The sequence below is a fragment of the Cupressus sempervirens genome, chromosome 10 (genome assembly GCF_028749045.1).
Source record: "Cupressus sempervirens isolate cs-2001-9-10 chromosome 10, ASM2874904v1, whole genome shotgun sequence".
Lineage (NCBI taxonomy): Eukaryota > Viridiplantae > Streptophyta > Pinopsida > Cupressales > Cupressaceae > Cupressus > Cupressus sempervirens.
Genome location: NC_143127.1, coordinates 927,613,255 through 927,757,433, shown reverse-complemented (window position 1 = coordinate 927,757,433; position 144,179 = coordinate 927,613,255).

Here is a 144,179-nt window from a genome sequence, read left to right as displayed (position 1 = left end):
GATAGGAATGATACCCACAAGATGCTATAAAAATGTCAAATTTACTTGTGAAAGGATTGACACTATTAGGGGTTAGTGAAATACATTTAGTGAATATGAGTCTATATTCGGAGACTTTGAATCCCTTTTGGGATATCCAAACCCTATTAGGAATTGACAAAAACTTAGTTGGACCCACTCTCCAAATAGCATGTGTACTATCCTAGTTGAATAATGCATGTGTAAATCAAAAACTATCCAAAAATAATTTATCTTTCCAAATATTGTTCCTTGTAAGCTCACCATACCCTAATGGCACCAATCTTTTATCTGACCCAAAGGATATTCATCTTCAAGATCATACAAAACATCACATAAAGATGGTCATATATAACCTTTGATCTCACTAATAATTACAACCAAGGAAAATATAACTCCTTTATATGAAGCCCTAAAACAAAACAAAAATTTGGCCTTGAGCCTTTCCCAATTTACAATAAAAATATAGGATGTCCTTACGATATTACAATACACATTATATTACAAAATAATAATGAATCTGAGAGTTCACAATCTTCATAACATTCCACATGCTAAAAATTTGACTATGCTCACATAACCAAGGCATCTTCAAAATGTCTCCAACTTTTGTCTTAGTTCACTCAACTAGATTACATCTATGTTAGGAGATAAAATACTAATAATAGTACTTGCTTTCTGAGAATGTTATGTGAAATTTACCTACACCAAATTTTTCACAACTCTATCTAGTCTTCATATTTTTTTAAGTGTTATTAGTTGAAGCATCTAGGCATATTATAGAACATATCCTCAACTGCTCATAAGTGTATCTTCAATTGTTGAACTACATAAAGCCAAAATATCTTTGTTTCTTTATTAGTCTTCAAGAATAAAAATTATTTTGACATAAATGATAAACTTTTTTGTGAATCCAACATATAACAACTGAATCATATTTCCATCACTACTAGGATACTCCCTCATATGAATACATCAACATTCTTGCTAACATAAATTTTTTCAAAGTCAATTGATACTAGATTTTTTTCTTTATCACTCAAAGTTAGTAAATTTATTATTAATAAATATAGTTATCAAAGTGAGGGATGTAATTAGAAATTTAGATTATTGTTGGGGTAAAGCTAGTTATTACAAAAATACTATCTGTAAGATAATTTATACTAGAAGTAATCATTGGTAAACTTTGGTAGATAAATATATGTTGAACCTATTCATTGTTACCTTACATTTTCACAAGGCTATCAATTAAGCTGAAATTGAGAGATTAGTGCAATATAGTTTGTGAATTACAATTGATGAAAATTTATTATAAGATTGAATAGAAAATATTTCATAGCCTAGGTAAGAGGAGTGAGTTGAGTAGTAGAATCTTGAAGAACATGTAGAATGTTTGAGCTAGAGTAGAATTGTTTGAATATAATGGGAACAAGAATTAAGAACCCTATTATGCTTGACATCAATATGAACCAATTCCTAAATTTAAGTTTTTTCACATTTAAGGTAGCATAAGTAGATTAAATTAAAGCTCTAGATCATCATTTCCTCCATGACTGATGTTTATTGAAGACATTTAGACATTTTTTCATTTTAATATTACTAAACTAGGTGAGCAAGATATCAATAAATTATATAATAAAAAAATTTCCATACAATGAATGGGAAGAGAATAATTTAATAAAGATATCAAAGTGAATTTATTCTTAGGAATATGTGTTTTGGTTGGCACTTAGATATGCTAGTTGTTTATTATAATAATGGCAAGTTTTTTCATTTATGATAACATATACTTATAGGATTATGATAGATAACGATTATGTATATTGTAGGTGCATTATTTGTATAATGAAGTTGGCATATAATATGAGAAGTTATGTGAGCTTAGGATTATGTTCATTGATGAGTGTAGATATCCTGTATCTATGTTTGTTGGAGTTTATGTTGAGTATTAGTAGATTTACACTTCATTTGGTGAAGATTTATAGTAGACTAGTACATAGGAAATATTGTTAGAGATATTTGATATTAAATTGACTGTATCTTATTAAAAAGGTTGAAGTAACATTAGTGACATTGGATCATGGTTGAAGAAGTGTACATGTTCCTATTTTCATTAGAAGAGGGTTTAGAGATAATTCAAGAAAGGTAACTCAAGTGAAATGTATGACATGTTTTACTTGCAGAGAACTATGTTAAGGAAACATATTGATTTTCATTAAAAAATATATTAATTGTATGGTAGCATGTGAAAACCTTAATCTAAATATTGTAAGAATTCCTAAGAGGGTATGCATGTCTTAGTGTGGTCCTATTTTATCAATTGTACATTGCAAGATATTTAACCATCTAACCTATTAGCTCTTGATTTGATAGAATTTCAACTACCTTTTACAATGTCATAAAACCTTTGATTTAGCTAAAAATCATAGTAGGAATTTTGAAAAGTGAAATAAAAGAACCAACTAAGAAAACCTTGATGTCTTCTCTACTTTTAACTTTGCAAGATTCATGCACAATTACCTTAGGAATTCATTCTTATTTACTTTAAAGTCAATGGTCTCAAAATAAACTCCATAAATAATAGATGGTTTATCTTTTTTCCTTCTAACTCAATGGCAACAAAGAGCTGATAACTAGCTATTGCACCAAACCCTCAATCCCATAAATCAAGTATAGGCTGACATTTTAGACTTCAATAATAGAACATTAAAAGATTAATTGATATGTGCTTTCTGCATTATGCAATGTATTCCAATTAGATAAACTTATAAGAATGGTTAGTGCCTTGTCCATTGGGCTATAACTCATGGGGATTACACTCCCTTTTCTAGATTGAATGTTGACATTGTGTGAGAAGATCATCAATATTCACTTCCAAATCTCATACTTACCATATCTTCAAATTGAAAATTAAAAAGTTCTTCCCATTTTTCATAAATCATTTACATAACCCATTAGATTATTTGCAAAAGATAAAGGAAATATAATTTAAAATGAATTAAAATTGAAAATTAATGAACTTCTCTATCAAATTTTAGAGAATAAAATGGAGATAAGTGAAGAGACAAGATTTGGGATGAACAATCAACTTTTTGTATTTGTATTAACTCTATTGAAATGGTATACAATTAAAATCCTTATCCCTATAAAATAAAACACAAGTAGACCAACCACTATTAACTTTCATATTCAAAATTGGAACAAAATTATAGCATGCCTAGACCAACTCAATATTTACAAAACTAATGTAGCAAAAGAAACTGGGACCATCCTCTAGCCTTGGAAACTCACTTATATAGTGTGAATTGCAACAAGCTTCAAACCTAGAGGTAAAAGGAAAATTATCCTTAAAACAAAAGTTAAAAAGGACAAAGTGGTCACTAAAAAAATTTGCATGAGAGGAATAAAAACTTGTGGTTTTTCACTTGATAATAGAATAATCCTTTCATTGGTTGCTTTATGGTGGGCCCAATTCTATTTTGGTAGGTTCTTGTTCTTCCACTTCACCTAATGATTGATCTTTTTCTTGCTATTGCTTATCAGGTTGTGGGACCATTTTCTCCTCTTCTACTATGTCTGGCTCTCACACTTGGCTATTTGTTGTAAATTTTTTATCATATTCTATAGTATTAGTTTGAGTAGTTGTATCAACCAATTGCAATTCCTCTATGGTTGTTACTTTATCTATGAGCCCTTCCTCACAAGCCACATGTACTAACTATATAGCTGAAAAATAGTCTATCATCCACTTATTGAAAATTGTGTGATTCAGCTAGTTGTAGTTCAATATCTCTTTTTCTCTTCTCAGTACATATTTTCCAAACCTCTTTATTTCATCAAAATCTTCATGGAAAGAGTCAAGGAATAGTTATACCTAAACTAACTCCTCACTAGTTCTAGAAAAAAAATGTAGTTTTCTTTATTGACTACATCATTCATTATGACACGTATAGTTCATTTAACTCATTCCTTGATTCTTCCCTACCCTTTATACACCCAAGGCCTTCTAATGCATGGGGAAAGACATCAATTTTTTTAATCAAGATACTTTGAGAAATATATTTTCAATCTTCTCTACAAAATATCTCTTTTCTACTAAAAAATGAGTAGACCCTTTCTTGGTCAAAAGTTTTCTCTATAAGGTCATCAATTACATGAATGAAAAAGAAACACAAAGTAGTGATGGAATCATCTCTATTAAACCATTTAGTAAAAAAAAATCTTGAGGTGGCTTCATTATTATTCAATTCTTTCCACATGTCCACCAACCTTGACAAATCCAAATGCAACAAGGGCCAATTAATTCTATCTATCATTAAAAAATTATATATCTCTTATTTTGTCCTCATGTTGCACACCTAATTCTACATGAAACATACAATTTTTTCCCATTTCTTCATTTAGTTCATTAGATGTATAGCATTATGGTTATTGGGGTGTGGTAAGAATCTCCACAATAGGACTAGAGGGGAGTATTGGAACAAGGGAAGTTGCAATTCATAGATGATTGGATTGCCTACCCACTTTTCTCTTGTTAGCATGAATTTTGATGATACTACATTGGGAGAGTATCCTAACCATCAGAGAGTATTGATATGTTTCATTCATGAGTGTGTTTGTCATTAACGTCAACATAGTAGTGTTTCTATAAAGACTAGAAGAATAGTAGTCAAAAGTCTTATGTTATGTAGTAACTGAGTAAGGGTTAGGTAATGTGAATTTATGAAAATTTTCCTAGGAGTGTCCTAATGACCTGGTTAAGAGGATGAAGTCTAGATCAAAGATGTACGATAGTTGTATATGATTTACTATAAGGAGCATAGAAACAAAGGATCTATTTGGTAATTTCTAATTTTTGCATTGTATCTTTTAGCCAAGATATAATGAGGTGATGTGCAATCGACCAATGATAGAGGATAGTAAGGTGATGACATCAATGGGTGCAAAAGACCTAGAGTCACATGTGTAAATTTTTTATAGACTATTAGCTGATGGTGCTTTTATAATTCTATATCATATTTTAATTAAGTGGGAAAGCCTTGAAGCCAAGTTCAAAAATTGTTATGAAGGTAGAGTTCAAGTATTAAGATCATTTTTGATGTGCAAATTTCCAAAAGGAGCAAAGTATTCATTGAATGCATGTAAGTGATCCAAGGAATTATTGGATGTGCAGTTCATGATTTGGTTACAAGATTAGAAGGAGAAGAAGTCTGGTTGACAAGAAAAAGATAGAGGAATGAATTATAATTTGGTTCTATTATTCTACAAGGAGTAATATAGAGATCATTTGGATAGTAGGTTCATTAGTCTTGCCCTCAAAGCTATTTAGGTAGTGGGTCCTACTATTTTCCACAACTACTAAAAGGGTTTACACAACTCCTGATAGGGTTTGAATCAACCAATAGGGATTCAAATTATCCTAATAGGGTCTATCTTCTAATAAGGAATATTTATATTAGTACATCATCTTGTGGGTTTTGCCTCTTGTTGGTCTGAATTTTCGTATGATAGAAATCCTTTGCCTAGATATAGAAAATTTAGATTTATCTCCATAAATTGATAAATGGGTTTCTAGCTAAGTCATCCTTTTGTTAGCCTTTGAAAATTTTGTGAGAACCATACCTTTCAGTCCATTCATAATTTTTCAAGCACAAAATGTTTGAGTTTTCAAATAAGATGAATATTCTATTGTTTTTTATCCTCCACACCTCTGAGCTACTTTTCCTCTCAGATTCCCCAATCGTCTGATGTAATTAGATCAACCATTATCATTTCCTCACTATGAAAACATCGAAACTCTTTATGTATAGTGAGGTAGCGAGTGCCAAAAAGTTGTAAAATGGGACCACAAAATGAAACACGACAATCAGAGATTTGTTTTCTGGCCGATCACTCAGTCACAGAATCTTGGCAAGTGTTGTCAGAATAGAAAAAGGAACCCAATGGAAGCAGTCATAATTCAGCACTGGGATGATGATTATTTTAATGTCTCACTACCTTACTATTGGAAAAAGTTTACATCTCTCCATTAGTGAAGTAGCAAGGTGCCACAAAATCAAAGGCATGGTGGCATCAAAATTTATTAGTAACCATGATTTGTCTCGCTAACATGATTAGTAATAACTATTGTTGTTAGAAGCAGTTGGTATGAGCAATAGTGATTTGATGGGTCCTGGTATTTTACAGCACTGAGATTTTTTAAAATTGCCAGAGCTTGGTACTCGCTATCAAAAAATTCTAGCGTCTCGCTGTTAGCAAAGTAGTGAGGCAACATAAAATCAATCACCGGTTGGACTTCTAGTAATGTGGATGATAACTAGGATTGAACTAAAGTATTGTTGGGTACCAACAGTACATAATCTCCTATGTCATCAATACTCTAGACCCATGCCCCACTAATCAAGTGTACAAGAGATCCTGATCATCAGAGAAAAGAAAAATCAATAGTCCTCGCTATATCGCTTTGAAAAGTTGCAAGTTGTTTAAGCTAAGTGACATAATGAGTTCTAGTTTCTCCACCTTTGATTCAGTCTCAGATCAATGGCCATCATTGTCTTTCCATAAAGAGTTGCTCGAACAATATGTATAGCGAGCTAGCGAATCACGACCCACCACTATTTTTCTAAGTAGTACAGTAACATATCATCTACAAGATCAAGATTAGATCGATGGTTGTCATTGCTTCGCTATAGAAAGGTGGTCATTTTTTCTATATACCGAAGTAGCAACCTACTGACACATGTCCTCATTTGCCAGTGGGTCTAGATGGAAGCACCATCAAGGAAAGAGCTATGTACATGGATAATTTTCACTGGATCAATTGACCAACTTGTCAAGTGCAATGCCTAGTTTTTTTTCTCCATATACCATGATTGTAGGATTTTTAAAGATTGACGATGTAGATTTAAACGCAGAATATGGTGCCACTCTATGTATTAATTAGACATGAGAGCTTCACATGTGAGGAAAAAATAGAGTATAATATAGAAGATTTCATCAGTTCCACTTTAAGTGAGAAAATATTTTGAGCTATTCTTGAGCAGAAGCATTTACTAAAGAAAATTGTGTTGAAGTTTGGCAAGCTTGTGAAGCAGTTTGTTCACGAAAAATATCTACGAGAATACAGAGGAAAACAAGGATACAATTCAAGTAAGTAAACCTGCTATAATCTTTTTAGGTGCTTCATTTTTACAAAGCATAATCAAAGATGCCTCCAAAGAAGGGATTTTCAGGTCAAGTAAATTATTTGGATAGAAATGTACATGATGACTTGCTTTAGTTGCTGGCTGAGTCTACTGTAGAAACAGTGCAAGTTAAAAGGTTAACCTCATTAAACCCTACGTTGAGAATAGTTGATGGATTTTATGACAAGGATAATTGGCTAAAGGATGTTCAAACCTCGCAAACTAGTTTAAATTTGTTCAAGAAGTGGTTTGCAGAAAGGAAATTGTATGCCCCACATGCCAATATATGGAATTTTGACCTGGGAAAGCTAGTTGTTCCCAGTGTGTTTATGGATTATGACCTCCTTGAGGCCATGGCAAAGAGTTCTGATTAGGCCACTAGGGTAGTGAGAAGGGTAGATGGTGAAATTTTAATCACCACTAGCCCAGAAGAGATTAGGGAAGTTTTTCATTTGGGACCTCTCACTAGGTATCATGTGCCCATTGATTTCATAGAATTAGAACAAGAATACTGGTCAAAGAAGGATGTAGTTAGACAAGGTGCACTAAAGGCCCACATTGGTAGAATTGGAACCCTACTAGCAATAAAATCCTCCTCTAAAGAACCTTTGAATAAATCATGCTTCAATGCCAGGGTAGTAGAAATATATAGGACCCTGTGCAGAGTTTCTAGAGAGGATGAAGAAGATTTTAACCGTGTAAGTTTTATGTATGTGATCACTCAAATCTCCTCATTCGATGTAGAAATAATTTTTGATTTTGCTTCCTACCTGGCTAATGAGATTCACAGTGGATTGGTGGGGATTGCAAAAGGTAAGGTGGAGAAGGTTTGGGGCCAATACTCCTTGTTAATGCATATGTTTCTATTTAAAGGTGTTAAATACTTTGGTAGAAAAATGGTTCTAAATAGAGAACAAGAGGGACAAGCACTGCCAGTTCAATTATGGAGTGTAGATATGACTAGGGAGGCATGAAATGCTAGTTTTCTTAGATTTGATAGGCACTTCACCTCCAAATTGAGATGTCTCATATTGAGTGACAATCCCAGAATTCCTAAGGCACAAATGCATCTTGTTAGGCCTGTGGACAAACCCCATAGTCTAAAAATTTCACATAATTGGGGAGATATCATCCCTTATTCAGTTTCAACTATCATAAGAGTTTATGGATTCAGAGGGACACCCCATGTACTACCTTACCAAGTGCCCTTCAAGGTAGGAGTGGCAGAATTTTTGTGGCAGTTGGGAGGAGTGGAAGAAGCTTTTTTGCAAAAAAGGGGAACATGATCAATTTTTCCCACTTGCACAGTAGCCCACCAGTTTGTAATAACCAAGGAGGGGTGGCTCTTCCTTTACAAATTTTGGGATCAATATAAAATTGCAGTATCTCATTCTCATTTTTATGATGCAGAAGATTTCTTTATTTATGCTCTTAGGCATAGAATCAAGCTTCGTCCAGTTCAACATGAATTTTATTTCCCTAAAGATTTAATAAGGAATGAATACTCTCTGTTAGAGCAAGACCAAAGAAAGAAAAGTGGAGAGTGTATTCAAAAGTTTTGAATTTTATTAATTGTTTTGATAAAGATTATAGCCCTCTTAGTAATGTTGTCACTATTGCGGATGGAGTGAATAAGCTTATGAGTACATTCCTTAAAATAATAAAGGTAATGAATGAGAAGAAGAAACATTTGATTGATTCTTTTCTAGATAAAGCCAAGGAAATGATGAGAAAATTGGGTTTCACTCCCAATATAGGGGTAGGCCAACTAGTTGTGCAAAGGAGGATAGGATATAATATCACTCAGGATCAAAGGCCCATTGTGAATAAAGGAAAATAGATAGTTGAATCTACTAGTGATGTTTTTGAAGAAAGGCCAGTTGAATCCTCTCCTAAGAGAAGAAAGATAATAAGGGAAGAGCAACCACATGATGAAAGTTACTCACCTTCCCAAACCCCTATGAGTGTTGAGGAGGAGCAGCTCACCGATGAGCAAATTGACCAAACTAGATCACAAGGGGGAGTCTTTGTTACCTAGGCAGAGATTGATGAAGGGAACCCCCATGAGCCTCCCATGCCAAGTTTTGAGTTAACTATAGTAGATTTCAGGGGAAGGGAATTAGACTCTATTTAAGAAGAAGCCAGTCATCAATTTTTCTCTGATGATAATTTTGTAAAATCTAGGGCTTTCCATCAGTGAAGGCCCAGATATTCTTTGATTCTTTAAAACAAGAATTCGTTACCATTAATAATGATGCTAAATATGTGCTAAAAAGATAGAGGGATATTTTGTAGTTCAATTTGCTAGATGACACATTATTTGACAAGTGTATGGTAGACATGGCTCCTGGTGAATAGTTTGATGAAGATGAAAATGACAGTGATGAAGTGCAAGGTGAGGAGCTCCAAATCATTGATCCCATCACTACTCAAACCCAACCAGAAGAAGAAGACAAGGATAATCTATTACCTTCCATTGTAGACCCAGGACCATAGGATGCCAATACAACTAAAGAAAGGGAAAAGGTAGAAGTTACTCCCACCATATAGGATAGAGATGGTGAAAGCCCATAGGTGGAGGTTGACGTGCCATCATCAAAAAAAACTTCATCATTGGTTAATTTGGCTATTGTATATGAAGAAGGATCAGAATAGCAACCAACTCAGCAACATTAGAGCATGTGACAAAAGCTGACCCACCAAAAAGAATATTTTGATTTGGACATCTTCTGTTACCAACATTTTTTTCATTTTGTGATAGATATTCCTTGTAGAGGAAACTTGTCATTTTCTCTTAGCCTGAAGCTTGTTTCATATCACACTATATAAGTGAGATTCCAGGGCTAGAGAAGAGGTCTGAATTCTATTTTTCTAAGTGATATACTTAGTTTGTTTTTGGTCCATTGTTTTGAACAATTTTTGGTGGTGTATTTTCTTGACTAGATCTTGAGAATACATGAATATAGAATGAGTTGTGTTTCTTCTGAAGGTCATTCTAAGTCTACTGTAAATTGTATACAATTTTCAAGGAAAATTAGTACAAATTATGAAATGTCCCCACATCTGTTCTTTCTAAATCTTGTCTCTTTTTAATTACTTGGTTATCTTGATATTGTATAAGTAAAGGCTTGTACAATTGAATGCAATCCAATTAGGTTGTATATCTTTTTATCATTGTTGTTAATTCAATGCATTAAGTAAAAGCTTTGGTGAATGTGATAAGGTTGTTGTAGTAATGGAAATGGTTTTGAATGATAAATTCTGATAAGAATTATTGATAAAAATTTTTGTAAGGAAACAAATTAGATCTAAGAATTATCTATAGACTCTGAACCCAAATGGATTAGGCACTGATCAAATTTGATCCAGTTGAAAGAGAAAAGTATCAAAAACGGTTGTCAAAATGTAGCATCAAATCAATTTTTACTTTGATTTCTTTTAGATTTTCAAAGGTGGCCTGTACTTGTCTGCATGGAATGTTCTAGCTTCAGTTAGCCACTATTGTTGAGAACATCTGCAGATCTATAGAAGAATTTTTGGCCATACCTATTGTACGGGATGTGTTTATCAAGTCATCAAGAATTGTGTATATATTTGAGGATTTGAGATGAGAATCAGAATGAAACTAAAATTAATCCTCATATAGTTTTCATAGTCTTGAATCATCCTTAGGTGTACCCACCCTAGTTTTGTAGAGCCTAAATAGTATAAAACCACCCTTGGTTTTGTTGAAGTTGGGCCCAAATGGTTTTGCACATACAATTGCTAATAAGAATTGGCTAATCTTTAGATTATGTGAGTATTATCATCTACGTATTAAGCATTTTGTTGCTTGGTAGATTTGAAACACCAACAAAATGGAAACTCTACTGGGGAGTTGTCTAAAACATTTGTGAAAAGTACTGCAATTTTTTTGGTCCTATTGTGTACATGTGTGTCAAGTTATCTAAGTTTTGTCTGTAGTTATAAGGGAGTATTTTAGTGAAAAACCTTGAGAATTTAAAGAGATAATAGCCCAAGTACCATAGCTACACAGTGATGTATCCAACCTATCCAAGTGTCTTATCTAACAAGAAAGAGTTGCAGTCTTACAACATCAGTGATTGGTCTACTTGTGCCAAATATTTTTGTCTCTATTTGTGTGTTGTTTCCTTCAAGTTAGGAATAAATGTCATTGTCTATTTTCCCAAGAATAGGGTGGCGACTCAGTTAAGGTTTTGAAGCTAGTGCTTATTTTAACAAAAGGTGAATATGGTTGACAAGAGAAAGAACAGAAGAGCTTACATGAGAGTGAATCCTCATGTAACAATGTATACTAATTTACCCCAAGGTGGTAGGAAGAACCAAAATAAGAAAAGGATAGATCCAAATCCCACTTGGAAACCCAGAGGCAATGCATCCATCAATTCCCAGAATGAACCAGTATTAGGAATAGAGTCTTCTTCACTTAGTTCTAAATCTAAAACTACAAGACTCTTAGGAGGTATTTTCAATACCCCATTACTAGATGAGAGAGTCTTTCAGGGAAAAGATGTGTCCAAGGTAGGAATTGCTTCATCAAGGCCAGATCCTATAGCAGATATGAACTATAGGCTACGATTTAGGAGTTCATTTGATAATCCTTTTAATCCTAGAGCAGCCCCATACATGGAGCCAAATCTTATAGATCTAGACTATCTTGCTAATTCAGAAGCTACTTCTACAGATCCTAAAGAAGTGCATTCTGAGATAGGAGTTTTGAAGAAATGGATTGTTGAGGAAGAAACTAAATGCATTCATCTTGAAAAATAAAAGGATCAAGCCACCTTGGATGCCATAATAGAAAGGGATGCTCTGCAAAGAAGGATGGTTGCTTTGAATGAGCAAAATAAAAAGTTAGAAGAAAATACCACAACTCTCCATACTGATGTATTTGGAGATGTAGACAATCTGAGAGCAAAAGTTTAGGAACAAGAAAAATGCCTGAATCATAGGCAAGAACCTATTATTGCTCAAGTCCAAGCCTATAAACATGTTCAAGTGGACCCTATAGAGCCCACTACAAAAGCTCCAGATAAAGGGAAAGGCAAAGCTATAGGAATCCAAATAAATGAGCCTCAAGCTATACCAAGCAAACCCATACAACCCTCCATGTCAAAATTAGATCTAGATCTGGAGAAGGCTAGAAAAGAGAGGGAAGATCTTGCAAAAGAACTTGAGAAGGTTGAGAATGAAGCTCAAGCTGTAGAAACTAGGAGAAAAATCCAATTCATAAAATCTATTTCTGCATTGGCTTCATGGCCCAATTTGTCTATCCCACCTGCAACTTCTGCACCAGCCAGTGGTCCAATAATGTTGACTCAAGGAATATCCCAATCTACCCCTACCTTATCATTGACTATTAACACCCAAGTCCCCTTTGTTCAACCTAAACAATCCCCATATCGTTTGATTTAAGAGAAAAAGTGGTTAAGTTCTCTAGGAATAATGTTGTTACTAGTGAAGAACATTTGAGAATTATCATTGATATGTTGAATGATTATGAAGTTGAACATGAAGATATGGTAAAGAAATTTTTTATGCATTCACTAACTAAGGATGCAAGGGATTGGTTTAGGAGGTTTCCTGTTGATAGTATCACCTCATGGAGTGACTTGGAGAAATTATTCAAGGAGCAATATGGAGAGAACACTAATGCAGGATTCATGTTAAATGAATTCAACAACATAAAGAAGAATCCCAATGAGTCCATATTTGATTTCAATCTAAGATTCCAGAGAGGTATGTATAGACTATTTCAAGTTATGAGGTTAAATGAGGATGTCTATCTTACAATGTATTTCAATGCTTTTGATAGAAAAATGGATTATCAATTAAGGGATAAGGATCCCAAGACTTTAAGGGATGCCTATAAAATTGTAGCAAATATATAGAATAATAGGAAGGCATCTAGCAAACTGGGTAGGATGGATGACCCAAAGATTTTTAACCCCAAGAATAATAAAAAAAGGGAGGGTGATAAAAATCCTATAGGAAAGAAGCCAGAAGAACCTACTATAGGCTAGGTTCTAGAATTTTTCAAGAAGATGAAACCCACTAATTTCAATAAGCCAAATGTTTCTGAGAGAACCCTTGTGAATAACAATAGTTTCAATAGGCAACCTAGAATGCAAAATTACCCTTACACCACCTAGTGGAAAGATGGTAAGCCAATCCCCAACCAGACACAAAATGTGAAAGATAAGGGTACCCTGGATCCCCTGCAAAGGAACACTATGAATATGAATGATGATGTACCATGCTGCATTGTATGTCAATCACCTCATTCTACTGATTATTGTGCAATTGCTTACTCATTTTCCCAAGATCAAGGTGTGCAGCCTGAAAAAGGAAGTGAAGAGAAAAGCCATGATGATATAAGTTGCAATATGGTGAGCATGTGTGATGACCTTGTGGATTCTAATTCAGAGGAACCTAAAAATGATATTACCAGTCAAAGAATTGATTATCATTTACATCATCAACAAGTGCTTTTAGATGATGAAGGTTATGATATGAATAAGGTATGTGTTACATCCTCTGATGTAGGTCACACAAGCTTAAGAATGCCCTCCAAAGAAGAGATTGACAGAATCATAGCTGAAATGATTTCTTAGGTTCATAGTAATTACAATTTGAGAAGTAGAATAGTAAATAATGATGCAAGAAAGCCATCCAGTGTAGTCATCAAATATATCACCCATAAGATGAATGATCTAAATAAGAAAGTCAATGTTGACATGCCTAAGATCAATGACAATAAGGGAAAGAAGTGGGAACCAATAAAGATGATTTAGTTTAAAATAAATGAAATAGCAAAAGCAATTATGCAACCAAAGAAATTAGAACCTAATTCTATCAAGCAAACATTGGTGCCTATTTTTCAAAAGACTTTAACTCCAGGTACTCTTGTAAAACCCACTATTGTTGAACCTGTTGATATGATATCTATGTTGTCCCAAATAATTGTAAAAGTACCTTTGTTTAAACTTCGTAGAATTAAAGAACATAAGAACAAGGCTTTATCATGGTTGGGTGGGATAGGAAACAAAAATACTATTGTAGATCAAACTATTGCCCAAAAAACCCCATTAGTAGTACAGGATAATGGTATTATATCCTAGATTCCCCAAATATTTTTAGATGATTCCTTAGTGGCATTTATAGAAGAAATTGACCCTTTTTTCCTTAGTCTAATCATAAAAGGGAAGACCCTGAAAAATTGTATGATAGACTTAGGAGCTTCCAACACCATAATGCCTTTCAAAGTAATGGAAGCCTTAGGATTGAAAGTGGATACCAATTAGGGAAAATGCAGAGGAATGGATGCTAGGGAAGTCTCATTCATAGGTACCATAAATGCTTTACCTTTCAAATTAGCTTCATATCTTGAAGTAGGGTTAACCATGTCTGTCCTTGTAGTGGATATACCTCCACACTATGGAATGGTGCTCTCTCGTAAATGGAGTGCTGCCATGGGGGGAAGCCTGCAGTGTGACTTACCCTATGATACTTTCCACATTGGGGATAAAGCTATCAGGGTAAATAGAGAGCCAAGGGTTAATCACATTTTAGAGGAATAAATTGACAAAGATGCCACTTGTTTCTTAGATACTGGTGTCAATGCTTTCAGAGCTAAATTGATTATTCAAGAAGTTGAAAATTTACCAGCTATCATTGAACATGAAGTTGAATGTTGCACTAACTCACCAGTGTTATGGAAAATGTTTTTTGATGGGGCAAGTTCAAAAGAGGGTGCAGGGGTAGGTGTAATATTTGTTTCCCCTAAGAAAAATACTTTTAGATGAGTGTCATTTGATTTCCACAATCCATTATTATTTTTCTCTTGCTCTTCATCCTGATGATGGATCACTGTGTGTGATCCGAAACGTTGATGCAAAAAACTTATAACACAATCAAATTCCAGAAGTACGAACCAGTTTTTACTTTTAGATATTGATTCACTTTGAAGTTCTCTTGCACAAATAATATTGCAAAATATGAGGCATTGTTGCTAGGATTGAAAGTTTCCACACATCATGGAATTAAGAAATTAAATGTCATAGGGGATTCTAAATTAGTCATCTCCCAGATAAGAAAACATATGCATCCAAGAATAGGAGATTAAAGCAGTATAGAAATGTAGTTTGGGATCAGATTGAATCTTTTGATGCATTTGGTATGTCATGGAGAGATAGGACTCAAAATAAGATGGCTGATTTGTTGGCAAATGTAGTGATCAAGCCTAAGGGGATATCATTTGTACGAATATCTCAAATTGAGGTACAAAATAGACTTTTTCATACTTGATAACATTGAAAATTGGAAAGTCTTTGAAGATGAAAAAGACATTACAATTTTTTTGTTAAATGAGGACAAGTACCATGGTTAGGAAATGGATTGTAGTGAACTAATTGAAACCATAAATGGTAAGGAAACCATTTTTGGTTAGGAGATTATGCAATTGAAAACAAATAAGTTGCCTAAGGGGTTAATGGTCGTAAAAAATATTTTTGATAACCAGGATAGAGTAAAACTAGGAGTTAAGGACTCTAAGCCTCAGGAATTAGAAGAGATAAACCTGGGTACTAATGAAGCTCCCAAAAAGGTTTATATTGGCCAAAATCTGCATGCTAAAATCATAAAAACATTGATTGACTTTGTTAGAAATTATAGAGATGTTTTTGCATGGTCATATGATGACCTTAAGTCTTATAGGGAAGATTTGTTCCAGCATGTCATAACATTAAAAGATAATGTAAAACCTTTTAGATAGAAACAAAGACCAGTAAACCCTACCCTAGCTCCCAAAATGCAAGAAGAGTTGATGAAACTAAGGCATGGGGGGATAATCAAACCAATTAGGCATTCCACCTGGGTTTCAAATTTGGTGCCTATCAGAAAGAAGAATGGAGATATAAGATTATGTGTGGATCTTAGGAATTTGAACATTGCATCTTTGAAGGACAATTATGGATTACCCAATATGGAAGCCATGTTGTAGCAAGTGACTAGTTCTGAACTAATGTCAATGATGGATGTTTTCTCAGGATATAATCAAGTTTTGGTAAAGGAAAGCGAACAATTCAAGATGGCCTTCACAACCCCATGGGGAACATATGTATATGTAAGGATGCCATTTGGCCTAATTAATGTAGGAGCTACTTTCCAAAGAGCCATGGATGTGGCATTTCATGATTATATTGATAAATTTATGGTTGTATACCAAGATGACCTTACAGCATATTCTAATAAGGCTGAGGATCACTGTAGGCATTTAGAAAAAATCTTTATCAAAGCTCTAGAATATGGAGTATCGTTGAACCCAAAGAAATGAACATTCGAGGTCATAGAAGGAAAATTACTCGGACATATAGTGTCCAAGGATGGGGTGAAAATAGACCCTGAGAGAGTAACAACTATTGATAAAGTCCCCAAGCCAAAAAATGTAAAAGGAATTCAATCCTTCTTTGGCCAAGTTAATTTTCTTAGAAGATTTGTTACCAATTTTGCTAAAATCAGTAGACCTATCTTAAAGATGCTCAAGAAGGGAGTTTCTATAGATTCGAATGGCGAGACTTCACAAGCATTCTAGGATATTAAAACTGCAATAAAAAATGCTCTAGTACTGAGAACTCCAGATTATTCAAAGCCTATGCACATCTTTTCTTTTGCATCCTTTCACACTGTAGCTGCAGTCTTGTTGCAAAAAAATGAAGAAGGATATGAGCAGCCCATTGCCTTTTTCAATAAGTTAATGCAGCTTGCTGAAAATGAAAAATTGGCATATGCTTTAGTGAAGGCTATAAAGGCTTTTAGATGCTACATAGTAGGTGCTACTGTCATTTCCTTTATACCTAGTGCTGTAGTAAAAGATATATTTTCTCAACAGGAAGTATCAGGTAGAAGGTGTAGATGGATCAACAGGATCCAGGAATTCAATATTGAAATATAGATAACTAAGTTGGTAAGAGGTCAAGATTTGGCTAAACTCATGGATAAATCTAATTTGGATGCCAATCAAATAAATATGGTGGTTGATGACCTCAAACTAGACTTAGGTGACATGGATAATTTTGATTGGTACACAAATGTTATATATTACCTGCAACACATGGAAGCTCCTCCCCACTTGCCTGGAAAAGAAAAAAATACTAAATTACAATCCATTAGATACTTAATTTTCTAAGGTAGTTTATGGTGGAGAAATTTTGAGGGAGTGTTGTTGAAATGTGTTGATCAAGATAAGGCAAAAGAAGTCTTGGAGGAAATGCATGCTAGAGTGTGTGGAGGAAATGCATGCACATAAAGTGATGAGGGTTAGATTTTGGTGGCCCTCCCTTTTTAAGCATGCCCAAATTATGATAAGGAAATGGGACCCTTGTAAGAGGTTTACTGGAAAATTGAAGTTCTCAAGCAATACTCCATTGAAGCCAGTGGAGGTTCAAGCACCCTTTCAATAGTGGGCTATGGATTTCATAACAGAAATCTCCCCCAAGTCTAGCACAGGCTATTCTTGGATACTAGTGGCTACTAACTACTTTATAGAATGGGTAGAGGCTATCCCCACAAGAAATGCAATAAGTAAAGTTTTCAATAACTTCCTACTAAATAATATTATCTCCAGATTTGGTTGCCCTCAAAAAATTGTAACAGACAATGCAATGTGCTTCAAGTCTAAGGAGTTCATTAAATTTTGGGATAAATATGGAATAACAAGGTCATCATCTTGTCCTTATCATCCACAAGGGAATGGACAAGCTGAATCCACAAATAAGAGCCTATTGAAGGTTATTAAAAGAACCTTGGATGATAACAAAAAAGCATGGGATTCCAAGTTACAGTTAGCAATATGGGCTAACAAGGTAACTGTGAAGAAAGCCATTGGTGTAGCTCCATCTGATATGGTGTATGGAATTCAAGCATGAATGCCTTAGAACAACTTGATGGGACTCTACAATTACATTAAGTTGTATGATGAGGATACTATACATGAAATGCAAGAAAGGATGGATGAATTGGTAGGATTGACAGAAACCAAAAGAGAACCATCTCTTAAAAACCAAAAGTTGCAACTACAAGTTATGAAACTCTATGATAGAAAAATGGTAAGCAGAAAATTTGAAGATCGAGATCTAGTCTTAATGTGGAATGCCAGAATTGAGGATAAAGGAAAACATGGAAAATTTGATCCTATCTGGTTAGGCCCTTATTTGATTAAAACTACTTGGGGTGAAGATTCTTATGTACTCAAAGATCTATCAAACAAAATTCTTGAACTGCCAGTTCATGGACAGTTCTTGAAGAGATATTTTTCTTGAAAAAATACTTATTATTTCCATGAATAGTATTTTAGGGTTTTCTTGTATATATTTGTAAATCCTTTTGTTTGTGTATTTTTTCCTGTGCATAATTTTCCTCTGTGTGTTGTTCTCTTAGTAAGTGGTTGATCCATTGGGAGTCTATCTGTGGTTTGCTTCTCCCAAAAATTTGAGCCCTCTTTTGAATCCAGAGATTTCAATGTCCCCAGATAGAGCCACTATTGGTCTAAATTTTCATATGATAGAAATCCTTTGCCTAGATATAGAAAATTCAGATTTGTCTCCATAAATTGATAAATGGGTTTCTAGCTAAGTCATCCTTTTGTTAGCCATTGAAAATTTTGGGAGAACCCTACTTTTTAGTCCATTCATAATTTTTTGAGCACAAAATGTTTGAGTTTTCAAATAAGATGAATATTCTATTGTCTTTTATCCTTCATGCCCCCTAGCTACTTTTCCTCTTAGATTCCCCAGTTGTCCGATCTAATTAGATCAACCATTTTTGTTTCCTCGCTATGAAAACATTGACACTCTTTATGTATAGCGAGGTAGTGAGTGCCAGAAAGTTGTAAAACAAGATCACGAAAGGAAACACGACAATCAAAGATTTGTTTTTTGGCTGATCATTTAGTCGTAGACACCTAGCAAGTGTTGTCAAAATGAAAAAAGAAAGCCAATGGAAGCAGTCATAATTCAACACCAGGATGATGATTATTCTGATGTCTCGCTACCTTGCTATTAAAAAAAGTTTACATGTCACCGTTAGCAAAGTAGTGAGGTGTCACAAAATCAAAGGCATAGTTGCATCAAAATTTATCAGTAACCATGATTTGTCTAGGTGACATGATCAGTAATAACTGTTGTTGTCAGAAGTAGTTGGTAGGAGCAATAGCAATTTGATGGGTCCTGTTACTTTATGGCACTGAGATTTTTTAAAATTGCCAGAGCTCGCTACCTCGCTATCAAAAAAATTTAGCATCTCACTATTAACGAAGTAGCGAGGCACCATAAAATAAACCTCTGGTGGGACTTCTAGCAATGTAGATGATGACTAGGATTGAAGTAAAGTATTTTTGGGTGCCAGCAATGCAAAATCTCCTATATCATCAATACTCTAGACCCATGCCCCACTAATCAAGTGTACAAGAGATCCTGATTGTCAGAGAAAAGAAAAATCAATAGTCCTCGCTATCTCACTTTGAAAAGTTGCAAGTTGTTTAAGCTAAGCAACATAGTGAGTATGGGATCCACCACCTTTCAAGGAACATTGTGCAATTTCTCCACCTTTGATTTAGTCTCAGATCAACAGTCATCACTATCTCGCCATAAAGAGTTGCTCGAATAATACATATAGTGAGGTAGTGAATGATGACCCACCACCATTTTTCTAAGTAGTATAGTAACATATCATCTACAAGATCAAGATCAAATTGATGGTTGTCATTGTTTTGCTATAGCAAGGTGCTTGTTCTTTATGTATAGCAAAGTAGCTACTTGCTGACATGTGTCCTCAGTTGCTAGTGGGTCTAGACAGAAGCGCTATCAAAAAGAGTTGTGTACATGGATAATTTTCATTTGATTAATTGACCAACTTGTCAAGTGGAATGCCTAGTTTTTTTAATCCATATCCCATGATCATAGGATTTTTAAAGATCAACGGTGCAGATTTAAACGCAGAATATGGTGCCACTCTATGTATTAATTAGACATGAAAGCTTTGCATGTGGGGAAAAAATAGAGTATAATATAGAAGATTTCATTAGTTCCACCTTATGCAAGCAAAGATTTTGAGCTATTCTTGAGTTGAAGCATTTACTGAAGAAAATCGTGTTGGAGTTTGGCAAGCTTGTGAAGAAGTTTGTTTATGGAAAATATTTGCAAGAATATAGAGAAAAATGAGGATGTAATTCAAGTAAGTAAATCTATTGTAATCTCTATAGGTGTTTCATTTCTACAAAGCATCATCAAAGGCGCCTCCAAAGAAGGGATTTTCAGGTCAAGTAAATTATTTGGATAGAAATGTACATGATGACTTGCTTGAGTTGCTGCCTGAGTCTACTGTAGAAATAGTGCAAGTTAAAAGGTCTGATGGAATATTCAAATAGGAATAATGCTTCTGAGAGGGGGGGTGAATTAGAAGTACTGTGTATTGGTGTTTTAAAATGCACAAAAACTACTAAGCGACAAAATGCTTAATACTAGGATGATAGTACATACACAATCTAAAGACTAGCCAATTCTTATTAACAATTGCATATGCAAAGTACTTGGACCCAACTTTGACAAAACCACAGATGGTTTTCTACTCTTTTGGCTTTGCAAAACTAGCTTGGGTATACCTAGGGATGATTCACAATAAGGAAAGACCATATGAGGATTATTTTAGTTTCATTCTGATTCTCATCTCAAATTGTCAAATACATACATAATTCATAACAATTTGCTAAATACATCCCATATAACAGATATGGCCAAAATTTCTTCTATAGATCTGCAGGTGTTCTTAACAATATTGGCTAACTAAAGCTAAAACATTCCATGCAGACAAGTACTAGCCAACCTTTGAAGATCTACAGGAAATAAAAGTGAAATTTGATTTGATGATGCATTTTGATAACCATTTATTATATATATCTCCTTCAGCTAAATCAATTTGATCAGTGCCTAATCCATTGGGGTTTAAAGTCTATAAAAAATTCTTAGATCTAATTCATTGCAATACAACAAATTCTATCATTAGTTCTTATCAGAATTCATCATTCAAAATCCTTTCCATTACTAAAGAAATCTCATCACATTCATCAAAGCTTCTATTTAATCCGTTGAATTAACAGCAGTGATAAATGGATATACAACCTAACTAGATTGCATTCAATTGCACAAGCCTTTACTTATACAATATCAAGATAACCATGTAATTGGAAGGAGACAAAATTTAGAAAGATCTGATATGGGGATAGTTCACAATTTGTATTCATTTTCTTTGAAAATGGTATATCATTTACAATAAACTCAAAATGACCTTCAGAAAGAGACACAGTTCATTCTATATTCATGTATTCTTAGAGAATTGACAGAGAAAATACATCATGGATTTGCTTTCAAAATTTTGGACCAAAGAAAAACGAAGCATACTACTTAGAAAAATAGAGTTTGGACCATTCTTTAGCCTTGGAATCTCACTTAAATAGTGTGAGATGCAACGAGCTTTACGCTAAAAAAAACAATGACCGGTGTCCTTTAAAAGACACTTACATATACTTGTTACAAGATGACAAAAATGTGAGTAACAACAAAAGTTTTACATCAGACATTCCTTTTGTGGGCCCTTTTGTTACACGCTCCTATATTGCTGAGTTAGTTACTATTCTGATCCTTCCTCATATAAAATAGCCAAATTAACCAACGATGAAGTTTTTTTTGATGATGGCACATCAACCTCCACCTATGGGCTTTCGTCATCTTTATCCTGTATGGAGGAAATAACTTCTACCTTTTCCCTTTCTTTAGTTGTATCGGCATCCTGTGGTCCCGGGTCTGCAACTAAAGGTAATAGATTATCCTTGTCTTCTTCTCCCAGTTGGGTCTGAGTAGTGACAGGGTATATGATTTAGATCTCCTCACCTTGCATTTTATCACTATCATTTTCATCTTCATCAAACTGTTCAATGGGAGCCATATCTGCCATCCATTTGTCAAATAATGTATCATCTAGCCAATTGAACTATAAAATATCCCTCTGTCTTTTTAGCACATACTCAACATCCTTATTAACGGTAACAAATTCTTTCTTTAAAGAATCAAAGAATATTTGGGCCTTCACCATTTCTTCTGTTGTGGCAGCCCACCATGCATGCCCTGATTCGTTAATGACTTGATTCATTCTTAAAAAAAATGAATCATTAAGTTCCTTTGCCCATTCATCTTTGCCTTTCAAATTATTCTTTTTGTCTAGGGCATGAGGAAACAACTTGAATTTCTGGCTCTTATATTTTTCAAAGTAGCCTACTACTACTTTTTGTAAATGAATCCTTTTATTACTAAAGTCAGTAAGATCAGAAACAATATCAAATGTTTTTTCAATTTGATCAAAAGAATCATCTATGACAAAGAAACACAAAAATGTTATTTCTTTCTCCCTTCTTACCCATTTATTCAAAATAGGCATTAGAGCCTCATCATTAGATTTCAAATCCTCCCAGATACTGATCACCCTGGCCAACTGATCATGAATTAGTGGCTATTCAATCTTGTCCCCCAAATATGTCAGAGCTTTTCTCAATTTATCTTCATATTTGGATTCCAATTCTACATGTAAGGCCCACAGTTTGCCTTTTTATTCTTCAAAATCCTCAACAGTGTAGTATTGTGGCCTTTGGGGTGTATTTGGTATCTCTATGAGAAGGGTAGATTTAAAAGGTTCAACTGGGGGGCGAAAGTATGTGATTTTTGGCCTAGTGGTTCTTCCCAATAGCTTGTTCTCAAGCTCAATTCTCTTTTTTACTTCTTTATTGTAGGCATCCACCATTGTTTCATACTTGCTCTGCAGGTCGGTCATTTTCTTTTCTTCCTTTCCTATTGTGGCCAAGGCAAATTTGGAACAGTACACATTCATGTGGGCTGCCTATACATGTGAAGTATCAGTGACTCTCCTCACAATGATACTCCCTGTTAGTCGTGAATCATCAGGCTATGATGGAGTAGTCCTAAATCCTCTTCTTAGCGACCACATAACAAGGGCATCTTGGTCATTACTGAATGATGTTTCCAAGAATTCCTTTTTATCTAGATCCTGTAATCCCAAATTATTTGACACAGAATTAAAAATTAAGGCATCAACAATGTCCCAATTTGGCAATAATAAGATATTTGCATCTTTCACCATCTGTCTACCCACTTCAGGGGTTATATTCTGGAACTCTTATATCATTTGTTCCTTTATTTGATTCTAAATAGATGCTTCATCCATTTTTGGATGCTCTACTTTCATATTCCTACATCTCTCCTCAAAAATGTGCATGTTTTCCCTCCATGCAAACTGATGGAAAGCCCTAGATTTTACAAAACTGTTATCATACAAAAATTGCTAACTGGCTTGTTCCAAAATAGGGTCTAATTCCCTTCCCCTGAAATCTTCTACAGTTAGTTCAAAACTAGGCACAGGAGACTCCTAGGGATTCCCTTCATCAATTTTTGCTTGGGTAACAAAAACTCCTCCTTGTGATCCCATTTGTTCAATTTTCTCATTGGTGAGCTGCTCCTCCTCAATTCTCATAGGAGTTTGGGAAGGTGAGTAACTTTCATCATGTGATTCCTCTTCCCTTATTATTTTTCTTCTTTTGGGAGAGGGTTCAAGGGGTCTTTCTTCAAAAACAATACTAGTAGATTCAATTATCTACTTTCCTTTGTTTACAGTGGCCATCTGATCTCGAATGATAGTATATTCTGTCCTCTTTTGCACAACCAGTGGACCTGCCTTTATGTTAGGGGTGAAACCCAATTTCCTCATTACTTCCTTGGCTTTATCTGGAGAAGAATCAATAAAATGTTGTTTCTTCTCATTCATTACCTCCATTATTTTGGGGAATGTACTCATAAGTTTATTTATTCTATCTGCATTAGTTGCATCATTACTAAGAGGACTGTAATCCTTGTCAAAATAATTAATAAACTCAAAAAAATTTGAAAAGACTCTCCACTTTTCTTTCTTTGTTTCTTGCTCTTGCAGAGAGGATTCATTCCTTATTATATCTTCAGGGAAATAAAATTCATGCTGAATTGGATGAAGTTTAATCCTATGCCTAAGAGCAGAATTAAAGAAATCTTCTGCATCATAAAAATGAGAGTGAGATACTGCCATCTTCTACTGATCCAAAAATTTGTAGAGGAAGATCCACCCCTCCTTAGTTATTAAAAATTGGTGAGCTATAGTGTATGTAGGAAAAATTGATCCTGTTCCTCTTTTGTGCAAAAATGTTTCCTCTACTCCTCCCAACTGCCATAAAAATTTAGCTACTCCTACCTTTAAAGGCACCTAATAAGGTAGTACATGGGGTGTCCCTTTGAATCCATAAACTCTAATGACAGTTGAGACCGGATATGGGATGATATCTCCCCAATTATGTGAAACTTTTAGACTATGGGGTCTGTCCATAGGCCTAACAAGGTGCATTAGTGCCTTAGGAATTCTAGGATTGTCACTCAATATGAGGCACCTTATTTTGGAAGCAAAGTGCCTATCAAATCTAACAAACCTAGCATTTTCTGCTTCCCCAGTCATGTCTACACTCCATAATTGAACTGGTAGTGCTTCCCCCTCTTGTTCCCTATTTAATAACATTTCTTTACCGAAATATGTAACCCCTTTAAATAGAAACATATGCATCAATAGGGAGTACTGACCCCAAACCTTCTCCACCTTTCCCTTTGCAATCCCCACCAAACCACTGTGAATCTCATTAGCTAGGTACGATGCAAAATCAAAAATTATTTCTACACTGAAAGAGGAGATTTGAGTGATCATATACATGAAGCTCACAGGAATAAAATCTTCTTTACCCTCTCCGAAGTCTCTGCACAAGGTCCTGTAAATCTCTACTACCCTGGCATTGAAACATGATTTCTTGAAAGGTTCTTTAGAAGATGATGTTATTGCTGGTAGGTTTCCAATTCTACCTATGTGGTCCTTTAGTGCACCTTGTCTAACTACATCCCTTTTTGACATATATTCTTTTTCTAATTCTGTCAAATCAATGGGAACATGATACCTAGTGAGAGGTCCCAAACTAAAAACTTCCCTAATCTCTTCTGGACTGATGGTGATTAAAACTTCACCATCTACTCTTCTCACTACCCTAGTGGCTTAATCATAACTCTTCACCATAGCCTCAAGAAGGTCATAATCCATAAACACACTGGGAACAACTAGCTTTCCCAGATCAAAATTACATATATTGGCATGTGGGGCATATAATTTCCTTTCTGCAAACCAGTTTGTGAAGTTTGAGCATCCTGGACCCAATTACCCTTATCATACAATCCATCAGCTATCCTCAGCCTAGGGTTCAATGAGGTTAACCTTTTAACTTGCACTATCTCTACAGTAGACTCTGAGAGCAACTCCAGCAAGTCATCATGCACATTCCTATCCAAATAGTTTATTTGACCTTAAAATCCCTTGTTCGAAGGCATCTTGGATTATTTTTTATAGAACTAAAAAGCCTATAGAGATTATGGTAGTACTACTTACTTGAATTCTGTCTTTGTTTTCCTCTGTATTTCTGCAAACTTTCCACGAACAAACAATTTCACAAATTCTGCCAGACTTCAGCATGCTTTCCTTTAGTAATTACTTCTACACAGGAATGGCTTAGAATCTTTGCTCAAGTAAGATGAAACTAATGAAATCTTCTGTGTTATACTCTATTTTTCTCACGCGTGATGCTTTCATGTCTAATTAATACAAAGAGTGGCACCACATTCTACATTTAAAGCTGCACTGTCGATCTTCAAAAATCCTACAATCATGTGATACAGAGAAAACAACTAGGCATTGCACTTGACATGTTGGTCAATTTATCCAATGAAAATTTACCATGTACATAACTCTTTCCTTGATGGTGCTTATGTCCAAACCCACTGGCAACTGAGAACATGTGTTAATAGGTCGCTACTTCATTATGCATAAAAAATGAGCACCTTGCCATAGCAAAGCAATGATAACCATTGATCTGATCTTAATTCGATAGATGATATATTACTAGGCTTTCTTAGAAAGATGGCAGTGGGCACTTGTTCACTATGTCACTATACATATCTCCCTAGCAACTCTTCATAGTGAGAAGATGACGACCATTGATCAAAGACCTAATCAAAGGTGGGGAAGCTGCACACAATTTTTTGATAGATGGTGGGACTTATACTCACTATGTCACATAGCTTAAATGACATGCAACTTTACAATGTGAGATAGCAAGGACTGTTGATTTTGTTCTAATCTGAGGCTTAGGATCTCTCACACATTTAATCAATAGGGCATGGGTCAAGAACATTGATGAAGTATGAAATTCTGCATAGCTGACACTTAGTAAGACTTCACTTTAGTCCTAGTCATCATCCCACATTACTAAAGGTCCCACCGACTATTGATTTCATAGGGCCTCGCTACTTTGTTAATGGTGAGATGCTAGAAATTACCGATAGTGAAGTAGCGAGCTTCGGCAACTTTAATAAATTTTGGTGCCGTGACATGCAAGGGTCCAATAGATCACTATTTCTGCTATTAATTGCTTCTGACAATGACAGCTATTACTTATCATGCCACCTGGATTAGTCATGGTACTGATGGATTTCAATGTTACCGACTCTTCAATTTTATGGCACCTCCCTACTTTGCTAACATCGAGATGTCAAATTTTCTCAATAGCGAGGTAGTGAAACATCAAAGAAACCATCATTCCGGCACTGACTTTAGACTGCTTCTGTTGGGTCCCCTTTCCTATTCTGACGGTACTTGCAATGTGTACTTGACTAATAAGTCAGCAAGAAAACAAAGCTCCAACTGCTGTATCTTCATTTTGCGGTCTCGTTTTATAAATTTTTTAGCACTCGCTACCTTGCTATACATAAAAAGTGCCCATGTTTGTATAGCAAAGTAACGACAATGGTGGATCTACTTAGATCAAACGGTTGGGGAATTTGAGAGGAAAGGTAGCTCGAGGGCATGGAAGATAAAATGACAATAGAATATTCGCCCTATTTGAAAATTCAAATATTTTGCACCTGACAATTTATGAATGGAAAGAAACGTAGGGTTTTCACAAAAGTTTTCAAAGGCTAGCAAATGGATGAATTATCTAGAAACCCTACTATCCATTAAAATGAAAAATCTGACTTTTCTACAACTGGACAAAAGAATTCTATCAAACGAAAAGTCAGACCAACACTATGCTTTGACCATTAAAACTTTTTTTTAACTAAAAGTAGATTGCATGCATATAAACATATCAAACAATTATGAAAAGCACATAAGCATCACCACATAACACTTAAGATTTGGTAACCCAAAAACCCTCTAGGAATAAGAAGATAAAACTAGGGTGGGGATGATACCCACAAAATCACTGTAGTAATGAAGTTTAACCACTTTTGATGGTCTGCCCAATTAAAAGTCTACCATGTTAAAGGCTTTACACTGTATCAACAGTGACCTAGTTAAAGGATTTCAAAACACTTTACAAGAAGTGTTACCCTGTTAAAGGATTTAATCACCTATTTATAGGATCAACAAAATAGTTTCTAAGCTAACATATGACCATAGGGTTTTCTTTTTAATACAATTGCTAGAAAGTATTAGGTAAAATAAACCTAATAGATTACAATCCTTAAATTGCTGGATACAGGCACTTGATCTAATTTCTCTGATCTTGATCCTCTATGATCTGATACTCTTCACTCTGAAAATAGTTGTCCTTACATACCCTCATCCATCCACCATAAATTCAATGTGATTTCATCTTCCTTATAAAGACATTCGAAGACTTAGGGTTAGGTATGGTTCTACAATCCATATTGAATATTTTTTTTCCACTCATTCCTTGCACATCTCTTATTGGTTGCATGCCTTCTCCATTTTTCTTATTGGCTACATGTTGATTGCATGGGAAATACAAAAGATTCGATCTTATCTTTTAATCCTTCGAGATTCATCATATGTTGGCCATAAAAATGGTTTGCATCTAAATTTGTAATGTTACAAACTCATACGTGCATTCTATGTTGCTCGGCACTTCCTAATCTCTAATGCTCGTCACTTATATTAAATTGACCTACTCGGCTTCTATTGCATTACTATATTGCTCGACATTTTCTATGACTCGACACTCAAATTTCACTTGATGTTTATATCATGTTTGGCACCTAAAGTCATTTGGCACTTGATCTTCACTCGGCACCTGATCTTCACTCGGCACCTGAAGGCTGCTTGAAACCTGAAGATGACTCAGTTCATGTTGTGGCTTGGCATTCATGGTGTACTCAACTCCAATGTATCAAATGGTTAAGTGTATTGGTACTCAAGTGTCAAAAACTATTTTGAGGTTAACAATCTCCCCCTTTGATATGAGTAACAAAAAAACTTAATTGACCTTATGAGTACATGTACTAATCTGCTTGGTATATACAAAGGTTTTAAAACCTTTATCAAAATTTGTAATGTACAATATATATACCTAAAAATTAGTGTAACTCCCCCTAAGTTGATTGTGCCATTATCAGTGCTATCTTGGTGACCAAAATTTGATGTTGTATATCATCCTCCACCTTTGGATTTTATCTCCCCCATTATCTTATCTCCCTCTACCATTATCTTATGTCCCCTTTTTTGACACTTATGTTAGAGGGTTTTAAGGGTTAAGACCATAGTTCACCAAAAATGTGTTGTTTACCTCCATAATCATCCTATGAGTTGCATCCCAATTATGCAAAGCAATTATGAATGATTTATGCTGGATGGTAGTCTCTACAGCAAGGTGTATAAGTCCTTCTAAAGTAGAAAGATTAGGTTCTTTAGGGAGGATTTCCAAATGTAGGGTAATAGAAGATTGGAGCTATAATAATTTGGCCTTGATGGTGGCCTCTTCTATTGTTAATACAACTATCTCTTTCTAAGTGTGAAGAATTTGAGTAAAATGCTTCTCACTTTGAGCTAGATCTTTAGGTAGCTGCATGCTAGAAATATTCAAATTTCTTTCTAGGCTCCTTATCTTTTGGCTTGTCTCTTGTGTGAAATATGAAAAGTCACACAACTTTTTGTATAATGAGAATATATTCTCAAGTACCTTTTTGACTTTTTCTATGACCTTTGCCAATTCTATCTTAGAAAGTGCTATTTCATTGGATATTTTCTCATTAAATTTTCCTTGAAATTTTCTTTTAGACCATTCCATGAGTTTTGCATTTGTTTCTAGGTCTGCATTTGTCACCTGTTCAACAATATCTAATAATTGTTCCATGATATGCTTTGACTCATCTAGTGACTAAATACTGAAAGCAACCATAAATATATCCTTAATTTCATGCATTGTTTGCTTTTGTTGATACTCCTTTTTGAGTATCTCTTGCCTCTTTCTTCTATTTAGTGCTTCCTGCACCTTATTGATTTGATCAATGTTGATTGTTTTTGAGTCATAACTCGGTATGACTATCTCCTCATCGAGTTCAGCATCTACATAATGAAGTACCCTTGCAACTTTGGTAGAACTTGATTCTGGTGTAGATATTTGCATTTGCTTTTGTGAAGGAGTCCCCGAGGTAGGCAAATTGATCAATGTTTGTATTGTCTCCTTCTCTTTAGGGGTTTATGTTTTCTCCTCCTACTGTCTACCTTGATCAAGTATTGTAATTGTAGGAAGTGTACCTTAAGTTTGTGCTATAGGATCAGATGTAATAGTCTATCCTATTTGTTCTTTGTTTATTGTTGTACTCAGCTTCTGAACTATGGTGTTAACTATGCCTGTTGAAACAACTGTTGGCATTTGAAGTTGACCACTAGTAGTTGTAGAGATGTTGGAAGGTGGTTCTAGTGTATTCACCTTATCTCTAATTATGTTTTCTACTAGTTTTTGTAATTCATCCATTCTGACCAATACTGGATCTACACATAGTCTTGCTTGTTGCATAGATTGGTCATGAATTTTTTTGAGATCTTCTATAGTTAATGGATTGATGTTCTGACCAGAAGTGTCAAGAACATCCTATATAGTTTCTATAGGTGTGATGGGTACATGAGGAGAGCTTGGTGGTGACAATTGTGTGTCTTGCACACTCTGATCTTGTTGCTGCTCTTCCTCAGCTGTTGCCATTTCATCTTGCTTTTGTGTCTCCTCCTTTGTTTCTCTCTTTTCTTCTTCCTTTTTCTCGTATTCTTGTTTCTTTTCTTCTTCCTTCTTTTTTCCTCTACCTTTCTCTACTCTTGTCTTTTCTTCTGTCCTTTTTCTTTTCTCTTCTGGTGGAGCAGTAGCTACTTCCTTGTATTCTTCTTCAAGTAAATCTTCAATATTTTTGTACAAGTTCTTCCATGATTTAGTTTTTCTTTGTACAATATCTTCCATTTTGTTTTGGAGAATGAAGAATGCCCTATATTTAGGTGTAAACCTAGCATTGTGCCTTTTGACTTCTTTTTCTATTTTCTCCTTAGTCAAATCAAGTAGTATGCTTGCTAGGGTTGTTTCTCTCATCTCTTTTTCCATTCTTAAACAAAGTGCCATCTGTCTTCTATAATTTTAGACAATTCATCTAGAAATTGTCCATCTAGTTCAAGTGGGGTGTACTTGAACTGTGCCATCATTCCATAAAATGATTCTTCTATTCTATTATATTCTTCTTTAGTGAATTTATTGAAGTCAATTTTATTCATATTGCTTAAATCTCCATTTCCAATCTTTTTACATAATATATCAACTAAAGAATGGCTTACCTTTTCAGATTGGTCTTCTTCATTAGTATCAAGTTGAGCTACATATTTTCTTATTTTCCTAGGCTCATCATGTGTCTTCTTTATTGGTATCTTCTTTGTTTTTTTCTCTTTAGCTTTTTGAGTAGAGGCCCTTGTTGCAATTCTGGTTGTTGGCTTTTCGGGTGATGGCGTGGCAATTTTCCTTGGTTTGGGCTGAGCTAGAGGCTAATCTTTTGTCTTTCTCTTCTTTGGCTCAGCCTGGATTGGTTCTTCCTTGGCTTCTTCCTCCTCAACACCTTCCTCCTTGTCTTCATCTAGGCCTTGATTTAATTCCATTAGGCCTTGCTCTTGTTCATCTTCTTCATCATCATTGTCATCATCATCTTCTTCAGCTTCAGCTGCTACCCCTTCACCAAATCGCTTCTTGATTTTCTTCACCAATTTATCTTTCTTTTTCAATGTGGAGGTAGTTTTTAACTCTGTATTTATCTTTGACCTTACCACATCATAAGTGCCAAAATGTGGAGCACTCTTATCTATTTCTTCTACCAATAATGCAATTATTGTTGCAGATGCTTCAACAACATTGATTTCATAAGAAAATGGCCTTAGCCATCTCACCCTTAGAATTGTAGCTTGAATATAGGTGAAGTCAATATCAACTAAGAAGCATATATCATTAATGTATTTTTCCACTAAGGAAACTGGAATTCTTACTCTTTGCTTCATGGATTTCTTGAAATCCTCAAAATAGCTTGTCATCAGGGTATCAAAATTTTCTCCCATTTGTTCTATATACTCATTTATTTGGGATATGATAGTCTTATCATTCCTCCATGTCACTTTACCAAAAGAAGGAAATTCATTTTAAACATAAAAGAATATGCAAACCAAAATTGCTCCAAATTTACATTGAGCACCCTCTTTCCTTCTTATGGCTGTTAGGTTTTCATTTATTTGTTGTAGTTGCAGTTCAACAAGATCATAAGTATGATCCTTTTTCACCAATTTGTAACCTACATCTACTGCTATGCATGGCGCACTGTTGAGTCTACTAGATTGGTAGAATTTGTGGGCCATAACTCTAATAGCAAACTCAACTAGAGGATCCTGAATGGTATGAGTAGTCATTCGTCTCTTGTTCCATTGAGCACCTATATTATTTTTAATAACTTCCTTGGATTCACTTCTCAAGGTCTTGTGCCGATCTAGGGTAGGATATCCAGTTACCCTATGAATTATTCTTTTTGTTATCTTGATAGGGACATCTTCTAACCACAGACTACCATCATGAATTTTTCTTAATACAAGTCTAATCCACTCTATCTTCAACATGGTGGGAAAACTCAAAACTTGTGTCAAACCCTTTCTTTCAATAATTTTGAATTCTTCTTTGAATACTCCATCAACACACAATTTTGCAAAGGCTTCTCTAGTTTCCATGTCTCCTAGGGCTCCTATCTTGCAATTGTAACATCTTCTTACATCTTGGACCATAACAACATTTGGGGGTATGCAAGAAAGGGCTTCGACCTAATCATTTTTTTATGCCACTTTAGGAATAGGGCAAAAATCAGGCTGCCTAACTTCATTAGACACTAGTTGGACTTCAAACGATTCCTTTTCTAGGGTTTTCTTGGAACCCGAAGCCATTTATGTAAACTAAGGTTTCTTTTACACATAAATACGAAACTACGTAACTCAACACAAATGAAAATACCTCAAGATTGATGAAAATGCATTGTAGGAGGTTGAAATCTATGTGAATGCTAGATTCTCTTCTGTGAAGTTGATCTATGCTCTTTATCTCCTTTGCTTCTTGATCGCAATGAAGAAAAATGATTAAAATTGTGATAATATACCCTATTTTTATCACATTAAATGCTCAACTGCAAACTCGGCTTATGAAGGATTTTTAACATTACTCAGCTTGCACTACATTTCTAGTTTACTCGACTTCCATAGGAGTTTCTTAACTCAACATCAGTCATTAACTGGGTCGCTCTTAGCAACTCGGCTTCCACTAGAATTTTACTCGACATCCAAAGATATCTCGACATCATCATTAAAAAAATTTCTTCACATCTTGTTTTATGCAGATTTGTACTTTGCATTGCTTCTTCATGGTTTAGGGCTGATGTATGATATTTTCTTGTATGTATTAACCCCATAGAATTATCTTGAGATTAATTGGATGAGGAATGATCACTTGACCTTATGGGTGAAGTGGCCCTTTCATTGGATGAACTTGATTCATTCTTTTTCTGCCATGTCTTCTTCATGTCTGTTCTGATGTGTTCCACATCAATCTTTTCTTTGCCTTTGTTTTCTTCAATCTTTGGTGCCTTTGACCTTGTAGGATAGTTTCTGCTAATATGACCAATTTTCAAGCAATTGAAACATGTGGTTTGACTTAGCCACCTACTATAATTCCCTCTAAAATGTCTTCTTATGCAATTCTAGTGTATATGTCCATATTCCTGACAATAATGATAGCTATGCCTAGTGTTGTAATCCGAATGGTACTGACTTTCATTCCCTTTAATTTTTTTTGGTTGATTTGATGTTCACATAGGCTTTGATCTACATTCAAATGCTTTGTTTCCATACTTCTTACAATTATGAGAATGTCCATCAAATCTTTGTGTCCTTGTAACTTTGGATCTAGAATCTTGTGTCATATGTCTTTGCACATTGCCCTTATGACAGTAACTTTTGTTTTTTGGTGTGTTTGTTTGATTGATTTTTCTACTCTTGAAAACATTAGCAGTATGCCCCCTTTTATTACAGTAATGACAAGTAGGTTTAGAATCCTTACCTTTGTCACTTCTTTGTTCAACATTCTTTGATAATTCTCCAATTTCAGTGTTGTTGTATCCAAGTCCTGATGTATCATGGGCTGATCTTGGAATTTCCATCAATTGTTCAAAGTACTTGATGGCTTCACTTGATTCATTGATATTCTTTGCTACCTCTCTTTCTCTGTTCAATTCATTCTACATCTTCAAAGTAGAGATCTTAATATATTTCATATTGAGTTCATGATGAAGATTCATCACTTCGGCAAGTGTATCCATCTGCATGTTTGAGATCCTTGTCAATTCATTACATTTTTCTTCAAGTCTGTTTGCAAGATTTCTTTTATCATCTTCCACCATGACTTTATCCTCAACTGCTCTTTTCTTTTGTTTAGTGATTTCACATAAAATTATGGCCTGAGATTCATGTTCCATCTTGAGAGATCTTATCTCATCTGTTTGAATTTTGTTTTTCTTCATCAGTTCAGCTATTGCTGCATCAAACTCTTTAGTGTCTCCATTGGTACACAGTTTTGTGGTATCAATCTCCTTGTAATTTATATCATTTTCAGCTATGGTGATATCCTTTCTTCTCTTCAAGGATTTTCTTAATTCCTCCATTGCTTCCTCTACTTTGTGTAGGGCCAGTTGCACATCAATTACTTGATTGTCAATAATCTTCCCAAGTTTGAAGACTTCTATCTTTAGATCTTTTTCTCCAAGATATTAGGCTCCCTCTTGTGAGAACTATGTTCTAATACCAATTGTTGGAATATTCAAATAGGAATAATGCTTCTGAGGGGGAGGGGTGAATCAAAAGTACTATGCTTTGACCATTAAAACTTTTTCTTAATTGAAAGTAGATTGCATGCATATAAACATATCAAACAATTATGAAAAGCACATAAGCATCACCACATAACACTTAAGATTTGGTAACCCATAAACCCTCCAAGAATAAGAAGGTAAAACTGGGGTGGGGATGACACCCACAAAATCACTGTAGTAATAAAGTTTAACCAGTTTTGATGGTCTGCCCTGTTAAAGGCCTACCCTATTAAAGCCTTTACACTATATCAATAGTGACTTGGTTAAGGGATTTCAAAACACTTTACAAGAACTGTTACCCTGTTAAAGGATTTAATCACCTATTTATAGGATCAACAAAATAGCTGCTAAGCTAACCTATCACCGTAGGGTTTTCTTTTTAATACAATGATTGGAAAATATTAGGTAAAATAAACCTGATAGATTACAATCCTTCGATTGCTGGATAAAGGAACTTGATCTACTTTCTCTGATCTTGATCCTCTGTGATCTGATACTCTTCACTCTAAAAATAGTTATCATTACATACCCTCCATCCACCATAAATTCAATGTGATTTCATCTTCCTTATAAAGACATTCAAAGACTTAGGTTAGGTATGGTTCTACGATCCATATTGAATCTTTGTTTTTTGCTCATTCCTTGCACATCTCTTATTGGTTGCATGCCTTGTCCATTTTTATTATTGGCTACATGTTTATTGCATGGGAAATACAAAAGATTCAATGTTATCTTTTAATCCTTTGAGATTCATCAGGTCAGCCACAAAAATGGTTTACATCTAAATTTGTAATGTTACAAACTCATATGTGCATTCTATGTTGATCGACACTTACTGATCTCTGATGCTCGACACTTATATAAAACTTACTTACTCAACTCTTGTTATATATTACTATATTGCTCGACATTGTCTATGAATCGACACTAAAATGTCACTCGGTTCTTGTATCATGCTCGACACCTAAAGTCATTTGGAACTTGATCTTCACTTGGCACTTGAAGGCTACTCGACACCTGAAGATCAAATGGTTAAGTGTATTGGCACTCAAGTGTTAAAAACCATTTTGAGGTTAACACTTATTAAACCCTAGGTTGAGAATAGCGGATGGATTTTATGACAAGGGTAATTGGGTCGAGGATGTTCAAACCTTGCAAACTAGTTTAAATTTGTTCAAGAAGTGTTTTGCAGAAAGGAAATTGTATGCCCCACATGCCAATATATGGAATTTTGACGTAGGAAAGCTAGTTGTTCCTAGTGTGTTTATGGATTATGACCTCCATGAGGCCATGGGGAAGAGTTATGATTAGGCCACTAGAGTATTGAGTAGGGTAGATGGTGAAATTTTAATTACCATTAGCCCAAAAGAAATTACAAAAGTTTTCTATTTGGGACCTCTCACTAGGTATCATGTGCCCATTGATTTGACATAATTAGAAAAAGAATATATGTCAAAGAAGGATGTAGTTAGACAAGGTGCACTGAAGGCCCACATTGGCAGAATTGGAACCCTACCAGCAATAACATCCTCCTCTAAAGAACCTTTCAAGAAATCATGCTTCAATGCTAGGGCAATAGAAATATATAGGACCCTGTGCAAAGTTTCTAGAGAGGATGAAGAAGATTTTATCCTTGTAAGTTTTATGTATGTGATCACTCAAATCTCCTCATTCTTTGTAGAAATAATTTTTAATTTTTCTTCCTCCCTGGCTAATGAGATTCACAGTGGATTGGTGGAGATTGCAAAGGGTAAGGTGGAGAAGGTTTGGGGCCAATACTCCTTGTTAATACATATGTTTACGTTTAAAAGTGTTAAATACTTTGGTAGAGAAATGGTTCTGAATAGAGAAGAAGAGGGAGAAGCACTACTAGTTCAATTATGGAGTGCACATATGAATAGGTAGGAAAAAAATGCTAGTTTTGTTAGATTTGACAGGCACTTCGCCTCCAAATTGAGATGCCTCATATTGATTGACAATCCCAAAATTCCTAACACACTAATGCATCTTGTTAGGCCTATGGACAAACCCCACAGTCTAAAAATTTCACATAACATGGGAGATATCATCCATTATTTAGCTTCAACTATCATCAGAGTTTATGGATTCAGAGGGACACCCCATGTACGACCTTACCAAGTGCCCTTAAAAGTAGGAGTGGCTAAATTTTTGTGGCAATTGGGAGGAGTGGAAGAAGCCTTTTTGTACAAAAGGGGAACATGATCCATTTTTCCCACTTGCACATTAGCCCACTAGTTTGTAATAACCAAGGAGGGGTGGGTCTTCCTCTAAATTTTTTTGGATCGGTATAAAATGGCAGTATATCATTCTCATTTTTGTGATGCAGAAGATTTCTTTAATTCTACTCTTAGGCATAGAATCAAGCTTTGTTGAGTTCAACATGAATTTTATTTCCCTGAAGATGTAATAAGGAATGAATACTCTTTGCAAGAGCAAGAAACAAAGAAAGAAAAGTGGAGAGTATACTCAAAAGTTTTGAATTTTATTAATTGTTTTGATAAAGATTACAACCCTCTTAGTAATGTTGTGACTACTATATATGAAGTGAATAAGCTTATGAGTACATTCCTCAAAATAATGAAGGTAAGAAATGAGAAGAAGCAACATTTTGTTGATTCTTTTCCAAATAAAGCTAGGGAAATGATGAGAAAATTTGGTTTCACTCCCAATATAGGGGCATGCCCACTAGTTGTGCAAAGGATGAGAGGATATACTGTCATTCAAGATCAAAGGCCCATTGTGAATAAAGGAAAATAGATAGTTGAATCTATTAGTGATATTTTTGAAGAAAGGCCACCTGAATCCTCTCCTAACAGAAGAAAGATAATAAGGGAAGAGCAACCACATTATGAAAGTTACTCACCTTCCCAAACCCCTATGAGAATTGAGGAGGAGTAGCTCACTGATGAGAAAATTGAACAAATTGGATCACAAGGGGGAGTCTTTGTTACCCAAGGAGAGATTGATGAAGGGAACCCCAGGAGCCTCCCATGCCAAGTTTTGAGTTAACTATAGCAGATTTTAGGGGAAGGGAATTAGACCTAGTTTTAGAACAAGGCAATCATCATTTTTTGTTTGATGATAGTTTTGTAAAATCTAGGGCTTTCCATCAGTTTTTTTGGAGGGAAAACGTGCACAATTTTGAGGAAAGATGTAAAAATATGAGAACAAAGCATCTAGAAATGGACAAGGCCTCCATTTAGGTTCAAATAAAGGAACAAATGACACAAGAATTTGAGAATATAACCCCTAAAGAGGAGAGACAAATTGTAAAGGCTGCAAATATTTTATTATTGCCCAATTGGGACATTGTTGATGCTTTGATTTTTAATATTGTGTCAAATAATTTGGGATTTCAAGATCTAGATAAAATGGAATTCTTGGGAACTGCATTCAGTAATATGATCAAGCTGCTCTTGTTATGTGGTCATTAAGAAGAGGATCCAGGACTTCTCCATCACAACCTGATGATTCAAGACTAACAGGGAGTATCATTGTGAGGAGAGTTGCTAATACTTCGCATGTATAGGCTGCCCACATGAATGTGAATGAATCTCAATTTTCTTTGGCTACTACATAAAAGGAAGAAAAGGAAATGACTGAGCTACAAAGCAAGTATGAAATAGTTGTGGATGCCTACAATAAAGAGGTAAAAAAGAGAATTGAGCTTTAGAACAAGCTATTGGGAAGGTCCACTAGGCCAAGAATAACATACCCTCACCCCCCATTTGAACCTTTCAAGTCGACAACCCTCATAGACATACCAGATACACCCCAAAAGACACAATAGTACATTGCTGAGGATTCTGAGGAAGAAAAAGGAAAACTATGGGCCTTACATGTAGAATTGGAATCTAAATATGAAAATAAACTAATAAAAGCTCTCACATATTTGGGGGAAAAAGTTGAATGGTTGCTAATTTATGATTAGTTGGCTAGGGTGATCAGTATCTAGGAGATTTGAAAGCTAATGATGAGGCTCTGATGCCTACTATGAACAAATGGGTAGGAAGGGAGAAAGAAATAAAATTTTTGTGTTTCTCTGTTATAGATGATTCTTTTGATCAAATTGAAAAAACATTTGATATTTTTTTTGATCTTGTTGAGTTTGATAATAAAAGGATTAATATACAAAAAATAGTAGTAGGCTACTTGAAAAAGTACAAGAGCCAAAAATTCAATTTGTTTCCTCATGCCCTAGATAATAGGAATAATTTGAAAAGAAAAGATGAATGGGCAAAGGAACTTGATGATTTATTCTATTTAAGAATGAATCAAGTCATTAATGAATCAGGGCATGCATGGTGGGCTACCACAATAGAAGAAATGGTGAAGGCCCAAATATTCTTTGATTCATTAAAACAAGAATTCATTACCATTAATAATAATGCTGAATATGTGCTAAGAAGATAGAGGGATATTTTGCAGTTCAATTGGAGAGATGAGACATTATTTTACAAGTGGATGGCAGACATGGCTCCTGGTGAATAGTTTGATGAAGATGAGAATGATAGTGATGAAGTGCAAGGTGAGGAGATCAAAATCATTGACCCCATCACTACTCAGACCCAACCGAAAGAAGAAGACAAGGATAATCTGTTACCTTCAGTTGCAGACTCGAGACCACAGGATGCTGATACAACTAAAGAAAGGGAAAAGGCAGAAGTTACTCCCACCGTATAGGATAAAGATGGTGAAAGCCCACAGGTGGAGGTTGATGTGCCATCATCAAAATAAACTTCATCATTGGTTAATTTGAATTTTGTATACGAGGAAGGATCAAAATAGCAACCAACTCAACAACATTAGAGCATGTGACAAAAGATGACCCACCAAAAAGAATGTTTTAATTTGGACATGTTCTGTTACCAACATTTTTGTTATTTTGTGATAGATATTCCTTGTAAAGGACACTTGTCATTTTCTCTTAGCCAGAAGCTTATTGCATCTCACACTATATAAGTGAGAATCTAGGGCTAGAGAAGAGGTTCGAATTCTATTTTTCTAAGTGATATACTTAGTCTATTTTTGGTCCATTATTTTGAATAATTTTTGGTGGTGTATTTTCTCTGTTAGATCTTGAGAATACATGAATATATAATGAGTTGTGTTTCTTCTGAAGGTCATTCTGAGTCTACTATAAATTGCATACAATTTTCAAGGAAAATGAATACAAATTATGAACTGTCCCCATATCATTTCTTTATGAATCTTATCTCCTTTTAATTACTTGGTTATCTTGATATTGTATAAGTAAAGGCTTGTGCAATTGAATGCAATCCAGTTAGGTTGTATATCTATTTATCACTGTTGTTAATTCAATGGATTAAGTAAAAGATTTGGTGAATGTGATAAGGTTGTTGTAGTAATGGAAAGGGTTTTGAATGATAAATTCTGATAAGAATTTCTAATAAAATGTGTTGTAGGGCAACAAATTAGATCTAAGAATTTGCTATAGACTCTGAACTCCAATGGATTAGGCACTGATCATATTTGATCTAGCTAAAAGAGAAAAGTATCACAAATAGTTGTCAAAATGCAGCATAAAATCAATTTTTACTTTTATTTCTTGTAGATTTTCAAAGTTGGCCTATACTTGTCTGCATGGAATGTTCTAGCTTCAGTTAGCCACTATTGTTGAGAACATCTGCATATCTATAGAAGAATTTTTTTCCATATCTATTGTATGGGATGTGTTTATCAAATCATAAAGAATTGTGTATATATTTGATGATTTGAGATGAGAATCAGAATGAAACTAAAAATAATCCTCATATAGTTGTCACAGTCTTGAATCATCCCTAGGTATACCCACCCTGGTTTTGTTGAAGTTGGGCCCAAATGGTTTTGCACATACAATTGCTAATAAGAATTGGCTAACGTTTAGATTTTGTGAGTATTATCATTTTGGTATTAAGAATTTTGTTGCTTGGTAGATTTGAAACACCACCACCTCTAATCAAGGGTTTCCTTAGTTAACATATCTAATGTCATTGTCTATGAGTATCTTGTTGTGGTTTCAGTTTACATTACTCATATGGTTAAGATTGTTTAAAGTTCTTATATCTAATATTAGTTGTATAATTGATTCACCATGCCACTTATTTATATCATTGTATTATATATTCTAACATGTCTTTACTTGTTGCTTTTGGAAGTCTACAATTATCTTCTCTATTTCATATATCTATCTTCCCCTCTCATCATAAGCCTCCAACAATTTTTCAAAATTTTCATTAAGTTTAAGAAATTTATTCTTATCTTTGGCAGCTACCTCCACCCAAAAATTAGCCATTTCTTTATTCATTTGAGCTACTTTCTCGCTGTCCACTTCTCCTATATTGTATACCACAAGGATTCTAGTATGTTTTGCATCTAAGACCTTTTAGATGTTGACCTTATCTATTTTCTATATTGACCATATAACTAAGGCCTTATGATCATTTTTGTATTTCAACCCTTTTTGCATCTTTTAGCTCTTTGTCAGTTCTAAATTTTATTTCTTTTTCTTTCCATACTACATCAAAAATCATTGCATTAGCAATGCCCCATTCTGACAGTATTAGCACTCCTGAATCCTTCAAAAATTGTCTTCCCATTGAAGGGGATATATAAATGAATTCTTGCATTAGTTCAATTTTTATCTCCTCTATGTCAGAGTCCTATCTAGTAGGTTGTTGTACTTTCATCTTTTTTATATTTTGATTCAAAAATATCTAGATTGATTCTCAACAAAGATTGCATAAAATCCCTAGACTTTACAAAATTTTCATCATCCAAAACAATTCTTGTAGCCTACTCTATAACATGATCAATCCCCTTCCCCTTGAAGTCTTCTACAGTATGGGGTAGAAGTGGTATTGGAGGTTCCTCAAGTGTTCCCTCCTCTACCTATGTTGTAGTAATCAATAAATCACCTTGACCTCCCATTTTCTTCAATTAATCCCTTAAAAATTCTTCATTATCAATATGGATGGGAGTCTATAAAGAGGAGTATTCATCAACTTTAGATGAAGATCCCTTTTCAAACTTTTTCCTTTTAGCAATTGGTGTTTAAGGTAGGCTTTTTGAAAGTTGCCTCTTGTAGAAAGGAACATGTTGTACATTCATATTTCTAGTCATTACATATCCTTCTTTCCTTTATAGAGTATATTGTCCTAGGCTTATTATTACTCCACATGCTAATCTTTTCTATACTTCTATGGCTTGGTCTGGGTATGCTTGTATTAACATCTCTTTATTCTCATTAAGAGTTTTCATGAACCCAACAAAATTTTCCATAAATTTATTTATCTTATCTCCCTAGTATTTAATGTGAGCAAGGGGATCATATTTCTTATCTAGAGTATTAATAAACTCTAAGACCCTACTTTAAACTTTCCATTTTTCCTTCTTTATGTCATGTTCTTGTAAAGAAAATTTATTTCTTATAATATCTTCAAGAAAGTAAACAATATGTTCATATGATTTAGGTTTACTCTTATCTTTGAACATATTATAGAAGCCTTTTGGGTCAATAAAATGAGGATGAGATTGAGCCATTTGGTATCTATCTAGAAACTTATCTAGATGTCTCCATCCTACTTTGGTGACCACAAAATTTTGGATGATTGTGAAATTTGGAAACAAATTTCACTCTTGATGATTTGATGGATATTTTTAGTGAAAATTGAAGTGTCTTCAAATCTTCATATTTTTGCACCATCAAAAAGATCTTAGCATCCTAATTCCAATGCAACTTGAACAAAGAAAAAAGGAGTCTATTCGTGCAAGTTACCTGTAGTGCCTACCCTCATTCACATCTTTTCTAGACTTATTGTTGCTATTATTATCAGACTATGTAGACTAGTTTTATGTTGATGGTTTAGTGGTGTTGTTTTGACACTATCAGATATTATGATAGGGATTCAGTTGATATATGATGAGATCATTTAGACTTTACATTTCATGTATGTATGATGATCATTACATCATTTTCAGTTATTAATGATGATTAGTTAGATGGTTTATTATCTCATGTGTTTTATTATGGTTACTTACCCCATACTTTCATGTGTATGGTGTGCGTGTTTTCTTATTGTATGGCATTTCTGATGTGGTTAAGGAAGGGAGTCATAGTCACCTGCTTAGTCGGGATCTACACGATGCACCACTTCCTGCCATTGTCTGTTTAGCTTAGCATTATATATTGTATGTACATGCATGGTTTTTTTGCAAGTTGCAGGTACCGGGTATCGACTTCCCTGAATTGCCAGGATGAGCATACCCTACTATACTATCTCAATGATAAGAGAAGGGAGATAAATTCTCAAGTCCAAATCCCAAATCTAAAAATGATTTGTCCTAGTGAGTTAGGACAAGTATCAAAGTTGAATACCTACAGAATGTGTTGGATGACATATTTCGTGATTTTTAATCCTTTAGATTTATTTTGTATGATTTGTTCTATGATGGGTTTTCATATCTTATCTTGGAGGTCTATGTTGAATTTTCCATTAATTAAGTGTTAACAAATAGATTTAATTAATAAATTATTTATTTGAAAAAATTAATAAAATATCATGATCTTTGATATTTTGATTGTAATTAATTAAATGTGAATTATTGGGGAAAAGGAATTAAATAAAAGAAAACTAGAAATTAAAATTAATAATAATTATAAAGTAATAATAAAGTAATAAATAAAATAATAATAATAAAAGTTGTAAAAATTAAAATGAAAGTTATAAAATTTAAATAGAAATTATTGGAGTTATAAGCTTGCATGGAAATTAACGCACTTTTCTATTTCTCATGTGTCATCAACATGGGGGTTAGTGCATCAATTAAGCACAAGGTGTCTACAACTCTATGACTCATCAAAAAGCTTGGAAAAGACCCATGCTTAGTTGGTGACACCTTTCACCGGATTCAAGAAGCATTCCAAAGGTTTCTTGAGAGGTCTTTATATTCAGGCATTCACAGAAGCTTTAAAAAAAAAAGGGTGGAGAGCAATTGGAGCATTGGAGGACTCAAGAACTTTGAAGAAGGGAGCTTGCTTTGCGGGTTTTCTGAGGAAGAGAGAATTAGCATCAGAATTTGGATAGATTCTTGTGATTTTTTTTCTTATGCTATTTCCACATCATGCATTCCTGTCTTCTTCGTGTCTTCCATATGTCTTCTAAGGAATTTCATATTTTTCTTGTATGCATTTTCAATTTGGGCAATTAAATTTATTTGAGAATTTTATATGCATGGATTTTAAAAAAAAAGAGAAAACGGGGCTAGGGTTGAGATTCATAGCCAAACCCATTAGATTAATTATTGGAAATTTTGGAGATCAAAGATCTATGGAGGAATTCTGAAAAATTGAAATTGTAATCATAAATTGTCAATTTCTTTATACATACATCCATACATACATACATACATACATACATACATACATACATATATATATATATATGTATATGCAATTATATATATATGTGTGTATATATGTTCATATATTGCGATATTTTTAATTCTGTATATATTTATTAAAAAAAAACCGATTACATACCGTGGGCGAAAATGTTTTAAGAAACGTTAAAACCAAATCGCAAAGTCTGTATGGAAATCGCGTAAGCGATTGTTAAAAATATATATATATATAAAACGTTGGGTGGGCTAGTACTTGGTACCCCACCCACCACAGGCCTGCGTGATTGTAGGGTACTTGTGACCACAGTGTACCTGCGGTGCAGCACTTTAATGGCTGTGAAATTTTAAATCGCATTGTGTTATATGTGTTGGTTTTAAACTATATTTGCAACGATTATTTCATATACGATTTGGATATGAATTTTGATTTCATTTTTTATAAGTTGCAATGTTATTAATTATTAAATTTTATTATATATATATATATATATATATATATATATATATATATATATATATATATATATATATATATATATATATATATTTATGTATGTGTGTGTGTGTGTGTGTGTGTGTGTGTGTCTATATATATATAAGTATATATGTATATATTATTAATTATAAATGATTATTATAAAGTTCTCAATTAATGGATCACTCTTTTAATGATTAAAATATTGCTATTAAGCTTGTTAATTATGAAGAGATATTAACAATTAATTTAATTAAACTTAATTTTTAATTAAGATTAATTATTAGAATATATAATCGAAGTTTTTATTCATTGAGAATGTCAATTTTCAAAAAATGTCATATAAATCAATTAGAAAATTGAGTCTCATGGAGAAACTTTTATCTATCAAACGAATACTTGGGTTAGATAAAACGTGAAAATTCTCCACTTGATGTTAATTTGGGAATATGTAAACTGAGACTTTTGAATTCAAATTTGAAAACTTAGCAAAACCAAAACATGTGTTTACATTGTGTATTCTTTATGCTATTGTTTTGGGTTTTGGGTTGATTAGTGTTGACCAGTATAGGATGTCTACCAGAGGCTTGGGGGTTATGTGATTGTGATGCCATGATGATGTTTTAATCTCGATCTTTATAACCCAAACATGGTTATGTGATGGAATGCTCTATGTATTGGACGTGAATACTGATTGTTATAGTTGAGATTCTTATTTATAAGACACTTGAATTAACCATTATTTTTGGTCATCTATCAGTTATCCTTGGTTATTTTCTAGTTGCCATGATGGGACTGAAATGTGGATTTATTCTTGATGATGTCATGTTGTGACATGTTTGACTCAACCATTTTTTAAGTCTTTGATCAGTGTGTTTGAGATATATTTTGGTTATTGAGAACCATTGGATACTTTTGATTATCAGTGATGCTTCAGTTGCCAATAGAGAGTTGTTGTGGTCATGATTTTCTATGGATGTTTGCTCATGGAGATTTGATGCTTTTATTTGATGATTTTATTATGGATTATTTTTTTCGATTTTGAGATTTATGATTCCATGAGCATTAGGGTAGGATAAATGCATGTAGTGACGGATTGTAAGTTGGATTAATAAGTGATAACATTCACACCTAATACTAACTGAATGAACCTAGAAAGATAAGAGTTTTGGTTCTCACCCATGCCTTGAGTGCTCGTATAGGCTAGGATGGGAGTAGTGAGAACACATGGTTGCGACCTTGTATTCCATAGTATGCCTTGTCAGTATGAGAGGATACTAGTGGCCACATGAGATCAGTATGGACCTATGGAGTTTAGCTAACTGCCAGGGTAACTTGTACGTGATAAATACGATGACACTTTCCCAATTGCATAGTAGGTTCCTACATGTCATTGTGTGCCTCTGGGAAGTAGATGTCAGTTTCGTGATTGGAACCTTTGAGTTAGTATACTTTTAGGATTCCTGGACTATAGAGATTGTGCTATGTGTTATGGATAGCTTGTTTGGGACTTGAGATTATCTCCTGAGAACGGTGGGAGTGGACCACTTAGGTACCACGCGGTCGGGTGGTAGTGTATTTTCCACTCTTATCATTTGAGATTCATTGAGACATCGTGGCTAATGCATCCTTTGTGATGGTGGTTATGTATCCTTTCATTGATGATTAGCATATGTTAGATGACGCTATCTTATGCTTATATTTGCATGTTAAATTACTTTCTACATATGATGTTGTATATGTTAGGAGTGACATTCCTACTATGTTAATACCGATGATCTCTTCAGTGATTTGGGATGTTACGCATGGAGGGATGGCTAGGGCCCATGATGGTCTAATGATGCTATTAACAGTTGGGAGGAACCATGCACTTAGTTAATTATTTTTGATCTTATGATGGATGTATATGTCTTCTATGATGATGTATCATGTGATTATCTCTACTTCAATGTATCATGGGTTCGAATAGGATGATGTACCTTATTCTACATATGTATATTCTTTGAGCTTGTCATACCCTGTGACATGTACAGAGGATGATTGAGCATTTGGAAATGTAATGTATGAGCCTTGGACTTATCATTATTATTTCATGTGGATGTTGTACTAAATGGATTCATGTATGTTAGTTAATTTAGATGTAACTCAACGTTAAGGGATTCTTAAAGAATGAAATCGGTTATGTATGTTATGTTTACTTTTAGATGGACATTGCTATTGCTTCTGTTATTATGTACAAGTTATATGTGGGATTTACTTCCATGTTATTTTTTTATAAAAAAATGTTACCAAACTTAGTGAAATTCTAGGTTAATTCTTTGGATCCCTTGGCGGGGCATTACATTACCCTTGGTCAAAGATCTGGTCAACAGGTAGACCAAAGGGCTAGATAAGGGACAATATCAAACCATCTCAAAAGTAGTCAACAATGGATTTCGAAATAAAGAGTCTGATGAGAGCTTTCCAATGGCATTCATTTTGTCAAAAATGGACTTCATATGTGAAAGTTATGGTCCTCTAAATTTTGGAGGCAAAATGTAATAGTGATGATGTCATCATGATATCAACAGCTTAGGTGATGACACATGGCAAAAATATGATCAAATAAAATAGTGCCATATGGCACCTCAAGCTCGAATTTGGCAGCTTAAAAATTTGTTGAGGAGGTTTGAACCTTCAACTTCTCATTCCCTACTTTCCCTCCTTGCCACTAGACCACATGGAGTATTTAACAACTTTATAACAGATTTGTTAGTTAAGCTATGGATTGCGCCAAAGCACTTGATGAGCTTTGAACCCGTGACCTTGGGGGTATAGCAAAATTATAATTAGCACTGCACCACACGTTGGACTTGAAAGACATCTGGCATAGTTTCTATTTAACTTTTGAAACAAACAAACTACCCACTTTTCAAATAGGATTTATTTGTTATTCTATTAATAACTAACCCCAAATATGAATGTAATGCCAAAATATAAAAATGGAAAAGGGGTTATTCGAAGGTGCATTATGGATAAAATGCCTAATTATGGATTAATTAGTTTTGGGCCAAATTAGGCAAATTTTATGTTTAAAAAGAGGGGGGTAGGTTCATTTTGAAAGCAAGGGAGACTAGGAGAGAAATTGCTCTTGGTGAAGTTTTCCAAAGGAATAGGGAGATTTTTTTTTTTAGGAGATTTTTACAGCCATTTTTTTACTTCAGAGAATTGCTATGCTGTTGAAGTGCTAGAAGAAATGGTCTTGGTGCATAATTGTAATTGATTTTTGGAGATTAATCAGATCAGTCATACTCTATTGGAGCCAACTCGAAGACGTAGTCATGTTTGTGGTGAACTTCAAAATCAAACTTTGTTTTCACTTTCTATCTTCTTTTCTCTCAATTCTATTTCTCATCTTAAGTTTTGATTTCATTTATGATAAATGTATTAAGACTTTTGCTAATTTGGTTTTAATTAAGCTCAATATTGCAATTAGTTTAGATCCGTCCATCAAATCAAGTGGTATCAGAGCCCAGTTGACTATTATTGTAGTTTTTTTCTTGAATGCTAATAAGATCCAGGATTCAACAGGGTGAAGGCAAGCTTGAAGAATTTAATCCTGAGATCGGGAAGTGTAGAACATTTCCAAAGATGTCTATTTCTGGAATGGAGGTTCTTGATGAGATCAGTGAGCAAGAATTTCAAAGAGTGTTCCTTGAGATGAAGGCTAAGGTGGACATTCTTCTCCAAGAGAGACATGAATGATAATGGAGAAAGGAAAATAAGGCTAAGAAGAAGGAGGAAGAAAAGTCCTCATTAAAGGATGACAAAGCCAAAGGAGTAGGAGGTGGTAGTGACCCTCTTGAACCTCTATTCCCATCTTCATCATCTTCATCATCTTCTTTACCTTATTCATCTTCTTTGTTTACTTATACTTCAAAGAAATTTGGCCAAGTTAATAAGCCTAAGATCAAACTAGATGTAAAATTTGACTTGCCTAAGTATTGTGGTGAAGTTAATACTGAAAAATTGGATGATTGCATTCAACAAGTAGAAGTCTACTATAAAGTCCGGAACCTATTAGATGATGTTGATAGAATTCAATTAGCTACTCTTAAGTTTGGAGGTACAACTTCAACCTGGTGAGAGAGTAAGACTAAGGCAGAAGTTTCATAACATGGTAGAGTTAGTTTAACTTGGGTAGAGTTTGTTAATGCTCTTAAGAAGTAGTTTTGTCCCCCAAGACATATGCAATAGTTAATGATGGACTGGCAAATTTTTAGGCAAGGGAAAGGTCAAAATTTCCAAGAATACACCCAAGAATTTAGGAAAAGGGCTATTGCTTTGAATGTTCCTTTGTACACCCAGGATACTTTGTTGAAGTACATAGGAGGTCTTCATTCCTACCTTAGACATTCTATTTTGGTATTGAACCCTTGTAATTTGGATGAAGTGTCTATTCAAGCTACACACTTAGAGTCAAGGGGTAAAGGATCTTTTATTGATAAGTTTGATAATGATGTAAAGAAATCTTCTAATAATATAGAGATAGAGAAAGGAAAGAAGGAAGCTATAGTTAAGAAAAATGATAAGCTTTCTTGCACTCATTATGACAAGAAGGGTCAAGATGAAGAATATTTTTGGAAGTTGCATCCTGAATTGAACCCTATGTGGGCTAAGAGACAGAATCAGAAACAAAAAGGTAAGGAGAAAGCCATAAATGTTGTTATGGATCTTGGTTTAGATTCAGATGATGAGACTAAGATAACAACTATGGGTTTGAAAGGTAAAGCTCCTATTTCTAGTGTTTCTATTCATAGTTGCACTTCTTAATCTAGAGTTAATGATTTCCCTAAAGATAAGAAAAGGAATGAGTTGTTTCATTTTAAGGGTTGTTGCTAAGAACACTAAAATTGATGCACTCATAGATAGTGGTTCTCAAGTGAACTTTATTTTTGAGAGTATTGTGAGAAACTTGGGATTGAAAACTACATTACATAAGAAACCTTATCCACTAGGCTGGATTTGTGAAAATGATAAGTTGCAAGTAACAAGGAAATGCACCTTAAGATTTGCAATCACTAGTAAGTTTGTGGATAAAGTATAGTTTGATGTGGTTCCACTGGATATCTGTGGGAGCGTGCTTGGTAGCCCTTATCTTTATGATAGAAAAGCAATTTTCTATAGGGAAAAGAATCATTATCACTTTTTTAAATATGGCATTCATTATATTGTACATTCTCATAGGATTAAGACTAATTTTTCTTTTGCAAACACATGGCAGTTAAAGAGGGTAATTAATCCAAGTAAAGAGTTAACTCTTATGTTTATCAGTACAAGTGGTTCTACACTTGAACTTGGAGTAGCTAACCAGGGTCAGATGTTGGAAGATGCATCCATAGTACAACATGAGGGAATGATGATTGAAAGCATTGATGGTTCCTTGGGTAAAATTGTTCCTATTGTGAAGGATTGATATTTTGTTTATTTATTCTCTTTCATTTCTACATTATTGTTTAGCTTGATGCTAGTCAATGTTTGTTGGTTAGTGGCTATGACAACTGATGTAGATGCTTATGGAAGTGATAGAATAATGTTTATGATCAACAATGATGTTGTAGTCTTCATTGTGCTTGTGATTCAGGTATTCAAATGTATAGGTGATATAGGAAAAGTGGGGAGGCCAAGTCCTCACATTATGTTAGAGTAAATGTCACTTTTGGAGGTCCAAAATGTCTTCAGTGGGGAGGCCTGATTCAGTGGATATTTTTAGTGAAAATTGAAGTGTCTTCAAATCTCCAAATTTTTGCACCATCAAAAAGATCTTAGCATCCTGATTCCAATGCAACTTGAATAGAGCAAAAAGGAGTGTGTTCGTCAAGTTACCCTTGGTGAAAGATTTGGTCAATAGGTAGACCAGAGGGCTAGATAAGGGGAAAAATCAAACCATGTCAAAAGTGGTCAACAATGGATTTCAAAATGAAGAGCCTGATGAGAGCTTTCCAACGACGTTCATTTCATCAAAAATGAACTTCATATGTGAAAGTTATGGACATTTGAATTTTGGAGGCAAAATTTAATAGTGGTGATGTCATCATGATATCAGTAGCTTAGGTGATGACACATGTCAAAAATATGAGAAAATAAAATAGTGCCACATGACGCCTCAAGCTCAAATTTGGTGGTTTAAAAATTTGTTGAGGTGGTTTGAACCTTCAACTTCTCATTCTTACTTTCCCTCCTTGCCACTAGACCATGTGGAGCATTTAACAACTTTTTAAAAGATTTGTTATTTAACCTATGGATTGCACCAAAGCACTAGATGAGCTTTGAACCCATGACCTTGGGGGTATAGCAAAATTCTAATTGCCATTTCACCATGCATTGGACTTGAAAGACATTTGGCAAAGTTTCTATTTAACTTTTGAAACAAACAAACTGCCCACTTCTCAAATAGGATTTATTTGTTATTCTATTAATAACTAAGCCCAAATATGAATGTATTGCCAAAACATAAAAATGGAAAAGGGGTTATTCGAAGGTGTCTTATGGATAAAATTCCTAATTATGGATTAATTGGTTTTGGGCCAAATTAGGCAATTTTTATGTATAAAAGAGGGGTGTAGGCTCATTTTGAAAGCAAGGGAGACTAGGAGAGAAATTTCTCTTGGTGAAGTTTTCTAAAGGAATAGGGAGATTTTTTTTTCTAGGAGATTTTTAGAGCCATTTTTTTACTTTAGAGAATTGCTATGCTATCGAAGTGCTAGAAGAAATGGTCTTGGTGCATAATTGTAATTGATTTCTAGAGATTAATTGGATCAGTCATACTCTATTGGAGCTGACCCAGAGATGTAGTCACGTTTGTGCTAAACTCCAAAATCAAACCATTTTTGCACTTTCTATCTTCTTTTCTGTGAATTCTATTTCTCATCTTAAGTTTTGATTTCATTTATGATAAATGTATTAAGACTTTTGCTAATTTGATTTTAATTAAGCTCACTATTGCAATTAGTCTAGATCCATCCATCAAATCGCTTGATGACCTACCCACCAACTTTCTCTTCAAGCCCTTTTACTTTACACAAAACCACAACAATTCCCATCCTTCGAGGTAGTTGATATGGGAGGGCATGATGTTTCCCTTGGAAAACATATAATTTGAAGAGAATAGATATAGAGCAAGGGATAATATCCCTCAGTCATGACTTACTTTCAAACTCTTGGCATGATCCTTCAGCTAGATCTGCTCTAGTAAGGGATAAACAATCCTAGGGTTGTCTTTAGTCAAAAAGATCCTCATCTTTGAGGAAAAGTATCTATCAAAATAGAAAAGCTTGGAATGAATGACCTCCTTTTTCATATCAGCACTCCAAAGGTGAACTGGTACTTTTTCCTTGTCTTTCTCTAAGTCTAGTTTCATGTGTTTTGAAAAGATAGAAAATCCCTTGTATAGGAACATGTGCATCAGTAACGAGTACTAAAAAAAGGTGAAGTCAACCTTACCCTTGCTGATGCTAATTAGTCCATTCTAAATCAATTTAGGCAAGTAGGATGTAAAATAAAATATAAAGCTCATTCCATATTGCAATGTCCAAGTAATCATAAAAAACAAAGACCCTTGAATGTGATCTTGTTCATCCATGCCAAAGATTTTGTAAGGAATATAAAAAGAGCCTATGCCCTATGATTGAAATATCTCTTTAAGAAGGGTTCTAGGGTATGAAATATTACTAGTGAAAAATGCCATATCCTTACAAAATGCTCTTGTAGTGGCCCTCCCCAAAGGTATATACTAAGAGAATCGTCTCTTTCTTGTAGATCTTCCAAGTCATTTTTTTTTATGCAAGGCATGGGTAGGGTTAAACATGAAAACTTCTTTGACCACCTCAATCATCACCTAAATAGGTTATCTCCTACATGGTTCTTTACAACCCTCAGCACAAGATTTTTCCTCTTTGCCATCATTTTTAGTAGGTTGTCATCAAAGAAAACACTAGCAATGACCAATTTTCCAATGTCAAATTCCCATACATTACTAAATGGAGTATTATATTTTCTCTATGAAAATTATTGTTTGAATAGCTCCAAACTACCCATTATTGTCTCTACATTCCTCAACTAGTTTACCTAGTCATAGAAACCTTAATCAATCATTAATCTAGGGTTTGAGGGATCTAACCCCTTCCTTTGGTTGTTTCAGTAGTGGAGAGGAGTAATTTCTCTAGGAAATCATCATGTACATTTCTATGTTGATACTCTACCTTTCCAAAAAAATGTTAGAAATCGATAATGCTGAAGGGTAGGTTGGGGGGGGTGTGTGGACTCAATATTCTACAAATTTTTTCCCATAATTGAATATTTTGAATTACTTTATAACATGTATATGAAAGTAAATCAACAATGATGAATAGTGAATATAAGCATACACATAGAGAACTCATACATTATTTGTTAACTAGGGAAACCCTAGCCAAGGGACAACCCTAGTGGGGATGATACCCACAAGATTATTCACTAAACAAAAGGATCATGTTAAGGATATTGACCCTATTAAGATTCTATGTATTACATATAGTATCTGAAGTCCTTGTTAGAGGACTAGACCTTGTTAGAAGCCTCAATCCTATTAGGAGTTGCTTCAACCCTGTTAGGAATTGGTAGATCAAATACAATATATTCATGAAGATCCCACTACCCTAACATGCATTTAGATAAAAAATTTCTTCACAAGAATAGATATACATATAATACTTTCTCACTATTGTAATTCACACATACTTTGATCATACAAAAGATCTTGCATCACATAGTTTTTATATCATCTCATCTACTTCACATCTCTCAAAAATATTGCGTAGATCACACACTTATCTGTGCAAGATAAGATCTCTACTTATACTTCACAAATTAGTAAATCTCTACATAGTTGACCTTCATGTCTTCACATGCTTGACATAATATAAAATAACTTATGTAATAATATCCCCAAAGTTAGCTCATCATGACTTAGTAATTATTTTGTTACCAAAATAATTCCTTAAGTCATACAACTCAATTATGTACCATGCTTTGTTTTGCTCTATCAAATACCCATACTTGTATATCAATCATAACTTGCATTGTATTGTTAGTACACATCTTTGCACTCAATGACATAATCATGACATGTTTATAATACTATCCTTAATTACACATAATTTGAATTGAAGTGTGTCATCTGTAGACATCACATTTCTTTTGGTACTATTGAAAACTGTCTAACGCTTACACAAGCTACATGAATAAATGAAATGTTGAATACATGTCACCATAAAAGACAATTATCAAGACATCTATCTAACCATATTTGCAATAATCTCCTTCTTTGGCATTGATGGAAACATTTTGAAAAATTGGCAAGTCCTAAAAATAATGTCATACATAATAATAAAATATATAAAAGTAATTAAATAAAATTTCCTTTAAAACATAACAATTTTATTCATGTTTTGATGGATCAATGTATTCCTTATCACTCACATTGATACATAAGTGTGCTCCCCCTTACATATATATTAGACGTATTTCTTATCCTCCTTAGTACATAGATACATAAATACATAAAATTATCCTTACTTATTACTCCCCATTTGACATCAATAACAAATGTGTCAAAATATGTATCCAAAAATTATGTGGCCTACTATTGATCAACTTGTTATTCTAGAAAAACAATTTGCATAAACAAGTTTTAACCTATCCACTTCCTTCTTCCTCTTTTCCTTCACTGTATTAGAGTATTGATTAGTTTACAAAGTGCATAAGGTGACACTTCAATTACACTCAATTCAACATAGGAAAAATTGTCATAAGAGGTCTTTGCTACAAGACATTCCTCTAGTCACCTCTATAAACGGTTGATCATTGGAGATAAGACTTCTCTAAGACTAGATAACATTTATGCTACCTTCTCCTTATCATATTCCAATGATTTTATTAGACTATGGAGCTTCTCCACTTCTATTCAATATTCTTTAGTACTGGTCTCGAGGAATTGTATTTTTGTAGTGAGTGTTTCAAGTTCACTCATCTCACCCTTTTTTGGCTCTCAAAGTCTGTCAGGTACTTGTATGATAGTGCACACTATCCATACAACTTCTTACTTTCATTAGTTTATTTCTTGAGTTCCTTGATGCATACATCTAGTTCCTTCAAATCATTTCTAACATTTGTGCACATTGTATAAAATAGTTATGCATCATGCTTGTCCTAAGCTTGTGTTGATGCTACCTTAGATAGAGTTGTGAATTCCTCATCAAAGGTCGTCACTAGTTCCTTGGCCTTTGACTACAAGTTTCTAATGGCTAAAGTTGTGGTAACTATCTTTTGTATTCTATCCAAGACTTAATTTAGTGTCTTCTCTAGAGACTTTACTAGTTTGTTCTTTTGGAGCAATTTCCTAAAAGAATTGATTAGTCCCTTTTTATCATCATCATCATCATCATCAGATGCTACTCTCACTATTGGTTCTGTAGCTACTAGTATTTCTATAGGAGTTACAACTACAGTGGATGTAACTGCAATCTTCTTTTCTTCCTTGGCATTCTTCTTTTCTTCTTCATATTTCTCAACTACTTCTTCAAATTTCTTTGTTTTCTATTCATCTTCTTTCTTCTTCCTTACCTCTTCCTCCAATTTCTTCCTTTCTTCTTCATCTACTTTTTTTCTTCCTCTTCCTCTTCCTCTTCCTCTTCCTCTTCCTCTTCCTCTTCTTCTTCTTCTTCTTCTTCTTCTTCTTCTTCTTCTTCTTCTTCTTCTTACTCTTCCTCTTATTCTTCTTCTTCTCCTTCTCCTTCTTCTTCTTCTTCTTCTTATTTTTCTCCTCCTCCTTCCTCGTTTCTTCTTTTTCCACTTCTTTTCTCTTCTTCCCAAGCTCTTATTTCTTTTTAACTTCATCATCATCAAAGTTGATATATGTTGTGATATTGCCAATAATGGTTTGGCCAAAAGACAAAAAGAATCTCCTTTGCATCCATAGTAATGTGTGTACTATCTATTTGCATGGATTCAATAACCATAATAATGTGTAGTGATGAGGGGGTATGTTGTGTCTCTTCTACTTCTTCCTCATCATTGGAATGTGTCCTTGCTTCCACATAGAATAGGCTCATGGGTTTGGATTGTGCACTAACCTCTAGGACTTGTTAGAAATAGGGATTACTATGAGGTTGGGGTAAATTAGTAACCTACAAAATTTAGTCACCAACTAGAGAGTATTTCTTACTTTAGACCATGCATAACAAAGAAATAAAGTAATATTGAATAGAGTATGGACCCTATTAGGAGTCAATGAGAAAATTTAGTATAGGTAGTACTTGTTCAGAGACTTTCAATCCCTGTTAGGAGATTCCAACCATATTAGGAGTTATAGTATAGTAGTTACAAGATGAGCCCACTATCCAAACATGCACTTCTAATTACAAGGAGAGCTCACTGGTGAAACATTTAATCAAACTTCTGGAATAAGTATTGTATATTCTTCTTTGACTAATCTCTAATCTTCAACTTGATCTTGGGTCACCAAATGGCTCACATAAAACTTCACATATGTCACTTTCAATAGTTTTCATATAATCACAATTACAAGATAGTGCTTGCAATCATAATCACAATCTTGCAATTCACACTTCCACATTCTTACTGCAAATTTTTTGTTGCATAAATACCATGTCTTTTCACAAATTTTTTCTTGGTCGACTAAGACCATAATCTATTTTTCCAACTTAGAGTAAACATCTAGGATGTTGGGCCCTAATTGGACAAGTAATTATATTGTTAACAAAATAATTGTTTCCTTCAATTCCATGTCATGTTTCACTTCAAACATGATTATCTCTACACTATATAGTCTTTACTAACTTCTGAGGTTATACAAATCATCATCAACATCTACACTATCTCTTTCTACTTTGCTAGTCATAATATGACATCAACAACAAGTTATAAACAAAACAATATACTGCTATCAACCAAATTCTATACTTAAATAATTTTTTGATTACCAAACACTAAGTATCTTTATTTCAAAGGTTTCCTATAATCATGTAGATCATATGTTTCCATAAATGACATAATTACATATCACTATTAGCCAATTTTCAACAATTTCCCCCTTTGGCATTGATGGCAAAAAAATAGGGAAAATTAGCTAAGTGAAAAAAACTACATCTAATCTATTATTGTGTTAAGTTGTTACATACGACCCTTAAAATATACTTTACAATATTATCCCTTTTTGAAAATTCAATTTTTTGCAATTTCTCCCCCTTTGACATCAATGACAAAGGTCAACATGTTAGAAATCTATCCAAAAATGATGTCATTTCTTATGTTGATATGACCTTCTTGCAATCATCAAATTGTACCTTCAGACTATCCATACAATTAGTCCATGTCTCCTTGGTGGACTCGGCTAAGTTGAGAATTTCACATAAATCATATGATGTAATCTCAACTACATTAAGATCTAAATACAAAAAAGCTAGAATATGTGTCCTTGGCCTTGACACATTCCTCTAAATACTTCTCAACAAAAGATAATTTTAGAGCAATAGATTCTCTAAAATTTGATATCCTCTTCAAAATTTGTTACTTCTAAATTTCTAGTTTCCTAATGTCACTATGAATACTAGCTACTTGTCCTTCAAAATCATCTACTTTGCAAGATGGATGTTGGATCTAGTTGGATAAAGCCTCTAGGTCACTCATCTTTCCTTCTATCAGACTGTGAATGTCTTTAGTCAGTTTGTATGATAAGGTACACTTAATATATAGAGTTTTACCATCCTTTTGGCATTTCTAAAGTTCCTTTATACAAGTATCAAGATTAATCAAATCATTCTTGATCTTTTGATAAATAGTGCTAGAAACAAGTTAGTATAATGGGAAATCTATACCTTTGCTTCTACAATATTTAATAAATTGGTAAATTCTTCATCAAATGATTTCACTACTACTTATGCCCTTTATTTAGGATCTAATTTAGTTTGCTATACTACCATGGTACTATGTAGTCTAGCAGTAACTTCCATTAAGGTCCTTTGAAAACTCTTCACTTTCATGTTCTTCTCAATAAGCTTTTTCAAGGATTAGATCAGATCTATTTGATCATGATCATCAATCCTTAAACTAGTAAGAGAGAGAGAAAAGTGGATGAACTAGATGGTTTAGTATCATCTTCCCTTTTTTCTTTGTTGCCTATTTTTTCATTCTCTCTTCTTCTTCTTTATTTTCTTTTCTCTCTCTTTCCTTTACTCGCTTCTCTTCTAATCTCTTGTTTTCATCTTCCTCAATTTTTTTTCTCATCTCTTCTTATGAAATTCTTCTCTTTTCTTCTTCTTCCTTTATTTTCTTTTTTTCCTCATGCAATTTTTTCTTATCCTCCTCTAGTTTTTCTTCTCTTCTTAAAGTAGTCTTTTCTCTTCAATCTATCTCAATTTGTCCTCAATATCCTCAGTGTCTAGTTCATTGTGTTCAGAACCGGATTGATATCATTAATGTTAATGGTAACATTGATTTGATCAATTTTCATAGTGTCAGCACTCATTGACACTTCCAAGGTTCTAAGTGTTAAAGGAGATGCTACCTTTGACTTTGTCAACATCTAACTGATAACAACTACAGTCTCACTTCTTAGCTTATCCTTTTCACCAACCATAAATAGAAATGGTCTCAATTTATTCCCTTACTATGGTGCAAAGTTATTAAAAAATATTTTAATCTCTTCTTCATCACCATTCTTGCAAATAGTTCTAAGCATAGACTTCCAAAGTTCTAGATATTCTTCCTTGCAAGAGCCTTCTTTTGAATGAGTCTCTCATAGACTTTCTAGTTAATTATACTCTCAAGATCCTTCAATTTCAGATTGTTTGCCATGATCAATCTCATAGTAGATATACCAATCTATTCCTTTTCAAAATTGGTATACAAATCATAAAACTTGTTCATCTAAACAAAGTTTCCTTCATTAGCAATAGTGGTGTTGATCTTCTCTATCTTCAACTTCCAAGATTGCCAAGCTTTGCCTGTTGATTGCTTTGTTAGAGTCACTTCTTCTACTTTCTTAGTTTCTTGTTCCTCTACTTCTTCATCACTAGAATTAATTGTTAACAATGTTTTTTGACATTTTTCTAGTCTGGTGGCTTGTTGTTTGACCCACTTGGTCTTAGTATTTATTGCTTCCACTAGTCTTTCAATTTTTCTTTTTGGTTCACTAGGATAAACATCTGATACTATTGCATATAGAATGCTTTGTTTCAAAGATGTCTCTACAATAGATACTGAGAAAGGTTAAATATTTAGTATTCCTTGCTTCATCATTTTTCTTATAGCCTTAGATTCATTCTTTTTCATTCCAACCTTTGATAATGCCTTCTTCATTTTAGACTCTACTTTCTTGTGTGATGCCTTCTCCATACATGCTTGATGAGATGACTATGTGATCTCATCATATGTACCAAATTTGTATTCTACTTTGTCTCTATCTGAATTCAATAATAAATCAGTATAACCAATTGCTATATCATCATTTAATTCATAACCCAAGGGATCAAGAATTATTTCCTAAGGTTCCACTACTTAAATATAGGTAAAATCTATATCTACCAAAATACAAGTGTCATTTTTAAAATTTTCTACAATTGTAGGTATAATTATAAATCTCTATTTCATTTCATTTTGAAATGTTCTCATTATTAGGTTGTCACTATCTATTATCTTATCTACAGGATGCCTTTTGCATTCTTCTATAATCTTCTCCATTGTGCATTTGTCACTAGTCATTATGTTTATGACTGATAAGTAGGGAAATATTTGAAAAATGTGAAAGAATATGTGATTTATCAATGACTTGAGTCTAAATACACCATTCTTTATTCTCATGATCTTTTCTAGGTTTTCTAAGAGTTGCATTCTTAGTATTTCATAAAATTCACTTACTCTTTCTCTACACATATCTTATATGGTGCATAGATGAATCTCACAGAAAGTTTATAAATCTTTGACCAGCACAAACAAGATAGGAAATAATTCTACTCAAAAATCTCACATCATCTTGCTTGATGGTGATGATCACCATAGCCTTTCCATTATACACTACCTTAGTATAACTTTTAACTTTCTTCTTGACCAATTTCTCACCTATTGATGGGAACACAAGCCAAGAACAGAATGGACACAATAGAAAAGGGAAATCGTATTAACTGAAAAATAAGCTAGTACATTCAGTATAGAGAAAATATAATTCAAAAAATGCCCTAAGGGCTTACAATAGCATAAATGTGGAGATAATTTCTCCTTTCAATACCTCCTCTCAAACTCCACTCCGAACTGCCTTTTATAATGCCAAAAATCTCCTTAAATAGACCTTGGAGGGTTAAGGACTAGGGGTACATTCTAGAAAGCGCTAGTAGGCATCCACTGACCAAATAGAAGGTTCCAAAAGCTGCGTTAGAAGTCGGCACAAATCTAGAAGAGTCCAAAAATGGTAACTGAACTTCTGGGAGGCATAACTTTTGAACCGTAGCTCTGATTGACAAACCGTTTACATTTTTGGAAAGCTCTCGAAGTGCTCTATAGCCCTATGGACTAGCTTCACACATTCCCCATTTTTTGGCCCTTTTCAAGGTCATTTAATGCCCCTAACCTAACTTTGAAGCATTCTTAGGAGGTCTCCAAAACTCAAAAAACTTTAATAACTTTCAAACAGTGGGGCCTTTTGACTTGATTCTTTTTCTGGAATGCTCTATATCACAATTACATTCATCCGGCCAATTCACACCTTCTAGGTTACCAAAATGATGGCCCAATTGCATGCTCCTATTTTTTCAAGATTTTCTAGCACACTGATAGTTGAACTGTGAGAGTTGGAACCTTTATTTGACCCAAATGGGTGTCCAAAAATGAAAACACATGAAACAGAAACTAAGTCTACGTACATTTTTTTGGTGACACGGGATTGCCCTTATACCTCTGGATGCTCCTGCATCACCTATAGGTACATTTTCTTTTATATTAAGACCAGTTAAGTTAGGAATAAGGTCAGTAGAAATATCAACTACATTGTAATGCATCCATAATTTCCCGTCATGTATACTACTCAATATGATCTATGTGCACTCGTCTCTATCTAACTCATGGTAGAAGTGATATTTGATCAAGTCTAATTCCCTTAAATGTTCAAATCTAGGCTTCATAGTCATGTTATGGTTGAAAACCAATTCCATATCTTTGTTCATGAATTCAGTACCAATCAATTCAAACTTACTATGCAAGTAACTTCCTACATGTTCAAGATATACTATGCTGTTTGGAGTGATAAACAATGTTGAGTTAGCATTTCCTTTAGTAGGTTTTATGGAAACAACTTTTAACTTAGGTCTATCCTTGTTCTCAACACTATGCACTACTGACATATCCATGATTTTATCAAACAAGAACTTTTACTGAACAAATTTGTGGAAAAATGATAAAATACCTCTTTCCAAAAATAGGGTTTTGTTTGAAATCACCTTAACAAGTTGCTTCTAAGTGCTCTTCACTTTGGATGTGTTCATAATGAAGTGAAAATAAATTATGTACTCCAATTTGCATGAAAAAGCTATCAACAAAACTTTAGAATCAAATAACTGTTCAAGATCATCTATCCAATCTTTAGATATCACCCGAGGTTTTCCATAGCTAGTTTCCATCATGAAAAAACTTTACTGAACTTTGCATCATGAAATTCCCTGAAAAAATATTTTTTTCATCTTCGACTACATAATTAACCTCTTCTATAATACCAATACCTCATAATTCCTTCATATCTTGTTCAAATGAGCTCCAAATTACAAGAAACCTTAGATATCATCTAAATATAAATGGGTACACCTTTTCCAAACTTTTCTACCCCTAATTTGATCTCTAGATGAAGTTCTCAAATTCTAATGTTTTGAACAAGCTTAATTCAACTTAGTTAAATCAAACTCAACAACTAACTTCGATCTTCCTATCTCATCACTATCTAGCTTTTCCTTTGAGATATCTACTCCTTTTACAATGCCTTATTAAGCTCTTCTCTTTGTTCACTAACAATTTTTCTATGTTTTAGAGTTCCTTCCATAGTTCCTTCTATCATTTCTAATGTTCTTTCCATCATTCCTTTTGTTCCCAAAGTTTCTTCCATTGTTCCTTCTATTTTTGAAGTTTTTGTCCATTTTGTAGTACTTTTCTGTGTATTTGAAGTTCTTGCATAACTAACATATAGGTACTCTGCTTCTAGGATTCAAATAATTAGGTGCATGAAAATTCTAAGCAATTTTTCCTAATTTGTTACATTTATAACACACGATCTATCTTTTGTCTTCATAAGATCTTCCTTCTCTCGATGTCCTTTCATTAGATCGTCTTCTATCTATAGGGTTAGTGCTTTTATATATTCTACTATTTCTTCTATCATTATCATATTTAGGTTTCCTCCAATCAATTTCATTATGACCCATACCATGAAAATTATGACAATAAAAGTTTTTAACATGATTAAATTAATTATTAGTATAATCTCTTTTCATATAACCTATTTCAGTACATAAAAAATTGTTATCTCTAAATGCATACCTAGTTTCCTTAGGAGATTTCACATGCTTTGGTTCATCCAAAATTTCAACTTCGTTGTCTTGTCTAACTTCTTTATATTTATCAGAAGATTGGAAAGATTCAACCCCATTGGATTTTTCTTTCTCTTTTGGATCTAATCTAACCTCAGGTTTCTTCACAAACATGTTAATTAGATAACCAAGACTAGTATTATCATAAGTAGGCCTCTCTATTGGCATTGAATCATCAAGCATTTCTCTGCTAGAGTAAAGCTTCTCGAGCTACTACTTGCACTGAGTTAATTCACCTTTCACAATAGTATTTTACTTATGAAGTTTTTCATGATCTTCTTTCAATGTCTCAAACTCAAATGTTTTCTTTGTGAAACTTGTTCTTAGATCTTCATTTTTAGTCTTCAAATTACATTGATATTTGCTAGGATCATTTCTCAAAGTCAACTTTAGATTTATAATCTTGAATTCATGCTTCACGATATCATACTCTATCTTCAACTTTGAATAATCATCATCACTAGTTCCAAATTTAGTAGTTTGGGGCTTGGATTTGAGATGTTCAATCTTTTCCTTCAATTGATGAATGTATAGTTTTGAGTCTTCATATATGTCCTTCAGCTTATATCTTTCTTTAGTAAGGAGATCAATTTGTTCAATAGCTTCTTCAAGGTTCTTCATCAACTGTTCCATATCCATAGGGATATTACTCAAGCTATTAAGCCTCTTCAAAGTAACTATGGTCTAATACCAATTGTAAGAAATAGTGATTACTGAGAGGGGGAGTGAATCAATAATCTAAAAACTATATATTATTTCTTACTTAAGACCATCCATAACAAAGCAATAAATTAATGATGAATAGTAATATTAATAATGCACAGAGATAACACATAACACCATATTTTGTTAACTAGGGAAACCCTGGACAAGGGAAAACCCTCATTCTAATATATAAGTTTTGTTTTAGATGATGAACCCTATTAGGAGTCAATGAGAAAATTTAGTATAAGGAGTCCCTATTAGGAGACTTTGAATCCCTGTTAGGAGTTGTAGTACAGTCATTGCAAGATGAGCCCACTACCCAAACATGCACTTCTAATTACAAGAAGAGCTCACTACTGAAACATGTAATCAAACTTTTGGAATAGGTATCATATCTTTCTCCTCGATTGGTCTTTGATCTTTAACTTGATTTGAGATCACCAAATGGCTCATATAAAAATTTGCATATATTCCTTTCAATAGTTCGCATATAATCACAATTACAAGATAACACTTGCAATCATAATCACAATCCTACAATTTTTACATCCATATTCTTATTGCAAAATGTCCTTTGCATAAATACCATGGCTTTTTACAAATTTTTTCTAGGTCAGATAATACCATAATCCACAATTCCAACTTCGAGTAAACATCTAGGATATCGGCCCTCATTTGACAAGTAATTATCTTGAAAGAAAAATAGTCCTTTCCTTCAATGTTTCTATCCTATTTCATTTCAAACATGATTATCTTTGTTCCATAAAATTTTTACTGACTTCCAAGGTTATACACATCATCATTAACATGTATACTATCTCCATCTAATTTCACTAATCATAGTATGACATCAGCAACAAGTTATAAACAAAATAATATACTATTGTAAACCAAATTCTTTACTTAGACAATTTTATGATTACCAAACACTAAGTATCTTTGTTATCGAGGTTTCCTATAATCATTTATATCGTATGGTGCCATAAATGACAACAATTACATATCACTATTAGCCAATTTTTAATAGAACCATGGTCATAAATTTCATAATTGCCTCATTTGTTTCTTTCCTAACATCCTCACGATTGCCTCCCACTATAAGAATTTCTTTTCTTTGGTTCCTCAGCAAGGACTCAATACCCTTTAAAAATTTTCTGAGTCCTACTTAGAGTTGGTTTCACACAACTTGTTTATAATAGTTATTCTCAAATTTATGCCTTCTTCAAGTACTCTTTTCTTTCTATTTAACAATCTATTAAGTATATCTTTTGGAATCTTTGTTTACTATTAAATCTCTTATTCTATAGTATCATATTCCTTAGTATGGCATTCTCTAATTCCCTTCTATCCACATTATTGTAAAAACTATAATGCTTGTTCAACTATAGATAATTATCATCATTGATAATTTACAAGTTAAGGTTTTCTAACTTTATTCGCATGCTTTCTTGTTAGCTAGAGTTTTGCCTTCTTGCATTGCTTGCTCTAGTGGCCTATCTTCAAGTTCACCCTCAGATTCTTTAGAATAAATGGCTTGTAGTTCCTTTCTTCTCTTTCGTAGTCTATTGGTGGTCTTCTTGGATCTTTTTGTGGTAGATGGTGTAGGTTCTTTCTTAACCTTCACCAGTTTGTATGATTTCCTCTGCACAATAGTTGTTTCAACCTTTCACTACCTTCTAGGATAATCACTTCTTGTCTTTTCTGGATACACTTTTGCAACTTACATATGGTACAATGGGGACCTACACACATGTTTGTGTAATGGTTACACCTTCTAAAGGTCCTGTAATAGCAATAGGAGTTACTATTATCACTTTAGATTGCCCATTTTTCTTCATTTGTAGTATAATTTTTTTCACCTCATTGAACTCTTCTCGAGTCATATCTAATTCTTTAAGGATGGAATCAGTTACATATTCTACTTTCTTCTTCTTTTCCTTGTTGTGTAGTTTGGAATGAACTAAATTATTATCTTCACATGATAGGTTTCCCATCTAGGGAATTTAGTGTCCTTCTTAGAGTGAAATATGATTAGTGCATACTCTTCTATAAGCTCTGTGCTCATCTCATATCCCATGGGTTCTATAAAATTAACCCTTGGTTTCATAGCTTCCATACATATCTTTTCTATCACCACCATGAAGCATATATCATCCTTGTACTTTTCTATGATGGAGGGAGGTATTCTATACCTCTATTTCATTTTGATTTATCATTATTTCATTAATGTTGTCATTTTTGACATTCTAAATTTTTAATTTTTAGCATCGAGTAATTTCATTGCACACTCATTGCTATCCCAATTTGTCGTGCTTGGGAACTTCCTTGTTGCATAAAAGACAAAATGAGTTAGTAAGGACTCAAATCTGAAGATTGCACTCTTGGTCTTCCTTAATTTTTTAATGTTATCTAATAGTTGCAATCTAATAATCTCACACAAATTTACTTTTCCTCCCTAAAATGCCATTACATAAGCTGTATGTAAAAATCTACATGGCACTGATTTAACCATTGAACCATGGTTAAACTTGTACCCTAATATCTTAATAATTTTGCTCCTTTATCCTAAATTGAGTCTACCTTCATGTGTCTTCCATCAAATCTTGTGTTTAAGTTTTTCTTGACCATCTTCCTTACATTCTTCTCATTTACAAGATTATACCCGTCATTAGTAAATCATGTGACCTTATGAATTAGGTCATTTTCAATTTCTACTTGTGCCTCACCTAACCAAAAAAATTCAACATATACTCCACTTAGAATGATTTGGGTCCAATCATTGTTGTCAAACTCCATAAAATACCTTAACAATTATGTTTTTTGCAACTTTTCACTTTAAGAAATTTGTTTTGCACTTCAAATCACTATCAAATCACTCTTTAATTCACTCAAGACACTTTGCATGAAAAATTTGTATACACAATCTTGTTTGTTATCCTTAAATCATTTCAAATTGCACTATCCATTAAATCCATGTCTACCAAAAATTCAAATACTATCTTTGTTTATGAGTAAACATGTTTTCCCTTCCTACTCACTGTAATCATATCTAGACTTGCATACCTAATCATAGCACCCTCTCTATTTCCTCTACCTTCTATTAACTGCACAAATTCTAGCTCACTTTCTAACATCATTTCTAACCAACTAACCCTTTGCCTCTTTTGAAACTGCTTAATTCAGGTAGCATGAGTCATAAATATTTTTTGACTTCAATGTCTCATCAGGTGCATCATAATACTATTTCTGCCAAACTATATAAGATCTTTCTAGATCCTTAGCTTTCACAAATGCTTCTTTGAATTCATCAACATGTTCCTTGATTGCTTCCTTTTGACTATTATCACTTGCATTTCCATTCCTTTTATGATTTTTGTTGGTGTCCCTTATGTAGTTAGGATTCATATTGAAGTTTATTCTATCCATTCTACAATATCTCACTGTGTATCTAAAGTTATAACATAAATGACATATAAGTGCATTTATTCTTTGATTGGTTCCTTTTTGACTTTTAGGTGCTATACAATTCCTTGTAATGTGTCCAAGATTGTTACACTTGCAACACACAAACTAGTTCTCTTCTTCATTAGGTTTCTCTCTATAAGGAAAATTGCAATAAAGAATATAACCTTTTCCACATAATCCATAATAGATTTGAAATAAATATGCAATTGAAATCCACATGCAAGAGAATAGACAACATACCCAAAAAATTGTGACACAAGATATACCCTAGGAAACCCTCATTGAGGAAAAAAAAGACCTAGCCCCCAAAAGCATCCATCACCATGTATTTTTAGCAAAAACACCATTGTAATACAATGATACAAGCCTTCAAAGCCATGGCCACCACTGAGAAATCTATGTGAACAAGCATGAATCCACACATCCCATGCCATGCTTCCAACCTTCACAAATGCTCACTTGGCTAACTTGTCAAGCTGAGTCACACTCGACTCTTTCCTTTTTCCCTTTTATTTTATCCCTTCTCCTCACACCAACTACACTTGTGGATACTTATATAGTAGTAAGTTCCACAAGACCACCAAGTGGTATTACATGAACCATGTTCTACCTAACCCATTGACCCTACATTTAATATTTCAATTTTAATTCTTTTCCCCAATATATTAAATAATTACATGGAATTTTATCACAATGTTATAGTAAAACTCATCAACTATATCCCATGGGAATCTTTACCTATTTTACATCCATCTAGGTGTAATATTACATAATAAAATAAAATAATACAATATAAGAATATTATGCAATGTGTGCAACACTCACTATCTCAACAATCTCTCAGTTGTTGTATACATTGCATAGGGTCAATCCATAGCCACATAAATAAATAGGGGAACAATCCCACCTAGCACATCCACCACCATGGATCAAAGTAAAAAAAGTGTTACATCCTAGTGCCTGCAGCAAAATCAAAGTATCCAACTTCTCAAACATGAATGAAGCCACGTCCTATTATGCCACTACCACTAGACATACATAGAAGCCATCCAAAGAGAAAGCCACCCAACATATTGCATTAGAAGATCATAAAATCTTGTACCAACTAAAATTCCAAGAACAAAAACTTGATCCAAAGGTAATTGTTGATATATGATTGAAAATATCATTTGAGTAGAAAGGTTGTTATTATTGAAGAAGTGTTTTCAATCATTATTTTGTCAGTAATGTCAAACTTGCTATATATTGGTAAGACAATTGCTTATATGTTTCAGGCACCATCACTTAGTTGATTGATGAAGAGGATTTGATCAATAAGATGTAACAAAAGTACCGAGATGAAATGTTGAGTTATGATTATGTATCGAAGTGCAAGAATTAGTTAAGATAGTGATAACATAATGTATTGATGATCTACTTGGGATTATAAAATGTTTGGCTACATTTTGAAAGTTCAAATGAAAAAGTCTATAAAAAGTTCATATCCTAAGCTTGACCAAGTTGATAGAAGGTGTTGAGTAAAGTTAGTACAAGCCGAGCAAAGAAAAAGTTAGTTGGAGCTTAGTGAAAACAATTTCTAGTGGATGTTGAGAAAACTAGCATGTGCCAAGGAAGTTAGTAAATGCTAAGTGATTTTCAGTATGTGTTGAGAACCAATAGAATCTAGTTAATGTTGAGTGGTTCTACATTAGATGTCGAGTAACATAGTATGTGTCGAGCATCAGTAAATTGATAATGCTGAGCTGCTGCATTATGATAAAGACCCAAGATTTGCCAAATGAAAGCTGACAAGTTTATTTTCATGGAATTTGTGAATCAAGAGGAAGATAAGAGTTGTAGGAGTAGAATCTTATGTAAACCAGTTTGGAGGTGAATTCAAATGGATTCGACGAGAAGTTTCTAGAGAAGACAAGATATGCTATAGATACATTGTATCCTACCTAATCCATCAAAAACATAAATTTTTGAGATGGATAATGAGTAGGAAAAAGAGTTCTAATTCTCTATATGTAGAGATTTCTAGTCATGAAGGAAAGTTGGATAGAGGTTAGAGAGTTTTGAATTCAAAAATTTGACAAGGTGAAGGTAGAGGATTTGCATCATCAAGTGAGTTAAGAGGAGAAGTCTACAATGGAAAACTAAGAAAGAAGGCTTAATGATGATGAATACTTGAAGGGTGAACAAGTTGTCAGAACTGAAAAAGATAGGAAGCGAAGTAGAGTTGAGGACTAAATAGTGATATATAACCTACAAGTAAGGTTGTAAGTTGTATCAAATAAAACTCTATTGTTACTCTCTAACAATTGTATCAGATTAGGGTAAATCCTCTGTAAAAAGATTGACTTAACAATCATTGAAAACTCCTTTAATAGGGTGACATTACAAGTGAATGGTGTAAAGTCCTCTAACAAGGCTCACTTTTAATAGGGTGATTGAAATTCCTTAACTAGGTCACATTTAATAGTGTGTGTTGTAACCTTTAATAGGGTTGGTCTTTAATAGGGCGTCACTTCAGAAGAGTGAGAAAAGAGTAGCATGCTATTGGTGGTTTTTTTCCAAATTGGGTTTTCATGTTAAATTATTGTGTCATGTGTAACAAAGGATGTGTTATGTTTTATGCTTTACATTTTTGCATCTTTGTTGAACAATAGCATATCAGTTTTGGTTAACACACAATGAATGCATGCATGGTTAAGAATGTTTTATGGGTTCAATGAATTGTAAAAAAATTATTTGGACATCTGAACCTTGAATAACTAATTCACCCACCCCTCAAACCCCCAATGTTATTCTAAAGAATTCCAATAATTGGTATTAGAGCACAGTTGCTTAAGCGGATTAGTTTCAAGGTACTAAAAGCATAAAGATCAAGATTTCAAAGAGAGAGCTACCCAAGCTGATTAGAGATAACTTTCCTTCATGGATAAGTTTGATGAAGCTACACCTTGGAGGAAATGGAGATGATGCATAAGCTTGCATTACAATAGAACTTATTGATCCAACAGTAGCCCCAACTATTCAATATTTGAAGGAAAAGAAAGAACACAATTAGGCAATGTTGGAGATTGCCTCTACCCTAAGCTATGCTGAGTTGGATGACATCGAGGAACTTAAAAATGCAAAGTAGATGTGGGATGCCCTAACCACTGTCTATGGAGGAGACAAAAATTTTCAAAGAGCCAAGTTAGAAAGTCTAAGAGGCAAGTTTGATGACATGAGAATGGAAGAAGGTGAAAAAATTGCTCAATATGTTGCTAAAATAAAAGAAGTTGTTAGTGCAATAAAAGGTGCAACTGGTAAAATAGATTATGATACTGTGTTAAGTAAAGTCTTAAGAAAATTTTTGCCTATATATGCAATTAGAGTTTCTATAATCCAAGAGTTAAGTTGTATACCAGGAAATGATCTAACCCTTGAAGGTATAGTAGGTAGACCCACAACATTTGTGTTATCTAATTTTGACATCTACAAACTAGAGATTATTGACTCAACCTTCAAAAAAAAAATTTTTACTAAAAGATTCTAAGGAGGTAAAGCCAAAGAAGAAGAAAACAGAGATTAATTATGCATCTAGTGAAAATAGTACATATGAGGAAGACATTGAAGAATTAGAAGCATTGCTAACTAGAAGATACCACAAAGGAAAAGGTAAATTCAAAGGTAAGCTACCTATCATTTATTTTAATTGAAATGAAGTTGGTCATATTGTGGCAAGATGTATGTAGAAGTTAGAGAAGGAACAAGCACAAAAATAGAAGACAAGATGATGGAAGAGACTACAAAGATAAATGAAAGAAGTCATTCTACATTGCTGATGAAAATTTTTTTGATGAAAATGATGATGAAGTAGTATATGTTTCAATGAAGGATGAATTAGATGAGGATAAAGCTACCACACCTATGACTTGTGTGAATGAGAATGACAAATAGATCATTGACAGTGGATGCTCACATTACATGACTAGAGAAAAAAGTAAGTTCACTACCTTAACCTATTATGATGGAAATACTATAAGATTTTGTAATGATGCACCATGTTCTATAAAAGGAAAAGAGTCTATTAAACTTACAAACAAGATCTCATGTGACAATGCTTATTATGTCGAAGGATTGAATTATAACTTGTTAAGTGTGCCATGATTGAACAATTTGGAGTGAAAAGTTGAGTTTCAAAATAAGTCATCCAAGATATATGATACAAATGGAAATCTGATTCGAAAAGGTGATCCAACTAGGAGTAATCTATTCTATTTAGATATAGAAGATGCTACTTGTCTTATTGCAATTCTTGATGACATATGGATGTGGCACAAGAGATTATGTCATGTTAACTTTGATAATCTAATTAGTATAAGTAACATGAAAAGAGTTAGTGGTTTGCCTAAACTGAAGAAACTAGAAAATATAATGTGCACACTATGTCAGCTAGGCAAGATGACAAAATCAAGCTTTAAAAGAAAAGCTTATACCTTTAAGGAAATGTTGGAAACGATTGAAAATATTATGAGGAAAGTTGTTGGAATGATCATATGAACTGGTAAAAAATGTTCTCAATCATTGTTTTGTCATTGATGTCAAACTTGCTACTTGCAGGAATGACAATTTCTTTAGTGATCCAAATATTATCAATTAGTTGATTGACAAGAAGGAGGCAACCAATAAGATGTAACTAGAACACCTAGAGAAAGGTTGAAGTTATGATGTTGTAATGAAGTACAAGGATCAGCTAAGCCACTAATGAAAGAGTGTATTGATGACATACTATAAGACACAAAGAATAGGCACACTAAAACATATCAAAGATGTAAGGTTTTAGCTAAATCTTTTGTAAAGCCCAACTAAGTTCATTAGAGAGTGGGAGCCAAGCAAGCTAGTAGGTGCTGAACAGATTCCTAGTTGAAGCCGAGTGAGTAAACTTCAAGTGCCGAGTAAACTTCAAGTGTCGTGTAAACTTCAACTATCGAGTAAACTTCAGATGCCGAGTAAACTTCAGATGCCAAATAAAGTTCAAATACTGAGTGATACAGAGTTTATCAAGTGTCGAGTGAAATCTAGTGTCGAGTGATACAATTTTGTCTAGGTGTTGAGCTATCTAGGAAACAAGTGCCAAATAGAAATAGATGCTGAGTATAAGAAAACCAATAGTGTCAAGTAACATAGAGATGTCGACCATCAGTAAACCAATAATACCGAGTTGTTGCATTATTTCAAAAATTAAAGATTTGCCAAACCTAAGCTGACAAGGTTATTATCTAGAAGTCTGTGAATTAAATGGAAGTTAAGAATGATGAGCTGGTGGCACAGAACGCCATGTAGAACATTTTTGAAGATACAACTAGACTCTAGGCGAACTTTCTAGATAAGAGCAAGATATAGGGTAGATACATTGTATCCTACCTAATCCATTTGAAATTCTAAAATTTGAGAGGGAGAATCGAGTGGCAAAGAAAAAGTAGATCTCTATTTAAGGATTCATAAGGTCATGAAGCAAAGAGAAGAGAGAGATGGTCAAGCATGAAAGCATAAAGTCCTGAAGGAGGTCCTAAGAAGAAAGAGAGCATAGCTACTCTGTTTCAATAAGAAGACCCCAAATATGATTGCATTGGCATGATAAGTAAGAAGACTCAAGGAGACAAAGCTTGAGAGGAAGACAAGTAGTTAGAGCTGAAGTGATTAAAGCCAAGCAAAAGGATAGAACTGAAGTGTGATCTAAAATCCACAAAGTATGTTGTAAGTTGTATCAGATCAAAAAGCCATTATCATTACTCTCTAGAAATTGTAATAGTTAGTTTAAATCCTATGGACTTAGGTTGGTTTAATAGCCATGAGGTAAATCCTTTAATAGGGTGACATTCCAAGTGAATGTTCAGAAGTCCTTTAACCAAGCCCATTCCTAACAGTTTGGTGAAATCCTCTAATAAGGTCACATTTAACAATGTGTTTTAAGCCTTTAACAGGGCATGCTTTTAACAAGGCATCACTTTAGAAGAGTGAAAATCAAGTAGCATGTTACTGGTGGTTTTTCCCAAATTGGGTTTCCACTTAAATCGCTATGTCATGTGTTGATCCTGCATGTTTTATCTCTGCACGTTGATTTACTGTAACTTGCTAATATGGTTGATTTAAGTTTGGATGGATGAAAAGTGTATGGATTCATTAAAAGTAGTGAAAAAGTATTATTAGGGCATTTGGACCTTGAATAACTAATTCACACCCCCCTCTCAGTTATTCTAAAGAATTCTAACAATTGGTATCAGAGCAAGATTGCTACTTCAGTTAAAAGGGACTATAAGAAGAAAAGATCAAAATGCCTAAGAGAGAAGTTCCCAAGCTCAACAAAGACAACTTTATTGCATGGAAAAGCTTGATGAAGCTACATCTTGGATCCATAGGAGATTATGCCTAAAATTCAATTGTTACTGAACATGTAGATCCAACTGGTACTCTTACTGCATAAGATATGAAAAATAAATAGGAACACAATTAGACAATGCTGGAGATTGCTTTTGCGCTCAACTATGCTGAATTTGATGATATCAAAGGATGTGACACTACATTCAAAATGTGGAAAGCCCTATCACACATCTATGGAGGATATCATAATGTACAAAGAGCAAAAAGAGAAAGTCTTAGAGGAAAGTTTGATGATATGAAAATGGAAGAAAATAAGAATGCTACTCAGTATGGCACAAGAATAAAGGAAGTGGTAAGTGAAATAAGATGTTTGGGTGGTCAATTGGATGAAGATACTATTAATAGTAAGTTCTTAAGAACCTTGCTCCCTATCTATGCTATTAGAGTATCAACAATACAAGAACTAAGATGTGTACCAAGAAACAATCTAAGTTTTGAAGGTATAATAGGTAGACTCATTGCATTTGAGTTATCTAACCTTGAAAACTACAAACCTAAGAATGTTGAATCTACTTTCAAGGCCAAGCTATCACTAAAAGATGTTGAACAGGTGAAACCAAAGAAATGAAGAAAAATGAAATATGTATCCAATAATAGTAGCACTCATGAGGAAGATCTGGAACAATTGGAAGCATTTCTTGTTAGAAGATTTCACAGAGGTAAAGGAAAATTCAAAGGTAAGATGCCTATCATTTGTTTCAATTGCAATGAACTAGGTCATATTGCTACCAAGTGTACACAGAAAAAGGATTACAAGGAAGGCAACAAAAAAAAAATTAGAAGAGATGATGACAAGAGAGATTACAAAGAAAAAGGCAAGAAGTGTTATATTGTTGAAGAAAATTCTAATGATAATGATGATGAAGTTGTTTATGTAGCCATGAAGGACCAATCTAATGAAGAAGAGCCTACAACACTGGTAACATGTATGAAGAAAAATGATAGGTGGATCATAGATAGTGGATGCTCACATCACATGACAAGAGACAAAAGTAAGTTCATTAACTTTACTCAGTATGATGGAAATAGTGTTGGATTTGGTAATGATGCTCCATGTGAAATCAAAGGAAAAGGCTCCATTAAGCTCACAGACAAAATTTCATGTGATAATGCATACTATGTTGAAGGATTAAACTACAATTTGCTAAGTATCTCATAGTTAGGCAATATAGGATGCAAAGTAGAATTTGGAAACAAAACTGTAAAAATCTATGATACTGATGGTAAACTAATAGGAAAAGGAGATCAAACAAGAAGTAATTTTTTTTACCTTGATATGGATGATGTTTCTTATTTTATTGCAAAATTTGATGATGAATGGTTATGGCATAGAAGGCTATGTCATGTCAACTTTGACAATCTAGTCAAGATCAGTAAAATGAAGAAAGTCAGAGGTTTACCAAAATTGAAGAAGCCTGATAATGTCATGTGCAAACAATGTCAGCTAGGAAAGATGATAAAGTCAAGTTTCAAAAGAAAAAACTATACATCTAAAGAAGTACTTGAGTTAGTTCACACTGACTTATGTGGTCCAATGGAAGTACAAAGCTAAAAAGGAGATAAATATATAATGTTGTTTTTTGATGACTATTCTAGGATGATGATTGTTATGTTCTTAAAACAAAAATATGATGCTTTTCAAATGTTTAAGTGGTATGTGGCTAGAGTTGAAAAGGAAACAGGAAAGAGCTTGAAATGCCTGAGATCAAACAGAGGTGGTGAATTCACATCAAATGAATTCGAGATATTTTGTAATGATAAAGGAATCAAAAGACAAACGTTAGCTCCTAGAACTCCCTCACAGAATGGAATTGTTGAAAGAAGAAATAGATCTATGATCGACTATGCCAGAACATTAATGATGGAAAAGACTGTTGCTCTAAAATATTTGAGAGAAGCTGTAAGTGTAGTTGTTCATACACTGAACCAAGTACAAGTGAAGAAAGGAACAAATACAACACCTTTTGAATTATGGTATGGTCACTCACCCAATGTAAAACATTGCAAAGTGTTTGGTTGCAAATGCTTTATCCTTAAAGATGCTAGAAATGGAAAATTTGATGCAAAAAGTGATGAAGGCATATTTCTTGGTTACTCCACTAGAAGTAAGGCATACAAGTGTTTGAATACTAACACTAACAAAATTGTGGAAAGTGCAAGTGTAAACTTTGATGAGCGTTTAGAAGTCCAAGATGAAGAACCAAAGAGAATGGATGAATACAGAACCTTTGTGTATTCTTATGATGGAATGCTTGTTGATGAGGAAGTTGTCAATAAAATTGAAACTCAACAACAAATTTTAGTTTCAGCCGAGTCACAACCAGTGAATACCGAGTTGCATTCAAAAGCCGAGTTGCAAAATGAAGGAAATGCACAATCTAATTCTGAAGATAGTACACATGAAATAGATGAAGAACAACCCGATAGCAAAGTTCATAGTGATTATGTATCTAAAAGACTAAACATGGAAACAAGGATAGAGCTAAGATTATCCAAATATGTAAAAAGACATCACCTTGCTGAACAGATTATTGGTGAAAAAGATGCAAGACCAATGACAAGGAACAAACTGAGACATGAATCATGTCTGATCAGCAAATCTAAACCTAAGATAGTATATGGTGCAATACAAGATGATGACTGGTATAAAGCTATGAAAGAAGAGATTGATCAAATAAAGAAAAAAAAAACTTGGAGTTTGGTTCTGAGACAAGTTGACAAGAATGTGATTGGCACCAAGTGGGTATTCAAAAACAAGCTAGATGAGAATGGTGAGATTACCAGAAACAAAGCTAGATTAGTATGCAAGGGTTATGCTCAAGAAGAAGGACTAGACTATGGGGAAACATTCACCCCTGTTGCTAGAATGGAAGGAGTAAGAACTTTACTTGCATATGCTGCATATAAATATTTTAAAGTCTATCAGACGGATGTAAAGTCTACTTTTTTAAATGGTATACTAGAAGAAGAAGTCTACATTGAAAAAACAAAAGGATTTTTTGATGAGAACAACAGAGATATGGTTTGTAAGCTACATAAAGCACTCTATGGTTTGAAACAAGCACCTAGAGCATGGTATGAGAGACTTCAGAAGTATCTAGTGCAAATAGGATTTGTAAGAACTGATGATAATAGCAACATGTACATCAAAGTAGAAGAAGGTAAGGATATTATTGTATCTAAAATCTTTGTGGAGGACATAGTGTTTGGTGGAAAGGAAGTGCTTTGCAAAGGCTTTGTTGACAAAACGAAACATGAATTTGAGATGTCTATGTTTGGAGAAATCAAATTTTTTGTTGGATTGCAAGGACATCAACTAAAAAATGGTATATTCATGACACAATCGAAGTACATCAAAGAGATTCTTAAAACATTTGGATTGGAGGAGTCCAAACCAGTCAGCACACCAATGGCAATAGGAAATAAGCTATCCAAAAATGATGAATCAGCCGAAGTCAATCAAACAATGTATAGATCTATGATTGGTAAACTACAATATGTTGTACATAGTAGACAAGACATAGCATTAGCAGTTGGAATAGTGGCTAGATTCTTTGCTAATCCTAAAGAAAATCATCTCATAGCAGTAAAAAGAATAATGAGATATCTTAAAGGAACTGATAACTTTGGTCGATACTAAAAAAAGAATGGAAAGTTTGAGCTCAATGCATATATAGATGCAGATTGGGGAGGAAAAATTGATGATAGAAAAAACACAAGTGGAGGTCCATTATTTTTAGGCAAAAAACTAGTTGGTTTGACTAGCAAGAAAAAACATGCACATCCCAGTCCACTATAGAATTAGAATATGTGGCAGCAATAGTTAGTTGTACAAACATTGTGTGGCTCACATGTTTATTGAAAGCAATGAAAGAAGAGGTAACAAAACCTGTGATATTGTATTGTGATAATACAAGTGCGATAAACATATCCAAGAATCTAGTAATGTAGGCAAAAACCAAGCACATTGCAATCAAGTATCACTATTTCAGAAAATTGGTAGAAGAAAAACAAGTGAAGTTGGAATACATTCACACAAAGGCACAACCTACATATATCTTCACCAAACCATTGCCCAAGGATGCTTATGAATATCTCAGAGGCAAGTTGGGGGTAATACCCCAAACTCAAGTAGTATAAAATAACAAGGAAGCTACCCTACATCAATAGCAATTAATCATTGAAATATTAGAAGAATGATGCAGAGGATGACAGAAGGAGCAGAAACTCCAAATCAATCACAAGAATGGTGACAGAGGAAGAAGACATCAAGAAGCCAAAGCTTATATTTCACATGATAAAGATGCTCCATCTTTGGCATTTATGTCAAAGAGGGAGAAATATGTAGAAACCCGATCAATACAAAGCAAGAGGAAGATATATATGAAAGAGGGAGATATATGAGATCAGTAGTAAAGATGCAGCAACCAAGAAAAGTAGCAAACAATGTATGCAATCTTTGGTGGTAACTAAGTTGATCAATTGATCAGTTTGGTTTGGCATCAATGCCAAAGAGGGAGATTGTTGGAAATGATTGAAAAGATTATGAGGAAAGTTGTTGGAATGATCATATGAACTGGTAAATAATGTTCTCAATCATTGTTTTGTCATTGATGTCAAACTTGCTACTTGCAGGAATGACAATTTCTTTAGTGATCCAAATACTATCAATTAGTTGATTGACAAGAAAGAGGCAATCAATAAGATGTAACTAGAACACCTAGAGAAAGGTTGAAGTTATGATGTTGTAAGGAAGTACTAGGATCAACTAAGCCGTTGATGTAAAAGTGTATTGATGACATACTATAAGACACAGAGAATGGGCACACTGAAACATATCAAAGATGTAAGATTTTAGCTAAGTCTTTTGTAAAGCCCAACTAAGTTCATTAGAGAAAGGGAGCCAAGCAAGCTAGTAGGTTCCGAACAGATTCCTAGTTGAAGTTGAGCGAGTAAAATTCAAGTGTCGAGTAAACTTTAGATCTCAAGTAAACTTTAGATGCTGAGTGAGATAGAGTTTATCAAGTGTTGAGTGATATCAAGTGTCGAGTGATACAATTTTTTCTAGGTGCCGAGCTATCCAAGAAACAAGTGCTCAACAGAAATAGATGTCGAGCATCAAAAAACCAATAGTGCAGAGTAACACAAAGATTCCAAGCATCAGTAAACCAATAATGCTGAGTTGCTGCATTATTTCAAAAATTGAAGATTTGCCAGATCTAAGCCAACAAGGTTATTATCTAGAAGTGTGTGAATTAAATGGAAGATAAGAATGATGAGTTGGTGACACAGAATGCCATGTAGAACATTTTTGAAGATACATCTGGACTTTAGACGAAGTTTCTAGATAAGAGAAAGATATAGGGTAGATAAATTGTATCCTACCTAATCCATTTGAAATCCTAAAATTTGAAAGGGAGAATCGAGTGGCAAAGAAAAAGCAGATCTCTACTTAAGGAGTCATAAGGTCATGAATCAAAGAGAAGAGAGAGGTGGTCAAGCATGAAAGCATAAAATGTTGAAGGAGGTGCTAAGAAGAAAGAGAGCCCAACTACTCTATTTCGATAAGAAGACCCCAGATATAATTGCATTGGCATGATGATTAAGAGGACTCAAGGAGATAAAGCTTGAGAGGAAGACAAGCAGTCAGAGCTGAAGTGATTAAAGCCAAGAAAAAGGATAGAAATGAAGTGTGATCTGAAATGTGCAAAGTATGTTGTAAGTTGTATCAGATCAAAAATCCATTAACGTTACTCTCTAGCAATTGTAACATTTAGTTTAAATCCTATGGACTTAGGTTGGTTTAATAGCCATGAGGTAAATCCTTTAATAGGGTGACATTCCAAGTGAATGTTTAGAAGTCCTTTAACTAGGCCCATTCCTAACAATCTGGTAAAATCCTCTAACAAGGTCACATTTAACAGTGTGTTGTAAGCCTTTAACAGGGCATGCTTTTAATAGGGCATCACTTTAGAAGAGTGAAAATCAAGTAGCATGTTACTGGTGGTTTTTCCCAAAATTGGGTTTCCACGTAAATCACTATGTCATGTGTTGATCTTGCATGTTGATTTACTGTAACTTGCTAATATGGTTGATTTATGTTTGGATAGATGAAAAGTGTATGGATTCATTAAAAGTGGTGAAAAAGTATTATTAGGGCATTTGGACCTTGAATAACTAATTCACCCCCCCCACCCCCCCCTTAGTTATTCTAAAGAATTCTAACAAGAAAAACTTGAAATTGTTCATATTGACTTTTGGACCTATTGAAGTGTAAACCTACAAAGAAGACATGTATATAATGCTACTTTTTGATGATTACTCTAGGATGATGACTATTATGTTTCTAAAATAGAAATCAGATGCCTTTTAAATGTTTCAATGATCCTTGGAAAGAATTGAGAAAGAAATAGGTAAGAGCTTGAAATGCTTGAGATTAGGAGGAGGTGAATTCACTTCACATAAATTTGAAGTGTTCTATAGTGATAGAGGAATTAAAAGATAGGCATCAGCACCAAGGACTCCCCTATAATATGGAATTTCTAAAAGAAGAAAGTGATCAATAATGGATTGTGCCAAAACATTAATGATGGAGAAAATTTTTTCCCTAAAATACTTGAGAGAAGCTATAAGTACTATAGTATACACTTTGAACTATGTGCAAGTGAAGAAAGGTACCCACTCAACACCTTTTGAACTATGGTATGGTCATCTAGCTAATGTGAAATATTTCAAGGCATTTGGAAGAAAATGCTATATTCTTAAATATGTTAGGAAGTGAAAGTTTGATGCAAAGAGGAAAGAAGGTATATTTCTTGGTTACACCACAAGAAGTAAAGCTTACAAGTGTTTAATCACTAACACTAAAAAAATTGTGGAAAGTGCAAATGTGAATTTTGATGAGCTTACATAAGCACATGAAGCTGGACCTACAAAAGAAGTAGAAGCCTACAAGAGATTTTCATACTACTATGAAGGAATGCCTATTGAAGAAGATGCTACAAATCATGTAGCAAATCCGCAACAAGTTTCAACATCTAGTGAGTCACATCCTATAAATGCTGATTTGCATCTAGATGCTGAGTTGCAAAATGGGGATAATGCACAATCTAACTCTAAGATTGGCACACATGAAAGAGATGTCGAAAGACTTGAGAAAGATGCACATAGTGATACTGAAGCTAAGAGATAGAATGAAGTCACAAGAATTGAGCCTAGACCATCCAAATATGTCAAAAGACACCATCCTATAGATCAAATCATTGGAGATAAAGATGCAAGGCCAATGATAATAAATAGGTTGAGAAGTGAAACATGCTTGCTAAATATGAAGGAACCTAAGATAGAAAAAGATGCATTGGAAGATGATGATTAGTACAAGGCTATGGAAGAGGATATTCAGTAGATAGAAAAGAGCAAGACTTTGAGCTTAGTTCCTAGACCTAAGGACAACAATGTAATTGGCACAAAATAGGTATTCAAGAACAAGTATGCACAACAAGAAGGAATTGACTATGGTGAAACATTTGCCCCTATTGCAAGAAGGAAGAAGTAAGAATTTTGCTTTCTTATGCTAGTTACAAAGGTTTCAAAGTTTATTAGATGGATGTCAAGTTTGCATTTTTGAATTGAGTATTAGAAGAAGAGGTCTACATAGAACAACTAGAAGGATTTGTTGATAAAAGCAATAAGAATATGGTATCTAGACTACACAAAGCCCTATATGGATTGAAACAAGCACCAAGAGCATGGTATGAGAGTATTGGATTTGAAAGAACATATGATAACAACAATTTTTAGATGAAAATAGACAAAGAAAAAGGTATATTATTATTTGAGATATTTTTTGATTACATTATATTTGGAGGACAAGATGCATTATGTAAAGATTTTGCAAATCAAATGAAGCAAGAGTTTGAAATATAAAGGTTTGGTGAAATCAAATTCTTTGTGGGACTACAAGTCTATCAAATGAAGTATGGTATATATATCATTCAGTCAAAATATATCAAGGAGGTATTGAAGACTTTTGGACTTGAGGACTCAAAACCATTAAGTACACCTATGGTAATAACACTCAAACTATCAAAGAATGATGAATCAATTGAGGTCAATCAAACATTGTATAGATATGGGATTGAAAAATTGTAATATATAGTACACAACAAACCTAATATTGCATTAGCTGTGGGGATAGTTCCTAGATTCTCTTCTAACCCTAGAGAGAATCACATGATGGTAGTGAAAAGGATAATAAGATACTTTAAAGGAATAGAAGAGTATGGCTTATACTATAAGAAGAATGAAAAGTTTGAGCTAAAAGCCTACACTAATGTTAATTGGGCTGGAAATATTGATGCTAGGAAGAGCACCAGTGGAGGAACATTTTTCTTAGCTAGAAGATTTGTTACATGGACAAGCAACAAGTAGAGTTGTACTTCACAATCTACTGCTAAAGCAGAGTATGTTATTGTTGTTATCACTTGCACAAACATCATATGGATCAAATAGCTAATAAAGGGAGTGAAGGAAGAAATCACCGAACCAGTTACACTTTACTGTGATAATACAAGTGCTATAAATATATCAAAGAATCCTATTATGCATACAAAGACAAAGCACATTGCAATAAAGTATCATTATGTAAGGGAGTCGGTTTACGACAAAGAGGGGAAATTGGAATATATTAACATAAAGGAGAAAATTGCTAATATTTTCACCAAAGCATTACCTAAGGATGCTTATGAGTATCTGAGAGATAAATTGGGGGTGATACACCTATCAAAGGCTATGTGAAAGACAAAGGGAGTACTTTGCATCAAACAAGCTAACATTCATTTCATACAAATTGATATAGTGGATCTTACTTTAGTAAACTACCTAAAGTAATTATAGAGCTAGAATTTCAAAATAGTCTCAAGCAAGGTGACAAAGGGAGAGAATTAAAGAGCCTGCAAAAGTATATGTCTGCATATATAAAGATGTCAACTGTTGAGTGCATTTATTTGGCATTGTTGTCAAAGAGGGAGAATGTTTAGTAAATTGATCAAGTGAATATATGTTTCAAGAGATGAATATAATCAAAGAAGAAAATCAAGTCAAAGGGAGAAAGTACATTGGATGAAAGTAAAGTGCAAAAGAAGTTCAATGAAGTAACGTTACATCATCAGAAGACAAGAAGCAAGAAAGAAAGAGGGAGAAAGTAGAAAAACAAAAGAGGGAGATATTCTGATATTCTACTGATCAATGACAAAAGAAAATTAGATAAGTGAGATTTTTTAACCTATAAAGGAGTTGCTAAAAGAGGGAGAAGTTTTATTCACAATCTTTCTTTTTAGTATTGTCTTACTATTTTAACCTAATTAGTTCATCATTTGTTTGATTGGTTGATCAATTTGGCTTTCCATCAATGCTAAAGAGGGAGATTGCTGACATATGATTGAAAAGATAATTTGAGTAGAAAGATTGTTATTTTTCAAGAAGTGTTTTCAATCATTGTTTTTTCACTAATGTCAAACATGTTATATGTTGGTAAGACAATTGCTTATATGTTTCAAGAACTATCACTTTGATGATTGATGAAGAGGATTTGATCAATAAGATGTAACAAAATTGCCTAGAGGAAAGGTTGTCTTATGATTATGTATTGAAGTGCAAGAATCAGCTAAGACAACAATAACATAATGTATTGATGATCTCCTTGGGATTACAAAATGTTTGGCTATACTTGCAAAGTTCAGATGAAATTTTTTGAACAAAGTTCATATGCTAAGCTTGACCAAGTTAATAGAAGGTGCCGAGTAAAGTTAGTACAAGCCAAGAAAAAAAAAGTTAGTTGGAGCCAAGTGAAAGCAATTTCTAGTGGATGCCAAGCAAACTAATAGGTGCCAAGGAAGTTAGTAGATGCTGAGTGATTTTCACTACGTGCCTAACACCAATAAAATCTTGTTAATGCTAAGTGATTTTATAGTAGATGCCAAGCAACATAGTATGTGCCAAGCATCAGTAAATTGATAATGCCAAGCTGATGCATTATGATAAAGGTAAGAGATTCACCAAATAAAAGCTAAAATGTTTATTTTCTTAGAATTTTTCAATCAAGAGGAAGATAATATTGATGAGCTAGAGGTACAAAGTCTTATGTGAACTATTTTGGAGGAGAATTCAAATGGATTCTAAGAGAAGTTTCTAGAGAAGACAAGATATGGGGTAGATATATTGTATCCTACCTAATCCATTGAAAACCCTAAATTTTTTACATGGATAATGATTGGAAAAAAGACTTCTAATTCCCTATATGTAGGGATGTCCAGTCATGAAGCAAAGTTGGCTAGAGGTCAGAGAGTTTTAGATGGTGAAAATGTGACAAGGCAAAGGTAGAAGGTTTGCTTCATTAAGTGACTTAAGAGGAGAAATTTGCAATGGTGAACTAAGCAAGAAAGCTTAATGAAGATGAATTCTTGAAAGGTGAACAATATGTTAGAACTGAAAAAGATAGAAAGCCAAGCAGAGTCTAGGACTAAATAGTGATATGTAATCTACAAGTAAGTTTGTAAGTTGTATCAAATCAAACTCTATTCTTACTCTCTAAAAATTGTATCAGATTAGGGTAAATCCTTTGGAGAAAGGTTGACTTAACAATCATTGGAAAATCCTTTAACAAGGTGGAATTCCAAGTGAATGCCATAAAGTCCTCTAACAAGGCTCACTTTTAATAGGGTGATTAAAATCCCTCAACCTTGTCACATTGAACAATGTGTGTTGTAACCTTTAACAAGCTTGGCCTTTAACAAGATATTACTTCAGAAGAGTGAGAAAGGAGTAGCATGTTCCTGGTGGTGTTTTCCAAATTGACTTTCCACATTAAATCATTGTATCATGTGTACTGATGGATGTGTTATGTTTTATGGTTTACATTTCTACATGTTAGTTTGATAGTAACATATAAGTTTTGGTTAACACACAATGAATGCACACATGGTTAAGAATGTTTTATGGGTTCACTAAATTGTAAAAGTTTTATTTGGACATATGGACTTGAATAACTGATTCACCAAACCCCCCACCCCCTCCTCTCATTTATTCTAATGAATTTGAACAGTAATCACATGTATCTATAGTTGTCAAAATATCCATAGCTAAAATAGCACCCACGGCAAGTGGCAAACCCATCCAACTATCTATAGCTCCAATGGTATACCAAGTGAATCTCACATCATCCTGAAATCACAAGCCTCAAGAGAGATACTTGCCACATATATACCAAGAAGCTCCCACCACAAAAGATAATGTCAAATCTATAACCAATCCCAAGGAAATGAATCCATGTAGTCTAAAGGACATTCACAATACATAAACACATAACCTACAAGAAAAATTCTGATAACAAGTCTCCAACACTCTCCCAAGTTCTCCACAACCAAAAGAGGAGAGAGATAAAGGAATAACCATCTCATCTCTCACATGACATACATGAGAACAAACTAGTGATCACAATCTCCAACCAATCTCAAATTCAATGTAAGAAAATCCAAACATCCAGGACCAAGACCAAAGATAGACAATGCAAATCATATCATATATCATGTCCTTCTACACACATCTCTAGATGTAAACTATACAAGTATGATCTCCTTTATAAAACCCTAGAAAGAAGCCTCAACAACACCCAAACCATACCATATAACTAATCATCAATGTAAGCCTCTCATAAGAAGATTAAATTTATAAACCATTCCTAATACAAGGAATATGCCAAATATAAAACCATCTCCCAAAATTTAACCAGCATAACAACATATGAAAGTGGAGATAACCAATGCTAAATAATCTCTCAAATGAATCCTCTAGAACTAACTCATGTACTATAGCTCAAGATCCATATCCATGAAAGATAAACATAAATATAATGCATTTGATAGAAACAACAGGCTATACCTATCAAGTAGAAAATTGCCAACTAGACTAAGAGTGGGGACTGAGAATGCTCATCAAGATGTCCAAGTCTCCAACCAAGACTCATCTGAGAACAATCTCCTCTCGAGTCCATATTAGGTGAATGCCCCTCAAACTTCCTGCTAAAGCCATCAACTATCTCAACAAATACTTTTCTAATCCAAGAGAAATCAACATCACCACCATCTGTAAGTATCCATAAGCACCTATAAACTATCAATCCATGCCAACTCCAAATGCAACATAGCAATATCATGAAGTATCCAACTTATGATCAATGTACTCAATACCAAGAAAATAAAGCAAGATCAATGTCAAAGTTCCAACCATAGCCTCAGGAACATAAACATGACAACATGATCTAACCATCTCAACCAAAGAGATAACATGCTCCATATGAACATAATATAACATGTTAAAACTCTAAATGGGGATCAATATTATACCATGACATAAAAAATGAAACCATTCTCACACCAAGGATAGCATGTCAAATTAAAGCATAAAAAAACCTTTACCAAGAACTCCATTATTCCTCAACATTTAACCATATCCATACACCATGATGAAAAACCATACCTACATACCATGAAGAACCATCCCCACACATCATGAAGATAACCAAGAATCCAATGAATCCTCAAGATCTAACCATTTTCACACACCATTAAGATAACCAAGTGTACCATGCAAATGACAAAGATGTTTCTGTAGCAACATGATCTAAGACAAACCTCCAACATATGCAAATAATCAATCAGTATATCAATGCCAACAACTGCCACTCAACTATGGTACCAAGTCACCTATGGTATCATAAAATCCATCTCCTATGTGAAGATTCTCCAAGTCTACATCCACACAACCAAATTGTTAATAACAACTGAAAACAAGATCTTTGAATCCAAGAGGATACAAACCAAACCAAGAACTAATCTTTCACTGACACTTCATCATTGTCACAAGCTCCCACTAAATTGTGTATCCAAGCTATGTTGGAAATATTCAAGATATAACAGTTTACTGAGAGGGGAGGGGTGAATCAGTAAACATAAAATCTCTAAATCAATTCATATTAACCAGTAAAATATTTAATCATCTAATCTGCAGTATGAAGACATTCATAACACATAAGCACAGAGATTTTGGTGACCCAGAAACCTTCCAAAATAGAAAGTAAAACTGGGGTGGGGATGAAACCCACAAATCTTCTTTACTGCAGTAGGAAGTTAGCCGGTTAAGGCATACAATGATCACTTCTGGTGATCTACCCTGTTAGGAGCATAAAGGATTGTTATATCCACCTTGTTAAAGGATTTGAAACATACTTCATAAGTATGCACTCTGTTAGGAGATTTAGTACAAAGACTGTTAAGTCTACCCTGTTAAAGGATTTATAAAAACTGATTCACCTGTTAGAATGAAACAGTGGATCTGCATACAACTGATTGCTGATAAGATCTGCTATGCTCTGATTGTCCTTGATATGACAGATAAAACATTTCTGCTCCAATGCTGACCTTGCTGAAAACCTTCAAAATTCAGCTTACATGCTTTCGCGCACATTCTTCACATATTTCATATACATCACACACATACATATGTCCTTAGAATGATACAATACATTACATATATATACCATCCAAGTTAAAATTACATGCAATGGTCGGCTGAACAAAAGTAGACAAAATTTAACTGAGTCGGCCAAATAGCAAAACAAACTCGGTAGAACAAACTTCTTTGTTTACCGACTGAGCTCGGTTAACACTGGGTCCTATATTAACCGACCTAACTCGGTTAACACTGCATCCGTCTTTACTTGGTTAATATTGAGTTTTATGTTAACCGACCGAACTCGGTTAATGCTAAGTTTTTGGTTAACCAACTGAACTCGGTTAATACTGTGAAAACGTGTTGTCACTAATGACAAATAACTTTATGTCAACAATCTCCCCCTTTGGCATTAGTGACAAAAACAATTATGTATCAAAGTTTATGTACATACATTTTAGAAAGTTTCCAAAATTGTAGATCTTATTAGATGTATGTCTCCCCCATACAATATGCATAGTATTTACAGATCAATACATATTTCTTTGCATGGATAGCTCTGAAGTTCTGAAGTTCTGTGTTCTGTCTCCCCCTTTTTGACAATAATGCCAAATAACATATATTTATACTGAGATTTCAAAATGAGAAAGAAATTCTGAATGTACCTTGAGAATAAGAGCCAAAGTCTTATCCCAATTTTTTTGCAAAATTTTGCTGGAGGAGAGTGCAATATGAATTTCTGCAGAAAGTTCAATCATATGATCTGCAACTGAGAAATTGTTGTCATGAATCAATGTTCTGGAATGAGCAATATGCTTTTGCATTGAAGTCATGAAAGGAAGAATCATATTCTGGATATCTATGATAGTAGACCTGATTCTTGCTTCCTCTCTCAGAAATTATGCCTGTTTCTTCGACAAAAATCTTATTTTATGATGATGGGATGAACTTGTACTGAGGTCAGATTACAGCACTTGGGCACTGACCTTCATATCCTCATCAATTTTATTCAACTTTTCCTTTATATCCTTGGTATACTTAGTAACATCACAGAGTTTTCCAAAAAGTGAAGTTACATTATTAAAAGAATTCTCAAAATTATTCAAAATTGTAGACAATTCTACCTGATTTAATGCAATATGCTGAGCAATGTGCTCAAGCACTTTATTGTCAAATTTCTTCTCTGCTTTTTCAATCAATTTTTCTTGGCCGGAGGTATCCTCATTGAATTTGTTTACAGCCTCTTCCAACTGAATCAAAATGTGTTGAGTAGAATCTACTTCAACACCTATAGCCTCTGTTATAATATTTTTGGCACTCTCAATGATGCTATATTCTAGATCCCTTTCATGCCGTAGCTGTTTCTGCCTAGCCTTCTGCTCTAATAGCTGACTGAGCATTCTCATTTCATCAACGGATGCTGTATCAAGATCTATTTTAGGAAGAATAATGTCTTTATCTAAATCAATTTCCTCATCCAGTGTCTTGCTGGAAAACATGTATCTTTTTTCTTTTCCAGCAAAGACTTCATCTTGACCCTTGTGAACTGAGACTATAGTTGATGAGGCAGGGCTGGCTGATAAGACTGGAATAGGACTATGTAAAGGAAGACTAAGAGATGTGCAAATGGTATCAAAAATTGATGTTGCTGTACAGGATGGAGTGGAAGAGCTACTAGTTGCCAAAATTTGATTAAGAGAGGTCAAAATTGTAGTATTTGTAGGTACATTTATTATACATTCTGCAGTAGAGGTTGATGTGCATGATGAACTTACCGCAGAGACTGATGGAGACTCGATTAATGAAGGTGGTTGCAGCTCGGTTAATGAAGTGATTGGCACTTGCATAGATGGTACATGGAGCTGAGAGGACTTACCAGTGGAAGCTATTTCCATAGTTGATGTAACTGAAGAGTGTGGAGGAGATGCAATGATTTCAGGTGCAACTGGATCTTCTTCCACCTTTGCTTGTTCATCTTCTTTCTCTTCCATTTCTTTTTCAGCTTCTTCTTCCTCTAATTCTCTCTTAGCCTCTTCTTCCACTTCTAACAAGATTGAATGAAGATCCTCTGGAATATCTTCAATATCATCAACATCTTCATCATCATCACTGTTGTCAGTGTCCTTGATTTCAAAAGTATCATCACTGGATTTGTGTAGATGATAGATGTTTTTCCACATGTTTGTTGCATCATTTACCACATGCTCAATGTCTTTGACAAGTATCAAACAGGTGTGGAATCTAATCATCATGTTGCCTTCGTGATGCTTTCACTTCAGCATTAGTGAAACTCGGCAGGAGATTCTTCAGTGTCTGCTCATAGATGTCTTTTACAGTCTTGGTTGCAGCTTCCCATCTGATTTGCAACCTCTCCAATAGTTCTTTGGAGATCTGGGAGGCTATCTGGTCTGGTGAGTATTTCCATTTACCCATCTTGTTTAGTACCAATTCCTCAATCTGCATCTTTTCTTGTTCTGTTCTGGTTTCAAACTTCAATGCTTTGAAGTTTGTGAAGCTAGCACCTGCTTCTAACTGCTTCATTCTATCTTCAAATGTGAGTGGAGGCTTAACAAGTACAGGTTCTTTCTTTCCTTGTCTTGTTCTCCTGGAGAAGACTACAGAGGTTTGTCTTTTAGGTTTGGTGATGATCACCTTGCCTTTCTTTTGTTGAGGCTCCTTTTCCTTGTCTGACTCGGTTTCCTCTTCTTCTTCTTCTTCTTCTCCTTTGCCTTCTGTTATCAATTGGGTTATCCTTCTCTTTCCTTTGCTAATGGCCTGAGAGATTTTAATTTGGAGCTCAATTCTGGCCTTAGCTTGATCATATGTTCCAAAAATTGGTTGCCTTGGGTCTACTGGTTCATTCACCAGTGCTTCTATGATATCCCTGGCTTCGTCAATTTTTACCTCATAGGGAAGAGGTTTCACCCATGCTACTCGAGGTCTGGCTGCCTGAATGTATACCTTGTCGCAATCTACCATGAAGCATATGTCTTCTTTGTATTCTTCAACCAGTTTGGGTGGAATTCGAAACCTATGATTCATCTTTTCCTTGAATTCTTCAAAATAGTTATCCAGAATAATATCAAAATTTTCACCTAGTTCTGTAATGAACTCGTTTATCTGATAAAGAATTGGTATATCTTTTTTCCATACCACTGATCCCTTTAATGGAAAAGATTTCTGAATATAGAAGAATAAACAAATCAAAAGCGAACCGAATTTGCAGGGATTGTTCTTGGAGGTTCTAATGCTTTCCATATTCTTATTGAATTGGGATAAAAGTAATTCTGATAAATCAAATTCTAAATTCTTCTTCACTATTTTGTACGCCAGATCCACAGCTTCACAGGGTACACTGTTTGGATGGCTTGAACTATAGATTTTGTGAGCAATGACGTGAATGCCAAATTTCAATTCGACGTCAGCTACAGTATTTAGCTTAAGTCCCCTACCATCCCATTCTGCTTGGGTCAGTTTCTGCAATTCCTCCCGACCTAGGGTTTTGGTAGCCTTGGCTTTGCTCAGCATGGGGAGTCCAGTAATTTTGTTAATCATATTCTTTGTGATGAGCACTGGTTGTTCTAACCACAATTGGCCATTGTGAACTCGACTGAGTACATACCTAACCCATTTAACTTGAAATTTCCTTGGCAAGTGTGAAATGTGGGTTAACCCTTTTGTTTCAAGATGCTTATGTTTGGGTTTTAGGTTTCCATCTATGCTCATTTCACCTAGGGCATTATCAATTTCTAGGTTTCCAATTTCTTGAATAGAGCATTTAAAATGAGATCTTATATCATTGACAAGAAGTACCTTTGAAGGAATTTGAGATTGGGCACCATTGGGGTCTAGTGATTCTACAACAGCTGGTGCTAATTTGAAGTTCGGCGCCTTCCATTCCTCTCCTCTAATCAGCATTTCTGAGCCTTTCTTAGTCTTAGAGCTTCCACTTCCAGATGCCATTGTTACTTGGTAGGTGTAGAAAAAAAAATTCTGAATTGATTCTTTTGCTCTTTTGAAAAATTTGCTCGGAAATGTCTTAAGCTCGCTCTGAATTTGCAAAAAATATCTTAGCTCTTTGTTCGCAGTAAAAATTTAGATCAAATTTTGCCCCTTTTGATAACAAATTTGCCATAAATGTTTTGGTACGATGGCAGAAGAAATGACAGGTTGTCATCCACTAGCTCGGTAGATATTATCAACTCGGTGATCGAAAGAAAATATTGAAGTACCGACCTTACTCGGTTAGGTCACGAACCGACCTTGCTCGGTTGACACAACATGGTTAATGAAACTTAGTTGTGACCGACCGAACTCGGCAAAGTCTCTTACCAACTCAACTCGGTAGCTGCTACTCGGTTAATGAAGCTTTGTTACATCCAATCAAACTTGGTAAAGTATTGAACCGTCCTGGAGTCAGAGTGTATCTATAATACTAATTTGATCCATCTTATTCTTTTGGAGATGCATAGGATAAATCTTGGAAGATGCAGTTTCAATGTTGTTTTTTTTTTTTATGAATACTAATTGGAAATGGTAGAGTCACCCACCTCTTGAGTGACACTCCTTTCTGACTTATCTTGTTTGGTAGATTTTGGAATCCATTGCTGCTTCATTTGCTTTCGAATGTTATCTGCTTTGATTTTCTTTTCATCTTCAATTATTTTGATATTCATGCAATTTTTGGCTATATGACCAAGTTCTATACATGTATAGCACCTTACAGTTGTGTCTTTTTTTCTTAGGTGATGTCTGGCACAATTTATGCCAGTATGTCCATACTCTCCACAATAGTGACATCTGCACCAGGTGTTGTAGTCCCATCCGAATATGGCTTTGACAAGTTGTTTAGCTGGATTGAATGATTTGGATTTGCACTGGAATGCCTTGTGACCATGCTTTTTGCATTTGTAACAATTGCCTTCAAATTTTGGTTTTTCTTTACACTCATTTGCCTTGTGACCATGCTGATTGCAGTTGAAGCACTTACCATTGAATTTTGCTTTCCCATTGCTCCAGCATTTGTTTGATGTATGACCTATCTTGCCACAATGATTACAAGTGGATCTTTTATTCCTTTGTTCACCTTGCTTGGAGGATTCACCAGTTTCCTTGTATCCAAGACCAGCTTTGCTTGTTTGTCTTTGAAGATTCTGCTCATTCAATTGATTTACGTCTACCTGAGATTTCGTCATCCTTTCATTGACTTGCCTTTCAGAGATTAGGTCATTTTTCAAGCTTTCATTGATTTGTCTTTTTGATCTCAAGTCATTCTGTAGACTTTCATTGATTTGCTTTTCAATGTTCAAATCATTCCTTATTCTTTCATTTTGTGCTCTGAGAATCCTGGTTTCTTCATTTGCATTGGTGAGTTGGTCTATGAGATCTTCATACTGATGAGTTTGATTGTGAATTTCATGACTTCTATCTTCCAGTTCTTCTTGTGCTTTGTTTCTTTGATCCAAAGCTTCACATAGCCTGATTGACTGTATTTCTTGTTCTCTCTTAAGCTTTCTTACCTCTTCTTGCAGAGATCCATTCTTTTCTAGAAGTTCTTTGATTGCTTGGTCAACTTCTTCTGAATTGCTTGATGGTAACAGGTCTTCAATCTTCACTTCAACATACTGATGATCATTCATTTGTTTTGCAAGATCCTTTCTTCTTTTTAGGGATTGAGAGAGATGTTCCTTTGCTTCTTTAAGTTGAACCATGGCCATTTCAAAATCTAACTTTTCATTTTCTATAACTTTCTCCAATCTGAATATCTCCATTGACTTTGATCTTTGCTCAAGCTGTCAAGCTGTTTCCTGAGAACCAAGTTAGCTCTGATACCAATTATTGGAAATATTCAAGATATAACAGTTTACTGAGAGGGGAGGGGTGAATCAGTAAACATAAAATCTTTAAATCAATTCATATTAACCAGTAAAATATTTAATCATCTAATCTGCAGTATGAAGACATTCATAACACATAAGCACAGAGATTTTGGTGACCCAGAAACCTTCCAAAATAGAAAGTAAAACTGGGGTGGGGATGAAACCCACAAATCTTCTTTACTGCAGTAGGAAGTTAGCCGGTTAAGGCATACAATGATCACTTCTGGTGATCTGCCCTGTTAGGAGCATAAAGGATTGTTATATCCACCTTGTTAAAGGATTTGAAACATACTTCATAAGTATGCACTCTGTTAGGAGATTTAGTACAAAGACTGTTAAGTCTACCCTGTTAAAGGATTTATAAAAACTGATTCACCTGTTAGAATGAAACAGTGGATCTGAATACAACTGATTGCTGATAAGATCCGCTATGCTCTGATTGTCCTTGATATGACAGATAAAACATTTCTGCTCCAATGCTGACCTTGCTGAAAACCTTCAAAATTCAGCTTACATGCTTTCGCGCACATTCTTCACATATTTCATATACATCACACACATACATATGTCCTTAGAATGATACAATACATTACATATATATACCATCCAAGTTAAAATTACATGCAATGGTCGGCTGAACAAAAGTAGACAAAATTTAACTGAGTCGGCCAAATAGCAAAACAAACTCGGTAGAACAAACTTCTTTGTTTACCGACTGAGCTCGGTTAACACTGGGTCCTATATTAACCGACCTAACTCGGTTAACACTGCATCCGTCTTTACTCGGTTAATATTGAGTTTTATGTTAACCGACCGAACTCGGTTAATGCTGAGTTTTTGGTTAACCGACTGAACTCGGTTAATACTGTGAAAACGTGTTGTCACTAATGACAAATAACTTTATGTCAACAAGCTATTTATGACACCATGATGAAAAACCATCCTCTAACCATGAGAATCATCCAACTCATCAAACCATTAGAGAACTCAAAGCGCACATCATGAGTTCCTCAAAATAAACCAAATAATTATGATTCTTAACCAAGGAGATATACCATCATAACCAAATTAGAAATCCAAACCAATGAACATCAAGGATGTACCTATCTATCCAATCATGTCATGCAAAAATCTATATCACCATGATCACATCCATGAACTGAGCATCTGACTCTCAATATGTCCAACCAGTCAACATAAAATAGTCAACCATAATTCTACACCATGACTGTACCTAGTAATAACATCTCGTCATTTCTACATGAAGAAAAAATTAGCAAATCATTTGAATTGGGGCATAGAAAACCCAAATCCAAGTCACCAATCTGAATATGCATCAATAATGAAAGATCAATGGGAAATGACAACCCATATCGAAGCTATAATTGCAACTTGTAAGTACAAACTGCTTATAAAACTGCACAACTTGTAGACCCATCAAGTTATCATACATACCCAAATCTGACATTGATAACCATGTCATCATGAGACAATTTTGAATATGAATTGAGTATACAATGACATCAAATCCAAATCTCCGAACATATAATGTCATAAACTGACAATGCTACCATAGTCAATATATATCACCAAGTACACCATGCCAAACCTACATTAAATCCAAACTAATGTGTAGAGCTCTTGAAGAACTTTTTGTTGACTTCTCAAAGTCTAAAATCCAACTCTTTATGCCCAAGTTATGCCTTAATTTGTGCTCAAAATAAACAACATCTAATTTCTGGGCTCTTAAAACCTAACAAAATGTCAAAATAATAGAACCAAACCTATACATATTTGTAGTGCTCTAAATTATCTTTCCAATGCCTCTAAGAAGTATGAAATCTAATATCCTAATAGAAAGTTATGGCCATTTTACTAAGACATTCATTTTACCATTTTCATTGTGATTTTTTTTTGATGAAAATTTTGATGAGACTAAATTTGATGGCCATCAAGGGCTAAAACTAAAAAACACTTTCATTTCCTTTGAACATGGCCAAACTAGGATATATTATATATCAAAATTTATGGAAATGTCGACTCAAATTGAATGGTGAGGTCTATTTTTACCTAGGAGTCATCTTTGCAAGCTCGCCCCCCCCTGCCCCGAAAAAAAATAAATAAATAAAAAAAAAAAAAAAAAAAAAAAAAAAAAAAAAAAAAAAAAAACCTCATTTAAATGTAACATCCAAACAATCCTTTTTGTCCAACAATTTCACATGCCCAAAATCTACTAACATTTCATCATAGAAACAAACCCAAAACCCTCAGATCTGCAATAAATAACTCATATATCTTTCCCTTTCCTTTATCCTCTCATGCATTCCCATGAATTCAATCTAGGGTTACAATAATAAAAGCATTGAGGGAGAAAAACCAACCTCTAAAAGAATCCATCAGCATATATTATTCAATAAAAGTACCATTGTAATACAACCATGGAAGCTTTCAAAGTGATAGCCACCACCAAGTAATCTATGTCAACAAGCATGAATCCACCCATACCATGCCATGCTTCCAACCTTCATAAATGCTCCCTTGGCTAACCTATCAAGCCTTGTCCTACTTGACTCTTTCATGTTTCCCTTTTTTCACTCCCTTCTTCTCACACCAACAACTAAGCTTGTGGCTTCTTATATAGTAGCAAGTCACACAAAAATATCAAGTGTTATTACATAAACCATGTGATAAAACCATGTGCTACCTAACCCATTGACCTCACATTTCGTATTGGAATTTTACTTCTTTTCCCAATATTAAATAATTACATGAAATATTATCTCAATGTTACAATACAACTCATCAACTATATGCCATGAGAATCTTTATGTGTTGCACATCCATCTAGGTGCAAAATTACATAATAAAATAAAATAATACAATATAAAAATATTATGCAACATGTGCAACACCCACTATCTCTGTTGGATACAATTGAAAATTGCATGATTGTCTTTGATGTTACACAAAATGTCATATCAGTCATCAGACAGAGTCTACCGAGCTCTGAAGGTAAGTACAACTGTTGACAGAGTTTACCGAGCTTGCAAGGTAAACAAAGGAAGTTCAGTGTTTACCGAACTCACTCGGTAAACCAAGGATATGAGATAGGTTGTCAATATTTACCGAGTTAACTCGGTCATCGAAGAAAAGTAGCAGACAGTGTTAATCGAGATCACTCGGTCATCAAAGAAAAGTAGCAGACAACGAAAAGTAGTAGACAGTGTTAACCGAGATCACTTGGTCATCGAAGAAAAGTAACAGACAGTGTTAACCGAGCTCACTCGATCATCAAAGGAAAGTCGGAGAAATCGGTGTTTACCGAGTTCACTCGGCGACTGAAGGATTTCACGAAATTCTCTGTATTAACCGAGCTCAGTCGGTTAACGCAAGAATTATTTTCTGTGCAGTATTTACCGAGTTAAGTCGGCCAGCGAAGGATTTCTCGAAGGTTAAGTAATTAAAATTAATTACTTTATGTAATGTATAAAGCCGACTTATAGCACAATTATTTATAATTGTAACTTGTATTTGAGCCGACTTGATAATCTGAAAGGTATATATGAAGGATCAAGTTGCGAATTCAAATATGAAAAAGAATGAATGTGAGAAAGCTAGCAGATATAATTGAATATCTAATATGCGAATTATAAGGAAGATCAGAGCAAATTTTTGAAGGATCAAAGATGCAGAGTTGCATTTGATCAGAGAAGATCCAGAGGAACAGAACAGAGATCTGTATCAGCAAAGATAAGTTGTATTTATTTCAGATCACTCATTGTTACTTTCTAACAATTGTAACAGTGTTTTCAAATCTCTTAACAGAGTGGGTTTAACAGCCTTTTGTAAAATCCTCTAACAAGGTGGCAATTCAGTTGAATTGATCTAAAAGACCTCTAGCAAGGCCACTCCTAGCAGGGTGATCAAATTCTCTAACAAGGTCGCACCTAACAGTGTGTTTTGTAACCTTTAACAAGGTTGGCTCCTAACAGGGCTCACTTCAGAAGAGTGAAAAACAGTAACTAGTTAAATTGGTGGTTTTTCCCATATTGGGTTTCCACGTTAAAACTGGTGTCTCTTGTTTCTTGTTTCTTGTGTTTTCAGTTTGATCATATGAATATCAGCAATGAGTATTTTCCTTTGACATCTTAAGGGACTTGTGTGAAAAGTTATTGGAGTAACTGATTCACCCCTCCCCTCTCAGTCACTCCATTCTCATTTTCCAACAATTGGTATCAGAGCATATTGGTGCTTGCAGGAAAAGATTTTAAGGATCTAAGCCAAAGATCAAGATGTCTTACAAGAGAGAAATTCCAAGACTCAACAAAAATAACTTCTCTGCATGGCAAGGATTGATGAAACTTCACTTGGCTACTATTGGTGATACAGGACTGAAATATCTTGATGAAAAATACAAAGAACCCTCCGACACATTATCTGTCAATGATATTGCTGAAAAGAAGACTCATAACAATATGATGATTGACATTGCATCTGCACTAAGCTATGAAGAATTTGATGATATCAAGGATTGCCAAACCGCTTTTGACATGTGGAACAAGCTGAAAGAAATCTATGGAGGAGATGACAATGTGAAAAGAGCAAAAGCAGAAAGTCTAAGAGGACAATTTGACCAAATGAGAATGAGAGAGGATGAAAACATTGCAAAATATGTTGATAGAATCAAAGCATGTGTCAGTGCAATCAGGGCATCTGGAGGTGATATCAAAGAAGAGACGGTTATAAGAAAAGTTCTCAGAACCTTGCTTCCCATCTATGCAATCAGAGTTTCTACAATTCAAGAAAGAAGGGGTGAAGCAAATCATAATATCAATTTGGAAGCTATAGTTGGAAGACTAACCGCATTTGAATTAGACAATTTTGACAACTATGTTCCAGCTTCCAAAAACACTGAATTAGCATTTGAGGCCAAACTTTCACTCAAAGATAAAGGCAAAAAGAAATCAGAGTCAGAAAGCAATGATGAATCAGACCAAAGTTCAGACAGTGATCTTGAAGTAATTGAAGCTCTACTGGCAAAGAAATACTCCAGAAGCAGAGGAAAATATAAAGGTAAAGTTCCTCTAATCTGTTTTTCATGTGAAGAAATTGGTCATATTGCAGCTAGGTGCCCAAACAAGCAGAACAATGATGAAAAGAAGGGTCATAAATGGAATAGAAAGAAAGATTACAAATCATTCAAGAACAAAGGTAAGAAATCATGTTTCATGGCTGAAAATTCTAAGGATTCTGATAACAGTGAAGATGAAATTGTTTATATTGCTGTGAAAGATGATTCTGATAGTGATGAGGAAGATAAAGTGGCTCTTATCTCTCATATAAGTATGAATGATACATGGATTATAGACAGTGGTTGCTCTCATCATATGACTGGTGATAAAACTAAGTTTGATCAGTTTGAAGAGTATGATGGTGGCAGTGTAAGGTTTGGTAATAATGAACCTCGTTTCATAAAAGGAAGAGGAAGAATCTCTCTAACCAAAGAACTTATATGCAACAATGCCTATTGGGTTGAAGGTCTTAAACATAACTTGCTAAGTGTGGCACAGTTACTCAATACTGGATTTAAGGTGGAATTCATGCATGGAAAGGCAAGACTGTTGAATGAGCAAGGAAAGCTGATAGGATCTGGCACACAAACTAAAGGTAACTTGTTCTACCTAGAACTTGGTGAATGCTCATGTTTTATTGCTCAAATAGAAGAAAGTTGGTTATGGCATAAGAGGTTGTGTCATGTCAATTTTGATAATCTGGTGAAGATAAGCAAATTCAAAAAGGTAAGAGGCATTCCTAATATAAAGAAACCTGAGGTCGGCTTATGCAAGAATTGTCAGATTGGAAAAATGGGAAAGACTAGTTTCAAAAGTAAAAGCTATCAGTTTGAAGATATATTAGAAATTGTGCATACTGATTTATGTGGACCCATTGGAATTGAAAGTTATACTGGAGAAAAGTTCTTCATTCTTTTTGTTGATGATTACTCAAGAATGATGACTGTTATGTACCTAAGGAATAAATCAGAAGCTTTTGAGAAATTCAAATGGTACTTGGCAAGAGTAGAAAAAGAAACAGGGAAAAGATTGAAATGCTTAAGGTCAGACAGAGGTGGTGAATTCATTTCACATGAGTTCAATAACTTCTGCATTGAAAGAGGAATTAAAAGACAAGTCTCAGCACCAGGAACTCTAGAACAAAATGGGATAGCTGAAAGAAGAAATAGATCCATTATGGATTGTGCAAGGACCCTAATGATTGAAAAGAACATTGCTATCAAATACTGGAAGGAAGCTATCAGCACTGCAGTTCATACCTTGAACCGAGTACAACTAAAAAAAGACTCATTCAAAAATCCCTATGAATTATGGTATGGCTACAAACCCAATGTAAGTTATCTGAAAGTATTTGGAAGCAAATGTTATATTCTGAAAGAATCTAGAAAAGGTAAATTTGATGTAAAAGGAGATGAAGGAATACTTCTAGGTTACTCTTGTAAAAGCAAAGCATATAGATGTTTAAATCTATCTACTCACAAGGTCATAGAAAGTGCACATGTGAAAGTTGATGAGTTTGCAGAGAAATCAGAAGAAGAAAGCAAGAAGGTTCCTGAAGACTACAGAAGATTTATTTACATTGAACCTGATACTATACCAAGTACTCCAGTTTATCAGGAATCCTCAACTCCCGAGTCATCAATGACCGAGTTGCAGGAAGTTCAAACCGAGACACAGGAAGTTTTTACCAAGCTAAAAGAATTCGAGTCACTTTCAGACTCTACCAAGCAAGTATCTACCGAGTCTGAATCTACCGAGCCAGAACAGCAAGAATCTGAAATACAAAGGGACAACAATGAAACTCATTAAAGATGTAAAGAACCTGTGTTAGCTAAATATGTCAGAAGGCATCATGCTCCAGATCAGATCACTGGTGACAAATCTGAAGGAACTCTGACAAGAAGTAAGTTAAAAGACACTTGTTTACTTGCTGATTTTGAACCCAGAAATATCAAAGATGCATTGGCAAATGATAGTTGGATTGAGGCTATGAATGAAGAAATAGAACAGATAGAGAAAAATAAAACATGGACTCTTGTATCTAGACCCAAAGATAAGAATGTGATTGGAACAAAATGGGTATTTAGAAATAAACTAAATGAAGATGGCAAGGTATCAAGAAACAAAGCTAGACTAGTATGCAAAGGATATGCTCAAGAAGAAGGTATAGACTATGGAGAAACCTTTGCTCCTGTTGCAAGATTGGAAGGTGTAAGAACCTTACTTGCATATGCTGCTCACAAAGGATTCAAAGTTTATCAGATGGATGTCAAGTTAGCATTTCTCAATGGAATACTGGATGAAGAAGTTTACATTGAACAACCTGAAGGTTTTGTTGATCCAGATAAGAAGAACATGGTCTGCAAATTACACAAAGCGCTATATCGTCTAAAACAAGCTCCTAGAGCATGGTATGAAAGATTGCATAACTATCTTACTCAGATTGGTTTTCAAAGGACTAATGATAACAGTAGCTTGTATATAAAAGAAGGTCCAGATAATAAGATTGTTTTGGCAGAGATATTTGTAGATGACACTGTTTTCACAGGCAATGATGATCTATGCAAAGAATTTTCAAAACAAATGAACAAGGAGTTTGAGATGTCTATGTTTGGTGAGATTAAATTCTTTGTAGGTCTTCAAATCCAACAAAGTAAGAATGGCATCTTCATCACACAGTCAAAATACATCAAGGAGATATTAAAAAAATTTGGCATGGAGGATTGTAAACCAGTTGGAACCCCTATGTGTACTGGATTGAAACTTACCAAGGAAGATGAATCCAAAGAAGTGGATCAAACACTGTATAGATCTATGATTGGAAAGTTGCAGTATGTAATACATACTAGGCCAGATATTGCCCTTGCAGTCGGTATTGTAGCAAGATTTTCAGCAAAACCAAGAGAAACTCATATAATGGCAATCAAAAGAATAATGAGATATTTGAAAGGAACTGAAGATTATGGGCTATGGTATAAATTTGGAGGTAATTTGGATTTGAAAGTATTTATTGATGCTGATTGGGCAGGAAACCTTGATGACAGGAAAAGCACAAGTGGAGGAGCATTCTTTCTTGGAAAGAGATTGGTTTCTTGGACAAGCAAAAAGCAGAATTGTACATCCCAATCTACAGCAGAGGCAGAGTATGTTGCTGCAGTAGTAAATTGTTCAAATATTGTTTGGTTTAAGCAGTTATTGCAAGGAATGAGGATGGAAATCAAAGAACCAGTTGTTATGTTCTATGACAATACTAGTGCAATCAATATATCAAAGAATCCAGTAATGCATTCTAAGACTAAGCATATTGCAATCAAATATCATTTTGTCAGAGAATTGGTACAAGACAAGGAGATCAGATTGGAATATGTCAATTCAAAGGAACAAATTGCTGACATATTCACAAAGCCACTACCTAAGGATGCATTCTTGTATCTCAGAGGTAAGTTAGGGGTTACACCCCTATCCGAAATTCACTAAAAACAAGTTTTAGTGATGCATCAACGCATACCAAAATGAAAATCTATCTGTTGATGCAGTCAAATCTAGAAGCCTTGCATATGAATCAGTACTATAGGTACATTACAATTCATTTAAGTTCTATTATCTTTGGCATTTGTTGTCAAAGAGGGAGAGATTTACTGTCATATCTTTCTGAAATTTGTGTGAAAAAGAAAATTCTTATGAAATTCCTTCACAGAGGGAGATTACTAAAAGAGGGAGAGTCTATCATCTTAGAAGGAAAATTGTTTTGTTGACACATTGTGCTGATAAGGACTTGATTTCAAATTTCATTCTGCTATGACATGTTGTGTTGCCATCAATGCCAAAGAGGGAGATTGTTGGATACAATTGAAAATTGCATGATTGTCTTTGATGTTACACAAAATGTCATATCAGTCATCAGACAGAGTCTACCGAGCTCTGAAGGTAAGTACAGCTGTTGACAGAGTTTATCGAGCTTGCAAGGTAAACAAAGGAAGTTCAGTGTTTACCGAACTCACTCGGTAAACAAAGGATATGAGATAGGTTGTCAATATTTACCGAGTTAACTCGGTCATCGAAGAAAAGTAGTAGACAGTGTTAACCGAGATCACTCGGTCATCAAAGAAAAGTAGCAGACAACGAAAAGTAGCACACAGTGTTAACCGAGATCACTCGGTCATCGAAGAAAAGTAACAGACAGTGTTAACCGAGCTCACTCAGTCATCAAAGGAAAGTCAGAGAAATCGGTGTTTACCGAGTTCACTCGGCGACTGAAGGATTTCACGAAATTCTCTGTATTAACCGAGCTCAGTCGGTTAACGCAAGAATTATTTTCTGTGTAGTATTTACCGAGTTAAGTCGGCCAGCGAAGGATTTCTCGAAGGTTAAGTAATTAAAATTAATTACTTTATGTAATGTATAAAGCCGACTTATAGCACAATTATTTATAATTGTAACTTGTATTTGAGCCGACTTGATAATTTGAAAGGTATATATGAAGGATCAAGTTGCGAATTCAAATATGAAAAAGAATGAATGTGAGAAAGCTAGCAGATATAATTGAATATCTAATATGCGAATTATAAGGAAGATCAGAGCAAATTTTTGAAGGATCAGAGATGCAGAGTTGCATTTGATCAGAGAAGATCCAGAGAAACAGAACAGAGATCTGTATCAGCAAAGATAAGTTGTATTTATTTCAGATCACTCATTGTTACTTTCTAACAATTGTAACAGTGTTTTCAAATCTCTTAACAGAGTGGGTTTAACAGCCTTTTGTAAAATCCTCTAACAAGGTGGCAATTCAGTTGAATTGATCTAAAAGACCTCTAGCAAGGCCACTCCTAGCAGGGTGATCAAATCCTCTAACAAGGTCGCACCTAACAGTGTGTTTTGTAACCTTTAACAAGGTTGGCTCCTAACAGGGCTCACTTCAGAAGAGTGAAAAACAGTAACTAGTTACATTGGTGGTTTTTCCCATATTGGGTTTCCACGTTAAAACTGGTGTCTCTTGTTTCTTGTTTCTTGTGTTTTCAGTTTGATCATATGAATATCAGCAATGAGTATTTTCCTTTGACATCTTAAGGGACTTGTGTGAAAAGTTATTGGAGTAACTGATTCACCCCTCCCCTCTCAGTCACTCCATTCTCATTTTCCAACATATCTCAACACTCTCCATTACTGGATCTTCTCTATAATCTCCTTCTTCCATTACCTGTAGGTTAGGTGTTCCTAAATATTTTACTATTTGCATTATTACCATTAAACTTAGGTTTCCTACAGTCTACTACTTTATGTCTATAACCATGACAATTCTAACAATAAAGATTAGTAATAGGTTTAAAAGACTTACCTATGCAATCTCTCTTCATATGTCCAACTTCATGACATATGATACATCTACCTCTAAACTCATGTCTTACTTCCATAGGTGGATATTCTTGCCTAGGTTTATCAACTTTCTCTATTTTATTAGGCTCATCATGTTTTGCTGACAAATCAACTAATTCAATTTTTTTTGATACTTTAGTAGTCATGCTTGATTCTACCTTACTAGTATTATATTCTTTAGGAGATTAAAAAATTGGATCTAGTTCTCTTATGATTTCAATTTTCATGGTTGATTTCTCTCCAATAAGATATTCAGGCCCTGTCTTCTCATAATAAGGTCTCTGGTGAAATATATGTCCATCAATCTTCTCACTACCAGAATAAATTTTCTCTAACTATTTCTTAGCTTGTGTCAATTCTCCTTTCACAATGATATTTTACTTTTCTAATTCTACATGCTTATCTAATTTAGATGTTACTTGACTCAATTGGTGTATTAGGTCTCCATTCTCATTTTTGAGTTCGGGTTCATTCTTACTACCATCTTTCTTAAGAATCAACTTAAGTTCAATAATTTTTAGTTCATGTTTCAACATTTCATTTTATTTCTTGATATTTTCTACTTCAACATTGTCATTAGTTTGCCCAATTGATTCTTTGCTAGATTTTAGATCATCAATCTTGTCTTTGTGTTTTCCAATGTAGAATTGTATATCTTTATACTTATCTTTTAGGGTATCTCTTGCTTCTATAAGAAGGCCAATCTATTCAAGAGATTCTTCAAGGATTTTCCTCAACTATTCCATAACTATAGGGATATTACTCAAGCTATTAAATTTCTTTAGAGTAACTAGGATCTAATATTAATTTTTAGAAATATATAATACTGAGAGGGTGTTGCGGGGGGGGGGGGGGGTGTGTGAAAAAGTATTCTACAAACTTTTACCTACAACTAAATATTGTTAATTACTTTATAACTTGCATAAAACTTCTCTTGAAATAGATAAAACTTTTTAAAACACTTCTATTGTCACCCAAAATATGCATGGTTCTCTACAACCCTCAGCATAAGATTGTACCTCCTTGTCAACATTTTCATTGGGCCATCATCAAAGAAAACACTACGCATGACCAATTTTCCAATGTCGAATTCCCATACATTACTCAATGAAGTATCATGTTTTCTCTATGAAAAACACTGTATAAATGTCTCCAAACCACACATTATTGTCTTTGCATCCCTCAACTAGTTTTCCTTGTGAAAAAAAACTTTAACAAATCATTAATCTAAGGTTTTGGGGAACTAACCCCTTCTCTTTGGTTTTTCATTGGTTGAGAGGGGTAATCATTTAAAGAAATCATGTACATTTCTATTTTGATACTCTACCTTCCCAAAAAAATTTAGAAATAGATAATTCTAAGAGTGGGGCATGAATCAATATTCTAAAAACCTTTTCCCACAACTAAATATTTTTAATTACTTTATCATTGTATATGAAAGTTAAAAAAAATGTTGAACAATAAATATAACCATACAAATAAAGAACTCATAACAACATTATTTTTTAACTAGGGAGACCCTGGCCAAGGTAAAACCCTAGTGGGGATGATACACGCAAGATAATTCACTAAACAAAAGGATCATGTTAATGATATTGACCATGTTAAGAGTCTATGAAGTACATATAGTGTCTTAAGTCCTTTTTAGAGGACTAGTCTTTGTAAGAAGCCTTAACCTTTTAGGATTTGCTTCAACCCTAATAGGATTTGGTTGATCAAATATAGTGTATCCAAGAAGATCACACTTCCCTAACATGCATTTATACAATAAATTTCTTCACAAGAATAGTTATACATACGATAATTTCTCATTTTTACAATTTTCACTTGCTCTGATCATATATCTAAACTTACATCACATTGTTTTCTTATCATCTCATCTACTTCACATATATCAAAAATATCAAATAGATCACACACTTATATGTGCAAGATAAGATCTCTACCTATACTTCAAAAATTATTAAATCTCTTCTCAGTCGGCCTTCATGGATTCACATGCCTAATATAATATAAAATAACTTATGGAATAATATCCACAAAGTCATCTCATTGTGACTTAGTAATTATTTTGTTACCAAAATAACTCCTTAATTCATGCAACTCAATTTTCTACTATGCTTTCTTCTACTCTGTCAAATACCTACATTGGTATTTTAATGATATATCACATAGTACTATCAGTACACATCTACACACTTAACGACATTATCATGACATGGTTATAATTCTATGCTCAATTCCACATAAGCTGAATTGAAGTGTGACATCCTTACACATGAAATTTGTCTCTATGCTATTGCAAACTATCTAACACTTAGACAATTTGTCTAACTCTAAATGGATAAATGAAATGATGAATACATGTTTCTATAAATGAAAAATCACTAGACATCTATATGATTACATTGCCAACAAAAAGATCCCTTCATGGAGACATTTTTATCAATTTAGTAAAGTTAGAAACTTTAATTCTTTAGACAATTAGAAGTTTAGGGACTTACACACAAATTTCCAACTTCAACGAAACAATCTATTATCAATAATTCACTATGTCGAAAACTCAAAATTTAAGCTATGGTTTTCTATGCTTCAAATCTCCTTTTTTTGTAGCTAGTTATGGAATGAAATCACATTTTTTTTGCATAATTCATTCACATGAATTTACTTTGATACACCATTAATGCTCCAACTATCAAACTATGCATGTTACACCATGAATTTGAAAATTGGTCATTCATCTTGGCATAATCTGATGAGCATGATTCAAACTTAAGAATTACATCACTTTTTACCTAGTGGGACACATGTAAAAAAACTTATATTCTCAATTGGGCTAAAACTAGAGAACTTCAATTATGTGAGAATATGACTACTGTCGATCCTTTCACATCTTACAATCATGAAAGATCCTTGCTATCATTACATTCCATTTAAGAATTAGGCCCATCGAGACATGCATCACCACCTTGTATTCTCCCTTTGCATAACATGCATATTTATAATACAAAAATATGACATCCTTTGATCCTCAAGAAATAGATGGTTAAGATTTTTGCCTATGGTTGTATGCAAAATATGGCCCACATGGACAAGCAAAAAATTCTCAAATTATTACTTTGAGTAAACTTTGAACACCTTTATCTTGTGAGAATGTTATAGCCATCGATCATCTAAAGATCTTACGGCCAAAAGAAAATAATAATATTTTTTATAACTAGTAAAAATAGAAAATAAAAACATGACACCCTAAAACCTACACTAGCATCATCCTTTTGCAACTCATAAAATAGGATGGTTCCACAAATTCCATGTGTCAACATTTCACATTGTCAGTTTGGTTAAACATTCAACACCTTGAATCTATAAGGATGTGACATTCATTGATTTAGAAGTAGATCAATGACCATTATTAAACAACTAACTTCTCCATTTTCATAGGTCACATAAGACATGTCTTACTCTATCAAATTTTTACTTTGGTTAAAAAAAATTCATCTTGAATTTGGATGAATGCAATGTTCGTTGATTTAGGAGGAGATCAATTGCTATAATAACAACTTCACCAAAGATGTTGTGAAATAGGAAAATGTAAGGCACAAGCTAACCACAATAAAAATCTAGGTTAAAACTGAATTACAAAGAAGGGCAACAAGAAAATTTCACAAAATATTTTAGAAATGACAATAGATAAACCTTAGAATAAGAAATTCAAAAAGATATTAGGTCTTTTTCAAATCTCTTGCCTCAATTCAAAAAAGTGTGGTCAATTAATAATTTCTTGAAGGAACTTGGGGAACAAAATACATTAGGACATAATGATTAGGGATTTTCTAAGACATGAACGATGAGGAGAAATGCAACCCCAGTCACTTACATGGGAAAAACTGGATTTTCACAATAAATTTTAAATATTCCAACTAGGTGAAAAAAAGGCTAACACAAATTAATTAATTATTGGAAATGGTATAAAGGAAATATATTTCCCTTGGTTATAATTTATCATAGGTATCACAAATTATAGAATTGGTTAACTGTGTATAATCACTCAATTTTTGTTTAGTAAATGATGAGCTCCATTTTGTCAATATTTTAAATTCATATGCTAAATCACATTATGGGCTTAACCAATTTTACATAATTAATAAATCTATAATTCTTGATCAAATCATTGCATAATCATTTAATTAATTATAACATATAGTTTGGGATGTTATACCATGAGTTTAATTGATTACAAGAAAAAATAACCCCTTTTAATTAAAGAAAAATACACTTAATGCTAAGAGCACAAGAAAGGCATTTTCTAATTAAAATCTAAAAATAAAAAGAATTGTCTATGACTTAAAAGTGCAAGTTTAGGGGTGAGTGAAATCTCCTAACTTTCAAAAAGGCTTTAATCTCTTTATCTCCACTACTCATTATTTTTCCTCTTAAATACATGAACACATGGATCAACCAATATGTAATCAATGTCTTTTCTCAATTTTTGTCTCTTAATCTTGACCATCCACTCATTCTTAAATCTCTTTAAAAGGAGGCTCTCTCCTTACTTTTTCATCATCTCTAGAGTTCATGCTATTGTTATATTATCATTTTGAGTCTTAAGTTCTCTAAAACATACATCCTTGCATTATTATATAGCTTAGAATTTCCTTTTATTGCAATTATCTTAGCACATCTATCTTATCGAGGATGAAGTAATCTTTCAACTTGTTAGACTAGCTTTACATTCTTTTCTCTTTCACATACTTATATATTACATTGCATTTTCATGTCACTTTGAGGATCATGGATAATTTCACTCCCATTGCATTTTATCATTGAATCTTCTATTCTATACTAGACCTTGTAACGGTCTCATATCTAAGGTTCATTCAAAAGCTACTATCCCATCTCTTTAATTCATGCATGTCATAGATAAGAATTTATAAGATGATGTTTCATATTCCATATCCATTATATCTATCAAATATAAGGGTTTAAATACATGGTCACATTTTTTACATACATTTTCAGCACCCATCATTGGGACCAAAACCAAGATTTTAAATCCATTTTCTTGTATTTTTTGATTTTCTTGTCATAGGTTTAATATTTTGGGTGCTTCAGTATGAAATATCATATGAAAATTTTTTATTCTACATCTGATACTTCTCAAATCTATAGGCGATAACTTATCATATTTTTAGATATCATTCTACTTCTTTCTAAAATATTGCATAGATTCTGATGAAATGTCATTCTGGTTTAGGGATTTTATTCACTATGCACATTTCATTGTCTAGCTTTTGGAAGGTCATTGTATGTTATTGTAGTGAATATTGTTTCATTATACAATTTTAGAGATTTGTATATTTTTATTTTCATAGCTTGATTTCTCATTATTTCAATTGTATTTTGTATACTTGGTTTTCATAGAAGCTAATTGGATCTAAACAAGTGATTTTGTAAGTTTATTTTGATAGAATATGCACTATCTTTAAATTTATCTTGTCAATATTTTCTTTGATAGACTATTAAAGCATAGTATTTTAAGGTTTCATTAGATTTTCAAGAAAATATTATGGTTGTGTTATATTGTTTTTTGTTGGAAATTGCATTTGGAGCAAATATTACATTGTCATCGATCTCAAACATATTGGTAAGATAGAGTGTGAGACCTACTAGAGAGACATTTACTAATAGAGTGTAGTTCCATATCATTTGATTGATGATGAAGATTTGAAAACAAGAGATCATGGGATGACCTAGTAAGAGGTGGAGTTGAGATTCGTTAAGTATCATGAAAATACAATGGGCACTTGATAAGTTATTTGTTGACAAGAAAATGTGTTGCTCAACAAATGGGTATATGTAGGATCATCGTGTGCCAAAAAGTGACGATGTGAAAAAAATAGAGTTTGAAAACATATAAAAGTGTTTCAAAATTTTCCTTGACTTTTTTTCACCCATCCTGATACCAAACCTGAAAAGTAAGGCCCAATCCTTATTTGGTATTTGATATCATATTAGATACCAGATATTATTGGATAGCCGATATTATATTGGATATTTGATAATATTGGGTATCCCATATTCTATTGGATACCTGATAACTATCTATGTTATTTAAAAATAAAACCACAACCCATGGGTTGTGTTTTCATAGTCATATATCGTGTTTGTTGCACAGATATCCATTTTTCAATTGGCTACAGGATAAAAGTTTTTTTTAGTTTTTTTTGTTTTCAATCAATTTTAGTATAAATTTAATAAATTTTATTATAAATTTGTTAGTTTTAGTTGAATTTGTTAGAATTTAGGGTTTTTTTGATAGAAATTGTTAAAATTTAGGTTTTTTTTAATATAAACTATGTTTTGCAAATTAATAGGTATGGTAGACCAAAATGATTATACTAAGGCAAGGAATGATGCTCCTTGTAATTCCCCACCAAATGATCTAGTTCCCCTAAAAAATCATCCACCAAATGATCCTTTACCGCCTTAAAACATTCCTCAAATTAAGGATTTGATATTCAAAAATCTCACCAAATTGAAGGCTTTGCGAACAACATATAATAATGTACCTGCATTGGCTCCTACGTTATCCACATTAAACACCATAGTGGATAACATTGAAACACTTACCGAAGAACAAAATGCCACTCTTCGTTGGCATGATGAAATACATGAGATGTTTGATGATGGGTTGTACTATGATTAGGTTACAGCCCTCAATATAAGTAAAGATGATTTGGTTGCCTTTTTTGCAAACCCAAAAACTAATTTACTAGTTGACCACAAATAGTCCAAACTATCAATTAAATGGTGCACAAATGGTTCCATATGTGCAAACTTTTGCAATCATTGGTGGATGGTTTTTGACATCCTCCACATAGCAATTTAGAGGTGCCATTTTATTTCCTTAGAAAATTGTATAAACAATTTGTGTTGAAACTCAAAGTGAACTATTGGAGCATGAAGCCCAACATGGGTGTAGGAATAGGAGCTCCTTAGGATAGACCCTTTTCCTAGCAAAAGAAAGCTGGCACTTTTGTCCCCCCTACTGATGTCTCCCCCCCTCCTTGAGTGCAACATCCTGATATTATCATAGAGGCTAGCTCTTAGACCATTAGAACTATCCATAGACTGAGTAGCTTGTTGATATCTTAGGCTAGGTCAATCTTGCCTCCTCATGTTGATGATGTCGGCATGAGTTCATCATAAACTAGCTCATCACATGTTTGTGTACCTCATACTTACATTACCTGCAAAAATATTCATCTGGGTCCCATTGGTGATCTTCTTGAGTATCAATTTGTATTAGATGAAGATACACTAGAGGCACGTGCAGAGGCTATAGAACCTAATGTGAGAGATGAGGGGCATGCAGAGGCATGGACTCCTTCTATGTCAATACATGTATACATTTTATTGTTATGACATATGAGATTTAAAGTTAATTTTTATAATAGAGTAATATTAATGTTTAAGCCATATTGACTTATACATATATGTGATCTTCATTCATGTTTAGTTGATGATTGAGGAGGAGTTGAGACAGGTTGATGATGCCAAGCTCTTGGCTATTTCATTTGGCCTTGAGACATCTATGGTACATTATGTTGTGTTCTCATTATTTTTTCTATTTGATATTGTAGCATATATGGTTTCTAATCTTTCTTTTATCTTGCAGGTACAACCTGTCCCTGGGGGACAAAGTGCGAGGGATGAGCCATGACCAATTGACAAAGGAAAGGTAATTAGGTGCTCTCTATTTGATTAAATATCAATGCACTCTTATAAAATGTTTGTGATAATGAAATTTAATTACATTCTTTATTGTATAGGGCATAGCTATTGGTGATAAGCCCATACAAATTTTGCATCATAGACACTCAAGCATTTCTATTCACATTGAGAGCCCCATTGTATGTATAAGGATAAATTATTTTTTATTTTCCTTATCTTCGTAAATAAATTCAAAACTTATTTCTATGATATTAACAACTACTATTTTGTATCTCATAGGAAACTCCTAGTGCACACGAGGTTGGATGAAAGAGTTTGGTATCTTTGATGATTTAGCCACTATATCCTGAGGAAGAGCCTACATTAGTATTTTTTAGTTTGAATTCTTGATTAAATATGCTATAAAGTTAGCATGGTATGAATTATAATGTTATAGTTTAAGTTGTAGATTCATCTGACAAACATATTTGAATAGACATATGCCACAATCAGTTAGGGGTGAACCCATAACAATGGGTTCCACTTTAGTGGGACGAACAAATTCCAAAAAGTTCCAAAATTTTAACAATTCCAAACTTCATACGTTCACGCGAACCGCACGTACATGTTCACAGGAACACGCAAGTGACACATGTTCACGTGAACCTGTGAAGCCATGTTCACGCAAACCTATACCGCATGCATTTTTGATAGTTTAAATCACATTTTTCAACTTTTTCAATTCATTTTCACGATGACTACTATTCATTTAGAGGGTTCAAGAAAACGTGTCATTTGGGCTGCCTTCGTCATTGTCATCCTGTCACTTTCGTTCTGATTTTCATCGAGTATCTCAAAATATTATTAATTTAATATATTTCAATGTTTTTAAAGTTTTCTTTTATGTTATGAAAGTAGATTTTAATGTTTTTAATACATTTTTTTAAATGTTTTTAAAGCATATTTAAATGTTATTTATGTTTTTAATAGTTTTGAAAGCATATCTAAATGTTAATTTAATATTTTTATTATTTATTTATATTAATTTAGAAAACAGAAAAATATTATTTAGAAAACAAATTTAGAAAAAATATTAGGAAACAAATTTAGAAAAAACATTACGAAAACATTAGAGAATTTATTATTTAATATAAAATTTAGAAAAAAAAAATTTAAAAATTTAGAAAAAATATAACAAAAATATTAGAAAATTTAGGAAAAAATATTAATTTTTTTTTTAAAAAATTATAATTTAATATAAAATTTAGAAAACAAATTTATTAAAAATATTTTTTAAAAAATTAGAAATTTTTTTTTTTTAAATTACAAAAACATTGGAAAATTTAGAAAACATATTTAGAAAACACATTACAAAAATATTAGAGAATTTATAATTTAATATAAAATATAGAAAAGATATTAAAAAATAAATTTAGAAAAACATTAGGAAAAATAATAGAAGATTTATAATTTAATATAAAATTTAGAAAACAAGTTATAAAAAAAACATTGCAAAAACATTAGAAAATTTAGAATTTAATATAAAATTTAGAAAAAACATTACAAAAACATTAAAAAATTTATAATTTAATATAAATTCTAGAAAAAAAAATAGAAAAAACATTAGAAAAATGTTAGAAATTTAATAATAATATAAATTTTAGAAAACAAATTTTTAAAAAATTAGAAAAATATTATAAAATTTATAATAATATAAAATTTAGAAAAACATTAGAAAAAATAGATTTTGAAATTTAGAAAAACATTACAAAATTTATAATAATATAAATTTTAGAAATTTTTTTTATAAAAAAACATGTGTGTGTGTGTGTGTGTGTGTGTGTGTGTGTGTGTGTGTGTGTTATTAATGTTTATGTATATATGTCAAATTCACTTTAATGTCTTAATTTTAGAAGTTTAATTAAATGACATATCTTAAGGGGCTAGATCCTATATTGTACATGTAAAAATATAGATTAGAATGTATAATTTTTAATTTTGAACATAGATGTACATGTATATTTGTTCATGGTTAAAAGTAAATGTATTTACATTTTTTTAATAAATTCACATTTTTATATGTATAATTTGTGTATATGTTAACTATTGATCTTAATTTATCTTATAACTAAGTGTAATTCACTATATTTAATAATAGATGTCTTAAGGGGAGATCCTAAATTATACATAAGAATGTAGATTAAAATGTATATTTTATTTCATAAATGTACATGTAAATATGTTCATGTGTTAGATATAGACGTGCATACATATGTTTTCAATATTCATGTTTAAATGTACATATGTTATTATTTTTAATGTCTTAATAATTAGAAGTATATAATTAACTATATAATTCAATGACATGTCTTAAAGGGAGATCCTAAATTATACATACATAAGAATGTAGATTAATTTGCATATCTAGATATGAATATAACATACATGTACATCCAAACCCTAACCATAACCTAACGAAACCCCAATCCTAACCATTATCCAAACCCTAACTCTAACCTTGATCTTAAAATTTAATTTCTAAACCCAAGATTATAAATGATAATAAATACCCTAAATCATAATCTCGAACCAAATCATAAACTTCATATGCTAAGTTATCTTATCCTAAATTCTTAACCATGGACCTTAATATTAACCCCTAAATTTAATGCTAGAAATTATGTAAGTTTGTGTAAACCCTAACAATGTCATAAGGTCTTAAATCTTACCCTAAAATTGAGCTTAATTACACTAAAACCCTATTTGAAAACCTAATTGAAGCCTAACATAAAATTAAATCAAGTTGACCCTAATCCTAAATTGTTAAAAATTACTTTTGAGATACATGCACATACATTCAAACACATGTACATACATGAAGTATAACCCTTGTTTTAAATGATATATATGTAACCCACCTTGAAACCTAAACCTCAAAACATTATCATTTAAGAGTAATATTAATAATTTATTACCCTTTAATTGAATTCTCTAATAATACCCCCAAAGTATAATAACATCTTAGAACAACAAATTAACTCTAACCATAACAAAACTCTGAACTTTAAAGTTATCTTATCCTGATATGAAAATTAATCTAGGTTTGGATGTGTTACAGATTATCTAGGTTCATGATGTGTGATGTATGTTTAATTACATGTGTATAATTTTTAATGTTAAAAATAAAAACTTGTGTACAGCAGGAAGTTTAGGTCTTCATACATTATTACAGATATGGCTTCACATGATATGGTTGATGTGGCTTCTAGTGCGACACCTAATGTAGTTCCTACTATGGCTCCTACTGCAGCATAGGTTGATGCAGTTCCTATTGCAGTGCTTGATGCAATTCCTAATATGGCTCCTCGTGCAGCTCATGGTGGGGCTCATGATGCAGCTTTTGGTGGGGCTCATTGTGTACCTTGATGTAGGGCTCGTTGTGTAGCTCATGTTCTAGCTCCTGGTGTGACTCATGTTCCAGGTCAGGCTGCACCTGTAGCCCCAACTGGAAGTCCTACTGTACCACCTCCATGCATTGATATCGATGCTTTCTTTGCATTTTTAGAGTAGAAGGTTGCTAGACTGCAGAACTCTATATTGACCTCTAATGATGGTCTTTATAGAGACATATGTACTACAATATGTAGGAGTTTATAGGATTTGATAGCTAGGATTAAAGGTCACCATTCATTTACTCCTGCCATATTAGCTTCCATCTCTAGGGAGCTTAGGGTTGAGGTTTTAGGAGATGCATCATTTGATGATATCAACAGGGTAGCCCCCAAAGACATCATCTAGAGAGAGCTCTTTCCATCTTATGAGGGGACACAGGGTAGGGTGAGACGCTACAGAGTCACACAATGTAGAGGCCCTATTATTGCTAGCATGGTTTATCCACAATTTTTAGCTGCATATGGTTGTTATCCTAATAATGACCAAATACCCTTTTATTTTGCACAACAGTTGTACGCTGAGTTCCATATAGGGCTCAATTTCAACTACTTGGATATTCTAGATTATTACGAATAGGGGTGTGGTCGGATTGCAGATCATGACTAGTACCATAGTGTAGATCACCTGCCATCTACAGATCTTAGATAGTTTGTTAGACCGAGGATGCCTCCTGTGATTCCTACACATGTGCCTATTGCAAATAGAGTCATCATTGCTTCCCATAGGGAAGCAATTAACACTATTGGGCACATTACATCTGTGATGGCTAGTATCACATCAAATTCTATTGGTCGTTATCTTCATAGTCAACATCCTTGTCCACTTGGTTGACCATCTTCACAAGCATCTAGTAGCACTTTAGGTGCCTCATCTAATGATGCATATAGAGCTGTTGGGCTACCACTGCCAGGCGATATTTGTAGTCTTTTTGGATAGCAGAGACATATGTATATGGCACTATATTTTGTGGAGGATATGTTACACTTTATTAGGTATATTTCTGATACACAAAGGATTCTAGTACACGCAGTGATGGATGTTGTTAGACAATATCAGAGCCCCAACACAGTTCCACAGACACAGGCTGCCACACCAGTGACGGATGATACACCTGTACGTAGCTCACAGCATTCAAGACCAGACTCATGACACTCTACATGTGACTTGAGCATACAAGTTGGAGATGTCCATATCAGAGCTGAGGGCCTTGATGATTTTGGTGAGTAGTTGCGAGGCCTATCTGAGATTGATACTAGTTTGAGCTTGGGTATTTCATCATACATGGACCTTTTATTCGGACCTGGAAGCACTGATTCTACACCAAATGTAACCAGCTAGTTACACAGTCCACTTCACTCGGATTTACTAGTAGTTGGACATGGAGTTTCAGGCTCAGGTGCATCAGTAGATGATACGATGGAGTCTGTTGATCATCCTCCACCTCTAGAGACCTAGGTACATATATAATTTATTTTTAATTTTAATATATATGAAATTAAAAAATATGTTCATTTATTGAAAAATTTAGTTTAGATATATATATATAGTCTAGATAATTAATTTAATCTTTAACTCGTAATAAATCATGTAGGCATAGGTCACTGAGCACATGGTTACACATACTATTGGTTCAAAGCATCATATACATGAGAGAGATGATTTTATTGAGGCAAATGGTAGTGCTCAGGTACTTGAGTTTTAAATAGTTTGTTTAAAGTTATTTAAATATTTTGAAAACTAGATATATATCTATATATATGCAAATTTGTATTTAATTTGAATGTACACATACATGATGCACGTATGTATATATATGTTTTAAAGATAGAACTCTAACACATGTATGTATATATGTATATATATTTGCAGGACTTGGTTGATGCACCTCGACGAGAGGATGTACAGGAGACTCAATTAGAGGGTCATTCTATTCGTATGCATCTTGAGGGGTCCTTCTAGTAGTAGATCAGATTTATATATTTTCTGATGCATATATATTGGCAGTCTAGTTTACATACATACAAATGTGTATTTCAGTTCCTTGATGACATGCATGTACTTTCACTATTTATTTGATTATTGAGTATTTCAGTAGTTAGATACGATCACATGTACTTATATATGACTTTTTATATTTTGCTACATATGTGTATTTATTCAAAATTTACAGTTTGCATTTTAGATAAATAGAGATATATTAGATCTGTACATTTTTATTCTTGAGACATGTATATGTGTACATATGTGTATTTTTTTTGTGTTATAGCTATAGAACATGATCTTGAGATGTGTGTACATGTATATCAAATACCAATTAGTAGGAAGTTAGAAATATACACATTTCTTAAATTATCAATTACTAACCCACTAAAGATAAATATTAGTTTTATGTGGATACAAATATGTTAATAAACTAACCTAAATGATAACTATGAACTTATAATTTTACATTTTTAAAAACACATGTTTAATTTTCACTTATGAAATTCAATCTAGTTTGAAAAAAAGTTGATAAATGAATTTAAATTATTAAATTCATCTATGACCACTACAATTAATTTAAATTATTAAATAGTATAGTTTTTTAATAAATTAAATTTGATAATTAAGAAGTTATGATCATACAATTAAAAATACATTTAATTCAAGATGAAATTCAATTAACAATAGCTAATACATTATTTTAGAGAACTTTTACAAAATATAATATTAAAAAAACATATTAATTTAAACTAGTTTAAACTTTAAGAGTACATGACCGTAGATGTAATTAAGTAACATTAAAATATATAGTTTTTTAATAAACTAGCCTAAATGATATTTAAAACTAGATATATATCTATATATATGCAAATTTGTATTTAATTTGAATGTACACATACATGATGCACGTATGTATATATATGTTTTAAAGATAGAACTCTAACACATGTATGTATATATGCATATATATTTGCAGGACTTGGTTGATGCACCTCAGCGAGAGGATGTACAGGAGACTCAATCAGAGGGTCGTTCTATTCGTATGCGTCTTGAGGGGTCCTTCTAGTAGTAGATCAGATTTATATATTTTCTGATGCATATATATTGGAGGTCTAGTTTACATACATACAAATGTGTATTTCAGTTCCTTGATGAAATGCATGTACTTTCACTATTTATTTGATTATTGAGTATTTCAGTAGTTAGATACCATCACATGTACGTATATATGACTTTTTATATTTTGCTACATATGTGTATTTATTCAAAATTTACAATTTGCATATTAGATAAATAGAGATATATTAGATCTGTAGATTTTTATTCTTGAGACATGTATATGTGTACATATGTGAATTTTTTTTTGTTATAGCTATAGAACATGATCTTGAGACGTGTGTACATGTATATCAAATATCAATTAGTAGGAAGTTAGAAAGATACACATTTCTTAAATTATCAATTACTAACCCACTAAAAATAAATATTAGTTTTATGTGGATACAAATATGTTAATAAACTAACCTAAATGATAACTATGAACTTATAATTTTACATTTTTAAAAACACATGTTTAATTTTCACTTATGAAATTCAATCTAGTTTGAAAAAATGTTGATAAATGAATTTAAACTATTAAATTCAACTATGACCAGTACAATTAATTTAAATTATTAAATTATATAGTTTTTTAATAAATTAAATTTGATAATTAAGAAGTTATGATCATACAATTAAAAACACATTTAATTCAAGATGAAATTCAATTAACAATAGCCAATACATTATTTTAGAGAACTTTTACAAAATATAATATTAAAAAAACATATTAATTTAAACTAGTTTAAACTTTAAGAGTACATGACCGTAGATGTAATTAAGTAACATTAAAATATATTTTTTTTTGATAAACTAGCCTAAATGATATTTAAAACTAGATATATATCTATATATATGCAAATTTGTATTTAATTTGAATGTCCACATACACGATGCACATATGTATATATATATATGTTTTAAAGATAGAACTCTAACACATGTATGTATATATGTATATATATTTGCAGGACTTGGTTGATGCACCTCAGCGAGAGGATGTACAGGAGACTCAATCAGAGGGTCGTTCTATTCGTATGCGTCTTGAGGGGTCCTTCTAGTAGTAGATCAGATTTATATATTTTTTGATGCATATATATTGGAGGTCTAGTTTACATACATACAAATGTGTATTTCAGTTCCTTGATGACATGCATGTACTTTCACTATTTATTTGATTATTGAGTATTTCAGTAGTTAGATACCATCACATGTACATATATATGACTTTTTATATTTTGCTACATATGTGTATTTATTCAAAATTTACAATTTGCATTTTAGATAAATAGAGATATATTAGATCTATAGATTTTTATTCTTGAGACATGTATATGTGTACATATGTGTATTTTTTTGTGTTATAGCTATAGAACATGATCTTGAGACGTGTGTACATGTATATCAAATATCAATTAGTAGGAAGTTAGAAAGATACACATTTCTTAAATTATCAATTACTAACCCACTAAAGATAAATATTAGTTTTATGTGGATACAAATATGTTAATAAACTAACCTAAATGATAACTATGAACTTATAATTTTACATTTTTAAAAGCACATGTTTAATTTTCACTTATGAAATTCAATCTAGTTTGAAAAAAAGTTGATAAATGAATTTAAATTATTAAATTCATCTATGACCAGTACAATTAATTTAAATTATTAAATTATATAGTTTTTTAATAAATTAAATTTGATAATTAAGAAGTTATGATCATACAATTAAAAACACATTTAATTCAAGATGAAATTCAATTAACAATAGCCAATACATTATTTTAGAGAACTTTTACAAAATATAATATTAAAAAAACATATTAATTTAAACTAGTTTAAACTTTAAGAGTACATGACCGTAGATGTAATTAAGTAACATTAAAATATATAGTTTTTTAATAAACTAGCCTAAATGATAACTATGAACTTATAATCTTACAATTTTAAAAACGCATGTTTAATTTTCACTTATGAAATTCAATCTAGTTTGCAAAAAAGTTGATAAATGAATTTAAATTATTAAATTCATCCATGGTACAATTAATTTAAGCAATGTTTGAAGTATGTGATCCAGTTCCTAATTTGTGTCCCAAGGAACTAATTGGTTTTGGAGTTTCTAGGAAACTTATTGGCCAGTGTTCAAAGGAAATTAATGTATTAATGCAAGGGCCACCTTTTTTCTACTATTCAAGAATGATTCTTTTGCATCGAAGGATATTTGGAAGACAATATCCGAACAATTTAATAGTGTTGAACCAAAGTTGGTGGACTCAATGTTCTTTTCAGCTTCCAGAAGAGCAAGAGGGTATGTGCATAACCTTCCAAAAGAAGAGCGATTTCAAGCAGAACCTCTCCCCCACATGACTATGCAGGAAGCACTTCTGCAAATAAAAAATTATTAACCTTCATGGGGTCAGAGGACAAAATTGAGTTCCATAGACTCAAGACGATGTGGCACTATCTTTATTGATCAACTGAGAGTTATGATTCAGAATTCAAAAGGGCAACTACAAGATAGTGCACAAAAATATATACTTCAAAAGTGTGAAGAGTGGAATTTGGTATGGGTGGGGCCAGGTGACCTCATCCCTTTAGAGCTTCATGAGATAGAGCTTATATTAGGATTTGATACAGATCACACTTGTAGAACTTCTTGTTTGACTAATCACTTGTGTTGTTTGGGTAATTCATTCCAAACAGATACAGTTGCATATCATTTATCAATCTTGAAAGCATTATATCCTGACAGTGTCAGAGTACTTTCTCTATTTTTTGGTATTGGTGGAGTAGAAGTTGCTCTTCTTGAACTTGGGATACATTTAAGTTGTGTTGTATCTATTTTTTATGAGTTTCCTTGAATTGTGATGGAAGTGAGGGAAATAATGCACTAAAAAGCCTCAGCTAATTATTTTTCTTGATCAATGTGTAGGCTCATTTTTTTTATAAATAGCTCAACATTAATAGACTACTTGAAAAATGGAAAAGGATTTTAACCAAAATAGAATGTTCTCTACTAATTTTAAATTTTCAAATCAAAGGATTGCATACTCTAACTAAGAATAGTAATTTTTTTCATTTTCAAACTAGTTTTATAAAGGTCTATAATTAGAAAATACTTTTTTTTAATGAGAGTTCAATTTTCAATCGTCCAACGAATTTCTTTGAACTAACTCTAAAGTGGTTTGTCATGGAAGCTTATTTATTGTTTTCAACTACTGTTCTATTTTACAATGATAAAAAATCACCATATTTATTGTTTGCAACTGCTTGAATTTCCTTGGAACTTTTTAAGGTAAAGTATGAAGAATCATAAATTATTAAATTCATCCATGGTAAAATTAATTCAAATTATTTAATTTTTTAATAAATTAATGAAAATTAAGAATTAATGATCATACAATTAATCTAAACACATTTAATTCAAGATGAAATTCAATAGTTTGAAAAGAAGTTGATATTTAAGAATTGTAACATAGATAATGAAATTGTGTAAGTTTGAACTAACTTCTAGCCTATTTATATCAAGTTGTTAAATTATTAAATTCATCCATAGTACAACTAATATTATAGCTTTTAAATAAACTAATGATAACTGAGACTTAGATATTCAGATTAAAAACACAATTTCACCAAAGTTGATATTCAGATTATTATAAAATAAATCTCAAAGGTCTAATCAACCATGATGTACATTTATAACATGCAATATTTTTTCATGATCTTCACTATCTAGTCTCCACTTGCGACATACACGCTTAATTTTAACTGGATGCAGACAAAGCCCTATAGCAATGACCAGGTGGCTGTATTGTAAAACCTTGTTGTCAGGTTGATAATCAATAAAGTGTATTCCATGTTGGACTATTTTTTCTTGCTTCAAATATGTTCCCTCTATCACAATAGAACCTGTACCACAAATTTAAGTGTTTTAAAATTTGATAGATATGAAGCTTCCTAGATATATATATTTATTTAAATATATATGTGCATGTACATGTATATGTATAATTTACCTATGGGGAACAACATTCCATCACTTTCTTCAAGGTCATATAACTTTGTCATCTCTGTAGTACATCGCAATAAATAATAACTGACACCTTCATGATTTCCAGGCTCAACAATCACTGCAAAGACATCTCTTGCATAACAAGTATACATGAATGCATGTGTACAATATATATAAGATAGTTGAAATTGACATTTAAATAAAAAGTTGAGATTAATTTTTATGATACTCACCCACTTTTACTAATCCAGAGATATGATTATAATCATTAGAAATCAATGGAATATCATCAAAATTTTCATCTTCTTTATCAAATGTATCGGTAACATCAAGTGGTATCGAAATACATGCACCTGTATATCCATGTGTCTGATTGATGCATTCTTCATAGTTTTCATCAATGCAACTATCACAAAAACATGAGTATTCTCTTGTTTTCAATGTCCAATTGCAATTATCTATACTCATGACTGAATGTAAGGAACATGTCTTTTCTATACTCTAGAAACCATGCATGTTTTTTCTATGAACACCGAAAAGTTCGTTAAATTGAAAATATGGAAAAATTAAATTTAAACTTCAACAAATTCAAAACTAAAATTTAAAAATAAAATTTTATAATTTAATTGCATAAAAGTTAAACAGACATACAAATCCATACCTGTTATCTCCCAAAACACTTTATATGGTGCTTGTCAACTCATTGTTGGTGATGTCATGATTTCATCTAATGCAAAATGATTCTTACACCATTCAACAACATCATGTGCATCATTTACACAAACTCCTTGATAATTCATTTGATACATTTGCAAAGCACATTTGATGCAAGCTCCAACACCATCATGTTCACCTTTTCCATGGCCACTCTCAAAGAAATTCCATATGTATTTTATATTCTCATGGCGATGATATCTACAGAATGCATAAAATGGTCTAGATGATTTAAACTGTCTGGCACATCTATCAGACCAAACATAATGTTTATCAACATTTATGTTTCTTTCTTTCAAATAAGAAAAGAACGTATTGAAGCAATGTTCTACATAGTGAATGTCATGTTCTTTATCATCACTTATATAAAAATGATATTCCTTTATAATTACTCATGCTTGAACTGTACTCTGAACGCCATCCAAATCTAACTATGCATGTCTATAAAAAACATGTACCATAATAGTGACCTACTTATTAAAGTAATAATCTGATTGAATTTCTTTCTGATGAACAAATGAATAGTTCTCTGCAAAATCAACAACTGATACAATTGTTCCAAGTGGAAAATTATCCCTTAGAGTTTGAAACTATTGTGCTTGCCACTTTGAAAAAAATGCATGACAAATATAAGGTTGAATCAGTTTCTTAAATCTATCCATAAATGTTAGAACAAGCAACTCCTCTTCAACATATTCCAACCTTTTTGTTTCTTTCCCCAACTTTTTTTCATTCTCAACATACTTGTAACTTTTGCAATTCAATGTTTTTGTTACATCAATATTTTCAATTTTCAAAGGAAATAGAGCTAATTCACCACATGTTTCACATAATCCTTTGATGCAATTTATTTTACCAGTTGGATCATCTATGTTGTCACACAAAATGGATGATATAAACTCACTTCTCCTACTAGGAGGAGCAGCATGAAAACCATATGTGTCTTCTATAAACTTTTGAAATACCTAATAGTGGAGATCAAACTCAATATGATGACAACAACAACAAGTTTCAAACACTTTGTTTGACATCACAAAGTATGGCTTCAATTTTTCAAACAATGTTTGCCCAACTTTTACATTAGGATTTTCATTACAAAATGACACATATAACTCATGTTGTGTTGTGTCCAACCAATATTTTGTATGATGTTCATATTGACCAGGTGCAATCTTATGCTTGATAACATCTCTACTATTTGATAAAGGACGAGTGTTGTCAATCCAAAATGATATGACTAAATTTTTTAATAACTCTTCAATTCTATTAGAACGAGGTGCTTTACACATGATTGCCCAGTTGCCCTCCATAGTACTATCATCCACAATTAATCTTCTCTTAACATATTGTCTCATTGTTTTCCTACTAAAACCCATTTCAGAAAAAATTGAAGATATTTATCTATTTTGAGACATATGTTTACTTACAACAAACATCAACATCACTTTTCTTGCTAGAGACTTATCTTTAGTTCGAGAGTGTTTTCCTATGTTTCTCAAACCTTGTTTAACATTTTCAATCAAATTAGTTTGCATGCTAGAAAATCTTCTCTTCTTTGATGTTGTGTTTACACCTAATAATTTCAATGCCTCTTGCAACTTTTTTTGTGTAAGAAAAAGTGAAAGCAATGAAGCTTGTTCAAGTGTTTCAGTATTATCAAATTGAGTCATAATTTCTCTTATCTTCTTCTTCATTGACCTTCTCTTAGACAAATTTAATGATTGAACACTAGCTGCAAGTTTTCTCAATTTATCTAAATCCATTTTAAGTAAATGATCTATATTCTTATAATAAATACCATACTTTATAGATTGGAAAATATTTAAGAGTTCATCCATACCAGTTCCTACACCTGATCTTGACCCTCCTCTAATTTCTGTTACTAGAATTTCTATAGGGACTGATCTTGAGCCTTCTCCAACATCCATTGTTTGAGATTCAATAGGGAAAGATTCTAACCCTTCTTCGACTTCTGTTATTTGAACCTTCTTCAAAATTCATTATTTGAGATTCCATAGGGAGTGTTCCTGACCTCTCTCCCATACACACTACTTCTACTTCTATTGAGCCTTCTTCAACATTTCCTTTGTTTAATTCGGTGATAATGTGCCATAGTCTTCTGAATATTTCTTTGTTTTACTTCATCAGATCCTTTTCTTGCATTATTTTTTTTCCTTCCTTTCTTGTTTCCCATTATAAAATAAAAAATAATAATAATTTATCCCTTGCCTCAAGATAAAATTTGCGCAATAACCAGATAAAAAAATCACTGTATAGATTTGTCTATCGCTGTTGGTACTTTTAAATTGTTTGACAGAAATCAATAGAATGCAGTCATATGCAAAAAAGCATAAATATTCTCCATTATAATATGACTAAAATATATGAGTCACATTCTTTACAAGTGGCAATGTACCAAATCCTTCTTAAGCAATCATTGAATCACAAACAAATAACATGGTATGAATACTAGAATGTTTCTCCTAAAAAATAAATTGCTTTTCATTTTATGAAAATATATCAGTCTATTTTTTCAAGAATAAATTGCTGCATAAAATACAATAGCATCGGCTATCAAAAGAAGAAAACACAATGTTAGAAATCCCCTCTTTCATTTGTAGCTCTCATGTCCTTCTTTCTTCTCCAAATGATGTAGCTCCAAATGATGTGAGTCCTAAAATCAAGTCTTAACGTCCTTTTGGGATATTTAGGAATTGGTGGTATCTCATCAAACAAGGGAAAAATATTGATGTGTTCAAATGTACCTTAGATGATTTCGATGGTTGATTCTTGACGAGACCTTATAGGTGCCATTATTGCATTTGATAACTCCAAAGGTTGTGTCCTAGTGAGTGCTGGCATGATACCTTAGAATGAAAATGTAGGGGAGGGAAACTTATATGAACTTTGTGCTTCTCAAATGTGTACCTAACTACCAATTGGGCACTTGAAGTGTGCAGTTGATAAAAAAAGGTTGCAGTTGGTAAAATAGAGTTGCAGGGTGCCTAAAATGCAAATTTTGAGTGTTTTGAATGATTTAGAGTGTTTCCTAAGGTCTTGGGATGCAATGCAAGGTGTGGAAGTGTAGATTAAGGTTCATGAACCTAGAATGAAACACCTATTTACCAAGTCTGCCCTAAAACTACCAACTATGCCCTGAAACTACCAACTTTGCCCATGAAGTGTGCAGTTGGTAAAATAGGGTTGCAATTGGTAAAAGAGGTCAAAACTTGATAATTAAGATGTGGGTATGCAAGATATGAGTATTTTTTTGATTATTAAGTGTTTAGAGATGTTAAGAAATGTGAAGAAATGCTAAATGACATAGGTTTTTGATATGAAAAGGGAAATGTGCTAGGGATTTTATGCAAGTGCAAATGCAAGGTGTCGTTTTGAAGTTATGCAAGATGAAAATTATGATATGCAAAATGAAAGTTAGGGTTATGTTTTGGACTTGGTAAAGATGCTAAAGGTAGGTGTACGCAAAGTGGACTATGCAAGGGATGGTTTCCTAGGGTTGATAATGACATTTACACAATGTAAAATGAGGATAGGTGATCAAGAAGACAAGTTGGTTGATGGACAATTTGATAGGGTTTGATAGTGAAAATGATGCTAAAGTTTGCACAATGCAATATGAGGGGGATATACCACTAGGGTAAGTCAAAAATGACATTTAGGAATATGATTATGCTAATGATAGAGGTATACATAAGGTTTTTTGAACTTAGGTGAAATCTTGACAAGGTTTTGACAATGTTTGATGTTTTGACAAGGATTTGCAAGTTTTCAAGGTGTAAATTTGAATGTTAGTTTTTATCTTGCTTATGTCTTACACACACGCAAGACACATTAAGACAAAAATAGCTATTGTTAAAAGTGAACAATCACATCACAATCTAGGCTTTAGGACTATATCCACTAAATTCTTACTTGAACCAAAGTTCAACCGCACTTATCTAGAGTGGACAACTTGGGACCTTGGCACCACAAGCTTCCTCTTACAGTACACTCACTTCTCAGGGCTACCAAGATCCGCGTCTTAAGGGGCATGACTTCCCAAGGGACTTTGTCTCTACTAAGGACTACGAGAATGTAGGATGTCTTCACGGGCATGGGTGACCCCTTGAGCCAATGGATAGAAAGGATTTTGGCTACTAAAACATGGTTTTTAGTAAGGGAATTCCATTCAACAAGTGAGTGATAAACTTCCTCAGAAGGTCTCCCAGCCTCGAGAATTAGGGTTTGACACACCATAAGGGTACAGGAGGAGAGCTATCACTCAGCAATACCACTGACATGGCTTTCACCGTAATCAAGTTTTATATAGCGACTGGAACATTGACCTGGCTTTTGGCCCATTACTGCTCTGAGGTCATCCCCTGGCTTACCCAATATCAAGTATCTTGGTCTAAGGCAAGCCTCCTATAAAAGTTACATGGATTTCTCTTACACCCAAGATCCATGAATGGCGAGGGGAGAGGATACGTCCAATGCAACTCTTAGGGATTTAAACACTGTAGACATGCCAGACTGAAAATAAAAAGTTCATTTTAAGCACCAAATGAAGTGTTATTTAATCTAATAAATCCACACACAATGGTCTTTGACGACGTCCTGCAAAACAAGTATTAGTTGTTTGTTACAATCATGTCTTTATTCTACGATTGCCACATGCTACAAAGAGACCATTAGCAACACAATGAGAATATACAATTTTTAACACCATTAATATGTTACTAATTTTTAATTTAACTTCAATGCATCCATCAAACAACTTCACTAATGAAATAAATAAATAAATAATTTAAATGTACAATATTTTTACCAAATTGATGCTTTCAATTTTGCAAATGAAATTCATGGAAAAGACAAACAATGCATGTAGGTGAGGTTGATGGCAAATAGTTATACAAATGGAAACTTTTTTGGATTTTTTTGAGTGTTTGCATGAACACGTTGAATTACATATGTTTGAGTGAACATATGCCCAAACTTTTTTGGCGACTACAAAATTTGATGGCACATGTTTGTGCAAACATGGTAAACATGTTCACGCGAATGCCATGTTCATGTGAACATACAAAATCACAAAAAATTTCACCTGTTTTTTAGATTTTTTTTTTTGCTCTTTTGACTTCCATAATTGCAAGAGAATGATCTCCTACTGTAAAATAAAAAATGCCAAAATGTGCTGCTCAAAGAAAGCTTTCCAACCACTATAATTTTAATACATAATTTAATCATTAAGACTTTTAAATATGAGTTTAACTCATTATAGGTTCATTACTGATTGAACATCAACCGACTTTGACACCTCAGGAAAATTAGTAAACTAGGTCAAATTTTTTTGAAAAATATGGAGGAATTGGCTTATTGAGATAACTTTCTATTCAAAAAAAAAAAAGGTTTATGATAATTTGACTTCAAATTATCTGTGTGAAATGGAATGTATGTCTAAATTATGGTTCATGTCACTTCAAAACTTCATAAACTATACAATATTCAACTAAAATAAATCAAACCAAATGCATCCTCTAGATATTGATGTTACGAATCTAATGTCGAAAGAATTACTTCATTATCATTTTTAGAAAAAAAAGTTGTGTGTCAAACGGACTGTCACTTTTTAAAATATTGAATTTTATTATCTACCACTTTTCGGAGGAGATAAAAAAAATTGACATAAATATATATATATATTAGATTAAAAAATATGGTTACAAAGTAGGAACAAAGTACTCAAAATCACTAGTTTATGTCATCTTGAAATTATTTATAGTTTTGGAGATATAGTCACTTGAACATGACGCTTGTTGCAAAAATATTGATTTTAGTGTCAAAATTGGTCAAAAAGTGGAACCCATTATTGTGGGATCACCGTTAGGTACAAGGATTGTTCATGGCATGCAAGACGACTCCTGACCAGTGCAGGAGGTAGACGAAAGAGGTATTTATTATGAAAGTTTAATAGTATAAAATATCATTAAAAAAAATATCATTATGTGTTTGAGTAATTCAATGTTAGATACAAATAATCATATAAATTTAGTAGTCTAACTTTGGGTTTTCCATTTTTTTTTATGTACGAGGCATCTGATCCACTTTTGCACTAAAAAGGTAGCATTTTGATCATCCATCAGCACCCTAGGATAGTATAGTTTTCATAGGATGCATCATGAGACATTTTGAGATGGAATATGCCACATTGTTTATAGAAACATTGATATTATACACATTTTGATGCCATGATCAGCTACATTTTGTATATGGATCTACATATTTTGATATATATTTGTGTAATTTTTCTATGGATACATGAACTTTGATATATATTTGTGTAATTTTTCTATGGATACTTGTATTTTGATATATTTTTTTTTCATTTATGTGCACAATAATATACATATTAATTTAGTATCTAGTATTGTTCATTTGATCATGGACCTTGTGTATTGCTCATGTTTATGGAATATCATTAATTTTGATCATGCTTGTTATATTCGATTCAAATGTAATAACTTGTGAATAACATTTTAGCAAACTTTATTATCAAATTTTGATGCAATTTTTTATTTGAAGTGCTATCATGACATAAACACACTTGTTAACCTCCTACACAAGGTTCACATAATTCCAAATCTAATTTTAAACTCCACCTTCAACCTTGAAACTAACTCTTGGCTTCAAATCTAATCGCAACAACTCATTCCTAGACACATTATATTTGATAATCAACACTTCACTTTGTTACGATCCACACACTACAACTTTTCAATTTCAAAACCTCAAAATATACAAACTTAAGAGACTTGATTGGATTAAACCTTTTTAACTTGGTTTCCTAACACCATATCCATATGAATAACATCTATACATTTCTCACATTAATCGAATTACCTATATTGATCCACTTAACGAAACTAGCTTCGCTAATGCATGTTATCATTTCATACATTATATAGGTGTTTCCAACATTGTATGGTCGTGCTCAAACCCCTAACTGACTCTTTTTACTCATTTTCACTTTGCAAGAAAAAGTTATGACTCATTTTCCTGTACCATTCAATGGTTCATTGATAGCCCTCAGAAGCTCTGAGTTACGGTCCTTAGAAGATCGACCTCAAAATGCACATAGAGCACCTTGGAGTCTCCTCAATATGGGGTTGCCACAGATGATGGATGGTCTCCATGGCTAGGATAAGAGTGTCACTAGGGTTCACTCACCTATTCAAAGCTAATGGGACTAATGATTCGATGCCAAGATCAGCGGTTTCAAAGTTATGTTGTGGTGCACCTATGAACTAAGGCACACAGTGAGTTTTGGCATCGAGCAAGATCATTGTGGTGAATCTAAATAGAATGTGATCTCTTGAAAATTAGATAGGTTATTTTAGGGCTCGACATCACTATCTCGTAGAATTTGATGATTCATCAGTAGCCCTCATGAGCTCTGAGTTATGGCCCTCAGAAGATCGACCTCAAAATGCACTTAGAGCACCTTGGAGACTCCTTGGTACGGTGTGGCCGTAAATGATGGATGGTCTTTGTCGTTGGAACAAGGGTTTCACTAGGGTTTTCCTACCCATCCAAAGCTAATGGCACTAATGATTCGATGCCTAGATAAGTAGGTTCAAAGTTATGTTGTGGTGTACCTATGAATTAAGGCACACTATGAGTTTTTGCATTGAGCAAGATCTCTGTGCCAAATTCAAATGGAAGGTGATCTCTTGAAAATGAGATAGGTTATTTTAGGCCTCCACATCACCATCCTCTAGCATTCAAGGGTTCATTGATATCTCTCACGAGCTCTGAGTTACGACCCTCGGAGGATTGACCTCGAAACACACTTAGAGCACCTTGGAGACTCCTAGATACATGGTGGTAGCGGACGATGGCTGGTATTTGTGGTTCAAACAAGGGTGTCACTAGGGTTTACCTACCCATCTAGAGCTTATGTCACTAATGATTTGATGCCAAGATCACCAGTTTCAAAGTTACACTATGGTGCACCTATGAACTGAGGCACACTACAAGTTTTGGCATCGAGCGAGATCACTGTGCCAAATCCAAATGGAAGGTGATCTCTCAATAATGAGATTGGTTATTTTAGGCCTTGGAATCACTATCTTATAGCATTGAATGGTTTATCAATTGCCCTCGTGAGCTTCAAGTTAAAACCCTTAGAAGATCAACCTCAAAATGCACTTAGAGCACCTTGGAGACTCCTCAGTATAGAGTGGCCATGGATGATGGATGGTCTCTATGGCTAGAAAAAGGGTATAACTAGGGTTCACCCACCCATCGAGAGCTAATGGTGCTGACAATTTGATGCCAAGATCAGTGGTTTCAAAGTTATGCTCTGGTGATCATATGAACTAAGGCACACTACAAGTTTTGGCATTGAGCAATATTGTTGTGCCAAATCCAAACAAAACATGATCTCTTGAAAATGAGATAGGTTATTTTAGATAGTAATATCACTATCTTGTAGAATTCAACATTTCATCAATAGCAATCACAAGCTTCGAGTTATGACCCTTGGAAGATCTACCTCAAAACACACTTAGAGCACCTTGGAGACTCCTTAGTACAGAGTGGCTGCAAACAATGGATGGTCTCCATGACTAGAACAAGGGTGTCACTAGGGTTCACGCACCCACCCAGAGGTAATGGCACTAATGATTTGATGCCAAGATTAGTGGTTTCAAAGTTATGTTGTGGTGATCTTTTAATGTCGTAGAATGTTAGTTTTATGCACTTTTATGGATGTGTATTTGGAAATATGTGTTGCATTTCTTGTGTTGTACTTGGCATGAAATTGATAAAAAAATGATTAAGTTTTGAGTTACAAGGCATACAAAATGTCAACATCATACACCATTCACATACATCAAAATGACAATAATTTTAATAAGAACATTAATAAAGCACATTTACAAATTCATATTTAGTAAAGAACCATTGAGGCCTTGAAAGAGCCAAGTGCATACAGATTTTCATGATATGTACCAAATTCATACACAAGATGACAAATCACATAAAGTCAAGACCCTCGAATAGAAAAATGAAGACTGGGAAACAAAGCATTTCAACAAATCAACACACAAGGAAATAATGATTAATGAACTCACATGCCAACTTGAGACCACTGCATGTATCATACATCAAATGATGCAACCAATTCACAACCACAACATAGGAAGTGAGGGCCTCAGTTATTACCACTTGGTAAATGATAGGCCAAAACAAACAATATGTCAATTGTTGCCCAAACCATCAATGCTAATTATGGATAAGGAAATTAGTTGGTCATTTGATTAACTCCACATTTAACCACCATCTCGGTTATTATATATCTTTTTGGGTACACTAGCTAATCCCTACCAATTCAAGGGAATCCAATGCCTAATTTCTTAGTATAGGAACCAAAGTACATGCACATATATCAAATAGCAAGGGGCTAGAGACATCATGTGTCTGGAAACATTAGTAGATGTGTGTATTAATACATCAATGATTTAAAAAACATGTAAAAAACCACCTAAATAATCAGCATTCTATTATTTTGTTTATCCAACATGTCATCCTAATCAATTATTAACCACAATTATCAAGTAACCCCATTAATGTAGCTAGGTGTTATTTCATTCACAATTATAAAATGGCTATACATTAACACTAGTACATTGGTATAGCAGTTATGATTATCTGTTTCTACATCCAAGCTAGAGTCCATGGCTACATTACCTTCACAAGAAGCGAGGTTGGGGTGGCACTACAATATTTGTGAATAATTATGTTCACCAATGGTGTCGTTACATATCTTATGTATACTTTCTTGGTGTTCCATGTATTGATGTGATAAAAAAGTGCATGGAATCGTTAGTGATTGTGCATACCTCATGTATGTGTTACTTGATTTTTTTTGGGATGAGATGTGGTTGGAATGTGATCGATTAACAAGATTTCTTAGCATGAGCATCGTTGGATAACCAATCAATTTTCCTACTAATTCAAATTGGTGGGCCTAAGGGTTCAACATGTTTGGGTGATATTGAATCCACATGGAAATGACTAGCTCTTCTAGAGATGCTAAAGGGTGTGTGAAATGGGACTAGCATCCTTTAATATTGTAGAATTTCATTTTTGTGGAATTTTTATGGATATGCATTTGGAAACATGTCATGCATTCTTGAAAACTCTTTTTATTAGATGTACTAGGTATGTGAATGATCAACAACCTTGTATTTCATTAATGTTATTGGACTAAGAACTTGTTTTCCTTTGAGTTGGAAGGGTGGGCCTAAAGGTTCAACACTAATGGGTGATGTTGAACCACCTTGGTAATGACTAGTTCATTTGGGGAGGCTTGAGACTGCATGCAAAGGGAGTCTTGTCTCTTTTGCTCTTGTTTCAAGGGTTGGGCCTAAGAGCTCAACATGTTTTGGTGATGTTAGATCACCATATTAATGAATAGCTCATTTGGAGATAATAAAGAGTGTGTGCAAATGGACTATCATCCTTTAATGTCCTAGAATGTTATTTTTATCAACTTTTGTGGATGTGTATTTGTAAATAATTGTTGCATTGCTTGATTAAGTTTCTAGTTACAAGGCATACAAAAATCTCAACATCATACACCATTCACATACATAACAATGACAATAATTTTAATAAGAACATTAACAAATCACATTTATAGATTAACGTGGAAAAATGGACATTAGGTCAATGTAGAACCTAATGTGTGCATATAATTTCATGAAAGGCATTGATTAATGTGTGTTATTCCCAATCTTAGAATGCAATGGTACCTACCATGTCTTGTAAATGCATCGATGGTGTCATTACAACTCTCTTGGTGTTCCATGTAAGCATGTGCATGCAATGGTATATTATTGTGTATGCAATATTGCAAGGAAACTCTCTTTTTTTTAGATGTGTTTGGTATGTGAATAATTGACAAATGTATTTTGCATGAACATTGTTGGCCCAACCAATCAATTTTACACCCTTTTCTTTGTTGATACTCATGGGCATCCCATGACGATGAAAGGATGCACATTCTTCGTTAATTTGGCATAAGGAGCTGCAAATAAGAGAGTTTCATCATTTACAATATATCAAGTGTTTCATCATTATTACATAAATACACAACTACCAAAAATTGTTGCATCATAAATAGTAGTGTCAAAAATAGAATAGATTTTTCTTCATTCTGCTCCTTATTTAGCTTTTTATCTTCATGCCTAGCTACTCTTCATGATGTACCTACATTCCAAAATCATAAAAAATATTAGTAGCTTATTGCATTAAACAAGATAATCATTGGTTCACTAAATCATTATGAAAAAAATACCATAAGAAATAAATATACCTAGTTGAGTGTTCTAGTAGGGTCGTCTCTTTGTTTTAGGGTCTCCAATAGGGCTTCATGATCAACATTAGTAATAGTAAAAAGTTCTTTTACTTTTGGTTTTCCTTGATGCTTTAGCAACTTTACATTTGTTGCTATAATAAGATGCAAATATATGAGAATTATTTTGTGCTTATGATAGTCTTCGAATGTAGGAGTTCCATTCCTTCTAAGCACGTATGTTTGTAGCCATGTTCCAGTGACAACCATTGAACCAATAGGATATGTGAATCCATCATCATCTATGATCAGTTGTGCAATATTTTGTTTACCTCTTACACAACATGCTAACCAATAATCAGATTTTTCATCATTCTCCTATGGTGCAACCAATGCAAAGACATGTCTTGGTTGAAGAAGATATGATAGATGGTTATGCTCAAGTAAACTTTTCATGTCATCATTTATGATACAGAGTATGATAGAAAATGGAGTAAGATAATGTGGAGCCCATGTGTCCACCCACTCACTTGACTCACAGTGATCCTAATCACACTCAAATCAAGTAGGACAAAAGCAAGCTAGTTGTCATGTCCAAATGGTCCATGTACTAGAATTAGAGCTCTAGAATGAATCAATTTTTGATGAGTCTCTCACTATAGCACAATCTAATCTATCAGCTATGGACCCTTCCTCAACCAGCCAAAAGAACCTATGTACCACTGAATCAAGAACCCCCCCTATGATAATGATAAACTACACCAATCAACAATACTACGAGCATCAAGAAGCTCTGCTACTAAAATCTTCAATTGCTCCTTAACGAGAGCTCTTTTCACACATGCCCCTACTCCATAATGTTCCCCTTTCCCATGGTCGAACTCAAAAAAACTCCAAATATGAAGCACCCCCCTCTCTACATGCATCCTACACAACCAATAAAACATGCGAGCATTCTTGAATTGACCTGTATAGTCATCTAACCAAAGTATATGTCTATCCATAGCAATTGCATGCTCCTGTAAGAAATCAAAATAATTCTCGAAACAATGTTGCACAAACTCATGAGAGTGAGATCTATCATCACTCATATAAAAATGATACTTTCTAATAATCTTTCAATTATTTTCCATGCTATCAGGGGCATGTCTATATGTTATGTAGATAAAAATAGAAATTTGAATGGAGTTTTAATACTAAGATTGTGTCTCATTTTGAAGTTGCAATGTTTACTTCTCAGCAAAGTGAACAACTGATATAATAGTGCCAATGGGAAAAGTCTGCTTACACATTCTAAATTTTTGATCCAACCACTAAGACCTGTGACTATGTCTTGCATACTTGTAGAAAAGATTTTTCTTAAAATCTGAAATAAAACTAGGCACACTGATTTCTTTTACAAGCAATTCACATCTAGAGCCCTCACCCCCACTCTTCAATGTATATTTCACCATTTCATATATCTTTTTTCTACTATTGTCTTTCCAAGATTTTGTTTGCACCCCTCATGGAAACATGTGTTAAACATGGATAAGCCACCACATTCTAATCACTTCTCATTTAAGAAAGAATTTCTATAAAAGAAATAACCATCAACTCTATGACATAAAAATCGATCTAGCAAGTCTCTTGATGATTTTGGAAGCCCACTAGCACCACAATCCTCCAACATTACTTTACTATGCAAAGTAGAATGGATGGAGCGTAATAGTTCATGTTGCATAGAAATCTTGACATCATATTTGCAACAACATGTATTTTGAATTTTAAGTGGCACATAATAAAATTGCTTCAAAGATTCAAAAGCCGTTTGTGATATATGAAGACTTGGATGACTCTCTCTAAATTGTTTGAACGACATAGTTTGACTTACCTCCAAATAGTGTTTAGGATTTGACATGTATTCTCTAATTCCAATTCTCAACTTTAACATGTCTTTAGCATTGGGTGATACTCATGAGCTAGAGTGCCAAACTTGTGTAATTTCTTCCTTCGCATCATCGGATAGCTTCTTATCAAAATGTGGAAGTCTCCCACCAACAGTCCATGTTTCATATTGAAGAGGATCATCAATTCTCTCTCATCTACTAAGTGCTCTTCTCCAAGCAGTATGATTTAGGTTCAAGTCAATACAATTTTGTCTCATATATCTAACCTTTCTCAAATGATGACTTACCAAGGAGGTTGTACTAACCCTTCAAGAAGCTCTTTTGTCCTTCTCCTATCTATTTTTCACAATGCTATTAAAAGCATTGAAAAGATTCTTCACAATAATGGTATTTCTTTCCAATTTTTTATTGACACGAATCTTCACTTTGGAAAGCATAGGTCTCATCTTTTGCATCTTTAATAAGTGCATAAAGCTAACATTGCTCCACCACTATCTTGTTAGCAAAAAAATCTTATATAATCTTGAAGCCCATAACTGAATGGTTCTTTCAAATTTTTTCCCTTCCAAATTGGTAATATCATTTCATTAATTTCAATTATCTATTTTTGTGTTCTAGAACCTTCATGTCAATTATAACTAGGAGATATGTAAGGTTCCTATGCATTGTAATGTTTGGCATGGTCAATCATGTAATTTACATTATAAACTAGTAGCATTTCATCCTCTAAATTTTCATTCTCTAAATTTTCAATCCAAACATTATCATTTTCAATTGGTACATTTTCATTCCCCAACTACTCATATTCATTATCTAACTCTATGATTTCACCTTCGACTAATTCATTATCAACTTGACTTGCATTTAACATACCTTGTCTTTTCCTTCGGTGATTTACTTTGTCCCTTTCCCTATATGTTACAATATCTTCATCGGATACCTTCCTTTTGTGTTTAGCCTTTTGATGACTATTTTTCTCCATTTAGATGACAATATTGGACACCTAATGATACATTATCAAACTTTTTCTATCATTTGAGCCCCAAAATGTGACTTTTCCTAAAACCCATGAAAATTGCACACAAAAAGTGATGTTGTTGGGTTTATAGTCATAGGCAATATTTTGGGAAAATCATGCCAGTAAAATTGGGTATCCAATTTTAGATCAGATATTTGATATGGAGGCTGAAATTTTTGAGTGAAATAAGAATTAAGATTAAAATTATAATGTATAATGAGTTATGAGTTATGTATTAGATCATAATGTATTATTATACTATATTATTATTAAATATAATAACGTAATTTATATGTTATTATTATTATTATGACCTACATTATTAATATATAATAGTATATTATGCTATTATTATTATAATCTATAAATATTATATATATATATATATATGTGATTATTATATGATTATTATTTTTACTATATTATTATTAAATATAATAATGTAATATATTATATATGTTATTAATATTTTATTATTATTATTATTATGACCTATGATCAATTTGGTTGGTTCTAAAATGTGTTGAGAGGGATCATAGGTTAACCTATGACCTCGATTGACACATTTCATGGAAATCTATGTCCCTAGGGGCCCTAGGACCCCTATAGATGCATTTGGTTGGTTATAATGTGTCAAGAGGCATAATAGGTTAACCTATGATCCCTCTTGATACATTTCATGACAACCTATGTCCCTAGGGGTCCTAGGGCCCTCAGGGACGCATTTGGTTGTCATGAAATGTGTCGAGAGGGGTCATAGGTTAACTTATGACCCTGATCAACTCACTTCATGACAATGTATGTGCCTAGGGGCCATAGATCCCCTAAGGATGCATGTGGTTAGTTCTAATGTATTGAGAGGCATCATAGGTTAACCTATGATTCCTCTTGACACATTAGAACCAACCTAACCTATGATGCCTCTCAATGCATTAGAACCAACCACATGCATCCTTAGGGGATATAGGGCCCTTGGGACATACTTTGTCATGAAATGCATCTAACCTATGACCCCTCTTGATGCATTATAAGCAACCAAATGCATCTCTAGGGGCCCTAGGGACCCTAGGGACAATGTGTCCCTAGGGGCCCTAGAGACCCTAGGGACATAGGTTGTCATCAAATGCATCTAACTTGAAGTATTTCATGACAACCTATGTCCCTATGGGTCCTAGGGCACCTATGGACGCATGTGGTTTGTTCTACTATGTCAAGAGGCATCATAGTTTAACTTATGACCCCTTTTAATGCATTTCATGACAACCTATGTCCTTATGGGTCCTAGGGCCCCTAGATATCCACTTGGTTGTTTCCAATGTGTCAAGAGTGGTCATGGGTTAACCTATGACCTTGACTAACATATTTCATGACAATGTATGTCCCTAAGGGCCCTAAGACCCCTAGGGGTCATGTATTTGGTCAGTTATAATGCCTCGAGAGGGGTCATAGGTTAACCTATGACCCCTCTGAATGCATTTCATTACAACTTATGTCCCTAGGGGCCTTAGGTCTCCTAGGGATGCATGTGGTTGGTTTTAATGTGTCGAGAGGTGTAATAGGTTAACCTATCACCTCTCTTAATGCATTTCATGATAGCCTATGTTCCTAGGGTTCCTAGGGCCCCTAGGGACACATTTGGTTGGTTCCAACGCATCAAGACGGCTCATACGTTAACCTATGACCCTGAACGATGCATTTCATGACAATATATGTTCTTAAGGGCCCTATGACCGCTAGGGACACATTTATTGAATATAATGCATTGAGAGGGGTCATAGGTTAACCTATGACCACTCCCAATGTATTTCATGACAATGTACATCCTTAGGGGCCTTACAACCCTTAGAGATGCCTGCAATTGGTTCTAATGCATTGAGAGGCATCAAGAACCAACCGAATGCATCCATAGGGACATAGGTTTTCATGAAATGTGTCAAGATGGGTAATAGTCCTTAGTGGCCCTAAGGCCCCTAAAGACATAGGTTTTCATGAAATGCGTCAAGCCTCTCAATGAATTAGAACCAACCAAATGCATCCCTAGGGGCCCTAGGACCCCTAGGGACATAGGTTGTCATGAAGTGCATCGATAGCGGTCATAGGTTAAGCTATGACCCTTCTCGATGCATTCTAACCAACCACATGCATCCCTAGGGGTCCTAGGGACCCTAGGGACATAGGTTGTCATGAATTGCATCGAGAAGGGTTATAGGTTACCCTATGATGCTTCTCGATGCATTAGAACCAACCACATGTGTCCCTATGTGTCGTAGGGCCCCTAGGGACATATGTTGTCATGAAATGGATTGAGAGGTGTCAAAGGTTAACCTATGACCCCTCTCAACACATTATGACAAACCAAGTGCGTCCCTAGGGGTCTTAGGACCCCTAGTGACATATGTTGTCATGAAATATATCGAGAGGGGTCATAGGTTAACTTATGACCCCTTTTGATACATTTTATGACAATATTATATTTAATAATAATATAATATTGTATATTTTAATATAATAATAATATATTATTAGATTATATAACAATAATCATCATTTTATGTTACTAGATTATAGATTTAATAATAATAATCATATATATTGTTATATATAATAATAGTCATATAATATTACTATATATATATTTAATAATAATAATATTTATCATATATATTACAATATTATATTTAGTTATAATTATCATTATTATATTTAAAACTATATTGTATTTAATAATAACAATCATACATATTATTATATATAATAATTTAATTGTAATCATATATAATAATAATAGTTAATAATAATAATCATAATCATATGTAAAAATAATATCAATGTCCACACTTCCCCCAAATGAATTTCCCTCTAAAACACTCTAAAGTTTCATCGAAATTGAATGAAACAAAAAAAGGTTTTTTTAATAATTACTATATATAATAATTTAATTATAATAATTTATAATAATAATAGTTAATAATAACTATCATAATCATATGTAATAATAATATCAATGTCCACACTTCCCCCAAATAAATTTCCCTCTAAAGCACTCTAAAGTTTCATCAAAATTGAATGAAACAAAAAAGGTTTTTTTTTAACACTCTCGAAATTCCATTGATATAATTGCTGTCAAATTTATAGTTTGATAAGTATTTATTAGTTAATTTTCAATGAAGATGATTGTAAAGTACTGATTGACATACTGATTGAAAAATAGCTATAACTTTCAAATAGTATAAGATTTTTTTAAATCCAAAAGTTGCATCACATTCTATACTTTGCCTAGAATAAGAAAATAATAATAATTTGGTAAAGTTTTCTATTAGTTAAGGTGGTCAGACACGGGTAGTTTTTTTCTAAAAAAATTTTAGTAGAAAATTCATATTTAATAATTTATTTGGAATAAAAGTACCCAAAAATATGTGTCACATCCGGCCATGAGTCTACTTTTTATATATATGATTATATTTAAAAATATTATCATTTGATTTTGATTAAGGTGGTCAGACATACACCTACTTTTTATTTGTACACTGAAATATTTGTAGTATTGCATTAAAATCCAAACTTTTGACCAATCAAATATTTTTTTCTCTAGATAAGGCCTAGTAGTTTAGAAACTACCTACAACTTGCTATAGATTATTTTGTTACAAATTTTTGATATAAAATCTAGAACCACTTTAAAATTATGTGTCAAGTTGACATAACCCTGGTTTGCTGGTTTTTCACTGCCACTTAGGGCCATAGTTTGGATATTGAGAAAAATAAGTAGAGTGTTAGTTATTTCCAAACAAATATCTGAAGGAGTGTAGTAATGATTGACCATTATAATGACCAAGTAAGCATGTTGATGGCAAGTAAAAAGGTATATTCTCTTCCAAGCTATACTATGATGACTGAGCTAAAGAAAATACTGATTACTGAGTGACGACAAAAGTTACAGTTTAAGAAAAATAAATTTGGCGAAGACATTTGAAATTTGAAATTAGTCAAGGCATTTGGAAGATAAGAATTGATGAGTTGGCATATTTAATGTATGAGGAGTTTTTTTGCATGATCAAAGGAAAAGATTTAATTAGAAGTTTCAAGAAGAAGGAGAACAAAATGATAGAAGGATTTGATGAATCTGACCTAACCGTAAGATCAAAGATGATGTATAAGTGGTAAAAGCTCAAAATTTTCTATTTAAGTAGGTATATGGAATGAGTTATGGGGTTCATTCATTTTTTATTGGCAATCTAAAGGAGAAACAATGAAGAAGAGGACATTACAGGTAAAGTGTGAAGAGTTTGTGAAGCATGATTACTTTAGGAGATGTCGAGTAAATTGACAGTGTAGATGTCAATGAACAAATAGATGAATGAATGGAGATTTAAATTTGCAAATTGAGATTTACTTTACTAAAAAAACCTACTTTTACAATCTAAACATTGTATCAGTGCAAAGTACTTTAATCAAGGTTAATCTAACAATCATTTTGTAAATCCTTTAATTAAGGTGGCATTCTAATAAAATGTTCAAAAGCCCTCTAACAAGGTCACTCCTAATAGGGTGATTAAATCCTTTAATGGGGCCAAATATAATAGTATGTTGTATCACCTTTAATAGGCTTGTCTGTTAACCAAGCTCAATTTAGAAGAGTGAAAATTTGGTAACATGTTACTTGGTGGTTTTCCCCAAATTAAGTTTCCATGTTAAATCATAGTGTTAAAGTGTTATTTTCATATTTGGATGTTATTATTTTGCATGCTATATTTTATAGTAGTTTATTTACTAGCAATCAATAGATATAGAGATAAAGAGTTGAGATATTGCATGAAATGTTAAAGTGTTAATGATATGTTATAGAGACTGAGTGAGTATTTGCATTTCATTAATCTATTTGAAGTGTTTAAAATTTGAATTGGTAGATGTGGACCTAAGGATAAGTGATTCATAACCCCCCCCCCCCCCCCCCCCCCCCCCCTGCACTAAAGGAAAAGATTTAATTAGAAGTTTCAAGAAGAAGGAGAACAAAACGATAGAAGGATTTGATGAATCTGACCTAATCGTAAGATCAAAGATGATGTATAAGTGGTAAAAGATAAAAATTTCCTATTTAAGGAGGTATATGGAATGAGTTATGGGGTTCATTCATTTTTTATTGGCAATCTAAAGGAGAAACAATGAAGAAGAGGACATTACAGGTAAAGTGTGAAGAGTTTGTGAAGCATGATTACTTTAGGAGATGTCGAGTAAATTGACAGTGTAGATGTCAATGAAGGTCATTCAATGAACAAATAGATGAATTAATGGAGATTTAAATTTTCAAAGTGAGATTTACTTTACTAAAAAAACCTACTTTTACAATCTAAAAATTGTATCAGGGCAAAGTACTTTAATCAAGGTTAACCTAGCAATCATTTTGTAAATCCTTTAATTAAGGTGGCATTCTAATAAAATGTTCAAAAGCCCTCTAACAAGGTCACTCCTAATAGGGTGATTAAATCCTTTAATGGGGCCAAATATAATAGTATGTTGTATCACCTTTAATAGGCTTGTCTGTTAACCAAGCTCAATTTAGAAGAGTGAAAATTTGGTAACATGTTACTTGGTGGTTTTCCCCAAATTAAGTTTCCATGTTAAATCATAGTGTTAAAGTGTTATTTTCATATTTGGATGTTATTATTTTGCATGCTATATTTTATAGTAGTTTATTTACTAGCAATCAATAGATATAGAGATAAAGTGTTGAGATATTGCATGAAATGTTAAAGTGTGAATGATATGTTATAGAGACTGAGTGAGTATTTGCATTTCATTAATCTATTTGAAGTGTTTAAAATTTGAATTGGTAGATGTGGACCTAAGGATAAGTGATTCATAGCCCCCCCCGCCCCCCAAAGATGATGTATAAGTGGTAAAAGATCAAAATTTCCTATTTAAGGAGGTATATGGAATGAGTTATGGGGTTCATTCATTTTTTATTGGCAATCTAAAGGAGAAACAATGAAGAAGAGGACATTATAGGTAAAGTGTGAAGAGTTTGTGAAGCATGATTACTTTAGGAGATGTCGAGTAAATTGACAGTGTAGATTTCAATGAAGGTCATTCAATGAAAAAATAGATGAATGAATGGAGATTTAAATTTGCAAAGTGAGATTTACTTTACTAAAAAAACCTACTTTTACAATCTAAAAATTGTATCAGTGCAAAGTACTTTAATCAAGGTTAACCTAACAATCATTTTGTAAATCCTTTAATTAAGGTGGCATTCTAATAAAATGTTCAAAAGCCCTCTAACAAGGTCACTCCTAATAGGGTGATTAAATCCTTTAATGGGGCCAAATATAATAGTATGTTGTATCACCTTTAATAGGCTTGTCTGTTAACCAAGCTCAATTTAGAAGAGTGAAAATTTGGTAACATGTTACTTGGTGGTTTTCCCCAAATTAAGTTTCCATGTTAAATCATAGTGTTAAAGTGTTATTTTCATATTTGGATGTTATTATTTTTCATGCTATATTTTATAGTAGTTTATTTACTAGCAATCAATAGATATAGAGATAAAGAGTTGAGATATTGCATGAAATGTTAAAGTGTTAATGATATGTTATAGAGACTGAGTGAGTATTTGCATTTCATTAATCTATTTTAAGTGTTTAAAATTTGAATTGGTAGATGTGGACCTAAGGATAAGTGATTCATAGCATCCCCCTCCCCCCTCCCCTTCCCCAAACCCCCTCAATTATTCTAAATCATTATAAAAGATGGTATCATAGTGTTAGTGTTTCTAATGAAAGTTTGAAGGACTCAAGAAAAAAGATCAAGAAGTACAAGAGAGAGATATCTAAGTTGAACAAGGAGAACTTTCCAACATGGAAAAGGCTAATGAGATTGCACTTATCTAGTATAGGAGTCTCCATATCTGACTATTTAAATAATGAATAAATACATTGATATTCCTAGACCTATGACAATTGAATAAATCAAAGAGAAGTAGGAGCACAACCAAATGACGATTGAATTTTTTTAATGAATAGTCACTTCCTTATATTAAAAAAATACAATAAAGTTACATATTCACAAAAACGGGGTCAAGGGAAACATGATCATCTCACGAGTTCATACAGCCATAGGCATGAAATTGACTATTCATCAAAAAAAACTTTTAAAAAATATCAAAACACAAAGAAATCCTCATGCCACCAGTGTAGTGTCAGCCAAGAGAGAATGATCCTTATCATAAAAGCCCCACCTGAGGGTGGAGTGAGTAGATGGCTCAGGGCGAGCCCAACTATCATTAGCGACAACAACATTATCTTCATCTTTCTCTCCCTCAAGCTTGGGTGGAGAAATGGCTAAGTCTAGCCAGGGAAACACCCACTTGGGGTCTAAGTGAGTAGAGGGCCAATCTGTAGAAGGAGTAGTAGGAGGAGCCATTGGGGACTACTCTAAACAAGACCTCTAGGGAAGTGAGGTAGAGTAGTGCCGATGACTAGATCCTCTAGAAGAGCGATGATAACCAAAAACACCATTGTTGGGAGAGTGGTACAACTGAGAATAAGGTGTGTGTGAGTGGCAAGTAGAATTGCTATGTCCTTGACAATGAGCTTAAGGAGGAGTATGATTGCCAGAGGCCAAATCTACTAGAACATGAGTAACCATACAAGGGTTATTTCTCCAATGAGCCAAAAGCTCCTATAAGTGAACCACCTCCAATCTAGTAGAACATGAGTAACCATACAAGGGTTATTTCTCCAATGAGCCAAAAGCTCCTATAAGTGAACCACCTCCAAAGCCATTTTATATATTTGTAATTGAATTTGCAACATGAAATATTTATAAATACATGCTTTAGTATACATAGCCACATTAATGTCAAGTGCATTATTAGCATAAATGACTGCATTGTGATCTTTCCAAATTGTATATAAGATTGTCAATCTGAAAGCATGCCATATCTTGGCATATGTGAAGGGTATCTGAGTATTATACCCTAGAAGAAGGATATGTCAAGAAAAAGGTTTTGGGTGGAAGGGGCCAAAGAGATCATGGATCCATCACCAGTAACACTGAGCCCATCTATAGAACCAAAAAATGTCCAAAAACAACTTTGGTTGACCATAGAAAGGGCAATGGGGTTAGTAACTCCTAAGTACCAAAGCTAGGGGCCCAAAGTTAAGCCCTAGAAAAGATAAACTAGGTGAAAGATGAAATTTTGGGTTTAGTAATGGCATTCCACATAGAGGAGAACCTATGACTCTAAGTGCAATGTGAAGATTGCAAATGCCATTGTTGGTTGAGAACATCAACCATGGGTAGGTGAGGAACCAACCATCAGTAGCCTAGCCTAGGCTTATGTCTAG